The 113,540-nt window shown below is 40.7% G+C and overlaps 3 protein-coding genes across 3 annotated transcripts; all 3 read right to left on the reverse strand.

Annotated features, from left to right (window-relative positions):
- Positions 1-19,526: 19,526 nt before the first annotated feature.
- LOC103005057 (transmembrane protein 258-like) lies at positions 19,527-19,766 on the reverse strand. The gene has a single exon (XM_057539224.1). The coding sequence runs from the start codon at positions 19,764-19,766 to the stop codon at positions 19,527-19,529; it is 240 nt and encodes a 79-aa protein (XP_057395207.1).
- A 281-nt stretch (positions 19,767-20,047) lies between these two features.
- Positions 20,048-82,294, reverse strand: LOC103006168 (spermatogenesis-associated protein 1-like). Its single transcript, XM_057539238.1, is given in 3 exon segments — positions 20,048-20,090; positions 20,092-20,928; positions 82,146-82,294. Coding segments are annotated over 3 exon segments (1,029 nt in total).
- Positions 82,295-85,128: 2,834 nt separating this feature from the next.
- On the reverse strand, positions 85,129-100,006 carry LOC130706587 (serine protease 40-like). The gene is made up of 6 exons (XM_057539225.1): positions 99,995-100,006; positions 93,656-93,977; positions 92,471-92,654; positions 90,753-91,030; positions 87,659-87,819; positions 85,129-85,233 (listed from the first exon to the last, which is right to left on the reverse strand). The coding sequence occupies exons 1-6, from the start codon at positions 100,004-100,006 to the stop codon at positions 85,129-85,131; spliced, it is 1,062 nt and encodes a 353-aa protein (XP_057395208.1).
- Positions 100,007-113,540: the final 13,534 nt, after the last annotated feature.

Below are 113,540 nucleotides of genomic sequence, written 5' to 3' on the forward strand. Positions count from 1 at the left end.
AAAGACATGAATTTAAATGCCAAAGTGATTACCTTATTAACCACATCTAGTCCAATAAAGCTGCCAATCCTTGTATGTAATGTCTTTTATCGCATCACTTAAAATGATGAACATAGGATTTCATCTTTATAAACAAACAGTGACATCGTGAGAAGGATCCATGTCATTCCAGGGCCCTAGATCGTAAAAAACCTTCCAGGGATAAGTGCTTTAAAAGCAGGCCAGAGGCTGAGTGAAGTCTGACCCACTTACTAGGGTAGTAGAAATGTTACTGACCAACATTTAATGAGAAAGTGATTGTGGTTACACCAGTGGTCAAGTCCACTGCACAGACAAGTTTTAGCTCTGAGAATCTGTTATGTTTTTCAATACGCCAAAATGCACTCTCATTGGTTTCTTATTTCACTTCTCCCCAGCGGACAGGGAAGCTTACAAGAAAAGCAATATTTATGCAGAATTCAGGAGTGAAAATTCCAGAGAATGAACTATGTATGTTGGCCAGTGAAAAGGAAACTGTCTTCCCAAGATTCATGAATAATCCATGTTTACCCCATAATAGCTATGAATTTATCAAATGCACACACACACACAAATCTGCAGGGATCATGACTGAGGAACCAAGTGCTGCCATCTTGCTGGAAAAATTAAATAATATGATTTGTGTTTCAAAACATTCTTTGATAGCCTAGAATTACCAAAATTAAGGATGGTAATAATCTGGTAATTAACAGCAATTTCTTTCATCACCACAGAAATGGCATGATACAAACAGCAGTGACCTATAATTTCTCTCACATGAGATTTGCATATACTATCACCATATTTGTAATTACCCCAGCAGTCACCCAAAATATCACTCACTGTTTGCTCATAAGATGCCAGGGATGTTAAAGTAGACTGGATCCCCTTATTTTCCAGAGCTATTGAACAAAAGGTCATTGCAAAAGGGAAAGCTAAACACAATGTGACATGAACAGTAAAAAGGTAATTAGCACCATTATCTCTTTCTTGCCAACTCTTGGGTAATAGAAAAGTGTGTGTGTGTACATACTTATGTATATAAATATAATTTTTAAAAGCTAATTTATGTTGCCTTTTGTTGTTTCTACTGGAATTAAAACTGGAATTAAATAGCAGAGGGTTATGAAGTTAAACAAAATAAACAGTAACTGGGGCTTCCCTGGTGGCGCAGTGGTCGAGAATCTGGCTGCCAATGCAGGGGACACGGGTTCGAGCCCTGGTCTGGGAAGATCCCACATGCCGCGGAGCAACTGGGCCCGTGAGCCACAGCTGCTGAGCCTGCGCGTCTGGAGCCTGTGCTCCGCAACAGGAGAGGCTGCGATAGTGAGAGGCCCGTGCACCGTCATGAAGAGTGGCCCCCACTTGCCACAACTAGAGAAAGCCCTCGCGCAGAAACGAAGACCCAACACAGCCAAAAATAATAAATAAATAAATAAAATAAACAGTAACTGAATTCTAATGGAGAGTGATTCCTCTCTGGATCTATGCCTGGACCTTCCATTGGTGTGGAGCCGACTTATGAATGAACACCTTGCTGTCAAGGAACTTTTTATCTCAGCCTCTAGCAGTCAGATTTCTAACTTCTCTAAGGACGCTCTACTCCCTGGCTTCTTATGAAGTAGCCATTCAATCTCTCTTCCTGTAGAATAACAGAGTACAGGACTACCGTATCTTGAGTCACAACTTACAGCCTAATGTTACACATCCATGTTCTATGCACATTTCTAGAGCATCCATCCTACTACCATTAAAAGAAGATCAGTACCACCTCATTACATTGAAACTGAACACTGTAATAGGGAATAACATATCTGACTCCATATTAGATCTGTTTAACTTTTGTATTCTGTTGCAAAACTTCTTCTCCTCAAGATTGAGGAGTATCAAAGAAAAGGGGGGAATTGCAACCGAGCAGGGCCCTATGGGGCCTTCCCTGGACAGGCCTTCCCCCATATGCTCTGCTTTAGCTCCTCTCTGAAGTACCGAGAAAAGAGTATTTGATGCACATTTCCTGAGTTGTTTTACAGATGTGAACCACCATCCACCCACCACCACCAAATGGAAGATGTTAACTATTTGATGACCATGAGCACATAGCCCCAGGCTTCCTGGAGCCTAAGGACTGATAATGTTAACCCTTGTGACACTGACACTGCCCTGTTACCTGACCATCAACCAATCAGAGAATTGTGCAGGAGCTGATCACACACCCTGAGGAACCACCACCCACCCCAACCTGACTTTTAAAAACGCCTGGCCAAAACCTTTCGGGGAGCTTGGGTGTTTTAGAGCATGAGCCACCCCTCTCTTTGCATGGCCCTGCAATAAAGCTTTCTCTGCTCCAAATTCCCATGTTTGGTTTCTTTGGCCTCACTGTGCATCGGGCACATGAACTTACACTAACAACATCATGTTATGTGAAGCCCCTTCACGTAGGTTTCTATCACATTTGACAGATAGCACGCCTGAATCCAACAGGGCAGCATGGGAGTTACATGCCCACTTCAGAGGCAAGACAGCCTGAATCTCAACCTACATGGTCTGCCTAACCCAAGAGAGTCAGCGAGGGGTGGACCTTGGATATTTCATGGTTTTTATTTGTCCACCATATTTATGTCATCGAAAATTGAGTTTAAAGAAAAAGAAATTTGACTGGATAAAATCCTTTATCATGATGACGATAATGACTTCCCACACGATAAAAACATAGATGTCACTACTTACAGAAAGTTAATGAAAGACAAGATTTCAAAAACTAAGGTGTTATTTACCTTAATTTTGTTTACTCATATGCCTAAGGTAATAAACATAGAACATAATGTGTTTCTTTGATTGCCTGATTGGTTAACTTTTTTAAAAAGAAATAGTTTAGATGGCAAAACAAACCAAACAATGTAAAAAAGCTAAACAAAGGAAAATAAGTCTTCTATCCTCATTCCCACTCTCATCAGAGCAACACGTCTTATAGTTACATATCCCAACAGAATAAGATCATACACACACACACACACACACACACACACACACACACACAACCTGAATGTATGGAGGGCATCATTTCAAACAAAAGGTAGCACACTATACACTGTTTTCTTCACCTTGTTTTTCACAAAGCAATAGAGCCTAGATAGTTTTCACTTTAGTATATAACCTGCTTCTTTCTCTTAAGCTCTACAAGGTTTCTATTTTATGGCTGTACCATGTTTTGTTGAACCTGTACCTAACAAAGGAACATTTGTGATATTTCTGCCACTGTGCTATTACAAATAATGCATCAATAAATATCTTTATGTAGACATTTTTGTGTAAGTATGCAGATACCCTGGTATTACAGTAGTAAATTATATATATATATTTAAAAAATCAGTGTTCATAAGTATGCAAACCCAAAGAATTTTGACCTTGCAATACAGCCTTTATTTATTGAGACTTCTTGAAATTGATAAGAAATGTAGTATAAAAGAAAATAAGTCAAATTCATATAAACAGAGAGAATAGTGATTGCCAGGGGCTGGAGGTGAGGGAAGGGAGAGATACTGATCAAAGAGTACAAGTTCCCAGTTACAAGATAAAGTTCTGGGGATCTCAGGTACAGCATGGTGACTACAGTTAATAATAGCATATTGTACACTTGAAATCAAAGAGAGTAGACCTTAAGTGTTCATACCACACACACCAAAAAAATGGTAACTATGTGAGGTGATGGACATGTTTACTTCATAGTAGTAATCATTTCACTTGTATGATATGTATGACAGACCAACACATTGTACACTTGAAATATATACAATTTTATTTGTCAATTATTTACCAATAGAGCTGGAGAATAAAAGAAAGGAAAAGAAAGAAAAAATTCTCAGGGAGAAATGAGATTCAAGATTTTAATAGTTTAATCTAAATGTAACCTATCATTTTCTAATTTCACTTTTTACTTTCTTCCTATTTCCGTTTAATATTTGAAAAACCATGATGTTGGAGAAAAAGTTTATCATTTGTTTCATATACATACATATAAAATTTCTAATTGTGTCTATTAAACATTAAGAAATAAAAACCCCACAAAATTACCATATAAACTGTTTTGATGTAAAAAATATGTATATATGATTAGTAAATTCATTTTTTAAAAAAGTAAAACCTTCCTCTCTCATAGACACAGCTCTGATAGGACCTTCTCCAAAAAATAACCACTGTAAGATTCTTATAAATCCTTCTAGGTAAAATCTAGGGGGTGGGGGGGAGTAAACACAGATAAATAATCTATATATGTGTATATTATAAATGTATGTATTTTCACACACAATATAAAAGTATGTATATTATTCATAATTTTCTGTATCTTATGTTTCCATTTAACGATGTACTTTGAAGATATTTACATACCAGCACGTACAGATCTACTTCCTTTTTAAAAGAAGTATCTGGTACACCTTTACATGAATAGTGAAGCGTAATTCATTCATCCAGTTCCCTCTGAAGGACACTTTAATTGTATCAGTCTTACTGATACTCTAAACAATTCTTCAGTGAACACTGTTCACTGGGATAATTTTTGCAAATATATCTATCCATAGGGTAAATTTTGTATCAATGTACATTTTTATTTTTAATATATATGTTTTTATCTACATATACTCCTGACAATGAAACATGAACCTGCGCATTTCTCCAAATCCTCACTAGTACTTGGTATCATCAAATTTCGCATTTTTTTGGAAAGGAGAAGAATGACATTTTATTCTTGTTTAGATTTGCGATTAATCCTGAATGAGTTTGAGATTCACCTTTCCCCCCCGCCCCCGACACCAAATTGCCAGTTCAAACCTCTCACCATTTTCTAGTGGGTTGAATTTGATGTCCTGCTTAGCAAGTTCTTTGGCCCTTCTTCCTTCCAGAGTCATTTCCTTTCTAACTTCTTTCCATTTGGAATTTATGTTGGTATGGGAGTGAGGAAGGAATGTTGCTCGATTCTATCTACACAAGCACTGAATGCTTTCCAACCAAACCGCTGAGTAATATCCTTTTTCCCTGAAGATCTGAAGTGGCACCTGTATTGCAAACTATACTCCCATACATATTTGGAACTACATCTGACCTCTCCATCATAGACATTCCTAGTATCTACGCCATTCCTAACCAGTGCTTCTCAACTCCCTGAGGTTAGGCCTAAGGACTTCATTTCCAGGCTGAGACAGGGAGAATAACTATGTGCCATTCCTCAGACTTGCTCATCCTGCTGTGGAGACAGAAGAAAAGCTCTATGTTGCAACTAATGCTGCTAGAACCTACAGGAGTCCACATGAGACAGGGTCCCTGAGAGAAGCCACCTCACTGCTCCGCTGACCGACAACAAACTTAGAGCACGAGCAAAGAAAGAAATCTCACTGTGTATGTGCCTAGGATTACAGGTTGTTTTTTTATTTGTTTGTTTTGTTTTTTAACCTAGCCTATTCCCAGTTAATGCACTCTGATTTTCCGTGATATATTTATCTAGTTCTTCCCTATGGTCAAATATATAGTTGTAGTCATTTTTTTTGAAGTATCGTTCAGGTTATTCTCCTCTATTTTCTTCTCAGAATTTTTCTAGCTGGTCTTCTTATTATACTTCTCAAGATAAATTTTAGCATTGTTTCAGGTTCTGAAAAATCACTATCGATATTTTCATAGGGATTAGATAGATGTATAAATTCATCTAGACAAAGTTGACACTTTTTTTTTTCTGTGCTTTTTTTTATTTTTTATTTTTTTTATTTATGGCTGTGTTGGGTCTTGGTTTCTGTATGAGGGCTTTCTCTAGTTATGGCAAGTGGGGGCCACTCTTCATCGCGGTGTGCTGGCCTCTTCACTATCGCGGCCTCTCTTGTTGCGGAGCACAGGCTCCAGGCGCGCAGGCTCAGTAGTTGTGGCTCACGGGCCCAGTTGCCCCGTGGCATGTGGGATCTTCCCAGACCAGGGCTCGAACCCGTGTCCCCTGCATTGGCAGGCAGATTCTCAACCACTGCGCCACCAGGGAAGCCCAGCTGACACTCTTAATAGAGGTTCAAAGCAGTTTTCCACATAGCTCTTCACAATTTTTGTTATGTTTACATCGTAATATTTTAACTTTTAGGTTGCTTTTAGAAATGAGATCTTTCAGCTATATTTTCTAACTATTGTTTATATATCAGAAAGCAACTGATTTTTAGATTGATTTTTAGAACTGTTAATTTACGAATTTCTCTTAATCTTATAAATAGTTCCCCACTCAATTATTTCGATGTGTTCCATGTAAATAATATCTCTGCAAATAATTATTTCTTTTCTCTTCATTTCAAATATTTTACACCCTATTTCTCTTATCTAACAATATTAGCTACTATTTTTTAGAACAGTGGTGGAAAATAGTGTCACTAGAAACAAACTCAAAGGAAAGACAGACAAAATTGGAAAACACAGGGAAAGAAGAAGCAAAGGAAATCCACATATGAAACAAAAAAATGTGAGCTTGGGAATTCATAGAAAAGACAAGGACTTGATTTAAAACTAGAGGAAACAGGCTTCATACTCATGAATTCTTCAGGTAATGGTTTATTTGTAATTGACACACACTGAAAAAGAAGAGGTAAAAAGGTGCCAAAAGCTAGAGTCAATATAAAGCAAATGATATACTCAGTGCTGTTACTGTTAAAGCATATCTAATAAACTGTCTTTTAAAAAATTCCGTTTAACTCATGTGACCCACATTATTTAACAATGTGTTTTGATTTCTCTCCTTAGTTCCTGACTCTCCTGATCTGTGTCTCCTTCCTTCTTTGCCCATCTCTCTCTCCTTTTACTTTCTCTATGAATTTTGGTGCTATTTCTACTTGCCTCCAATTAGCAGCTGTTTCTTTTAACATTATGCCTTTTTGGGGAAAAAAAAGAGTCCTGCTTTTATTTTTTTCCCTAATGCTTCCATTTTGAAACTTTCAATAATGTGGTTTTAGGCAGACTATACTCCCAGATTTGCCCTTGCATCGTGATAGAGAGCATTTCAGCCCTAGCCAGTGGTGTGCCCATGGAAACTGGGAGTCATTGTATCCTAGGAAACTACGGCAACCAACAGAGACAAACTGAAAACAGGCCCACTGTCATTATTTTTTTAACAAGTAAAAGATGAGAGTATTCTCTACAATGAATCCAACTGCCATTTGCCAAAAAGAAGATGCAATTTAAGTCAGCCGCAATGATTAGAACATGAAGTATTTGAAAGTGTACATATATGATTTTATCCCTAATGCTTTATAGCAATCAACACTTATTAAGTTGGTTCCTAAAATAACCAAGATTATTAAACAGATATGATCAGCTGTTATGAGCAACTTCTAACACAGTTATTAAATACACTGCACCCTCCAATGTTTTAGCTGTTTATCGATATACACAGATAAGTGGTTGTTAATGTAGCACAAAGATGTCCAGAGATAATTCTGATTTCTTCTGTGGCTCTATATATCTGAAATTATTTGAACAGTGAATTTACATTCCTACCACTCAGTTTTGGCCTCTCCGCATGCATTCAACATTTAGCCCCCAATTTTATTTACAATCTTCCTCAGACTCAACTCAATAGTTTAGCTGCCTAATCAAACCAAGTTAATGAGAAGCCATATAGGTCATCCATGTAGACATAGCATCTATTATTTTGACAAATGAGTTTACAGCATGAAAGCAGAACTCCCACTGCATTGCAGTTTGTCTGAGTTCATTTATTTTGCATATCACAGGAAGTTGGCCTCTAAAACTTCTCTCCCCAAGAAAATCTGGGTCATACCTTTCCTTTTCCCTTACAGAGCTGGGAAATGCTTACAAGGGTCTCCCTGTGTGTGTGTGTGTATGTGTACACATGTATATTAATGCTTTTAACCTTACCTTTTTTCTTTACATGTCATGTGACATTTATTAAGCTCTAGTGGCTCCCAGAAAACAAAGACAAGAGAAGAGTGTAGAGTATCAGTGGTGGCGCTTTGTAAACTGAAGGGTGTACCCCCATAAGTAGTGCTACACAAAGGGAAAAATCAGTAAGATCCTTAGTAGAAGCCAATGATAGTAAACAGCTACTACGTGTAGAAGCTCATGCATTTGATAAAATCAGGTCTATTCCTTGGTTAGAGCAGAAAATCAGAAAAGTTGAACAGATGAGCATTTTTAACTTAAACGTATTTTTAAAAAGTAATTCACAAATATTAATATGAGACCAAAGCCTTTCCTTTGATAACGAGCCCACTGATTAGAGTTCCCTATCTTCTACCTTGGAATAATTACATTACTTATAATCTCAAGTTTTAGTTCGTTAAGGAACATTGAAAAACTTAATACCCTTGTAAAACCGTGTTAAGTATAAAATCTTCATAGATTTTTACTAGTTTCAAACTTTCACAATTTTCTTGCCAATATCTATTTTGGCATCATTATTTATTGGCAATTTTCCTTTCCAAAATTATATTTCATAGAAAATATTGTCTTTATTTCCAAACATATGTATTGGTTTATATAAAATTCTATTAAATTACATAAGTTTAATCACAAACAACTAGAATAAACAGGTTTGGGAGCAAGCACAATTGATTATTAATAAGTATAATCAGGAGTGAGCAGAATTATGCAGACACACTAGGGAGTAGCCTACTGTCCATGAACACTCAGAGTAGAATGAAAAATAGTGTATGTTTTAGAGTGGAAATCAAAAGGTGTGAGTTGTGCTGACACTAGTAAAAAAAAAAAAATTCTATTGCACACACTCAATTTGGGGGTGGGAGGCTGTATAAGTGGTACCTCAGTGGTGCACAGGTTCCCATGTGAATGCAGGGACTGGGCCAGAAGTTTTGCACATCAACCTGTTCTCCAGTTAATGCTTAATAAGCTTAGGAGACCATCATAAACACAAAGTTGGTAGTCCACAGATGTTGTGTGTTCACAAACACCAAAATATGTTTTACTCAGGTGTAGCTCAATAAGGACAAAATAAAGAATTGGGTCTATTCAAATAAAGTACAAGCCATGAAAGAAGAAATAATATTCTGAAGATTCAAAAGGAAAAAAGTGTCTTTGAAAAAATGGTCTGTATCATGGAGATTAAAATTTCTAAAAACTAGCTGGCTCACAATAATGCAAAATAAAGCTGAGGATAAAACTTTAAGAGATATAACAGATACATGAAAAAAGAATGCTTTGAGTATGTGGTGGGCTGGGCTCTGGGGCTGTCTGCGCAGCCCTTGGTGCGGGGGCAGAGAGCTGGGCACAGGCAATATGGTCCTGGCGCCCTATGAGGAGACGGTAGGAATGGGGCTAAAAAAATTTTTTTTAACAAATGCTTTTAATTAAAAATTTTTAAAGTTTTTTTTTTTTAAAAAGAATGTTTTCCTAAGGAACTAATGTCTTAAAAGAAAAACATTGAAGTTCACTTTGGAGTCAACAAATAGAAAAAGAGCTTGTGAAAATTCAAATCTGAGACATAAAAGGAAAACTCCAATTATGTTTCCCAAATTCAGAAGAAAATAATGGGAAAAAAGTTTATAGACATAAAAGACAGAGAAATAAAAATAACTGGATAATTTGGGTTCCTAGAGAATAGAAGGGAATGAGTGGAACAAAAACAATATTCACAGATACAATAGAAGAAAATTTCCTGAGCTAACTAAAAGATCTGTGTAGGCAAAGAGAATGGCTCACTGCATCTCTGGGGAAAATTGTGTTCATACATATGGGTTTTGCCCTTCTCCACCTTATCTTATTCCTTTTTTATTTATCTAAAAAGAAGAAACAAAGCAACACTGCCTATCATGTCTAGTATTATCTCATATAATGCTAAAAGTACTAGCCAATGAAATTAGAAACTAAGGTAAAGGAAATTATAGCCTTTATAATAATAATATAAAATTAGTAGTATACTCAGATATGATGTATCCTTGAAAAACTCATAGAATTAACCACCATCATCATAGTAAAATATTAGAACAAGTGACTGATTAAAAATACAACACTAAAGCCATACTGCTTTTTCAAATCCAAAGTCTGTTATATACTTATCTCTAACATCAGACAATTTAATCTTTTCAAACTTTAGTTTCTTTATATGCAAAATAGATCTAAATTTGTACCCAACTCAAGAGTGTTGGCAGAATTAAATTATATAATTGTACAAAATTCCTTGCCATAGTATTTCACACTTGAGTAGAGTTCAATATGTTAGCTCTTACTAATATTAATAATTTCCTATATGCCAACAATAAATAGGTGGAAAATATGGGGGGAATATTGTCCATAAGTAACAAAAAAATACATATATAAAAATATTAAAGTTTTGCTGAAAGGCGTAAAGGAAGGTGGAATAAATGTCGCACACTCCTGAACAGAAAGACATTGTTTTAAAATGTTATTTTCTCACTAAACTGCTTTAAAGTTTAACAGAATCACAATTCCAATGGGAACTTCTGAAGAACATGAAAGATAATATTCATGATCATCTAGAAAAAAGAAATGCAAAAATAAACTAGATCTTTTTTTAAGGATGAGAAATGAGGGGGAAATTATCCCATTGGTTAAAACATATTATAAAGCTACAGTAATTAAAACTCAGTGACATAGTTTAAAAAAAAAAAAAAAGTAGAAGACATATCGATAGATCAGAATGGGAAACCAATAAACAGGCCAAAAGTATATATATGAAAGTACTATTTCAAATTAAAAGAGAAAATGACAGATTATTTCATAAGTTATGCTTTAAAAAACTGTCTAATTATTTGGGGGGAAAAAAGATTATTTACTTTAAATCTTACCCTAGAGTAAATTCCAGATAGATTAACAATCTAAACATGAAAAGAAAACTATGAAATATTTTAAAACATACAGATAAATATTTATATAATATTTGGTGACAAAGTTTTTTTTTCTTTCCTAAAAATGTGACCATAAGCAGAAATCTTTAAGGAAAAAAATGAATTGATTTGACTATGCACAAACTAAATACACACACACACACACACAGTTTCATTTCCACTTAGAATATAGAAAGCTGTATGTGAACATGACTCCCAACTTAACAGTGAGAAAAAGACAGATAATCTACAAACCAGTAACTTTTCTGGAGCTGAACATGTTAGGCAAACAAATGAACAAAAAGTTCCAAAGAGTAGCAAGCCCTTCCTAGGAGAGGCAAAACATATCAACTGTTTCAGCTCTGACAGAGTAAGAAATAGCCAGCATACAAGCAAGGAAGAAGAAATCATCTGATATTGCTAAAAATTAATAAAGGCCAACGATGGGCTAGAGTTCAAGATGAAATAGCTGGAAACTCCAGACTCATGGGAAGTTGCATTCTCTGGCTAGCTCCTTTCCCACAAAGAAGCCTGGATGCAGGGCGGAGGAGACAAAAGAACCCCCACCACCAGTGTGAGGCCAGCCTGTGGGAGGTGATCCACAGCTGCTGGGGGAGAGGCACAAAATACTACCTACTTCCCCTGTCCCTTTTCTCCTAAGAACTGAATGCTGGGCAGAGGGCACAAACCTTTGTCTCTCCCATCCCCAGGGCCCAGGCAGTCATCCACTGCTTTCCAGGAGGGTCAGGAAGCCCGTCTTCCCACAGGATATTGCCAAGGATCTATTGCCATTGGACAAGGGATAGAAGCAAAATGTTCTGCCCTGGGGGAGGCACAGAGAACTCAACTCCCTCCTTACGACTGTCACATGTACCCACCCTGGCCTTTTATGTTCACATAACATAAAATTAACCATTTTAATGTATACAGTTCAGTGGCATTCAGCACATTTACAATGTTCTGCAGAAATCACCCTAATCTTGTTCCAGAACATCTTCATCCACCTCCCAAAAAATCTCTGTACCCATTAAGCAGTCACTCTCCATCACCCTAGCCACCATTAATCTGCTTTCTGTCTCTTTGGATTTACCTATTCTTGGTATTTTATATAAATGGGATCTTACACTCTGTAGCCTTTTTTGTGTCTGTCTTCCTTTACTTAGCCTAATGTTGTCAAGGTTCATCCACACTGTAGTATGCATCAGTACTTCATTCCTTTTTATGGCTGAATAATATTCCAATGTAGAGATATACCACATTTTGTTTCTCCATTCACCAGTTGATGAACAATTGGATTATTTCTCCCTTTTTGACCTCAGCAATTTAGCACTAGCTGTTGCACTAACTGGAATACTCTTCTCCAAGATCACTACAAAGCCAGCGCCTTGTCATTCAGGTCTCAGCATAGATGTTACCTCTTTAAAGGAGTCTTTCCCGATCACCTTTCCAATACAGCTTCCCAATCATTTGCTGTCCCAATCTCAACATAGCACTTCTCGCTATCTAAGATTACTTTGCACGCATTTCAGTTCCCCCTTCTGACTGCAATTATATCCTTACCTCACGTAAGAAGGGAACTTTCTGTCTTGTTTTACTCTGACACCCCCATCCCTTGAACAGTCCCTGGTACACAGTAGGCATTTCATAAATATCTATTAAATGAATGAACAAACACAATAAAATACACAATGTGTTTTGCCTATCAGCTTGCCAAAAATTTAAAAGAACTCTACTAATCTAAAGAACACAGTGGAACATAAAGAAAAGAGCAGTGCCATACTGCTGGAGAGAAGTCAAAATGACAAACTTTCTTGAGGGCAATTTGGCAATAAGTATTTAAAAGCTGAAAACTGTATATTCTTCCGTGCCAGCCATCAATTTCTGTATATTTATACTAAAGAACAAGATTTCAAAGATGTGAGCTGAAGGATATTTTGCAGCATTTTAAAAATAGCAAGATGAAGAATATCTATAATACCCAGCCATAGGAAACTAGTCCTGCTACAGGGCATGAATACAAGGAACTCTACTGGCCATTAAAAGAGATGATATGTGTACGTATCTATCGGTGTGAAAATACATTCATGAATTTTTGTCAATTAAGAAAGCTGGTTACAAAAAAGTACAGAGAGAAGGATCTAATGTTGGTAAAAATTATGTATATGGTAATGAGAAAGGGAAGGTAAGAGACCAAAAGGATCAAAGTTATCGTTGGGCTATGTGATGGTAAGCAATTTTGTTCTTTTGGCTCATAGTTTTTGTTCTTAAGTCTTCTAAAAGTTTTATTATAATTGTAAAAACAAATGTCAATAAATAGGAATAACCTCAGGTATATAATTCTTCTCTTGGAGACATGAATCAGAAGTAAGGCATTTATCTGGGCATGTACATAATTTAAGCAAACACCAAACTGTGTAGGAATTTTCTGAATTTCAGAATATTTAGAGTCTCTATTGACTCTCACCATTCTTAGAGCCCTAAGTACAATGAATCATTATTTTTCCTCTTAAAATTTTCCTGTTCTAAGGGGTGGGGGAAGGATGGACTGGGAGTTTGGGGTTAGCAGATGCAAACTAGTATATACAGAATGGATAAACAACAAGGTCCTACCGTACAGCACAGGGAACTATACAATATCCTGTGATAAACCACAATGGAAAAGAATATAAAAAAGAATGTATATATGTGTGTGTGTAACTGAATCACTTTGACAACATTGTAAATCAACTATACTTCAATTAAAAAAAGAAAAAAAAATTTTCCAATTCTAATAACAGCACATTATAACAAATTTTCCCACATTACACACAATTCCCTTATTGTCCAAAACCTTTGAATGTTATAAAGTCTGCTCATGATTTCACACCTCAGGGATCCTTTTGGATTCAGTCACTAAGCCATAGATACACAGAGCATATTCAAGGCATTATGCCTATCCTGTCTCCAGGCCAAACTCAAGTTTAAACTTTCTTCGGTAGACTAGAGTCTTACTTTCTGCTACACACTTCACAGGAGGAAAGTACATGAATACCCTTGGAAAACAAAACCCTAGAAGCCTGAAAGAGTTCAGCAGCTTGCAAAGACATATCTTTACCTCAGGGTGTAGTTTCAAAGGAAGAAGAGCAGCTCAAACCACAGTGTCCAGCTGGACCAGGTCTAGACAAGTCTTAGTGTTTACAAGGTCAAAACAAGTTGACAAGGTGAAGTGTATGGGGGCGAAAGGGGTGGCAGCAGGCTAAAGGACTTAAGGAACTTGACAATTCTGAGCCACCCGGTGGGTGATTCGTTAGGACACTGGGAAAGAAACCAAGACTGAAGCCTGGGTACAAAGTACACATGAACACTCTGGGACAGGAAAAGTCTATGGCCTGAGACACATCTCAGGCAAGGAAAGGGGATGGGTTCATCTTTGGTCAGCTGAGGAAGGGAGGGAGTCATAAGTGATTTCTCCCAGTAGGGGCAAAGGAAAGCAGACATTGACACTGTAAATGACATAAAGGTATATAAAAACCAATCCCTGACCAGGTAATCATAATCTAATGAGAAAAGAAAGACATACGCAGCAGAAATTTAAAACCTTACATGTAGTGAAAATGGGGTGAGATGCATTTTGATTTGGCGAGGAAGATTAGCCGGGCAAGTCTTGAAGGCTGAATGCAGTGTTTATATTTTATCCTATAGATTTGGGGGAACCATTGAAGTTTTTGAGCATGGGAGTGACTTCACAAATGTAATGTTTTAAAGGGATGGGTCTGATTGTACTGGGTATGGAGAGACAGGCACGTTTTTTTAAAGATGTATTTTTTAAGCGCAATTTCTCTTCCCCTCTTTTGGGTTTTTCTATCTTTCCTTTGAATGTTTTCTTAGAGATTCCTGGTTCTGCCCTGTCATACACAGAGCATTCCAGCATTATAGGGCCTTGATGTTCCAGAAAGGAATATAGTAATAAAAGCTGCAGGTGTGATGACAGCAGTAACAAATATTTTGTAGCCAAGTAGAGCGATGGTTGAGAACAAACTTCAAATTTATTTAGGGATTTGCTAGAGGCAGACAGAATCTGTGACTCTTCACATCTCATTTTCAAAGTTCAGGGACTCTAGCCACTAATGAGAAAACGCCCAGAAGTAACCTTAAAACATTTTATCCCTTGTTGTAAGAATAAGGGAAGCCAGAGAATCACAAGAAAGATTCTCTGCAGTGACGCTAACCCAAGTGTGAGTTAACTACATCTCATTAGGATACTTCTCTAGAGAACCAAGCAATAGACCTCAAAATGTAATGTCGCTGGCCATCTTTTGTCCCACTTGAGTCTCTTGAGAATATTTTTTTTTAATTAATTAATTTATTTATTTATTTTTGGCTGCGTTGGGTCTTCATTGCCGTGCCTGGGCTTTCTCTAGCTACGACAAGCAGGGGCTACTCTTTGTTGTGGTGTGCAGGCCTCTCATCACGGTGGCTTCTCTTGTTGCGGAGCATGGGCTCTAGGTGTGTGGGCTTCAGTAGTTGTGGCACATGGGCTCAGTAGTTGTGGCTCCCGGGCTCTAGAGAGCAGGCTCAGTAGTTGTGGCGCACGGGCTTAGTTGATCCGCGGCGTGTGGTATCTTCCCGGACCAGGGCTCGAACCCGTGTCCCCTGCATTGGCAGGCAGATTCTTAACCACTGTGCCACCAGGGAAGCCCAGAATATTTTTATTTAAAACAAACAAACAAACAAACATATCCTCATCCCTGCATTGTATGTTGCATCTGATGGTCACCTGCTGGAATTCCCATCAGTCCCCGATGTCTTTCTCTCTGGGATTTTGTCCATCTTCCCTTTTATTTCAAGTGTCTTTCAGACTCCTAGACTTGTTCTGCCCTATGCCTATGACACTGCAGGGTCTCAATGTTCCAAGAAGTAGTAACAATACTGTCAGGATGACAATAGAAACAGTCATCAGTAATGACAACTGTTCTGTACACACACTATCACTACATCACTAATTGCAACATGATTGCAAAGCTCTGGGGCTTGAAGGAGGAAAGAGAGGATGAGGTCATCCAGAGCATTCGTCAGTCTCTCTAATTGCTAGCGTGCAGTTCCAAGGTTTCCAATAGAAGCCCTATTTTCAGGATTTTATAACTTGGCACTTGTGATCCACTGTCGACTTAAACTTGACGTGAAAGGCCCCAGGCGTAGGACCATCATCAGCTCATTCTGAGTTATATTAAAAAAAACAGAGCACCAAACATAAACTCCAATCGTTCATAAACGGCACTGTTTACAAGTGACATTTTACAAGTGACTATTCCTCAGGTGAGCATTCCGCCATCAGCGCCATGGCCTTCACCATCCATCACCCACAGAGAATTCTGGAAAGCAGGAACCACACACACCGGCAAATCACCTCTTGGGCTGTTGGGGAGAACGTGTGATTTCAGGCCAGATCTCCATTGTTTCAGGCACGTGAAAATTATCTACTATGTATTAAGGATTTTATTACCATTTAATTTTTCAAAATGTGTATTTGTACCAGCAATCTGATTTCAAATGCATTTTGCAGGGGTTCCAGCACTTTTCTTCCCTCATCAGTGCTGGTCCCCTGGTGATGACTGGAGGCCACAATTAACCAGCCAGCTGCCCTTGGCTAGCCTCTGCTCGGGGTGTTCAAAGCCCCTCAGACGATTCTCCACATGTCAGTATCATCGCTAAGCAACAACTGGCTAGAACTGACCCTGCCTGAGTAAAGCGAATGGCGTGTCAGAATTTTACAGAAAAGCACTGTCGTGCAGAGACCTAGCCGACCACCTGAGGAAAGAAAAAAATAATAAAGCAATGCTCATGAAAATAATAATGACTGTAGGGTCTATTTCAGGATACACATGTGAAAAAGAAAGTCTGCAATTCCCCACTACCAGGTGCCAGTCAAGCTGACTGGGGTACATTTTCTTAGTCTACACGCATTTATTGGTCATTTTACACACAGGCAGAATTGTGAAAAGTCAGGACAGAATTCCCATCTAAAGGGGTTCATGATGTAGTTATAAAGATACTACTGTACAGGCAATCATCTATGAAACATCAAGATAATTATTAAATGTTAATTTGTGAGAGTGGAGAGGAAAGAAGATGCGCAAGGCTGGAATAGTGAGGGAGGCGTGGATGAACGGTGGGATTCTGATGCATGGAGCGAGGAGCAGACACTTTCCAAATGAGAGCTGCCTGCTTAGAAACGGTAAGAGATGAGTATGTGTGGGGTGGAGGTGTAGCTTTCACTCCACGGAGCACCTAAGTGAAGCACCTGGATGTCACTGTCACACAGTCAAAGGGCTGCTGCATTCTGACATCCGAAAGCCAGTTAGAAATGGAGACACTCGGGCCTTGTCCCAGGCCTAATGAATGTGGATCTGCATTTGTACAAAATCCACAGGGCATCCTTACACACATTCAAGTCTGCTAAGGGTCCCTATGGACCCCTGAGAACAACTGGGAAGTGTGGAATGGGAGTGGGTGGGTGCAAGTGGGAGGAGACAGGAGAGCTGAATTCACCACCCAGTTCATTCACTTATTTGCAGAGAGAACTTGGAAAACCATTTAACTTGATAGGGCCTCAGTTTCCTCATCAATAGAGTACGGTTGACTAGAAATGTTCATCAGAATTCCATAACAGAAGAACGCTGACTGCCAATCAGAGTCTTACATGAAACCTGAATGTGGAAGACAGTTCCAAGCCAAGCGCCCACTCATCCCACATAAAACGCACCGTGACAGCAAAATCAGAAGGCTGTGTATTAATGCTGCAAAGTACTATTTTTGCTGATTTTTGAGGAAACATCTTAGAATTCTTCTGTTAATCAGAGAGAAGCAGATATAGAAGAAGCAGTAGGGAAAATGCCAGGCAGTACTTCCGTTCTATGTTAGGGTACTTCCAGCCATATTTTCCACCTGGGGTTATATATCAACTTCGTTATCCACTTCAGATCGACAAATATTTATTGAGTTATTATTTTGCCTAGAGCAAACCCATGCTCTAGAAAAGAGTTAACCTAAATATTAAATATAAACATAAACACAGATACACATGTGTTGTAGAATGTGGCTGTCCAGGGGGGAAGGACATTAGGAAACTCACACGTATCGAGCATATACCAAGTGCCAGGTTTGGTGCTTAACACTTTCCATGAATTATCTCATTTAGTTTATCAGCAGCCCTACAGGAAAGTGCTATTATCATCATTTTAAAAGGAAGACACAAAACCACAGAGGTTACTTTTCCCAAAATCACACAGAGAGAAAGTGATGGAGACACCCTTGGATCCCAAGTCTCTCTTTCTCTCTAAGCCTTTTCCTTAGCTTCCAACTCACGCTGATGTCAATAAACCTAACCATCAAAGCGGAAAGGATTACAAATTTCCCCAGCAACAGGGCATCATGATTGCCTATGACAATTCTATCTACATCAGTGGTTCTCAGACCTGGTTGGACGTAAGAACCACTTGCAGAGCCTTTGAAAATCCAGATGGCTAGGCTAAACCCCAGCCCAATTAAATGAGACTCTCTCCTGCCTCTGCTCGAACGGAACCCAGGTTTAGCTCTCAGAGCCCCAGGTGAAGTGATATGGAGACTGAAGATCTCAAAGATTAGTTTACTTTCTAACTAGGAAAACTCCTCTAGGGAAAGCTTTACCAGCGTCAATGACTACATAGACAATTACATACACCTCGGGAGCTAAGCATGCTAGGAAGCCCTGACTTTTCCATCTAGTTCTTCAGATCAAAACGTTCCATTTTAAAACATTTTCTAAGACTTCCTAATTCAAGTATAAATGTCTTGCACTTTTTTTTTTTTTTTTTTTTTAGTTTTGCTTTTGTTTTTGTTTTTTTTAAATGACTAAATCAACAGTGCCTGGCACATAGTAAGTGCTATTATGATTTTTTCTTTTTTTTTTTTTTTTTGGCTGTGTTGGGTCTTCGTTTCTATGCGAGGGCTTTCTCTAGTTGCGGCGAGCGGGGGCCACTCTTCATCGCGGTGAGCGGGCCTCTCACTATCGCGGCCTCTCTTGTTGCGGAGCACAGGCTCCAGATGCGCAAGCTCAGTAGTTGTGGCTCACGGGCCTAGTTGCTCCGCGACATGTGGGATCTTCCCAGACCAGGGTTCGAGCCCGTGTCCCCTGCATTGGCAGGTAGACTCTCAACCACTGCGCCACCAGGGAAGCCCCTATTATGATTTTTATTGCCTGATGATGGGCTTGCTTTGCAGGTTTCCATGACTTTGCAGCTGTGGCTGTAAATGCTATGAGGATGACATGGTCCTAGTTCTGAAGGTCAGGGGCAATGCTGGGCAGCTTACCAGCATCAAACTTATTCTGAAGTTCCTATTCAGGATTTCTTTCTTTCCTTCCTTCTTCCTTCCTTCCTTCTTTCCTTCCTTCCTTCTTTCCTCCTTCCCTCCCTCCCTCCCTCCTCTTTCTTTCTTTCTTTCTTTCTATCTTTCTTTCTTTCTCTTTCTTTCTTTTTCTTTCTTTCTTCCTTCCTTCCTTCCTCCTTCCTTCCTTCCTTCCTTTCTTTCTTTCTTTCCACATCTGCCTTTACTGTGAGCAGCAGGTGGGACACTTCCAGCAATAGTTTAAAAAAAAATTAATTTACAAAAACCAAGATTCAATGAATCCACCTGGTTGGATCCCTTAGGAGCTCATATGTAGATGCCAACCCAGAGCAACAGGAAGAGAACTCCAAAGTCAATGAATAGCAAGGTCACCAAGGAGATGAGAAGCTTTTTGTACATATCATGAGTGTGCTTGGTGGAGGTGGCTTCATAAACAAAGTACCAGCGAGTGAAGAACCAGACAATAGCCAACAGCCCCATGGTCAGATAGGGGAAGACAGCCAGGTTCCCTGGGATGGTGTATCTGTTCACGGCCTTGAGCTCCATTTTTCTGGACACAGAGTAATCCACCAGTTTGCCCCTTCTGGGTTTGCATCTGCTGCTTTGGACCTTCCTGTTGGGGTTCAGGCAGAGGTTGTGATAGCATCAGGAAGACTGCCCAGAATGATCCTCTGGGCCTTTGCACCTGCTGTTCTTTTTGCCTGGAATGCTCCAGTGACCTCTCTCCTCACTTCACAAATTGGCTCTTCACTTAGCATCATTGGAATCCTGGTATGCAGGCCACCATACTCCTCTCCTCACACATTTTGGTCTCAGACACTTTTCCTTCATTCTGTAGATTGCTTATTGAGATTGAAAAGATGTATTAAATTTCTTCTGGGCCAGTTCAGCTTTCAATGTGCGTAAATCTGAAACTGCTTGTTTTCTCACCTTAATTTCTGTTATCAGTTTCATTTTGTCAGTATCCAATTTTCTCTTAAGTTGGTCAATAGCATGCTGTACTTCAGTGATCTCGATGATAAGGTAATTCTTAGAGTTTGTGATGGTTGCCAGATTCTTTGGTCTCATCTTGATCTCCCTGGCTCCAAGCTGAATGAGCAACTTTTTATAGTAAAGTTCCAAATCTTCTCGAAGTTTTGTTAAAACCTCCTCCAATGATGCTGCAACTTTCTTTGTTTCAAAGTACTTTTTCTTCCAAACATCACAAGCATGATATCGCTTTAATTTGCCTTGTTCCAATAGCCTTTCAACTTTTTTTATTAGTTCTTCTCTAATTCTTTCCAGATATCTTCTTTCTTCCCTTACTTGTTTCATTTGTTCGATAATATTCTCTCTCTCAATCTGTAATAACAATATATCAGTTATTCCTGGAGAAAGAGCAGGTTGACAAGGAACTGAAGGAAAATCAATAAGGTCTGGTAGGCTGATGCACTCTTTTTTACCTAGCTGATTGTCCTCTCTTCTAATGATATTAGTTCTATCATCTTCAGTTTTCCAAAGAAACTGACTTTTTTTGCCGCTAAAATAATCATCATCTGAATCTTCCTGTGATCCTGGCAATTCAGCATTTCCAATTTGATTATTTCCAGTCTGATTTTCATTTGGAGTGGCTTTTCCCCCAGCTCTGATGAGGAAGGTCGACTTGGACTGAGGGACATATTCACCAGCGTCTGAATGGGGTAATCTTGTAGGGTTTTTTAAAATCTTTCTTCATTGAAGTAGTATTTAATAAAGGTTATAACAGATTTTTGGCTTGTTTAAGATAGCATTCCACTCATTTCTGGTCTCTCTCAAATCGGCCTTTCCGGAGAGGGAGAGCGGAGAGGATAGGTGTCTGGTCGCGTTAGCATCCCACCGCTCTGTCTTGCACTTTTAACTAACCAAAGGAACACACATGAATAGGTCCGGGAGGTGTTTGGCTGAGCCTCCCTTGAAAAGCAGTTTCAAAATGAACTGAGTTCATTCCAACTGTTGCCACAACTGCCATCTCCTGTTTATTCCCTTGGCAGCTGCCACCAATACACACGTTCAGTGTCTGAGATCAAGAGGAGGGTGCCCACTGGATTCTGAAATGCCAAGAGGTGGAATCAGAGGATGGACAGCAGAGAAGACGGTACGCTCTAAAACCTGAGCACCTTCAAAGCATGATCTCCGTTTGTCCCAATTAAAGCATCACTTGGCATTGATGGATAAAGAAAATCTCAGACGGGGATTGTGGGCAAGCCTGCAAAATAGCCATTTATCCTATTGCTTTGTGTTCTGTTAGGAGCACTGGTTCCACCTCCACCCACAATGAGGCACAGGGTTGCCGGTTCAGCCTGTGGGTTCTCCTGAGCTGCTCTGATCACCACTGCTTAAGCAGCCTACTCTTTTTTCCAATTCCAAGTTCTTAATTCAGGGTCATAGAATCCAGTTTACTTTTATACGTCATTTTTAATCACTTGTATCTATATTTTCAGCAAGAGTTCTAAGATTTCTCATTGAATTCTGTGATTAGATTTCCATTGTCCAATTCTCTAAATTTATCCTGGTTTCAGTGAACCCTGCCGATCTGTTGACACTTGTTGTTTTCCTTTGCTTTTGGTCAGCCGGATCCACTTTCAAGCACTCTTCCGGGAAAGGGCACTCCGTGTTCTATCCTTTAAATCTAGCAGGGGCTGGAAGACACTAAAGAATAGGCTGCTTAAAATCTGGAGGATGGTATGCCAGTACAAAGACTCTGAGGCAGACGGGGATTATTCAATTATCACCAGACGGTGACTTCGAAAAAAAATTCCCAAGAGGAGCCTCCAGAGGGGGGAGGTAAAAAATGCATGTAAGGTTAACTGTGAGTGTGGCATTGCCTCATTCAGAGAAAAGAGAATGTTCCCAGCATCAAACAAGAGAATGGGCAGGCTGACCTAACTCTAATGGGCACTTTGTCCTCAGAGAGTCACAAAGCACTCCTCTCAGAACCCCATCAGTTCAAGACCTGGCTCCAACACACACCAATTACGTGGCCCTTGCAAGTTACTGACGGTCTCTGAACCCATTGTTTACGATGGGATTGTAGTAGTTCTTATCTCATAGGGTTGGTATGAGGTAATGCTTAGAACAGGGCCTGGCCTATAGTATATGCTCAGTAAATCGCAGCTTATTATTTCTGTCAGTATGTTCCAAACAATTCATCCCTCTAGGTCTAATCTGCGTACATATGACAAGTTAAAGTACTGGTGGTCTACTTATTTCCAATTATCCTTGGAAGCTAATGAGGCAGTGATTTTCTGAAGACCACTAAGTTGAATGTAGCATTGTTTGGGGGGAAAAAAATCAGAACAAAATAAAAGAACTCAGAAAGCCAGTCGTGTGTGCACAGGTCTCTGGGAACAGCCTCTGCTGACCGTTACTACACAAGCAAAAGCAATCTCAATCCTTTCTCACTCTTGCCACTGACGTGTGTGCTCTCCCCTCACCCACATTCTTCTCATTGCAGCTGCTTTCTTTGGCCAAATCGGCCAACTTGATGGGTATGTTCAAACAAAAGAATCAAGGAAAGACTAAAACCATGGCACAGACACGCTTTTAACCCTCAGCATTTATGCATTTAAGCCTTCAGAGCTTAATCAAAGTTTTGGCTTTTTATAAGAAGTGTTTGATGAAAAAAATGGACATATGCGCTGGGTCAAATGCCCTCAGGGATAAAAACAAAGTCCCAATTCTCTTTTGCTTAACAAAGTATTCTTAGCAATGAAAATCAATTTAGTGCTGCATTAAAGTACGAGGTAATAATGGTATAAATGAGTCAGACTGACTGATACTTTGACCAAGTAGCATTTTTATTATTATTTTTTAAGAATATTCATAGGTATATATAAAGGAAGCAAAAGCGGGTCACCAACTTGTAGTTCAAAAGTAATCTTTCATAAAACATTTAGATAGACCCATTGCATTTTAATGAGAGGCAGTACTGTACTGGTTAGTAATGGCAACCTGGGTTCAAATCCCAGCTCTGACACTGCTATGTGACCTTAGGTGAGGTAATGACTCTTTGGGGCTTCTCTCTAAAATTGGGACAATGATACTAGTACTACCCTATAGGATTGCTTTGATATGAATTATCTTTAAATGAGTTAATTTGAAGCACTTAGAATGGTGCTTATTAATGCTATTTAAGTATTGGCTTTCATTGTTATTTCATAAAATATTGAGGAAGTCAGTCTTTTTTGGAGATGAGTACTGCTGCAGTATTGGCTTGGGGTGGTGGTGGTAGTTCCTTCCTAAGATATAAATAACCACAATCCCTCTTGGGCTGCAGTTCACAATCATGATTTCTTCTCTCAACTCCTAGATCATTTAGAAGGTTTATTTTTCCATCTATCATTTGCTGTTCTGTATGTTTTTACTTCAACATTTAGATCTCAAAGACACTCCAAGCTTTTTCAAGGAAGCATGACTTTTTGGTTTCCTAAACCCTTTAACATCTAGTACAAAGTAATGCTCTATAAATCTTTGGATGGCTGGATGAATGAGCCTTATTCATTGCTAATTAATATATTTGTAGATAATTTGGAATGAGCCCATAGGTTCATTAGCCAATTAATTGATGACCTAAGACTGTTAGCTTCTTGAGGACAATTTAGGTCACGGACGCGGGTCCTCGACAAGTACGTAGGTACCTCCATGATCAACTTTCTACTTTCTAGCCTTCTTTATCGTTTCAGTCTTAGTAAAACTAAACTGCTTATATTTTCCTAAACATATCAGAATGTTTATACCTCTGTACTTTTGCTCCTACCAATTCCCTTGACTTTCTTCTATGGATAACTCAAACTCATCTTCTAACTCAAAATAAGTGACCAACTTATGCAGAAGAAGGTCATGTTAAGCAATATACCTTTAACTAAGAAACCTTCCCTAAAACTTGAATAAGTAGACCAGTTATCTATTTTAGCATAACAACCACACTGAAACTGTTAGTGGTTTAAAACAAGATTGTTTTTATTATTTCTCATGTTTCTGTAAGTTGACTGGGCTAGTTGGATGGTTCACATGCAGAATGTCCTCTAAGGTTGCAGTCAGATGTCAGTAGGGCAGCAGTCATGGAAAGGTCCAACTGGTCAGAACACTGAAAATAGCTCTTTCTCATGGCCAACAGCTAATTCTGGCTGTCACATGGGAGTTCAGCTGTGGCTGGTGATGAAAGCACCTGTACACAGGCTCACTAGGTGAACTGAGATTCTCACATCATGGCAGATGGGCTGCCCAGAGGGTACACTGCAAGCGTAAGCCTTCCCAGACCGGAAGGGCAAGCTGCCAGTACCTTAGTCACAGAGCCCAACCAGAACCAAGGGCAGGGAACAAAGACCTCACCTCTCAATGGGAGGAGCACCAAAGAATTTGTAGCTGTCTTATCTGGCAAAATAGTTACATGTGCTCCTTTAACAATCCACATATACCTATTTTTAACATGGATTATGTTTTAACTAGAACACTTAAGAGTATAACATAAAGGAGCTTACAGTGAAAGAGTCTAAGTGGCTAGCACTGTGCTGGATACAAATTAGATCACAGCCAAGTGATCAAGAGGGAGGTTAGTTCAAGGGCCAGAGAGCCTGGTGTGGAAGCTCCTCGCCTCTTTGTTCCTGGCAATATCACCTTGATCGTGTCACTTAGGAATAAGAACCTGAGGCTCAAAGTAACTAAGTTTTATATTTAAGTGAATTCATACTTAAGCTTGATGCCAGGCACCGAATACGCCTCTTATAAATGGTAAATACTACCTTCTCCTAAAATGCTTAATACACTTTTTCAAGACTCATCTAGTCCTGGTCATATATTTATTAGCTAGCTATGTTCTCACACTTATGTGAGGACACAAGCTTTCTTCAAATATTTGAAGAGCCCTAAAACAACTGCTGTTTTATATGAACGGCTTAATCATCTTTTGTATTGCTCTGAGATGTAGAAATTACAGGTATGCAGATTTAATCTCAAGGTAAGAACTTGTAGTCCATTTCCTCTACAACATAATCCTCTAAAACATAATGAGTTTCTAATCACTAGAAATGCTTAAGTGAGACCAAATGATTATCTTCAGAAAGATTAGACTCATGATCTCAAAGGTCGCTTCTAGTCTAACGTTTTATGAATTAGGATTAAGTACTTTCAATTTATTCCCTTTTGGAATACAACTTCCCCCTTTTCCCATGCACCATGGTCAAAGGAATCCTTTCAAATGGAGCAGAGGGTTTTCAAAAGTCATTTGAAATAACTGAATAAAAAACAGAACCAAAGTAAAAAGTATTTCTTGAACTTGACCTTAGTACTCAGATTCCCAAGAGTGTATCCAAAATAATGAGACATTCTTCTTTAAAAAAAAGAAAAACAAATACCGTATTCTAACACATATATATGGAATCTAAAAAAAAAAAAAAAAAAGGTACTGATGAACATAGTTGCAGGGCAGGAATAAAGATGTAGACCTAGAGAATGGACTTGAGGACATGGGGTGGGAGGGAGAAGCTGGGGCGAAGTGAGAGTAGCATCGACATATATACACTACTGAATGTAAAACAGCTAGTGGAAAGCAGCAGCATAGCACAGGGAGATCAGCTCGGTGCTTTGCGATGACCTAGAGAGGTGGGATAGGGAGGACGGGAGGGAGGCTCAAGAGGGAGGGGATATGGGGACATATGTATGCATATGGCTGATTCACTTTGGTGTACAACAGAAACTAACACAGTATTGTGAAGCAATTATACTCCAATAAAGATTAAAAAAAAAAATGATCAACTTTCTCTCTATGCCTGGGCTCTTCAGTTGTAGATTTTATGGTAATATATGGCTACAAAAATCCTGTGCCACCGTGTCTTTGTGAGCTAATCCCCATATCACATATTACCTGATATCATCTTTCTATTCAGAAGCTCACACAAAGCAGACAAATGCTGGGTCAAAACCCTGAATTCACAAGAAGTTATTTAGAGGGAAGGGATTAGGGAGTCCCTGTCAGATGTCATTCAACTCTCAGAAAATCCTTCAGTTCTAGTTCTTCCCATGGAAAACATCAGATAATTTTTATTATTTGTTATTGTGCAGAAAAAAAAATGCTAGATATCCAATACGGTTCCTACCAAACTAGCTCTCCAATGTGGTATGTCGGATGCCATAATGGAACGTTTTTAATCAGTTCCCTTTGGAGGTCACTTGGTTACTCAGAAGCATGTTGGTACATGTCTCTATAAGAAGCAGCAGTAGTTCCTGTCATCTGTCAATCAGGATTTATTCTTCTTTGACAGAGAAAATAAACAAAATATTTTCAAAATTAACAACAATCACTTCTAGAGCTTGATGTTAAGAAGCAAAGCAATAATTTGCAGTTTCAAGCAAAGACTTCAAAAGCATCACAAATGAAATGCACCGAGTTTCTTCCCATGCATTTGACTGCAAACTTGGAGAAAAAGATAAACATGACATGTATTCTCTCTTCTTTATGCCTAGCTTTACTTATTCATGTGGATTAATTTTGATGAATGGATTAAATTTCTCTGAGTTATATCTTGTCTCTTTTTCTTTGCTTACAGCTTACTTCAGTCAAAGAGTTTAGGGATATAGACTCTGATTATCCTCAGCACTGGAACAAATTGTATTAGCTACTTATGAATAGTCAGGGAAACCAGAGAAACCTGCTTTTTCACTTTATTCATTTGCTGCTCTCTCATCCATCCTGCTATGAGTTTGTCAGTCTAGTTTTTGCCCTTTTTGTAGCCCTACTTATTTTGATAAACCTCTACAGCAATTTATATGTACAAAAATCACATAGTCAGACTTCTATTATTAAATAGAACAGATTTAAATACCGTTACAAGGAAGACAATGGCATAAACACACCATTTGATTGAGGTAGTTGTATGAATGTACCTAAAATAAATTGTTATTCTTCAGAAAATAACCATCTCTCCAAAATTAGAGTCCAAAATCTTGTTATAGTTTGTTGGTGTTCATGCCTCTAGGAAAGCTGATCACAGGCCTGTCAGGATACATGTCTGGTGAATGAACCATTGAATGCACTCTCCAGGGAAGTAGTAGACACACTCTAGAAGATTCCCATGTAGAAATGTTTTAGTTTTCAACTTTTCTTTGCAATACTGAAGGTACCACTAATTGATACAGAAGACTATTTAAACAACTATGTTTAATTGTGCTATTAATATACACAATCTGTGATAAATGCATATTCAGTCCAAAATGGTTGTCAGCTACTGCTATCCCTTCCAATTTTCTGATATAACAGGTATAAAATCATTGAGAGAGATCAAACTCTTAACACTGGGAGAAAAACTAGTAAAAATAAGAAAGAGCTATAAAATCTATGGAGTGAATTTGGATTAGTTATTGGCAACGGACACAGGCTTCCCAAGGAGAAAGCAATCTGATTCACCAGCTTGAAAGCAGTCAGAGAGACTCCTTTGGTTGGGCTATTCTTTTGCCTGTCCCCTAACTAGGTAAACCAGCTCTGTACCAGTCAGTTCAGCCACTGTCCCACAGCCAAGAGGTGGCTAGAGAAGTACCATCTAATAGAAATCCCTCTTATAGCCACTGGACAGTTTCAACAATCGCATAATAATAAAATAGGAAGCGAAGGGAGGAAGGGGTCATGTCCCCTTACGTGTGCATAGGTTGAATTCCTGAAGAGTACTCAAAGAATTGGAAAGTCAAGAGTTTTTTTTAAAAGCCTCACAGCAGGACATTCCTGAGATGATGTATTTTCAGATGCTCTGCTGGATCAGACTGCCAAAGAACTGGTGGTAACATGGGAAGGAAAGTTGTTACTATGTCCACTGGCAAACACTGGGTCTGCAGAGATTCTCCCTCATTCCAGGATGAATAAGCAAGAAAAGAGCAAAAATAAAAAGATACTTAAGAAAATATACATTAGGACAATGAGAGAACTATCATCCTGAAAATTCAGAAGATTATAATGGCTATTTGTTGGGTTTGACTACCAAATATCTAATTCCTCTCCTTAACAGATCCCCTTAACATTTGAGGAACTAATACCTTCGTGGCAGAAAATGTGTTTGGGGGTCCTGCTGGTCCCTAGCCAAGAGGCAAATTATGACTCAGTTAAGATAAATTAGATACTCTTGCCTGGTATTTCTATCTTCGAGGGTGGTTGAAATTTCCATCCCTGCCATCAGTTGATGGCTCCTCCCATCAGCCTGTTACTGTGGCTCGTTCCAATCCCACTGCTTCTTTGAGCCACTTACAGTGTTGACTGTGTTCCCTCTTCCTTAATTTACCAAGAACCTCTCTCTGTTGAGTTCAACAAAAGAACCAACTGACACAAAGAACACTCTGAGAATCATTTCTGAGGGCAACCAGAATCAAGCGTCTTTTACCTACAAGCATGTAGAGTAACCTTCATACATTGCTGGTGGGGAGTTTAAATTGCTGTGAAAACTTTAAAACAATCTTCAGCAGTTTCTTATAAAGTTAACATTTTCCTGCAACTCAGAATTTCACTCATAGGTATTGACCCAAGAGAAATGAAAACTCATGTCTGTAAAAAGTCTTGTAGAAGAATGTTTACACCAGATTTTTTTGTAATGGCAAAAAACTGAAAATAACCCAAATGTCTATCAATAGGAGATCGGATAAGCACTTTATGGTATTCATATAAAGGAATACTACTCAGCAATAAAAAGAAACTACTTATATACACCACAATATGAATGATTCTTAAAGACATGCTGAGCAAAAAAAAAAAAAAAGACAAAACTAATTTATAGTGATAGAGTTAAGAAGTAGTTGACCATGAAATTGAGGATCAACTTCAAGGGAGAATAAAGGGACTCCCTGGGATGATTAAAATGCCCTATATCTTGATTGAGGTGGTAGTTACACAGGTGTATACATCTATGACAATTTGTTTAAAAAAATTTAAAAGCCATTAAAATTCATATTTCAAATAGTTTTGCCCCAAAATATAAGAACAAAGTTAGAGAAAACAATCTTTAGCAGATCCCTATACACATTTGACAGACCTAGTAGATAATAATTTTGAAACTTGAATAATGTAGTTTTAAGTAATGTTAAATGCTTAGATTACCCAAAGAATTTTTTTAATTTTATTTTAAAATTATTAAAATTTTAAATAAATATGAACTAGTTTTAAATAATAATTTTAAATAAAGTTAAATAAAAGTGGTATCAACATGACATCAAAGGCACATGCTGTGAGAGAACTGAATGTGTAGTCAACTGAGGAACAGTTCTTAAGGGGCTTGCACGGGCTCACCTGGCTACCCCTCAGGGCCCAGTACAGAGGCAGCAAACTGAAATGTACCATCTTTCTGTGGAAGAAGCCTATTTGCTTATCTCAACACTTTGGCCCAAGTTGCAGGCATTCAATTCAACACACAACTAGGGGCCTACTGAAATACTCTCCAAAAGAGCAGAGGTTAGCAAGTACCATCTTTGCACTCTTTCTCTGCCTTACCCCAGGTCAGTGGTATCTCCAAGAAAGGAGCTTGTACACGTAACTGGCACCCTAGCTTCTGTGGCTGCCATCCAAAAGACACACTCCTTGATAGCCTGGCTCTGGTGGCCAGCAGGACTTGGGTTCATTGGGATGGGAGCAAACAAGGAAACAGTTCTTAACCAGCTATCAGACCAGGGCTCAGTGCAGAAGGAACAGACAGAAACACCCATCTCCCAGTCTTGCCCTGAAATAGATATATTTGCAAACTTTATAAGCTGCAGCCTGAGGATCCAACAACCAATTAGCTTGAGTCTATATGCTTACTGAGATCCTCCCCTGAGGAACACTGATAGGTCTTGGCACACCCTCAACTACTAGCAACAAAGTAGGCTGCTTGGGTCATCACAAATGTTGGAGAGACAACCAACACCTAGGCAAGGTTAAACGAAAAGTTTCAGTTCCTTAATCGTTGAATCCTCAACTCAACAGTTCATTAAAAGGATCACACACCATGATTAAGTGGGTTTATTCTAGGAATGCAAGAATGGTTTAACATTTGCATTATCAATGAGCTTTATCACAGCAACAAAACGAAGGATAAAAATCACACAGTTATCTCATAGATGCAGAAAAAGCATGTGACAGAATTCAACATTCATTCATGATAAAAATTCTCATTGGGTATAAATAAATACTATACTCTCAGGGAGTATAAAGAGAATGTACCTCAACATAGGTAAAGGACATATATTACAAGTCCACAGCTAACATTATACCCACAGGGAAAAGCTGAGCTTTTCCTCTGAGACTAGAGATAAGACAAGGATGTCCACTCCTGCCACTTTTATTAAACATGGTATTGGTAGTCATAACAAGTAATTAGGCAAGAAAAAGAAATAAAAACATCCAAATTGGAAAGGAAGAAGACGGTGTGATCTTATATATAGAAAAACCCTAAAGACTCCACCAAAATACTCTTTAGAACTAATAAATTCAGTAAGGTTGAAAGATACACAATCAACAAGCAAAAATCAGATCTATTTCCATACACTAACAATGAACTATACAAAACAGAACTAAGAAAAAAATCTAACTTACAATAGCATCAAAAAAATAAAATATTACTTAGGGATAAACTTAACTGAAGAGGTGAGAGATCTCTATACTAAAAACTCGAAATCACTGATGAAAGAAATGAAGAAAACACAAATAAATGAAGAGCTATCCCATGTTCATGGATTGAAAGAATATGGTTAAAGTGTCCTTATTACCTAAAGTCATCTTTAGATTCAATGCAATCCCTATCAAAATCCTAATGCATTTTTCACAAAAGTAAGGAAAAACCCGAAAATTCATATGAAACCAAAAAACTGTAACTAGACAAAGCAATCTTGAGCAAAAAGGACAATGTGAGAGGCACCACACTACCTAGTGATTTCAAAATACACTACAAAACTACAGTAATCCAAACAGCGTGATACTGGCATAAAAACAGATATATAGACCAATGGAACAGAATAGAAAGCCCAGAAACAAACCCATACATATATGGGTAATTAATATGACAAAGGATCCAAGAACATACAATGGGGAAAGGACAAGCTCTTCAATACATGGTGCTGGGAAAACTGAATAGCCACATGCAAAAGAGTGAATAGGACCACTATCTTACACCATACAGAAAAATTAACTCAAGATGGATTAAAGACTTGAATGTAAGATCTGAAACCATAAAACTTCTAGAAGGAAACACAGGCAGTTAACTCCTTGATTACAGTCTTGGAAATGATTTTTTGGATTTGACACCAAACACAAAACTCAACAAGTGGAACTATATCAAACTAAAAAGCTTCTGCACAGCAAAGGAAGCCATCAATAAAATGAAAAGGCGACTCACTGAATGGAACAAAATATTTGCAAGTCATGTATCTGATAAAGAGTTAATATCCAAAATACATAAAGAACTCATATAACTCAATAGCAAAACCACCCAAGTGATCAAATTTTAAAATGAGCAGAGGATTTGAACAGACATTTTTCTAAAGATGATGTATAAATGGCCAGCAGGTACATGAAAAGGCATTCAACATTACTAATAATCAGGGAAAAACAAATCAAAACCACAATGAAGTATCACCCCACACCTCTTAGTTGTCTTTTTAGTAATAGCCATTCTAACAAGTGTTGGAAAGGATGTGGAGAAAAGGGAATCCTTGTGTACTATTGTACACTATTGTATTTGTATTGGTAGCAATACAAATTGGTACAGCCAGCTTGATGGCCAGGTCAGCAGGGTCCCACATTTGGTTTAATGCCCTGCTATCGCCATCTTGAAATTCTTAATTTTGAACACCAGCTCCAAGTACTCATTTTGCCCTGGGCCCTGAAAACTATGTAGCTGGTCCTCCAGGGCAAGCTAAGAACTCAAAGGTAGAAAGGCTTTCCAAATAATGAAGTTTAACAAAGTTCACACTCTGAAATCTCAAGGATTCATTTGCTTGACTTCAAAGGAAGTTCCCTACTAGTGTCAATTCTTCAGAAGGTGGAGAAGGCAAGAAAGGCAAAACAAATGGAAAATTCTTTTTATTTCTGAAAAATAGATAATTTAGTTATTTTGTTCCTGTTAAACATGTCAGAAATAGCCAGATTGATTATTTAAGACAGACTTTTCCTCTACTCTGAATTATTTTCCTAATAAGGTGAATGGAGGACAAATAGGCAGCATAATTAATGTCAACTGTAATATGATAAAGAGGAAAGAAGGTTGTCCTTTTCTTTTCTAAGCCTTTGGAATAATTATAATGCAGATAGGTAACACATGGACACAATATTATATCAGCCTCATGGCTGAGAATTTCTTTACTTGCCACATAGCCCAAATCCTGAGCCCTTGGCAAGTGTTACCTCAATTCCAATAGATTTAAGTAGGAAACCTAAAATCAGGAGAATGGTTCCATCGTAAAACATTAAGGGTTGTAGAGGAGCAGATCAAAGGGCCGATCAAAGGAGATCTTACATAAGATCAGCAGAGTGGGTGTAGGTCAAAATAGAAATAACCTACCCTACGGAAAACTCCAACCCATTCTCCCATCCCTTTTCCTGCTCTATTGCACTTTTCCTTTTTACCAAACTTTTTAATGTAAGCTCCAAAAAGGCAGCAATCTTTCTTCACTGATATATCCCGAGCTGTTAGAACAATGCTTGGCACATAGTTGGTTGAATGAATGACCAGACCACTGGGAGGATTCTTCATTGTACTTGCCTTGTTCCTGCTGGGCGAACAGCTAGAAATCTAAAGCTCAGAGAGGAAAAACAGGCTGTAGCAAAAAGAGTGATAATTATACTGTAAAAAAAAAAAAAAAAAAAAAAAAAAAAAACCCAAAGAACTTGAGCTAGGTTTGAAAATGAGTAGGACAGAAACTGCAGGAGCCTTCTGATATTCATCATTTGTGCTCCCAAACTCTTTTTAAAATGTTAAAACCTGAAACATGTAACCACAAAGCCTGCTTTCCATTTTAGAATTAACTGGTATAGGTCAACGCATGAGTTAAAGTAAAACTGTCTTCTAAAAGCCAGATACTTCTAAGCTAACAGGTTAGCTAATGGTACTTAATCCTTGCTGGATGCCTCTGGCTTACTTATGGCTTTGTCGGCTTATTTGTGACTGCTTCTCACATCAGGGGCCTAATTACCTCTTTAGTGCTCCCTGTCATCCTTTCTGGGGGCGGGGCTGAGAGCTCCTAACAGCTCTCAGCCTGGGCCATTCTCTGTCCTGCTCCAACCCCTTCCTTCCCACTGTCTGACCTGAATTTAGTCACAAAATGCACTGGTCCCGTTATTTCTCCTGCTCAGAACCTTCTACGGTGAAGCAGCTTTCATAACCTGGCCCTGCTGGGGTTGTTTAGTTCGGCTGTGGGTGTTTGTTTTATACAACAGAATTGTACTGAGCAGAATACACTGGGAATCCAGAGCTGCTACCACTCTCTTAAGTTCAGTGTCTTCGTACGCCAAGTACGGGTCAAAGCTCCTGCCCCCAGTGCCTCGTAGCTCATCCTCCCGTGCAAGGTTGGAATGAGATAATGTGATAAAAATATTTTGCAGGTTGCAAATGCTAGCCAGGAGGGAACCGGTCTGAGCCTCACTGTTCCTAGGCTTGACTGAAGAACCCACAGTTTGGGTCTGTAGGACTCTTTCATGACAAATAATATTAACCAAATCAAGTTTATGTAAGCAAAAAAAAAAATGAGAACTTGTTACATTCATGATTGGGAACAAAGAGCCAAAATACAGGCCTCAGGAAGGACCAGAAAGTGGACAGCCTTGGGAACATGCTTCATTCTCCTATCTGTGGGTCCACTTTTTTTTTTTTAATCTGCAGACACTTCCTTTGTGCTTCAGTTTACTCCATGCAGTGTGGTCCTACCCACTCCTGAATTTACATGTGACTACTCCATCTGCCCACTGCTCTGGGTCCCAATTCCCCCATCTCAGTTGACTGACTGGCTATGTCAGAGTCAGGTGTCTACCTCTGAACTTCTCTATTAAGGCAGGGTAAGTGACCATGGCTGCTAGGGACACACCCCCTGTACGGACACCCAGAGTCCCTTCACAGGTTCTAGGGGAGCCCCTGAAGGGTAATCACAACAACTTGAACCTAAGGGAAGAAGAGAAAACTGAGGCATATAGTATGGCTCAGGGTCAAGGAGTCAGCATCTGATTGAGGCCTGATTTTGAGACTGTCATACACCATGCCCTAAACCCAATCCCCAGGAATGGAGCCAAGAGGTAGAAATAATGTCTGAAAAGTCCACCTGTATTACTTTCTTAGGGCTGCTTTAACAAATTTTCACCAACTCGGTGACTTGAAAGAGAAGTTGATTCTCTCAGTTCTGGAGGCCACAAGTCTGAAATCAAGGTGTCCGCAGGGTCACACTCCCTCCAAAGGCTCTAAGGGAGAACATTCTCGAAACTCTTCCAGATTCCAACAGCTCCAGATATTCCTTGCGTTGTGGCAGCAAAATTCTGATTTCTGCCTCTGTCTTCACATGGCCTTTCTTTTTTGTCTGTTTCTTTTCTTTTGTCTCTTATAAGGATATTGTCATTGGATTTAGGGCCCACTTGGGTAATTCAGAATGGTCTCATCTCAAGATCCTTAACAAATACTCTTTTCCAAAGTAAGGTCACACTCACAGTTTACAGAAATCAGGACATAGGCATATCTTTTGCAGGGGCCACCATTCAACTCACTACAGCATCTGTTTCACTAAAGAACAGCATTCCAAAGCTCAGAGGGCTGAGGAAGAAGAGGACTCTTTTGCTTGGGGCTTGTGATTGGAACATGTGAAAACATGGACGGAAAAACCTCGAAAATCAGAAGCTAAGGGTATCGGATACTGGGACTTAGAGGACCTTACTGGCTCCAGAAACAGGATAAACAGCAGGCCTAATGGCCATGAGGACAAAGATTGGAAGGATTCCCCTGAGGAACCCCAAAGTTACTGAATACAAAGATGAGAGGGTGAAGTGCCTCCCTGCCACAAAAAAATGTTTCTTCAAGTTTTCTTATGATTGCTGCTCGTCTATTAACCTCCATAGGCTGGTGTGCTCCGAGCCATCTCAGTTTCGAATACATATATGGAATTAAAGTTTTCAGTTGCTTTTTCTTCTAAATAGCTTAACATGAAATAAAACATCCTAGTTTTGTAAAGGACATAAAAATTTTCTCCTAAGGGAAGCAATATATTAGTCCCCTAACACCTTGATGTATATTTAGTTCACTGGATAATTTTTTTTCCCTGAATGGCAGTAAAAACAAAGCCAATAGGCAAGGGATAAGCAGGCATCAATGGGACCAACATTTATTGCTCACACCCTGCTCTTTAAAATCCCTGTGTAGACAAACTGGAGGATTACAAAGAAACCACACCCATTACCTTTGATCGACAGCATCCCCATCCTACAAAAACAGCTCTAGAATATTTGCATCTGAGGGAAACATGAACCTAGACGTGTAGTTAAAAGCAGAGGAATGGGGTGGCTAGAATATAGATTTTGCCTCTTTCACAATTTTGCTTAACATCAAGTTTTATTTGATTAAGCAAAGTATAAAACATCAACAACAGTATTTCTAGGTATGATGAGTACAAGAGATGCAGAGAAACTGTTGCCCTCTTCATGAAGGAAAAAAACATTGCTAAGAGAAGAGAGTAAAAATGCAACTTTTGAGTTTAAGATTTTCTTTCGCATTATCTTCACACAAACAATTGTGGGTTTGTTTGGGTTTTGTAGTGTTTTTATGTAAGTCCACTATGTTATGCAAATACCTGGCTATAAACCTCATAATGAAAACAGTCAAAACTGTTCTTACATTTTCATCTTTGTCAAGGGTGACCAGACTGTAGCGAGAGTGGCTTTGGGTTTTGCTGATGGAGAAAATCTCCTTATTTTAGTTATAACTCCATCTCTAACAGGCATACTATTAAAAATAAAACCTCACATTTCTCTCAAAGTATATTCTCGCATTTGCAAAATCTCATCTGACATGAGAAGGCATTTCCCAACATTCCTTCTCGTTGGAATGTCTGGGCTTGTAACTTTGGGGAGTCATGGTTCATTGTCTGAGATCGCAGACTATAATCCCAGTAGAACAGTTTGAGCCCATACAGCTGCCGTATCTTGTCACACAGAGGACCAGAAAAGGGACTGTGTAACTGCGTGATGAGGGTGGGAGTGGCTGGGATTTGGAATTGAGGTGGGGCAGACATCAGGGAAGCAATACAGGACACGGCAAGGAGTCCTGTCAGGCAGACAGGTACCCAGAGCCTATGATCCGAATAGTCAGGAGGATCCCACAGGCAATGGCCATCTAGAAGCATGGGAGAGGCCAGGATGCAGGGAGGCCGTAGGCACTTCATCTGGCAAATGGCATCCACTCATATGCCTCCCTCACAATTACTGTCATCACCATGTACCTACTTTTCCACTGTAAGTACTTACTATTTTCTTGAAATAGGTATACTTTATTGAAATAAAATTTTAAAGAACTTTATGTTTGTAAATGAGAACACAGAATTACCTGACATCATTAGTAGGTAACCAAAATAATCAATGTTATTAAATGCTGGCCAACCCTGTTTTCCTGCAGGCCTTTACCCTGCTCTATAGACCTCTAACAAAATGAGATCTTCTCTCTTTGTGAACAAGAGATTAACAGGTTTTAGAGTGTTTGAAAAACATAAGCTGAGCAGCAACTTTCTCCTGGATTTATATGGAAATGTTAAAAGCCGACTGAAATAGACAATGCCCATCCGTGGACCATCAATAGTCTGCCCAAGCCACACTTGGGAAATTCCAGACTTAGCATTAACAAGCGTGTCAGGAAGTAGCAAGTTGCATGCACACCAAGTCAGTAACAGGACTCCAGGCCTGTAGATAAGCAGGGCTCTAGAACAAGGGAGGGGGCTGGTTTGCAAAAGAATGGAAGCAAAGTAGCAGAAGAGGAAACAGGGAGGGTTCCAGTGATAAGTTAGAATATATACCAGATCTCTAGTATGATTCACTATGTGTTATATATTATTATATACTCACTATGAAGTATATATTATATACTATACATTACTATGTTACAGTATATAGGTAGTATAAGGTTATGATTAAGTGCCTGGATTCTGAAGTCTGCTACTTAGGATGGAATCTGACCTCTTGTACTTCCTAGCTTTATGAATTTGGATGAGTTAACCTCTTTGAACCATAGTTTACTCATCTAAAAATCCACCTGAAAATGAGCATATAATTAGGATCTATCTCAGAGAATTGTTATGAGGTTTAAATGAGAGAAGTATATATAAGGAACATTAAGAACCTGCTAGAGAGTAACCACTATGTAAGTGTTTGCTGGGAGTGGTAGACAGAATAAGGCTCCCACCCAAAGATATCCACATCCTAATCCCTGGAACTTGTGAATATGTTACTTTATATGGAAAAGGGGACTTTGATGGTATTATTAAGGTTAAGGACCTTGAGATGGAAAGATTACCCTAGACTACCTAATTATTTGGGTCCTCAAAAGAACCCTTCATGGCTAAGGTCAGGGTGGGAGGGAGATGTGACCATGGAAGAAGGGTCAGAGAGATACAACATTGTTGAGTATGAAGACAGAAGGGGCCACAAGCCAAAGAATGTGGGTGGCCTCTAGAAGCTGGGAGAAGGAAACTAGTTCTACCCTAGAATCCCCAGAAAGAACAACCCTGTCAACACTTTGTTGTAGTGGCCAGTGAGACTTGTGTTAACTTCGAACCTAGAGAACTATAAAGTAATACATTTGGGTTATTTCAAGCCACTAAGTTTGTGGTAATTTGTTACAGCGACAATAGAAAATACATTGTGATTATTACAAGGTGAGGACTTGGACTCAGCTATATGGCAGGAGCTGGTAAGAAGAATGAGATACATGTTGAGTCTATACTGTGGGTATGGACTACACTTTCTCCTTTCTCCCCTGACTTTTAAAGTCATCAGTCCCAAACCCAGAGGCAAGACCACGTCTTTACATGGAGGTAGCAGGGTAAAGGCAATGCTATCTGTTTAGAATTTTCCTTTCCTCCAGAGGAGGAAAAGAAAAAAAGTGTATGTTTTACCCATATTACATCTTGGTAAACTATGCTAGACAATGAATTATGGAGAGAAGTCAAGTTTGCCACTTCCAAGCCTGGCCCGAAATACCCCAGATGACCTTCTCAGAGCTCTTGACCCAAGATGCTCTCACTACATAGTCAAAAAGGCAGCAGTACTGAGATTCCTGAGTAAGCACTTAGAGAACAGATGCCTCAGGGGACCTCCCAAATCCACTTCCAAATGTGACTTAAGCAAAAAAAAAACACATTTTTTAATTGTATGGATGGGTATGTTTCTCTTATGATATTTCAAATTCTTCTACCAATACAGAACCAGAGAGAGGGAAAGAGCATTATTTTCCTTGCATCAGCCTTATCACAGGAACAGCTGCAGAACCTAGAAACAAGGTAAGGACTGCAGTAGCATCTGCTGATCTGTGATCTGTCTACCCCTCCCATGACTTATCAGGCAATCGGTAGCACCTCTCCATGTCAGGGTCCCATTCTGTTTGTGATGAATCAAGTGAGACAAAGAATAGCTCCTCTCTAGCCCCTCTAAGAACAGACCCCTGATTTAAATACTGCATAGCTAACAAGAGGATAAATCTTAGCAAACCTATCTAGTTTCCTTCTGTGACAGCATTGACGGCCTCCATAAACAATACGTGCAGTCTGATTTGATGTCTCATGTGACCTTTTCAATCACAGAACAAGTAAGGATGGTCCAACTACAGTCTTGTTGATGTGACTAACCAACCCGAGATTTGAACTAAGAGTAAGTATCAAGACAAGGAGATCTGCGTGGGTCTCTCCCATGTGCGTGAATCACGTCAGCAATTCTGCCCACCCGGGGACATTTGACTTTAAACATATTAAGCAATAGTAGAGGAGGTATGTGTATACAGCAAAGAGTTTTGAAGATGTTACATATGAATGAATGAAATAATAGACAATGTTTTCCATAAAATTTTCTCAATGTTTCTCATAAAATTTTCATATAATATTTGATAAAGTGCTATAGTTAGAACTCGAACAGAAAATATTTTAAATGTCAATAACAATTGATGGATTTCAGTCAGGACAAGCGTAAAGTAATACCTAAAGACAAACACCTGCAGTGCAAATAGTAGACTAAGAAATAAAGGCCGTACAGAAGTACAGGTGGAAAATGTGTAGGCAACACAGTGGACTTAAATAACAGCAAGAATGGATATTCAAAAGGTCCCTTTATGTGGAAATGTTAGCAAGCTCATTTCAGACCCCTCCCCCCTCCAGCCTTGTGAGAGGCGATGTTGATGCACGTGACGAGGATTCAAGGGTGGGCACACAATTTTAGGTCACCAAATGCCACTGAAGAGAAAGAACTGGAAATCCATGAGTGGGTCTAGGCACAATTTTTCTCACCTTTTTCAAGACTAGGTTGAGAATGGGGAGGAGAAGGCAGCCAGTGACATGTGGTTGAGAAACACCATTCAGGACATTGCTAGAAGCAGCATGAAGACGGTAGAAAACCAATTCATGTGTGTGTAACCAGCAACTGACTAAGATTCAGAAGATGGGAGCTGATGGCCTATCGGAATGCTAAGAGTAATGCTGACAAGTGAACAAAGATGTGACTCAAAAAACCACCGTAGGGGAGGGAGCAGATTGACATGGTAATGGTGGGGGTAGAGAAGGGGTTGAATTGGGGAGTTGCACTTTTCCGGGTGGTACACAAAGAATGGAGTAAGGCTATGAAATGACTGCATCCCTTGCTCATGAGGAACCTAATGGTCCCACTAAATAAAAGTTACCGTTGCGATACAGTCATCTTCATGAGACATAAATGTTTAATAAAAGGAAAAAGTGGGCCTTCCTTTGTAATATCCTAACAATGATTTCCCCATATAATTTGTGTACTTTGTTATGAAGTATTAATGGGATTTTTCCGTCAACTAAATACTGTATGCAAATGCCATCAAAATGTAATTAGTGGTAAATTCCAAGTGGCCATGAAATGGAAACTGGTGTGAGAATAACCTATCCCCTACGGATTAATAAGAGCTACCATTTGTTGAGTGTTTACTACGTACCAGGCAGTGTGCCAAGGACTTAGAGCCATCATTTTATGGCATTTAGTCCTCCCATCATCCACATAAATGTAGACACTAGGTTTCCTCGATTTAGGAAAGAAGTTGAGACACAGAGAAATCTAGGGAACCTGTCCCAAATCATTCACCAGTAACAGCAGAGTAGATCCAGTCCAGCTTCCTGACTCCAAGCCAGGCACTTAAACAGTGCACTGCCTGCTTCCCTACAGCTTTATCACCGTGGTCTTAGGCAGGAGGAGAGACTGCTTCTTTCTCCCCAGTGCTCCATTGCTCTTGCATGGGGGCTCTGGAGTATTCCAAGGAAAGGCGTATGCTGACAGGAAACAAGTTCTGCCTCCCATGAATGAACCCTCTGCTAACTTCCAGCAGAGCAGTCGAGCACAGAAGTTCCAAGTTGGGGTCTACCGGCTTTATAACCCAGGGAAAAACAACTTTCGGTTCTCTACTCTACACCTATAAAATAGGGAAGATGATAAAAGTATTTACGTCCTAGGTTGTTGAGATGATTCAAATATTTAATGTGTATAAAACTTAGAACAGTAACTGCACAAAGCAAGCACTCACTAAGTTTAGTCATTGTTTTCACAAGCATCAAACTAATGCTTACTGCACTTAAGGATATAGAGTCTTTCCCGCTGACTTGAAATTCCTGGGGCCCCAACCTGAAGACTCTTTCAAAAGGTGTTCCTCACTAAATGCTAATACCTTCTCTCTCAGGTAGGAGAAGACTAAATACAATCCTGGGTAGCCCTTCTCAAACATAACATTGCTCTCCCCTAACATCTCCTGGGGTTTCTCCTTATACCCAAACTCAGGTCAGGCTTTCTAGATCACCTAGACATTGTAGCACAGTTTAAAAGAAGCACTTATCACAGCCCTCTTATTTCCATCTTCAATCTTATTAGCTTCCAAGATACTCAGCCCACATTCAGCTCCCCAGGCCCTCTCATCTGCCCACCTGCCCATCGTTCCCACTGCATTTGTCCCCCGAATAAGTCAATCTCATCCACTGACCTAGGGCATGTCTATGTGTTATTCATCTTTGTTCTTCTCCTATTACTCTGTTTTCTCATCCCGAAATAAATTCCATAGGCATTATTTGTTCAAGAAATGATTTTTTAAACAGAAATCATTAAGTTGTCCTGTGTCAGGGATCCCTAAGACCACCCCAGGTTCAGCTGACTCACAAGACCCAGCACAAAGACATCAGTGAAAGGATACAGAGCAAAACCAGCAAAGGGAAAAGGCACATAGGGTAAAGTCCAGAGGAAACTAGGTGCAGGCTTCCAAGAATTCTCCAGCTACATCACAGAACACATGCTTAATTCCACCAGCAACAAATTGTGACAACAGCTACCAAATGTTGTCTACCAAGGAAGCTCAGAGACTCAGCATCCAAGGTTTATTGGAGGCTGGTCACATAGATACCCTCTACCTAGCATGGACCACAATTCCAGACTCCCAGAAAGAAAGCAGTTTTTCCACATAAAGTGTGTTGTTTGCACAGTCTAGACACATTGAGCCACCCTTACCATTTAGGAAAGGCCTCCTAATCAGCGTAGGGAACTCTTTTTCAGTCAAGTTCCCAGATGCCAGCCAAAGGCCACCTTTACAAATAGACCTTTCAATAACAGCAATCTCAGGCCTGGCTATGTTAACCTTTTTCTGCACTGGCAAAATAAAATATGATATCTAGAATGTTCCTTTCAGCTTCTTGGAGTTCTCCTTTTCAGGAGTAGTCTGTAAAAATGTGAGAAGATCCCAAGTAACTTAGTACTAATCATCATTAAAATCGCAAAATACAATTACATAAATTAATGAGAATTCAACGCCATCCAAGAGTAGTGGTACTTGACTGCTTTCTGCTAAGATTTCTTTTATAGGAGAGAAAGAGCTTCAGGTACAGTTAATGCCCTGAGACTTGCACTGGGCAGGTCATCATACTTCTCATTTGCTGCAGAAAAGGTAAGTTCAAAGTCTGATTTAGTCAAGCTCCCCAGTTAAGAGATTTAGAAACTGAGGCTGAAGAAATGCTTTTCTCATTCTCAGGTAGCTAATAAGGGGTAGGTGCACAGTGACAGGGATGTTGCCTTTGAACCCAAAGGAGTCCCTTATCTCTAGACCTTTCCTTATTTTTATTATAGGGAATAGTGGTTTTGCTTGTTTCCTTATTTCAACAGTCTCTTGGTGATAGCTTTCCAGAATTTTTTCAGGTCAACTAATATTTAACAAGGGAGCCAAGATTACTCAGTGGGGGAAAGGATAGTCTTCAATAAATGATGTTGAGAAAACTGGATAACCACATGCAGAAGAATCAAATTGGCTCCTTATTATACCTCTCATAAAAATGAACTCAAAATGGATTAAAGACTTAAATTTAAGATCTGAAATCATGTAACTCCTAGAATGAAAGGGGAAAATGCTCCTTGACACTGGTCTCCACAGTGATTTCCTGGATATGACACAAAAAGTACAAAGAAAAGCGAAAAACCAAGTTGGACTACATCCAACTAAAAAGCTTCTGCACAGCAAAAGAAACAATCCACAAAATGAAAAGGCAACCTATGAAACTGGAGAAAATATCTGTAAATCATGTATTTGATAAGGGGTTAATCTCCAAAATATATACTGTTAAAAACAAGATACCAGGCCCGAAATTGAGTCAGTGATGCTAAACCCCACGTCACCAAACCAAGACGTAATTACAGTTTTGACTCTCCCAGAAACTGAATCTTAAATGAGTCCATCAGGAATCCCCCGATCAGCACTAGCTAGGTAATCTGCTTCATAGCCCCCTGCCATCCCCTAAAGAAAGTAACCTTACCCTAGACATCAGAAGTAGGTTGATTATGACAGCTTCCTTGTTCCCACTTCCTTTTGCCTATACAAGTCTTCCATTTCATACTGCTCCTCAGTCAGTGCTCCTTTCAACCTGCTAGATGGGATGCTTCTTGACTGAATTCATTTTTGCTCAAATAGACTAAGATTTTTAATATGCCTCAGTTTCTTTGAACAGTTCTAGAAACATCAGACTCGCAATGGCCCCCAGAAGCAATGAGCAACCAGGTGAAGGTAGAGCCCCTTGAGCTCACAGCTTGCTCACTGCCACTGGAGGTGGTGGCCAAGTCCCTCATGGACCCTAACTTCTCAGTTTTTGTGTTATGAGCTTTCCAACTTGGAGCATTTCTTGTTGACACAGGAGGGCGTGACACAAGGGGGCCCAACACAAGGAGCCTTAATTTTTAGGCTCAAGAAGCAGATTAACCTTACCAAGGATGATCTTGGACTCTAGTGGCCACAGTGAAGAACTTTCAACCCAGGTAATTCATCCATTTATGAGGTGCCCAAGAGAAAAAGGAGTCTCAGCAAAGCCCTCACCATAAAGAGCAGAAGGAAAATTCTTTTTCCTCCTCTACAGTTTCTCCTCTACAGTTTCCTCCTCTACAGTTTCTGGAGATAAGGAGGAATCCCTCTGGGACACTCCACTCACTCAAAAGCTGTAGACAGGATCCTGGGAAAACTTGCAAAAGCTAGCAAAGGGTGACAATTCTTAACAAAGTCAGCTCTCTCCAGATCTTTATCTGTGGAGCTTGGTTGGGAGAAAAAGGTAAAATTTCACTTGTCCCTACCTTCCCAAATTCAGATTGGCAGGCCAAAAAAAATTAAAAATTAGACCTTTGAATTTGCTTTCGGGTGCCCACTGGTTATGGATCCTCTCTCCCAGGGACAGCACTGCCTTCCGGCCTCACTCTGTGTCCTGAGAACTTGACCTGGCACATCAGGTGGGGCCCAGAAATATGCAGAGAAATGTGGGTTGCACCCCATTTGTGGCTCAGGTCCTCCTGACTGTTGCTGGCTCTCAGGAGACTTGTCTTTCTTTTGGTTATCTCTGGGAGTGGCTCTGGATCTTGGGAAGGTAGCATCTTTTGTATCTCTTTAAGGATGCCTGTGGCATCCATGAGTTTGTTCAATACTCTGCCAGGGATGTTTACTGTTTGTCCTGGCTGAAACCTGACAAGATGTTTGAAAGACTATGGCCAGGGACTTCCCTGGTGGTCCAGTGGTTCAAAATCTGCCTTGCAATGCAGGGGACATGGGTTTGATCCCTGGTCAGGGAACTAAGATCCTACATGTCACAACTACTGAGTCCGTGCACTCTAGAGCCCGTGCACCACAACTAGAGAGCCCGTGCACTACAACTACTGAGCCCGCGCACGCTGGAGCCCACGGACCACAAATAGAAAGAAGCCCTTGCGCTGCAATGAAAGATCACGAGTGCCGCAACAAAGAGCCGACACAGCCACATTAATTAATTAATTAATTAATTATTTTAAAAAAGAAAGACCATGGCCAGAAGTTGACCATACTGGAAGCTGATATTAAGAATATCCACCAAAAAAAAAAGAGTCAATTCTTAAGTCTTTAAGTCTTCAATGAATGAGAAAAGGAAATAAAGCCTAGAGAAAGGAAGGGAAGAAGGAAAATGAGTGGATACAGGAAAATAGAAGAGGTTCTCCTGTTATTTAGGATCAAGTGGAAAGAGGACCTAGGATTGTATGAAAAAGTGAATTCTCAGGGAAATTCAGTGAAAAGAACCATACCCACTGCTCTCTTTCGTAAAGCTGCTGGTCACTCTTTTTCCTGTGGTCCCATAACACTTTGTTTATTCTCCTAGTTACATGCAGTCATCACAAAAATAATGTATTATGTCTGTCTCTCACACATACACTCACACAAAGCAGGGGCTTAGTCCTAACAATTTTGGGTCATCCAGATACTACCACAGAGCCTGCAAAGAGGAAGGAACACCTAAGGCTCTCATTAAAATGAACTGTTGAAGTAGGATAAATACACAAACAAATGAAAATCATGGATGAATGAAGAAACTGAATGGTGCTTTGAAAAAAAATGCCTGAATGGAGTCCAATGGGACACCAATTCTCTACTGTGAAGAACACAGTAATTGTAAAAACTGCTAAGAGAGAGGCTTCTGGAGCTTTTCCCCTCCTTTCCTAGACATCTTTCTTTTGACCTCAACTGTTCCTTTCATTTAGATCTATTGGAAATGTTTCTACTTGGTTCTCTTTAACTCTAGTTCTGAATCCACACAATACCGTAACTGTGTGCGTGTGGGTGTGTGTGTGTAAAGGCAGGAGCGAAGGTGTGTAGGCGTAAATGTCTGCACATGTGTTTTAAAGTCTCATTTTATTTCTGGATGGCTAGTGCTAGTCATGCTAATCAGAAAACCATACAGTTGTTTTTAAGCTTAAGTCCCAAGAGTAAGCACCTCCTACAGCTAAAAATGCATTCCAGCCAGCATCCAGAGGTCTACTCTAAATAACCATGCATCTGTCTGCAGATGGCTGTAAATCACGAGACAAACTTGTACATTCTGCTCCTTGGCTGAGGGAAAGTCATTTTTAATATAATTTCTCTCTGAGTTTCAATTACAAATGAATTTTTTAATTTCAAGTAATGAAAAAATAAGCAAAGCAGCTGGGCTTGCAATAAATCACCAGATATATGTGCAAAAACTGTGTAGACCAAGCAAAGAGACAAGCACAGCTGCCATCGCTGGGACATTCCATTCCATGCCAACAAGGCTGATCTGAGACACCAACCACCTCACAACGAACAGCACTTCTCAGGTCACTGAACCCTGAAAGATCTACTTCTATAGACAAAAATGATACCAAATCAGAAGGAGAGTGCTATTCTGAAAAAAAAAAAAACCAAAAAAAGTCAGCTAATATTTGAAGTTTCTCTGGCTTTCTAAGCCCATACTTCTATCTTTAGTTAATACACAAGAGAACACAATCTTCTTTGGCTTTTTAAAGTCATTAGCACGGTGGAGGCAACAAATCTGAAAAGACAGAATAACCTAAAGCAGGTTCACTGAAGATGCTTTCTGCAACCTGCACCCACAAGGATGTCCTCAGGTAGAGAATAAGACTTTGTAGACCTAAGTTCATTCCACACTTCCCCCTGTTAGCTGGGTTCACCACTGTGGATCACAGCCAGCACCTTTATGGTAGACAGCTCCAAGACATACAGGACTTCTACCAGACACTAATGGGAGATAAAGGGCACTAGCAAAGGGAGAGGAAGGACAGGCATGGCTGATGGTTTACACCCCCTCTTCTATTTCAATCCACTTCAAGGCAATTGTAAAACTGGCATTTCCTACCTTCTATTTCCATCAATCTGCTGAAGGTAACATTGTTATTGTATAGCCAGAGGGGTTATGAACAATTAGAACCAACAGGTAAAATAGAAGAGACAGGTTTTTCATTTCAAAGTTACTAAGAAGCTACATATTCCACGTGTTAATGCTTTTCAAGCCGTATTCTACCTAATCTGACCTGAGTTCTGATTATAAAAATAAGGCAGTTTGCAGATAAAATTAGGAAGATTGTCAAAACCCACATGTGCTTAGCACATAGTGAATACATTGTATCAGTTCAGTGAAATAATTGGTTTTAAATATGTTTAAATATGTTTAAATTCTCATGACACACGATAGTTGATAAAATGTGAACCTTTTATAAACATTCTGTTAGAGAAGACTAGGTCTGTGTTGTCGAGTAGAAATTAAGACGGTGTTTATTATATTTGATTAAAACAGTCAATTGGTATAACTAAAACACATGTGAGCACACACATGCCCGCTTTTCCTCAAAAACTTTTAACTCTTTCAGGCTAAGAAACCACATACACAAAACCAGAAAGCTGCTTCTTAACTCACTCAAGGGAGTGTTTTAGGCACTGAAGGAAACTGGCTCCTTAAGTAGCTTCTTATAAATTACTAGCATGCTGCTTTTGAAATAATCTCTTTTCTCCCACGTTAACATACTTCCCGCATTTCCCTTCCTGCACATAGTGGCTCAAAGCCCTGAGTGAGACGCCAGAGCATCTTTAAGACAGAAGAGAGCTGTCAGCCACAGCTGAGAATGCCCTTCCCTGGGCAGAGAGCAACTATGCAACGGGAAGAAATGGGGTGGATGAGAAATTTCAAACGAACAGATATTCTTTTAAGAGTGTCTTTAGCCAGAAATATGTCAAGCTCAAAAGAGCATTAAAGAATTATGAAGCAGACCATCAGAAGGGAGCTGTCCTTTCAGTTTTGGGGGGGGCTTTGTTTTGTTTTTTAAGAGCATTAAGTTGATTCTTTTAAAGTAACTTTTGGTATTAATACTGACAGTCCCAAAACCAAGCTCTTCAACATCGTCAACTGTGTATCCTACCCACCCAACCTAGTTTGTTGTGACGTAGTTTAGAACCATTTCTCTCAGGACCTCATTTCTTGAGTTGATCTGATTTTTCCTACTGTACAGTCCAGCCACCAAAACTCCTTTTATTCAAACCTGATACCCACAGTAACCACAGAGAAACTCACATGACATTTTTATTTGCGCTTGGATGAGTTCCTTTTAATACATAAGTTTCTCAGGAGTTGTGTTCAACTTCCTACGTGTTCAGTAATGAGGGAGTTCTGACACTGACTTAGGAGACATAATCTCAACATTCTAAGAAGATTAAGCCATCGAACAATACATTCACGATTTGAATTGCATCAAGCAGGTGCAGGAGAAGCACTTACTTAACTGAAAAGCATATGTGTTTGTGTTCTCTTTTCAAGTCAGTATATAAAGATATGCCCCCATCTAAGTTCTAGCAGAGAGATGATGGGGATCTAGATGTGTGAGCTCTTATTTCTATCCAGGAAAAAGGCAACCTCAGAGTCAGTTTCTCCCAGTGTACATAACGTGATGACAAGAAGTATGGGTATCAAACATCCAGTCTTCCCCCATATGGTGCTTAAACGCAAAAGGGTTGGGGGCTATTCAGGATTCTGGCAAAGCAATTTCAAAATCTGATGATCAGGGGAAAGTCGCGTCAAGACCACAAAGTGTCACTCACCATTCACCATGCTGCATATTTTGACTTGTATAAAAGGAGGTCTTAAAGCCTTTAGAGTTATAATAAGCCAAAGAGTTCAGATCCCCTATGTGTTATATTCCATTTAATTGCAGCCTTTGCAAGAAACATATTGGAAACAGACTACACTTTGGAGAAATACTTTAAACACTCAGAAGGACAAGCTTATAAGAAATCTTGATTTGAGTATGTAATCTGTTATGATGACATTTCATTTTATGGAAGCTCATGCTTACAAGTTAACATTGGAAGGTTTATCAAGCCCTTAAAATAAACATGAAAGAGAAAGGAAAAATATACATACTGTACATTTATATGTATATGCATATTTTAAATATACATATACACATAAACATGTGTGCAACAACATATAGTTCCACATGGAATGGTCTTCAACATCAACTTTCAAGTAACTTTCAGCAATGAACTAAATCTTCCCCTTTGAAAAAGCAAAGTAAGACGCAGAAGACCAAGATACTCAGATTTTTAAGTGAAGTGTTCTTGAAACACCAGTACATCTGACTTTAAGAAAAAAAATAAAAAACTAATAGTCTTATGGGTTGACTGTAAAAATCATATTCTAAGTTTATTCTTGGCAGTGAATAAAATAGACAATGGTGAGTTTTCATAAAAACTAATTGAAAGAATTTACATGGAGCTTACATCTGTGCCATATACAATTCTCTTTCATTTCATTCAAATAATTTGAATTTGAGGGAAAATTTACTCTATGTTATGATTCATTTCCATACAAATCATAAAACACTGAGTGATGCAGTTTCACAAGTATTTATTAAGTTTTTGTATTTCTTCCTTCAACCACAGGAGGTGGCACCTTGCCAAGAAGACAAGAACTTACATATGGTGTAACTGCTGCTCACCTACCCAGGGGGTGGGAAGTTTGTGGGCTACTGAGGAAGGGTGTTTTGAAGAGTAATGATGTACCTATGGGTACACTTTGAAGTTTGTAGCATTTTCAGCTCATGGGATTGGAGGTGTTGAAAATCTAAGAGCGTTAAATAATATTATTCTGGTTGGTTCCTGTATACTAATATATACTAGGGTTACCAAAGTATATAAAAGGAAATACTTTACCCATGAGAAGTGACAGATGTTAGCTTTGTGAATTATGTCTTCTACTTGAAATTAATCATGTCTTTGTTATTGGTCGGTTTTCATTTCACTTTTAAGTGAGACTTTTATTCCTGGCGGAAATGTGCTCACCCACCCGAATTCATTTATCAGGGTACATTAAGAGTGGGAGAGCCCTCTGATTCACAATGCAAGAAGCTTATTAAGAAAAATGATGGGGCTTCCCTGGTGGCGCAGTGGTTGAGAATTTGCCTGCTAATGCAGGGGACACGGGTTCGAGCCCTGGTCTGGGAAGATCCCACATGCCGCGGAGCGACTAGGCCCGTGAGCCACAACTACTAAGCCTGCGCGTCTGGAGCCTGTGCGCCGCAACGGGAGAGGCCGCGACAGTGAGAGGCCCACGCACCGCGATGAAGAGTGGCCCCCGCTTGCCGCAACTAGAGAAAGCCCTCGCACAGAAACGAAGACCCAACACAGCCATAAATAAATAAATAAATAAATAAATAAATAAATATTTTTTTTTAAAAAAAAGAACCTAACGCTGGAAATGGGGATGATGGAGTATATTTAAAAAAAAAGAAAAGAAAAGAAAGAAAAATGATGGTAGAGAATCCTTGTAAGAGCCTCTCTAACTCATGGTAATCTCATCATCAGAACTAAACTAACCAATTGCTTTCTCTCCATAGACTCTTAGTACCTATTCCAGGTTGCTAAGTGACCTGCACTTGACAGTAGAGAAGGTAAGAAGCAGTAGTCTCTAGTCCCTGATGCTTATACAAATTGGCTTGACTTAACCACCATGAGTCTGAACCTCATTTTTTGTGCTGTGATACTCTACAACACTTGATAACACTACTACTGAGGGTAGAGGGAGGAAGGAAGAAAGAAGCCTTTGTGACCAATAACAGAATAAGGTGAGGCTGAAATAGAATCATATCAGTTATAATCATCACAGTTTGGTATTTGAATTATACTCCAAAACCAAACCCATGTATTCTGAGAGGATCTAAAACTTAATTAACAGCAAGGCTAACATTGCCCTCTGCTCCAGATTTTAAAACTAGATTCAAATGCCCTTTTAAACACTTAGGAAGCCCAAGAAACAGACCTCCTTAACATAGTAAGATGGCAGCAGGAGTATGAATGCAGCCTGAAGGGAGGTCCATGTGACATGGAGGAGAAACTCAGGAATTCATGGGAGCTCCTTATTAGGCAGCATAACTCTCTCTGGGAGGTGGGGGACCTTATTTCAGACCGAATCACGCAGTCAGGGCTTAGAGAGGTATAGATGGGAGGGAAGATTTGCAACTGAGACCTGCTAGCACATGCTAATACCACAAAGTCCTTGGACTGGAGTTGTCTTTATCCTTAAAATTATTGAGGCTCCTCAAAGAGCATTTTTACGTGGGTTCTCAGTATTTACCATATTTGAAATAAAAACTATTTAAAATTTTTATTCATAGATTTTAATAAACCTATCACGTTACCACAAATAAGATCTTTTTATAAAAAGTATTTCAAAATGAAAAAATTTAGTGAGAAGTGTGGCATTGCTTTACTGTTTACATCTTTACAAATTTCTTCAATGTCTGCATTAATAAGAGATAGCTTTCTATTGTATTTTCTTACTTGCTTCTGCATTCAGTCTATTGCAACATGTTGTTTTGATGGAAGTGTAAGAAAATATAGCCTTATTAGAAAAATAATTGTGTATATTATTTTTGGATACCCCACTAAAACCTGGCAAGTGGTAGTTGCAATTTGGAAATTTGAAGTGATAGAAATTAATTTCTCATGCTTTATTATATGAAAATCCATCTGTCTGTCTTGCACTTGGAATGGATCCTTTATATCTACTTGATAGGTTCATGGAAGTCACGCATCGGCCACTTTGAAAATATTAGATCCCTGTGTTCAGAGGTAGATCTTCCAAATGTTAGCATATTATACCTTATCAATTATACCTTATCAATAGAAATCACATTTGTTAATATTAACATCAATGTCATAGGAAAAAGCTTTTAAGTATTTCAAAAATGTCAAGCTCATTTTTGAATGCCACTTGAATCTATCATAGTGATAGATTCAAGTTTTCAAAAAATTTTTATTTGAAAGCTTAAATTTTTATCATCAGCAACACTGTCAGTTGTTTTCTTTGAAGTGGTATTTTGCATAAATTTTATTTAAAAAAATAAACCTAGGTCTAAGTAACCAGTTTGTCAGTTACACTTTCAAATAAAAGAGTATATGGTTCTTAAAAATAAGAAGGTGCTAGTTCAACTCACAACTCAAAAAAAAAAAAAATCAGATGTCTCTTCCTCAGGATAACCATCATACTTCACTTGCAGCAGAAGTGTTTGTGTACTTCCCACTTTGTCACACAGAATATTACAAAGATGTTTATTCATGTGTCAATTAATCCTTTAGACTGCTTTATCAAGACATTACTTCAAACTAGCCCTTTTTTGTACTATGAGTACATAATATTGAGTTTGTGCTAAGATGTCAACAGTTTTACCCACCATTGGATTTATACCATTAGTGCAAATGTCTACACAAAGCAAAAAGCAAGTTAGGTCTTAGTATTACTATAAAGACTGTTTTGACCCCCTACAAGTTTCCTGGGAAACGCTTGAGAATCACTAGCTTATATAAAGCTTTGGGATGGATGAGACTTGTGTGCAATGGGAGGGGTGCCATAATATAGTGCCCAACGGATCTTCCTTTGATCCTTTTAATTTTTCAGTTAAATAATCGGCTTGCAATAAGAACTTGATTCTTTCTTCAAATATTATCATCCCTTTTGTTGTTATAGTATCTAAGTGCATTAGCAAGCATACCCTAAACATGGTAAGTCAGTGTTGATAACAAGCTCTCTTCAAACTACTTACTATTGACAATTCATCACGTGTTTCACCATTAAGCTCTATACTACCTGTTAGAGATACCTATTTTTTAATGAATTTTTCAATTACAATTTTAATTAAAATTACTTTGAGAATAGATATTCAATTATATTAAATGCATTTTTGGCATTTAAAGAGCTGATCTAATGTCTGTTCACACCTAAGACCATAATATAGTAAATACAGTAAAGTCATAAGAAATATTTTAATATCTAACCAGATATGTATTCTTAGAACAAACCCTTCATAATGGACATACCATATTAATGCACCAGCATCCCTTTCTTTGAGAGGCTACCTCTCCCCCATTCCATGTTATTTTACATGTTTACTTTGCCCCTCAATTGTTGCCAATAGAGAAGGGCACAGAGACAAAGCCTAGAAAAAAATTAAGTGGGTTTAATGAGACAGAAGCGAGCATGCGACACTAAGGTCAGAGTTCTCTCCTGGGTTAGAAAACACGAGCAACAAGTTGCTTTCAGCCATCCTCCCTTCCCTACAAAGGAAAAAAGGAAGGTGTCATCAACTGTTAAAAGATAAATTTTGATTTGCCACAGTTAAGAGTTTTATTTAAGCATACACCAATTCCAATCAGACTGCACCAAACCAAAAGTGGTTAGGAACCCTTCAGTGATAGGAACGGGGGAAGAGGTTTTTATAGAGACTATGTAGAAGCAAAGCAAGGAGATTATTCGACTGCCTATCACTTAGGCAGTTGCCTTATTTGGGAAAGCCTAGTTGGCTGTTTGTCCTGGTTGTCCTTAAGTTTCATTTTCCTAGATTGGAGTGCACTGACTCTGGCTTATGTCAGCCAACAAAAACCTAGGTTACCAAGGCATTAGAACCACCCCAGGCTAATGGCCTCCTTGTTCAATTACTTTAACACAAAGGGAAAGCAGAACTGATAAATAAAAGAACACATTGTTTGAGCCTATGGATACTTTTATGTCTAACGCCACATTGAAGCCTGGGCCTGCTGCTTCCATAAACCAATATGAAATCTTGAAGGATCTCAGTGGAGTCGTTCACATACAATCACAAAAGTTGTAATATACCCTATTTGATTAGGGTTAAAATTTTTTCTTAAATTCTATTTGAAATTTTTCTATTTAGAGTTGTTTTATCAACATTTGTGAGTAAGAGTAATCTATTCTATGTAGGAGTGGGTAGGTGGGTGGGTATTGATGTGGTCAAGGTAGATTTCCTGGGTGGAGTTGGGTGGGGCGGGAACCAGATAAAACAAAAGGAGAACAGTAGAAATAACATAGGGATTATTTGTTGCTTAAATGTTTAAAAGAATTCCTCTGTGAAATCATATGGTTCAAATCTTTAAGGGTTTTTTTGGGTTTTTTTTTTTTTTTTTAATATTCTCATCCTTATGATTATTGGTCTAGTCAAGCTTAACTTTTCTTGGTTTTGGTAATCCATATTTTCCTTGAAAAGGAGTTTTTCATCTACATAAATTCACCTATTTTTGCATACATTTTTGGCTATATTCTCTAATTGTAGGTATTTCACATTTCTCATTCCTAATTATGCGTTTGGGTATTCTTTTTCTTGATTAGATGAGCTAATGACTTAATGATAACAAATAAGATTTAACTGTTTTATTATAAAAATAGATTACGATACCCTTTTTTTCTTCTAATTTATTGTTTCCTGAGCTTTATTTGTCCTTCTTCATTTCCTTTGAGCTGCATGGTTAGTTCTTTGATCTACATTTAACTTCCTCTCCGGAGAGTCATCTTGACAACTTAGAGCACCCCCATACAACTTATTCCCACCCATATTCTACTAGTTCTTTTCTAACTTGTTTCTGACTAACCACAGGAAAAAATAGTGAGGAAAGCATTACCTATTCCAGCTGAAAGGACCAATTTTCTATATTTAAAGAACTTTTCTTAATGCTTTTCAGAAAACCATTCAGCCAGGAACCAACCTCAACAGAAACACAGATGGATCAAATAGGCCACCTTGGATTCAAACACTGCACGATCAGGAAAATAGCTCCAAGAAATATACAAATAATTTTGTCAAAGTAGAAGCCAATTTGGGGCTTGGGAGTAAAGAGGAAAAACTAAGACCCTTGCTAAAATATGTTACATCACCTCACTTCGGGTACTGGGTTTAATCCTATGCTGTTTATTGAATTAAACATCCATTAATCTGCCTTTAACGCCTGAATGCCTTTAATGCCAAAATGCCTGAATCTGTTAACGGAAAAAATTACACAAACACATCAGAGAGAAAACCAAGGACCTGTCCAAGGGCAAATTGTTTTTGTAAGAATTAAATATAAAGCAGTTTGACCATTTCTAAGAGGCATTGCAAAAAAAAAAAAAAAAAAGCTTACGGTTTTAGCTACTATGAGAGATTATTTATAATAGCTCTGGTTATTCCAATGAAATCCTGTGCGAGACAGGTCTCTAATGTAGATGTACGGCTCCCTGCAAGTTCCAGGGGGAAAAAAAGGTGCTTCAAGGTGGTGTACTGTTGTCTGTACCCTGAAATAATTATCAAAATCAAAAGAATTTTCAGTCAGTTGAGTTGGGATTGCTGAACCTCAGGGTTTTGTAATATATTCAGATGGTTTCCAAAGAACCATTTCCAGGGTATTGTGTATTAATACAAGGATTGAAGTGTCCCCAGAAGGCCTCTGACAAGATAGATCATAACTTCTCCAAAACAGCCATTATATTCTAGTCCATTGGTGATTCTGAGACTGAATGCCTGGGTCCTAAGGATGGGTAGCCGGGAGAGAAGGACCATGACTGAACTGGATTTCTTTTGTCATGACACAGGTAGGAGTCGTTCATCTGTTTTTGCGTTCTGTTTTGAATAAAGGAGAGGAAATGATTCCGCTCTGGAAAAACTTCTACCCCCTCCTTAAGTCCTCTGTGATTACAGTTGAACAAAAAATTTGTCCTCCCTTTCACAAACCAAGACTGCTGTCTCCTGTTCTGGGGTATTGAACAGCTGCTGTCTGCTATGCCAGGGGAGAGAGCTGCCATTCAGGGATTAATTGAAGTAATTTCCCTAGAAACAGTAGAACTTGTGTGGCTAAGTCAGTCTGCAAAGACCAGATGAACCCTGTGAAATCATACCCAGCCCGCATTTACTTACAGTAGAATGTTAAAAAGCTTCCAACCCAGGGTGAGTCTTGGTAATGTTTTCAAGGTACATTTCCATAGTATATGTGATTCCAAGTTACTATTCCCCGTTTTAGATATAAGAAATCAGAACTCCAGAAGTTAAATTAATGACTCAAAGTCACTGTTTTTTGTTACTTTCAAGGCCAGTGGTAGGCCTGCAGGTATCAAAGCGCATGCTCTTTCAATAGCATCTAAAGGGCAGAGCTACGTAGATGACGAGCAATAAAGAAAGAAACCAACTGGCACAGTCTTTCTTGATTTCGCTCAGAGAAGATAGGCCTTTATCTTGATCTCTTTTTTTCCCCCCAGCTCCAGCTTCTTCTATACAAAAGGACATCATTACAAAACACTTTTCTCTAGTTTAAGTATGAGTCTATTTGAAGACTAACAAAAGTTAACATTTACTGAGTGCTTAGTATGTTAGGCATTGTTGTAATCACTTGGTATTTATTGTCTATTTTAATTTCCCCAACAGCCCTATGTGATAGGGTAATAATATTACCCCCATTTGAAAGGTTAGGAAACCGAGGCAGAAAAGTTACCTTAAGAAGTTCACAAGGGGGGCTTCCCTGGTGGCGCAGTGGTTGAGAGTCTGCCTGCCAGTGCGGGGGACACGGGTTCGAGCCCTGGTCTGGGAAGATCCCACGTGCCGCGGAGCGGCTGGGCCCGTGAGCCACAATTGCTGAGCCTGCGCGTCTGGAGCCTGTGCTCCGCAGCGAGAGAGGCCGCGATGGTGAGAGGCCTGCGCACCGCGATGAAGAGTGGCCCCCGCTTGCCACAACTAGAGAAAGCCCTCCCTCAGAAACGAAGACCCAACACAGTCATGGATAAATAAATAAATAAATAAATAAAAGAACGCGAATTTCTTAAAAAAAAAAAAAAGAAGTTCACAAGGATGGAAGGTGCTAAAGGTGAGATCTGAACTTCTATGAGATCTGGACTCAGATTCAACTGCGGTTCAATATTTTTTTAGCTTTGGGGTTTATGGGGTACATTTAGGAATAAAAGAAGAAAGGAAGGGAGGGAGAGTTGAGAGAGGGTTAGAGAAGAAGGATAAAGTCAAGCGCAGACCAGAGGAGTAGCACTACCTAACCTATTAATTTATGAGGAATTATTGGAGAGTTCGGAAGATTAGATTCATAAATCCAATTTTTTCTTCCATTACTTCAACACTATTGGTTTATTTCTGTGTTCTCTCTCTAGCATTCAAATATTGAAACCAGGATTCAGAGTCTATCAAAAATATTATCAACTAACCATTTTCTAAAAGGTACAGGAGGTTTGTCAAAACTTCCTTTTAGGAAGAACAATTTTTTTTTCTTTAAATATGGAGTTAACTTGTCTAAGTGATGACAAGAATTAATTACCACCATCTACAAAAAAACAACAAGAAGAACCCAGAAGTGAGGGAAAAGACAGAGTGTGTTTTGAAAAGCTGGCAGCTGAAAACATAAAGATACATTCTTCCTTGTTTCAGAGAAGGCTACATCCGTATTCAATGTAATTATTTGTACTTAGTTAGAAGCATGAAATGACCATCAATCTCACTTGGCCTGTTTCAGAAGTAAAGGGCAAGGCCAGAGCAAGGTTGACAGCACAATAGTGTTGTCCAGTGGCAGCCAAGACTAAGAGTCCAAGCAATTATGAAAATCAGCATGAATACTAAAAGTTAAATGGCAAGAGGTCCCAGTCCAAAGCAGTTAATATGATGGAAGAATCAGGGAGCTACTAGGTTACCTAGGTGTAACGTAGATCCCAGCTTGATCCTCTGACCAAAGGTCTCTGCATTCCCTGTGACTTCCCTACCCTTGTCCCTTCTAGCTTCAAGTTGCCATTCCTACAGAAGTCTACATCTTACTCCTCTCTCTAGATTTGTGGCTTCTTCTGCCCCTCCCCTCCGCTCTCCATCAGATGTAGACAACTATCTTAGTTCTCATACACAACAACATACACAGACGCTAAAAGCATTTCTGTGTAGCACACATTACTGAAGGCTTGGGCAAAGAGATGGATTTACTTCCTAACAATTAAAATAACAAACTCTACAAGTTCTCTAGCCACCTCACCATGTGGTCCAGGCATCCTCTCTCCCCTTATTCCCAGTTCCCTTCACCAAAACTCTCCCCATCCCTCCAAATTCCTTCTTAACTTCCATGGCCGGCAGATTAACAGTTACATTGTTTCCAATTTAAATACCAACGGGACTCTGAAAGTCATTTTGGAATCTGTATCTTGTAAACAAAGCTCCCCACCTAGTGTTGGGGGGTCACCCTTATCACCATCACTATCATATTTATCTAGCTCTTAGGTCAAGTTGTCTCCTGGTTTTTCCTCTCATTTGCTGAATCCTCTTCTTTCTGACCTCCGAATGTCAGAAGGACACCAGGGTTCAGTATTCTGACTACAATGGGACAGAGTATAAAAAGAAACTGAAACATTACAAAGCCTCAGGGCTTTAAATGACAAATATAAAATTTGGGAGTCAATAGCTCATCTCCAGCTTTGATCTCTCCCTAACCACAAGCTCCTATATCCAGTGATGTCCCCTGCATCTCCCCTAGATGTCAACTGGACACCCAAAACAGTATTCTTGATTATAGTCCCCCAACCTATTTTGTACCCCAGTGTTGTCCGTCCCAGTGGACTCTTCTCCTCCCAAATTGTATCCAACCCACCAAAAATCCAGTGGATTCTGCCATCAAAATTGTCAATCTGACCATTTATCCCTACCTCCACCACTAAATTAATCATTATAATCTGTCTTGGGTATTTTAATAGCCTCCTAACTGCTCTCACTCTTTCGTCCATACAGTTTAGTCTCTACACAGAAGCAGAGTGATTCTTTCAAAACAAAAATGAACACGTGCCACTTTTCCTCAAAACCCTAAAATGACATCCCTTTACACAAAGTGAAATCCAAAGTCCTTGCCACCTCTCATACCCTACTTTCTGTGTACTTTTCTGACTTTGAAGGAGACACTCTCCACGGGTTTTTTTTTTTTTTTCTGCATGTCTTTGCATGTGAGGCACAAACTGCACTTTGTTCCAGACGATATTTAAGGTGTTCGTATAGCAAAGAGTACATTGTACTATATTTAAGGTGTTAAATACTTTAAGGTTTAAAAGTTAAAGAGCACCTCCCTGTGGGGCAAAGGGCGGGCATGCTTACTTCCCATTATAAAAGAGTTGGGTTCCATGAGCTCCGGGTTCTTCTCCTCTGACACAACCCATTGTATGTGTGTAAGTGTCATCTATTTTCATATTGCCCTACAGAAGTAGCACCAAAAAATGTTGCTGTTCTCGCTAATGCTAATTGTCCTTTGTCTCTGACCCAGGAGCACTGTATCTTCAACTAGCATCCACCTCACTGTGGCAGACTAACTTATTAGCTTTTAAGGAAAAAAATCTGACCCTTATTAATTTTAAGTCCATAACCTAACCACCCATCTCAAAGGCTCAAATTATTAAAGTCAGTAATAAAAGTGGGGATATTACTATAAACTCTCCAGAAATAAAAAGAGAAAATAGTAAATAGTTGTATGCCAACAAATTAGATAACCTAGATGAAACAGACAAATTCCTAGAAACTCACCAACTGCTAAAACTGACTCAGAAAGAGAGGAAATCTGAATACACCTATAGCAAGTAAAGGGATCGAGTCAAGTCAAAAACTTCCAACAACAAAAAATCTCAGACTCCTAGAAGGAAACTTTGGTGAAATCTACAAAGTTGGATTAGGCAACGGTTTCTTAAATATGACAAGTAAAGCAAAAGAATCAAGTGAAAAAATATAGCAGACATCAAAATTAAAACTTATACATAAAGGACATTGTCAAGAAAGAGATATTTACAAAAGATATTTGATGAAAGTCTAGGATTCACGGACAAAGGATTTGAATACAACACACAATAGCCACTAGGCACATGAACAATACTCAATCATTAGGCATCAGGGAGATTAAAAAAAATAGCAACAATGAGATACCATTCCATACCCACTAAGACAGCTGTAATTTTAAAAAATTACAAAATAAAAGTTGTTGGCAAGGATACATTAAAATTGTAACCTTAGTATAAGTGAAAATGTGTACTAGTACAGACACTTAAACAATTTTGCATTACTTCAAAAAATTAAACATAAAGTTATCATAACCCCCAGCAGTGCTATTCTTATGTATATACCCAAAAGATTCTAAAATACAATGAGGTATCACCTTCACACCAGTCAGAATAGCCATCATCAAAATCTACAAACAATAAATGCTGGAGAGAGTGTGGAGAAAAGGGACCCCTCCTAGGCAAATAGGCCTAGGCAAATCCATAGACAGGTGGTAATGTAAGTTGGTGCAGCCACTATGGAGAATAGTATAGAGAGTCCTTAAAAAACTAAAAATAGAGCTACCATATGATCCACCAATCCCACTCCTGGGCATATGTCTGGAGAAAACCATAATTCGAAAAGATACACGCTCCCCAATGTTCACTGCAGCACTATTTACAATAGCCAAGACATGGAAGCAACCTAAATGTCCATCGACAGAGGAATGGATAAAGAAGATGTGGTACATATATACAGTGGAATATTACTCAGCCATAAAAAAGAATGAAATAATACCATTTGCAGCAACATGGATGGACCTAGAGATTATCATACTAAATCAAGTCAGACAGAGAGAGACAAATATCATATACCACTTATATGTGGAATCTAAAAAGATGATACAAAGGAACTTATTTATATAACAGAAACAGACACAAGACAGAGAAAAAAATGTCTATGCTTATGCTTACCAAAGGAGAAAGATGGGTGGGGAGGACAAATTAGGAGTTTGGAATTAACATATATATACTACTATATATAAAACAGATCAACAAGGATGTACTGTATAGCATGGGGAACTCTACTCAATATTCTATAATAACCTGTATGGGAAAAGAATCTAAAAAAGAAATGATATATGTATAACTGAATCACTTTGCTGTATACCTGGAACTAATACAACATTGCATATCAACTATACCAGAATATAAAATAATTTTTTTAAAAAAAGATGGTCATACAAGCAAGTATACATGGATATTCATAGCAGCATTATTTATGATAGCTGAACACTGAAAATAGTCCATTATAGAAAAATAGACAATATGTAGTACATTTAGTGGAATGTTATACAGCCATAAAGAATAAAGTACTGACACATGTTGTTACAACATGGATGCATCCTGAGAATATTATGCTAACTGAAAGCAGATAAAATCCATCTACAGTATGGTTTCATTTATATGAAATGTCCAGTAGAAAAGGCAAATCCATAGAGAAAAACTAGTGGTTGACAGGAGACGAAGAGACCTGCTCTTTCTTTTGAGGGTGATAGAAATATCCTGGAGTTAAACAGTGATGTTTGTGCAATATTATGAAAATAATAAGAAAGCCAGTTTTATCAAGTATTTATTTATTAAATATTTTTTATTAAAAAATGACACTTTTATTAATTTTATCTATTTTTTAAAGGATAAGACATTATACTTTTTCCCTAGAACCTAGCACAGTGCCTAGTATATAGGATGTACTCAAATATAAATATACTGATAAATGAATCAAAGATAAAGTCCAAAGAAGTAGAACAATTTAGATTAAGTTCTACACATACTGAAGTTGTACCTGCCAAAAAAACAATCCTGGGAGACGAGATTAGACAGAAAGAACCCAGTGGTGTGCTAGTAAAGGTTTAAACAGCCGGTCTTCTTTGGGGGAAGAGCCCTATTTGCAAATACTCCCAACTTGGCGGCCACCTGCCATCACTGAACATGGCGTTAGGTGATGTGCACAGCGTTGTCTTTCGTGAGCCACCTCCAACACACCCCTGGAAAAACTCAAAGTCAGGGAGTGGAAAGAGAAGCATTGGTGAGCAGTGTTTGGTGAGCTAACCTCCTAGGACTGAGGCACTGTTTGCACAGGTGTGAATTATAATGAGAAAAACATCAGATTCCTACAGGCATGTGCTGTTCCTGATTAAGATGCTAGGACTTCCTCACAAAGAGCATGGGAAAAAAAGAACAGCCACTACACCTTCGGTCACTGCTGCCTTGATCCACATAGACACCTGCTGGCGGACACCTACAGATACATCAGACAGTTAATACAAATTAGAGCTCTGCTTTCAGAAGAGCAAACTCACTTGTAGAACATTGTGGAAGGAGCTCAGGTCTCAGGGTACAAGTGAATTTTCTCTGTTGTGTTTCAAGTTAATTTTATACTTGACTGTCCTGAGCCAGTGGACTCAAGCTGCCTATCCCACACCTGCTCATTTATGGCTCCAGGTGGTTAGGCTTCCAGATCACCATCGGAACTAGCTTGGAGAAAGCAGTTTAAATGCCTGTGTAACATCTTCTGAATGTATTAAAATTAATACATTCTAAGTCTCATAAACGTCTCCAGAAACTACCAAACGTGAACAGGGAACGGTTGGCTCAGAGTAGAAGGGTAACGTGTATCCCAGAGTCATTGAGTGAATCAGTGGTTTGGGATGAATCAGTCTGGGCAGTACAATCACAGTTCTAAGCACAGTAAGTGATTTGTGATTAGGAAAAAAGTCCTTTTGGAGGCTAAGTCCCCATAACCTCCAAAACACACACACACACACACACACACACACACACAGAGCGAGAGACCCTTGCTCAAGCATATTTATCATGAATTCACGCCGCTGATGCATTTCAAGATAAACTTCCTAATACAGCCAAAAAACACTGCACGGGATAAAAGCTTCTTCTCTCCACATATGTGTCACACCACTTCCTCCACCCACACACACAAGGGAAGGTGGGAAAAAAAAACAACGCTTTTTGTATATAATGCACATTTTTTTATAAGACCACAAACACTGCAGCAAAATTCTTCCTTAGTTATTAATGAACTAAACGAAGTTGACAACGGGATCAGAAGGGAAGGAGGACAATGATAAGTTAGAGACACGTTCATTAACGGCACATCTTTCTTAGGCTGTATCGCTGTTCTGCGTCAGCATCTTAAATAACTGGCCCAGCTCTGGAGGCAGTCTTTGGAGGCTGCTTTTTTAAACAGCAACAGTGTTGAAAACAATTAGAAGGAGCAGTTCTAGTCAGTGGAATGGTGTGAATGTAGACTTTGAAGCCACAAATTAATAGTGTTTCAACAAGGTGAGCAGAGCTGCAACTAAGTGCATGGAATTTCCTGACCCAACTGTGCAGAAAGACAAATCCTGCTTATTTAGAATTATTTAGAGCCATGTTGTAGCAAAATAAAGCAGGGGCTTAACTTAGGCCAGCATGTCCCAATTCATGCTCCCACAAAAAAGGCATTATTCCTCAAAAACCATTTGGGTTAAAAAAGTTTGGAAAACACTCCATGCTGTATTTTCTTTTTAGAAATGGAGGATATTCAATCTGAGAGATTGTATAGAATTACGAGTCTATTACATCATTTACCAAACTTATTTTTTTATATACACAGTCATATCTAAAGGTATACTAGCATTTCTCAGAGTACAGTTTGCAAAACCGTGGTGTAAGACACTTTGAGGCATTACACAATAGCAAGTTTTTGTAACCTATTGCAAGTGTACTTTAAATGTAGCTCCGCCATGCTTACGCCCAAGGGAATCCAGTAGAATACTCAACCAGTGAGTGATCCCAATTCTCCAGACAGGCCAATAGGAAATATAATGCCCCACAGGGACAAATTTTATTTACGCTCGTGTGTATTCCACGTGGGCAGTGACCACAGAAACGGCCCACCATATCATGTAGAGCCAGTGAAGGCGAACTCTACTGTGGAGGACCAGGTAGTATGTATTTCAGGCTTTGTGGACCACAGAGCCTTTGTTAAAACTACTCTGCCTTTGTAACACAGAAGCGGTCATAGATGATACGTAAACAAATGGACTTGGCTGTGTTTTGATAAACAGGCCGTAGACGTGACTTAGTCTGTAGGTCATACTTTGCCCATCTCTAAAGTAATATATAGTATTAGCTGCTGCCACGGACTGGAATCAAACTTGCTAAACTTAGACTGCCCATTCATTTCTTATCATGTACAGTATAATGTATATTTCTATATATGTATATACATATAGACACAGAAACAGCTTTTTGATTGATCGATAATAATCGTTTCCTAAGAACTGGGCCACCCAAAAGCATACCATTCTAGTTATTTAAACAAAAACTCATTAATTGCCACCTAAGGGGTGCTTAATGGTGTTATGACCATGTGTTAACAGGGAGATTTCTAAATTAGGACTCCTACCAAAAGTTATGCTTCTTGTAGAACACACATTTTTTTTCTTTTACCTTTGTGTATCAAAATGAACACATGAGGATAAAGAGATCACAGGCAGGAGAGGACATCAGGTAAGAGAGACGCTTTGAGACCAGTTAATGGCAAAAGCTATTCTTGGTGTTTAACCAACAAAGTAAGCAACCGCTATTTTATATGAGTAAAGCTTTGGCAAATGCTGTACTCAAAATACACAAATGCAAAAAATAAAGCAACTAGGGACTTCCCTGGTGGCGTAGCGGTTAAGAATCCATCTGCCAATGCAGGGCACAGGTTCAATCCCTGGTCCGGGAAGATTCCACATGCCATGGAGCAACTAAGCCCATGCGCCACAACTACTGAGCCCACATGTCACTACTACTAAAACCTGCGCGCCTAGAGCCCGTGCTCTGCAATGAGAAGCCACCTCAACGAGAAGCCTGCACACCGCAACGAAGAGTGGCCCCCGCTCGCAACTAGAGAAAGCCTATGCACAGCAACGAAGACCCAACACAGCCAATAAATAAATTTTTTAAAAAAAGAATTTCAAGAGAGTATGTATATACCCACTCATCTTTGCAAGTTGGTATCTAATTTTAAGTCATATATTACAAATAACATATGACCGTGCACAGCAATGAAAGACCCAACGCAGCCAAAAATAAATAAATTTTAAAAAATAAATGAAATTTAAAAAATAAAGCAACTAATGTTTCTCAAAGTGTGGTCCACATGCATTTGAATGATCTAGGCATATCGGTTAAAAACACAGCAATTTGGGCCCCTCCCAGACCTATTAAACCTGCATCTCTGCAGCTGGAGCCAGGAAGCTGAAATTGTTTTGTGTTTTTTTTTAAATCAAGATCTCTAGATCATTCCAAGGAACACTATCACTTGAGAACCACCAAACTAACAGGGAGGCAGTAATAAAAATTCTACATCATCTTACAGAGCAGCATAGAGCAACAATGACCTCAGCTATAGAAGGGGAAACCCAAATCTCAGACAAAAAAGAAAAACGTACAGATGATATATAGGAAAGCAGCAACTATGCTTCTTACCACCTTAAGGTATCTGACGGCTTTTTTTTTTTTTGACAATTTCTTTTTTTTTTAAATTAAGTACACTCATTTTTTTTTAATTAATTAATTTATTTATTTGTTTTTGACTGTGTTGGGTCTTCGTTTCTGTGCGAGGGCTTTCTCTAGTTGCGGCAAGCTGGGGCCACTCTTCATCACGGTGCGCGAGCCTCTCACTATCGTGGCCTCTCTTGTCGTGGAGCACAGGCTCCAGATGCACAGGCTCAGTAGTTGTGGCTCATGGGCCTAGTTGCTCCGCGGCATGTGGGATCTTCCCAGGCCAGGGCTCGAACCCGTGCCCCCTGCATTAGCAGGCAGATTCTCAACCACTGCGCCGCCAGGGAAGCCCCTGAAGGCTTTTTCATAGGGAAAACCTGAAGTTGCTCAATGTCCACCACTATGCATGTGGGTGTGTTTATAGATGTGTACATGAAATGTTAATTACATGTATACTATGCTAATGTTGATGCCCTGTAAAATGCACAGAGTTTGGACTCTCAATTGCTTCGTCCTCATCTTCAAAGACAAAAACATTCCTACTGTTTGATGTAGATGCCCGAACTGAGGGCCCAAATGAGAATCAAGAACTCTCTCTACCTCCTAGAATGGGCTTGTTGCGCTAAGGGCCGGGGCAAATACCAGCAGTGTCACCTGGTGCAAGCTGGAACTCGAAGGAGAGCCCTGAGAAGGCGCACAGGTCTCCCTGTAGGGAGGGGTGCCCGGCCAGTAGAGTTGCGCCCACACAGGGCCACCCTCGAGGGATGCTCCGTGAGAGGAGCCCACCCCACTGCTGCTCTCCCTTTCCCTAAGACCAGTGGGAGAGTAGCCTTGCAAGCGGCAGACAGGCAGCCTGGGCCAGGCACCTGCCTTTCAGGGAGCTACTTGGGAATACCAGGTGCTGGCACTTGCTGTGAAGTTGAGTTAACTGTACCCCTTCCATTCAGGGAGGAATGCTTCTTGTCCCGTGGAAAGCCGAGTTGAGGTGTAGCCCCTCCCTGAGGTGAGCCTCTGTTCCCAGCTAACTCATGACCTAACATATGCAAAAAGGTGACCATTCCTATTCCAGGGCATTCATTGGTCACCCTCTCCACAGGGCAAAAGTCCAATAAACTTACAGAATGCTGTCTAAGCACTAAAGAATCCTATCTCAAGGTTAGATATGTGTTCAGAAGCATACACACCTGTGCTTACACGCCCACACTCCTTTCAGGATTTATCTGTACAAAACGTAACAACAGGGGCTTCCCTTGTGGCGCAGTGGTTGAGAGTCTGCCTGCCAATGCAGGGCACACGGGTTCGAGCCCTGGTCTGGGAAGATCCCACATGCCGCGGAGCAACTGGGCCCGTGAGCCACAACTACTGAGCCTGCGCATCTGGAGCCTGTGCTCCACAACAAGAGAGGCCGCGATAGTGAGAGGCCCGCGCACCGCGATGAAGAGTGGCCCCCGCTCGCCGCAACTAGAGAAAGCCCTCGCACAGAAACGAAGACCCAACACAGCCATAAATAAATAAATAAATAAATAAAATTAAGAAAATACTTTAAAAAAAAGTAACAACATATCTTTCCCCAATTCCCACTTTTTTCTTGTGTTTTGAATAGGTTAGGTTGACGCAAGGGCTGGACTTGGTTGTCCAAGTTTAAGATGCGGCGACAGGAAAAAGCATGACCCCAAGGTCAGGAGACCGAATGAGTCTTCCGCCCTTCACTTCACTGCACCCAGCCTCAGGGCTGCAGGCTAATGACTCTGCTGGCTCCTATCACTCAGTTTTCTCATCTGGAAATGGGGGTGATGGGGTGTGTGATAAGCATTAATTAACGTTTGTGAAGCATTCTGAGATCCACTGATGAAAGGGACAAAGCATTATTTTTCTCAGCATGAGCAAACAACCACTCGGTACAAATCCAGCTAAATCGTGCTGAGTTAATTACCTGTAAGACTTAAAACTGTTGTCTCAAATCTGTTTTGCACTTTCCTGCCCCAGGCAGATTAGCACCTGTTGTGTCTTACTGTGAAATCACCAAGAGAAGTAAGCAGACAAATTGGGTCCAAGGATATGACTGTAGTTCAGGTAGACTACTGTTTGCCCGAGATAACTCTTTGAGTAGCAACAACAAGAACAACAAATTTTAATGTGTGATAATTTGGGGTTATATAGGCAACCTGAAGCAACCAATAGCAAGCCTATTATTTCAAGTAATAAAATTGCAAGTAAAGATGTCAAACCATAAAAAATACATTCTTTTACTTATCCCAAAGGTTATTAAGTTGTTAACTTAAAAACATTTCTTAAAAGTCCCAGACCAGCTAGCCATTTGATACAACAAACACAACTTCCCAAGTAACAGCTGACTTGTATTTCACTTCCTACAGAGATGAAAGCAACGCATTGCAGCCTCTGAGTAAGGCTGTTTAAATATCATTTGTGAGCCAGTGGACAGCAACACTGGAATTCAGACAGCGCAACAAGAAAACCCAAGCAAAAGAAAAAAAAGTCTGGGGCAGGCTACCAGTTACCCTTCAGAGAGCTGCGATAAAACAAGTCATAGTTACCCCTCCAATTAAAAGTGATTCAAAGCACAATTCGAGACTAAAACATTTAACCAAAAACACTTACCAGCTCAAGAAGAACTTCAGTTTTGTCTTACAGAAGGTGGGCAGATATCTCTTCACGTCCTTTGGGGGGTCAGAGAACGCTGCTTTTGATGTAAGACGATGGGAGAGAACGCCCGCCAGAGAAAGACTCAGGCACCTTAGTAGAGGGCAAGGCAGTGGTTTTTAAAGTGCGTGGACCCGGATGCGAAATCAACATCACGTGAAACTTGTTAGAAGTGCAAATTACCAGGGCGGCTCCAACCTACTAAATAGGAAACTCCTGGGAGTGAGGCCTGGCAATTTGCGCATTAACAAGCCCTCCAGGTGATTTTCATCTGAAGTCTAAAAAATTCTGATTTTAGCCTGCTGAAGTTTGAGAATCAGTGGTTAATAATTGCAAATTGGTATCACCCTGAATGTGACTAAGACCTATAATTCAACTGATATAAATTATGGGAAAGTTAATAAAGTGAGAAATGTAAGTCAAGCAAGCCGATACCCATGAGACTTGGCTTTCTTGAGTATGAATGTTTAGTGCACAGGATCTGTAGCAAATAAAGGGGGGATACTTTTTTGCTAATGGAATCATTCTCCCATCAGCATACCAAAAAACAATAAAAAGCTGTATAAGCAGTTAAGGCAGAGCCCTCTAGCTGTCCATCAAAATACACTCTCCCCTTCTCTGGGGGCACAACTACATTTCCCAGCCTCCCTTGCAGTTAGGTGTGGCGTGTGGCTGAACTCTCTCCCTGGGCATATTAGCAGAAGTGATGTGTGCTCCTTCCAGACCAGACCCATAAACAACATCGAAGAGTGCTCTTCCATGCTCTTTCCCCATTCAGACAGACTGCAGTGGCAACACTCAGGACCACCTGGAAGCCACACGTTAAAGATGTCAAAGCAGCCAGCAGCCTTGATTTCTGAATCAAAGCATGGAGGAGAGCTTCCCTACATCTGAATTCCCAGCCTGAACCTAAGATGAGAAAGAGATCGACTTTTTGTTCTTTAAGTGACTGAGCTTTAGAGTTTTTTTTTTTTTTTTTTGGCCATGCCACGTGGCATTTGAAAGCTTAGTTCCCCAACCAGGGATCGAACCCACGTCCCCTGCAGTGGAAACACAGAGTCTGAACCACTGGACTGCCAGGGGAGTCCCCTAGAGATCTATTTTTTTTTTTTTTTTAAACCTCAGTTTACCTGTCCTAAATAATATATTGGTTCTCAGGTCCATGATCTATCTTCCCACAACTAATACTGAACAGGAACATGTTCTTACATTTTAAAAGTATATTCTGAAAGTTTGATACTTCTACAAATCTTTCCCTAGAGAACACGCACACATCAGTAGAGAGGATGTAAATATTGCAGGCCTTACTTTAAGCTTAGGTATATTCACACTTACATTAACAAAACAAGACATTCAGGCTAACACATGACTTTTCTTTAACAATCGTGATGTAAAAACATCTCTGAAAAGAACAATGTGTTATATCAGTAGCTTTATATTTACTTTTTCAAAAAAGAGAGAACCAGCTATAAGTATCTTGCACAACTGATGTAATATTTACTCATCTAATTTCAATGCACCTCCAATTTAAAACACCAAACTTGGACTTCCCTGGTGGCGCAGTGGTTAAGAACCCACCTGCCAATGCAGGGGACACAGGTTCGAGCCCTGGTCCGGGAAGATCCCACTTGCTATGGAGCAGCTAAGCCCGTGCGCCACAACTACTGAGCCTGCACTCTGGAGCCCATGAGCCACAACTACTGAGCCCACGTGCCGCAACTACTGAGGCCCGTGCGCCTAGAGCCTGTGCTCGCAACAAGAGAAGCCACTGCAATGAGAAGCCCACGCACCGCAATGAAGAGTAGCCCCCGCTCGCCGCAACTAGAGAAAGCTCACGCGCAGCAACAAAGACCCAGCGCAGCCATAACTAAATAAATAAATGTATTTTAAAAATAAATTTAAAAAAATTAAACACCAAATTTAAGTTTGTTCAACATAACTGTTTTTACATGTAGCTCTAACTCCTGAAAAAAGGGCCTAACATATTCCTGTCGACTGGGTACATTCATGGTGTATCTTTATTTGAGGTTGTTTGGTCTTGTTCTCACACAGGTCTGGGAGTGACTTGCCGGGTGACTTCAGTGAAGTCAATATACCTATAACACCATGTATTCAACTACCAAAAGGGAGATATATTACAGCCACTTCTGTCTGTAATGTAAACGTTAGTAAAATAACTGGTGACATAAATTTTGGGTTCCTTGGAAAAGTAGAGAGCTAGGCAAAGTGGATTCTGCACCTCCCAAAGACAAGGCAGGTAACCACTGACCAGGTTTCCCTAACCAGAACAGCACCCACTTCACAAAGTTAACTGCTCTGCAGTAACTAACATCACACCCTTACATATGTAGGGGGAGTTCTGGTGTCATCAAGGTTCAGAGGTCAGGCAAGCTTGGGCTTGAGTCTTGGACCCACCACTTAGTAGCTCTGTGGCCCTCTCCTAGAAGTTTCTTACCTTCTCAGGAGCCTCGATTTTCTTACCTATAAAAATACACTCCCTCTTAAATCCCTCAGGGCCTCCACACCATCTTCAAGAAGTGAAATGTTCTTCTAGCGGTAAGCAAGGCTCTTGATGATCTGACCCCAGTTCACCTTTCTAACCCATCACCTCCTTTGTCCCCTTTAGGCACCAGGCAAAGCTCCTCTTTCTTCCTGAATGTGTAGTGCTCCACTGAGCTACTCCTCTGCCTCTGGCAGCCCTCCTCATCCTCCTGAATACTTCCTGTATTTAAGGAAAGGAATGAAAACACCACCTGCTCAGCAAGGCTCTTCCAAACGCCCCTGGGCACTCGGTTCCTTTGCTTCTGTGATCTCATCGCATGAGGCACACCTTCTCTTTAAGATTTATTACCCTCAATGACAATGATTTATAATTACTTTGTTTGTTTATTAGTTTTTTTGCCACAAGCGTGTGAACTCCTGGAAGGCATTGTCCTTACTCCACCTTAAGGCCTTTGGACCAGCTGTTCCTTTGACCTGGAACATTCTTCTCTGAGAGATCCTCATGGCTCACTCCCTGCTTCCTCACATCTTTGCTCAAATGTCAGTTTGTTGCTGAGGTCTCATCTGAAATCCCTGTTTACATGTACAACCTGGCTTTCCTCCTTCCTTGAGCCCCTTGGCCAGGCCCCTTGACCTTTGTTTTTCCATTTCCATTAACACCTCTTAAAACACAATATAATTTACTTATTATTTTGTTTATTGATGATGGTTTATCTCCCTACCTAAAATATAAATTTTATGAGTGTAGGAGTCTTTAACTGTAACTTACTGATAAAGTATAAGCACCTAGAACTGTACCTGGCACGTAATGGGGTGTTCAGGAACTATTTGACCAGGTGAATGAGTGAATTTTTTGTATCTTAAAGGACCTAGATGTTCAATAACTATTGATGGATTGAATGAATGCATAAATGCCTGTCCCAAAGTTGTCTTCATGCACAAGAAAGGGAACCAAATGAAATTAATCAGGAGAATATTTTTATTTCCTTTCTCTTTTCCTTGAGAGAGGCATGGGCTAGGAGCATGCACTCTTAGAGCAAGACCTGGGTTCAAATCCCAGCACAGATGCTTTGGTACCCTTTAGCCCCTCCTGATCCTGAGTCACATCAATGGAAAATGGGTTTGGTAATATTATCTACCTCTTGGGGCTGCTGTTCAGATATTACACTGTAGAAGTCCTTAGCCACAGGCTGCAGCACATTGCAAGTGCTCTGTAGGCAGTAACTGCTATTACGACTGCATGCTCGGTAACGAGGAACTCTTCTTATGACACACTTGACTCCCAAAGACCTACCTTTGAGAACAAGAAGCCCGAGACGGGGTTGGCCACAGCCTCACTCTCTGCTCCTCGAAGCGTGGACTCGCATCTCTAGGGTAGCAGAGAAGGAGGATGGTCACACACACAGTTCTTCCACATCTGCTTCCCTGACCACCCTTTTCTCTTCCGTCTACCATACCACCTCCCAAACAACGGCAAAAACAACACCCCAAAACTATGTGCTTCCAACTAATGCACCAAATCAAACTGAAACCCTCTAATTTTATTCAGGCAGTGATATTTATTCATTTATTTTTTATTTCACTCCTTCACTTAGTCATCCACTCAACAGTATTTACAGATGCTGGCCCTTACCGCTAAGCACAGGGTGTTAATATCAGCGGATCAATGGGACGAGGCACCTGCTATCAGAGCTTCTGATCTAATGGGGGTAGCAGGCATTAAGCAAGCATACAAATATAGAATCACAGGCTATGATAGATGCTCTGAGGGTTATAAGCAAGGTGTGCTAAGAGATAATAACAGATGGTGAGGACAGAGCTAATTAAAATAGGGTGGAGAAGGGGAGATTACCTTTAATCCTGAGTAATGTAGCATATAATATACTGCTAGATTTGCAGTTGACTATTTCATACCAGTCTCTCTGCTTCTCAGCCAGACTGCAAGCTCTTCAATGGCAGGGAAGGGTCTTAAACTAGATCTACAAGTTCTACACTACCTGACCAGGGTTGCACATACCTTAGGGGCATTAAATAGTGTTTACCGAGTTGGCTTTTACTGAGCTTTAGTATGTTCAGGAGAGAATGGAAAAACGAGATGCCTAAAATCTGTAATGTTATAAATGCTATGAAATTTTAAATATAGTAGCTCATCTGATTAATTTCTTTAAAACCTCTTAACTTTTAGCTCAATTGTTATAATTTTGCTTCTCATACTGAAAATAGAGCCATCATTTCTTTTATGTCTATGACTGTGGTTAGTTATTAAGAGTGTTAAACAGATTGAACAGGGAGGAATATGCTCCAAAAGAAATATAAACTCCTAAGCTTTGAGGAAACTGACCTTAAATGAAGTTGACATAATAAAATACTTTCCTATGACTATTGTTATTTTATGTAACAGATAGACTTGCGTTTATAGTTGATGTTTTATGAAATGAGACAGGGATCTTGGCAAGGTTTGACAATGGTTTTAAGATCAGCTTACACAAAAAGAGAAGAAAAGAACAAAGCCCAAGAAATAGGACAATATGACCACTGGCATCTTTCGTCTTTTTTTTCTCTACTGAAAATAAAGACAAAGACAATTGGGATCCACTGGAAAGAAAAACTGCCTCATACTGTTCATTCATGAGTTTTTAACTGTAATTAAACATCTAATGCTTCAGATGGCTAAGTATTCAAAATTAGTACATTTCAGCTCCACTGAAACAGTTTATTTTGAAATGTTCAAAATACTATCCAGCGGTGCTTAACAATTGAGCAAAGGAATCTTTCAAAACTCTGAAAGGTATGTTAGAATTTCTCATGGAGAAATTCATAATTCAATAATACTTCCTTACCATTTTCTTCTTTTTCTCCTATTGATCTATCAGTGAAAATTCCTTAAAATTAGATGTGCATGTTCTTATCTTGCACATAACTCCCATCCTACTTTTAGAATCCCTAATATTTGTCAGCTGAGAAAGCAGCGTCTTGGTCTCAAGAAGTAGAGTGTATTTCCTTGCCTCTTGATTTTGGATCTGGTTGTGTGATTTGTTTTGGCCAAACAGCCTATGGGCAGAAGTAACAGCATGCCAGTGCTGGCCTAGGCTTTCACTACATCATATATTTCTGCTTGCAATCTCATGCCCTGCAAGTGCCATGAAAAAGGTCCCTCACAGAGTAGCTGATGTCCCTTCATGATGTGCCCCAAAATGAATATTCAGGCAGCAAAAGTAAGCACAACCCATATCAACAACTCATGTCCAGCTGGACCCTCAGTTTGAAGCAGAGTTGCCTAGCTGACTGAGCTCAGCCTCTATCAGCAGACCCCCAGTTTGACAGCAGACACATGAGTGGAAATAATTATTATATTAAGTCACTGAGTTTGGGGCTAGTTTGTTAGGCAGCACTACCTAACTGATACACTGTCACAGCCCTATTCTCTGAGGTTCTGGGGGAAGGAAACTGGAAAGAAAAATATGCAGGCTACATAAAAGAAATATCAAAAATTATTATTTTGAGAATATTTGTCTTACAGCAACCCCCTCAACCAATTTTAGACTTCTTGGGTCCAAAAAGTCTTGTTATTCATCTTTGACACATCAACAGTAGCCACTTAAAATTCTGTTGACTTGGTTTTATTAAAAATTCTTTGGTGCAAGTATCAGTACAACTATTTTCTTAAACAGAGACTCATGGTCTACCATTTTTCTCTTCCCTGCAAATCCTTTTTGGACCCAAAATTTTAGAGAGGGTCCCTTTTTTTTTTTTTAACATCTTTACTGGAGTATAATTGCTTTACAATGGTGTGTTAGTTTCTGCTTTATAACAAAGTCAATCAGCTATACATATACATACATCCCCATATCTCCTCCCTCTTGCATCTCCCTGCCACCCTCCCTATCCCACCCCTATAGGTGGTCACAAAACACTGAGCTGATCTCCCTGTGCTATGCGGCTGCTTCCCACTAGCTACCTATTTTACATTTGCTAATATATGTTTCTACTAAATGAAAAATTTGGTTATGTGACTAAGCACTGTGACTGTTTTGTCAAACATTCATTTATGGTATTACCTACCACTTTTTTACTGGACACTTCATAAATGATTTCATTATGTATATAGAACAATATTGTGAGGTAGGTTGTTGTCACTTTCAAATTAGTGAGTTAAATAACATGCTCAAGGCAACATAGGTAGGTAGAGTTAGGAGTCATACCAGGACAATTGAGCACTTGTACTGTGGCATCTTAATGTTAATTCTGAAACCAACAGACACCTTCTCATGTCCTTTGGAGAGAGGTAAGTTTCTTTGAGATGTATGTTGTCTTCCAAATGGTCAGAATCACTTTCTGTGTGCAGAGTGAATAACTCTGCAATTACATACTTTATTTGTAGCCCATTTATTTAATGTCTATCTTCATATCAAAGAGTAAGCTTCATAGAACAGGGCTGTGTCTATTACATGCACTGTGGTTTTGTTCAGTACACTACTGACACACATAAAAATTCAGTGAGTATTTGTTGAATAAAAATGAAATGGATAGCTTCTCAAAGAATTCACCTAAATCTCTCCTTCTCTGCCTCTACTCATTCCCTAGCACCCCATGGATACAAGGACACTGCCCTAGAAACTCATTCCAGTGTACCCCAACCTAATTTAAGATGTTTTCTCTATTGATTATATCTTACCTCAATCTGCACATTGCTTTTCTCTATCCAATTAATTCATTCTGATTTGATCATTTTCAACCTCTCAGCCTACACCAAGAAAATGCATTTCCCTGAACTCTTACAACCTGCCCTCAAACTTATCAACCTTCATGACAACCTATATACAATTGACGAGAACTGAAAGAAGAAACCACTATCGAGTTACAATTAGCAAAGCTTCTTATGCCATGGAAGCGAGTAGAAGAAAAAGGAGAGTGAGAAATCTGAATAGGGGAGCCACATATTTTATTCTTAAGCCAGCTGCCTCTTTGGCTTTAGAATAAAAGGTGAAATATAGAACATTAGGACAGTAGAGGACATTCAAGTTTGTTAGAAATAGAGAACAAAGGCAGAAATCCTTGAATGGAAAGAAGTCTTGGTTCAGTACCTAATAGCAGTTGCCTGAGGGGTAAAGAGCAAAAGAAGGATTTGGATGTTGAGAAGAAGAATCACATGGGGTACAAGAGCTCAGTGGAAGAGAATTCCTGGACAGGCATTGACTGATCTCTGTAGCAACTGCCCACTGGAACAATTGGGGGAAAATGTGGACAGGAATCCAGCTTTTTATTACTTTGTAAGTTTTAACCACGCATTGATACTGCTGTTCATCTCTCCCTCTGTGGGGACTCAACCACTCTGGAGCTATGCCTTGTCTTTTCTCCTTCTGTGCTGCAGTTTCTATCTCTGCCTCATTCTATAGAGATGGGTGTGTGTGTCTCTCTGGGTAAACTACATGTGTGTAGTGGTCACAACAAAGAATGGTCAGGAGGACCATTACAGATTATAGGTGAAGGCTGAAGGGTGGCATGGGGTGGGGAACCACAAGACTTCTCTAGGGTAGAAAATAAGGTAGATTCTTTCGTGAAAGAGGCAAGGAGAGAAGAAATATTGAAAATTATTAATTACAAAGAGCACTGCATCAGAGGTTATCTAGCCCAACATCCTCATTTTATTGATTATGGAAGGATAAAAGGGGAGTGAATTCTAAATGTAAAACATCACTTTGAAATGTTATTTTTAAAATACTAGCTTGAGACCCTTAGAGTAAATCAATGAATTAAACACATCTTACATTACTCACACGGTAGCAGTAGACAATTTTAATTATATTGGGTCAGATTTGATGTGGTTTTCTAATAAAGCAGATTCTTGCTTAGAGTGGCTGTGCATTAAATCCATTAAATACGTGAAAACACTGTGCATTTGGGCAAAATTAATTTGAAATTTGTCATGTTGCTTTCCTCTGTTTTGACTTTGGCTATTCATTTACATTTAGAAATAGAGCTTCAAGGATGGGCGAGTTCTTCCAGTGTTCGGATAATTTAATCTGCAACTATGTTTTAAAAGTAAGATCATCTCATTCATGTCATTAAGAGACTGCTGATTTAAATTTAAACACCTTGGGCTCAAGTCACCAATCAATCTTATAAAAAAGACATAGGGGAGCTGGATTCTTCTCTCTTTGGAAATAACGACTATTGTAACCTGATACAATCATTTGTTAGACCCTGTTTTCTAAAGTGCCTAAGTATATTGTTTTTACTGTGAGCTACTTCAAATCTTCTCTGGGAGTAAGAAGAAAATAAGTCCATAAATAGAGGCAAAGTGAGTCATGTATTAGTCAATAGAGAAATTGTCAAAGGATTGTGCTTATCTATGTGGCCAGAACAGTTCTGCTGGTTAAGATTTAGGATGAAATACAAAAGTACCACCCACTTCACGAACTGAAAAAAGAATACAGAAAAGCTGTAACACCTGGTGGCTTCCTAATTTGAAAGAGAAAAAGAGCCAATTATGCCTTGCTGATTGTGACTCACAAAATCTAAAGATTGGAGTGGACTTTCTGGGTCATCTAAATCTATTTTTCCATCTGATGCTGGAATGCCCTAGATTCTGTACTCAATCTGTAGTTGAACATGTCCAGTGAGAGACCCTGGGCCCACCTAAGGCAATGCATACCTTCATGGTCTGGCTCTGATTTTTACAAGGTCCTTCTGGAAAATAGGCCCAAATCTTTTTCCCCTTCATCAGCATGCATTCATAGGGCAAGTCAAATTTCTCTTTTACAACCTAAAATCCAATGATGTATATCTGCTATCAGACACCTCCTGCCTTAGGATGAGTTCTGGCGTAAAAGACAGGGAAATTTACCTCCAATGAGCTATCAGCTATTAAGTACCATTATTTTATGGATATGTGCTTCTCAACCTCTTTGTCTCTTTCTGTTTTTCTCTTACTTTTCCTTTGTAACAAAACTACACAAAGCGTATTGAGGCAGAAAGCTTCTATAAGTTATTTCTAGCTATTTTTTCAGCCCCTAGTTAAGGGATTAAGGGCTTGCTTCTCTTTAGACCTTGACCTTGGAGTAAAAGTCAGGCCATTCAGACTGTAGCTTGTACAGCTGCTCTGTCAATATGGTAGTCACCAGAAACATGTGGCAATTGAACACTTACAATATAGTCAGTGTGACTGAAGAACTGAATTTTTATTTAATGTTTAAATTAAAAAATTAAAGCAGTGTAAACTGTTTCCATTAAACACTACTGTTTTAGCAGATTACATTTTGCTTTAATCACTGCATTTTGTAGGATATAATTATTGTATGGTAGTGCGTGTTTCTGGCTCATGCGCCATTTCGAGCATACATGGAAATGCATGACCAATCTCCTAGGTGTCAACAGTTTGGTTCAGTTTGAATACTTTTTTTTTTCCTATGGACTGATGTAACATTGTAATATGTTTATTTGAATATTTTATATAGACAGCATAAATTACAGTTATATCTATGGAAGTCCACTTGATAATTAAATTACTTTTTTTAAAAAAAACATAATAGAATTAAATCACATTTCTAGTACAAAAAAATAAGTATGGAAAATTTTTCAAATTTAAAATGAAGACATACTACTCATACAAAATCAAGCGGAAATTAGGAGTTAGTATTATGACCGTAACAGTAGGAAGGAAAAAGAGACTGGAAGAATATGTCAGAGTTTTCACAAAGAATGACAATTACAATTTGCTGCAGCAGAGCAAAATGAAAAATCTGCTTCTTTGCTGTCTTAAAAAAATTATACAAAATTAAGCAGGCAAAGTTGAGAGCCATTTTCAGCAAACACGTTGTTAATTTGATAAAAAAATTTGAAACTGTCAAAAAGTATTCAGCGAGATTAGTTTACTGACATCAGATTTAATGTCCAATAAAGGTTTAAATGATTTTTCAGTGGCATCTGAGTTTATACGTGAGTGAGTGAGTTTGTATAAGTGAGTGAGTGTAAGTGAGTTTGTAAGTCTGACCAGCTATATATCCATTTGGATCCTTATACAAAATAGAACACCATTTTTAGATGAAGACATAGTAAAATAATTATTATTTGTTATTAAAATTTTATCAGAAAATTATGAGGAAAAAAATCTGTGGTTATCACATACAAACTATTATATATAGAATGGATAAACAACAAGGTACTACTGTATAGTACCGGGAACTACAGTCAATGTCCTGTGATAAACCATAATGGAAAAAAATATGAAAAAGAATGTATATATATGTATAACAATCACTTTGCTGTATAGCAGAAATTAACACAACACTGTAAATCAACTATACTTCAATAAATAAGTAAATAAATAAAACTATGAGGAACAAGGTTTAAAAGATGTTTTACAAAAAGTGAAAGATCTTCAGTTAAGCCACCAAATGATTGCACATAGAATCCAAGATCTTACAAACAATATTAAAGATTAACTGATTCAAAATTTTTTAAATTGCAAGTTTTTATTACTTATTGAGTTATATAATATGTCACTGCCTGATTAATATTTTGGTTGTATTTTATCTCCAAGGACTTCCAAAAATACAAAAAAAATTGTTATTTCCCAGCCTAAAAAATCCAATTCATGGCATAGGTATTTTTTAATCTTTTAAAATTATCAAGGAATTTTAGCTGGATATGAAAAAAATTAGTTCCTATTATGACAGACATTGTTCTAGCTATATTATAGGCCAAAAAAATCTGGATTTATGGGAATTTTAAAACAAGAGACTGGTGTTTCCTTTACTGTTTTATACTAACGTATGATACATATTGAAAGTATCTGTCATCAGTTTTCCGAGGCAGACTTCATGAAAAATGTCATCTATAGAGTTCTTAAAATCATTCTGTACATAGCAAATGAAAAATCATCCATTTGTGAAACTGTTAAAAGAAATAGAAAACAATTTAATGATCTTTATTCTTTGCAAATGCTCATGGATTGAGTTGTGGAAGAGTTTTACAGAGATTTGCTATAATGTTAATTCTAATTCAAGATTTTCTTGAAACAAAAGAAATGCTTGCCAAATATTCAATAATCAAAGACAAAAAAATGGCAATATGCTTCATGTTACAAAAAATAAGTGTGATTTATGTTTCCTCACTGATATTACACTGCATATAAATGAGCTAAATTTGATGCTCCAAAGAAAGTAAAACTAATTCGTGACCTAGTAGTACAGTATGGGAATTTGTGGTGAAATAGAAGCTTTTCATAGTAAAATTCAATAATACTTACTTTGCAGTTATTTCCAATATGAATCGATTTAGCAAAGATTTTAATCATAACCAACAGTGTTAGGTAAATTGCTGCCAAAACTAAAAGAAAAATTGAATAGTTGAATAATGCTTTGTTAATTGTGATAAATTTAAAGATGCTTTTCATTTTATGCAATACTGTAGAATTTGATGGCGATAATACTAAGCTTACACAGGAGTTAGTGAATTTAATTAACTTGGACATAGTTTTGAAACTATGTCAAATCAATTCTTCTTTAAAAAAAACAATTTTGTCAAATAGATGCAAATGTTAAAGGAAAATGACTTTTGTGCACCTGCTTTAATTACTGAAAAAATTTTAGGTATGTTTAGATACTTGGGTGTGTGAATCTACTTTTTCAACTGCAAATTTTATGAAATCTAAATCTAGATCAAGTATTGCTGATGAAAATTTAACATCCAAATATGATGTGCTATAAGTGTAAATTACATGCCAGATTTTGAAGACTTTTTATGAAAACAAAATGAAAAATATCTCATAAATGTTTCATATTGATTATGAATTGAAATGATAATTTTTTATCTATGGGGTTAAACAAAATATATATCTAAACTAATTTTATTAAATAGTCATGTATCTATACTGCTATAGATAAATGATGCTTTTATTTATTTTCAATAAAGAAAGAAATGAAGGACAATTGATAAATTTCTCACATGGAATTCCAAATGGTTTATGTAAATACTCCCCACTCAAGGAAACAGAACATAACTCCCCACCCCTTAAGCCTTCCTTCCAAAGAGTACAGTATAGAAAGGGCTGGGGGAGTAACTTTACAGTGGAGAAACCTGACAGGTGATCAACGTTAAGATCATCTGTGGTAAGTCATGTAGGTAGCATATACCTTTGATAGGATGTGATGAGAATGGCAATATACTTCAGTGGTCTTCTCCCCAACACCAACAACCCCTATGATACGTGTGCTTTGCAACACTACCATCAAGCAATTAACTCGATTCTAATACTATCTACCTGGAGATAGCATCAGATCTGACAGATTAAGGGCACAGTTTTATAAGATTGAGCCCTCCCCCACCCCACTTCAGACACCAATCACAAGTCCCCACTGTTACCTGTGCTTCTGACCAACCGGCTATAGATCTGAGATTCCAACTACCCTCTTCTTGGGTTCGATTAATTTGCTAGAGGGGCTCACAAAACTCAAGAGAAACATTTTACTTACTAGATTACCAATTTATTACAAAATATATTAAAGGACAGGACTGAACAGCCAGATTCTTCAGTCCTCGTGGAGTTTGGGGCAAGTGGATGAGTTCTGCTGCACCAACCTCGAAGCTCTTTGAACCACTTCCTTTGGGTTTTTATGGAGGCTCATTGTAAGGCATGATTGAGTAAATCATTGGACATTGGAGATCAACATCCAGCCCCCTCCCCTCCTTAGAGGTCGGGGGTGGGACTGAAATTCCAATCCTCCAATCACATGGTTGGTTCCCCTGGCAACAAGCCCCCACCCTTAGATGCTTTCCCAAAGTCACCTCATTAACATAAACGGAGGTGTGGTAGAAAGGGGTTTGTTACCACGAGACACCTCTATTGCTCTTATCACTTAGGAAATTCCAAGGGTTTTAGGAGCTCTGCCAGAAATGGGACGAAGATCAAATATATATATATATCTTATTACAGACAATAATATCACAATCCCTGTATAATCAGGAGAAAAACATCACACAAACTCCAATTCAGGAACTTTCTACAAGATGTCTGACCAGTATCCTTAAAATTGTCAAAATCATCAAAGCAAAGAAAGTCTGAGAAACTGTCATAAAGGAAGCTAAGGAGACATGATGAATATCCTGGATAAGCTTCTGGAACAGAAAAAGGACACTAGGTAAAAACAAAGGAAATCTGAATAAAGCATGGATATTCCTTAATAATAATGTATCAATATGGATTTATTAGTTGTCACAAATATACCACACTCATGTAAGGTGTTAGTGTTGGGGAAATTGGGTACAGGGTATACAGGAATCTCTACCTATATTCACAACTTTTCTGTAACTCTAAAACTATTCTAAAATGGAATATTATTACAAAAATGTAATTTCACCCATTTCATTTTTTTAACACGGCTACTAAAAATGTTTAAATTTCACACGTGTCTAAAATTATCTTATTATAAAGCACTGCTCGAGAGAGTGGAGCTGCTATGGCAGAAACAGCAGTGAACCTGTTGTCTGGAGACCTCTGGTTTGAAGCCTTTCCCTCTTACCACACATATCACACTTAGCTCAAGGTCCTCGTATGTATGATGAGAATGAACAGGTTGCTGCAAGGATTGCATAAGATGCTTTATTTGAAAGAAACTAGCACAGTTCCTGGCCTATAATGAACAAGCATTGATTGACTGCTAACATATGCTGGATTCTTGCTCTTGCAAAAGGAGGAATATAATTGCAAGGCAGTACGAAGCCCTGGGGATTGCAGAGAAAGGAATGACTACACAGTCAGGAAGGTTTCCCAGAAAAAACAGCATCTGACCTGGATCTTCAAAGACTGAAGAGCGGCTCCCACACAGACCCAGAACGCTGTGGACTCCCATATGCGTATCTCCAGTCTAAACGTTAAACATGTCATGTAGACTTATTTTCTCCTCCCATCTTTAGGGCTCAGTTCCTATCCTCTTGGTCACTGCTTTCTCTGTTGCCAACCTACCTTGTTCTCCTTAGACGTATATAAAACTGGTACTCTAAAATTTCCACATTTGATATAATTTCTATATCACAGCATAAATTTTTGCCTACACCTTAGATAAGGATAATTTTAATGCATAGGAATATAGAGGCTTAGTCATCATACACTGCCTAATCTATTCACATAATACCTACATTTGTTCAAATTTAGCTGTATGACTAAGAAATATGGCCCACAGTGTTCTTCCCAGCGGGAGATGGACAATTAATTCCATTTCGGCAGAATACTTCCGTGATGACAGTGTTTGCTGCTGACTGATGGCTCCTCTCTCTTCTGCAATCATCGTACTTGTTCTGTTGAAAGTAAATGCAAAACAAAATCTTACTTGATATACATTTGGGCTAGAAAAGACTAGTTAATAGTGACTATAGGATATCAATAATGAGAAATAGGATTTCCTCTGAAGGCCTGTGCACCCCCATGCCATTCATTCCTGTACTTCACAAATGTTGTTTGAGTGCCTGACCTGTATCAAGTACTTCTGAGCATGTAAGTCATAGTCATCATTTCATTTGACCTCACAAATAGCCTATGCCTAAAGATAAGAGAGACTCATAGAGGTTAAGAAACTTTCCCAGGGAAAGAGAATCAGAAAGGAAGGAGCCAGGGCAAGGACCTGGACCCTACCTTTTAGCTCCATATTCTTTTCAGAAACCCACAAAAAACTTGTCTGATGCAAGTTATACCACTTTAACCATGAAATTTAAGTCCTGACAAGCTTGTCCTTTTTGTGAACAACAAAGACCATCACACATCACATAAAAACACTTCTGCTAGTCAGAATTTCTGAGGTCCTTCTTAGCTCTTATTTCCATAGGGTTTTGAGTGATTCATTTGATATTTATTAGGACTTCAACATATGTATTTTGGGGGGGGGCATAATTCAGCCTTTAATAGGAAGTAAGACATTTTGCCAGGTGTCTGTAGTACAAGGGAGTAAGGATCTTTCCCAAAGTAAAGAACCGTCACTCGTGGGATATGGAGGAACAAGGACCAGCTCCCCACGGAGGTAGAGGGAAGTTCCCAGAGTGCGGGACAATTGAGTTGGACTGGAGTACATGACCCAGGCCCTGAGGATGGGGCTTCCAGCCTGCAGCATAGAGGGCTGTTGAATGTGGCGGGTCTAGCAGAGTGAGTGGGAAAGAGAGAGAGGAGGCCCGAAGCCAGGCTGTGAGCTGAGGTGCAGGCTGGCAGTCCTCAGACCTCTGCTCCTAGAGTCGACTTCCAGCACCCTCCTCACCCACCCCCATGCTCCCGCTCTCCACAGTCTGAAGGGGCCCAACTCACTGCCCCCCAAACCCACATGACACTGCTCTCTTCTGTGTAGGGGCCCAGGCCAGCCTGGCCCAAGATGTCCACAGACATCCACTCAACAGTATTTACAGATGCTGGCCCTTACCACTAAGCACAGGGTGTTAATATCAGCGGATCAATGGGACGAGGCACCTGCTCTCAGAGCTTCTGATCTAATGGGGGTAGCAGGCAATAAGCAAGCATACAAATATAGAATCACAGGCTATGATAGATGCTCTGAGGGTTATAAGCAAGGTGTGCTAAGAGATAATAACAGATGGTGAGGACAGAGCTAATTAAAATAGGGTGGAGAAGGGGAGATTACCTTTAATCCTGAGTAATGTAGCATATAATATACTGCTAGATTTGCAGTTGACTATTTCATACCAGTCTCTCTGCTTCTCAGCCAGACTGCTGGGATGGGCCATGAGGCTCAGGAGAGATGGAAGATGCTAGGGTGGGGCTGGCAAGATGAATGGGCTCTAGGCTGATTGATTGCTTTGGCGTTCTCAGTGAAATGAGAAGATCTCCAGCTGAGGAGGGGGTGGGGGAAGTGGCGGCTTGAAGGAGAGAGAAGGGTACATGGTGTAGCTGGCCAAAAATAACCCTCAAAGATGCCCATCCTCATCACTGGACCCTTTGGCTATGTTACCTTACGTGGCAAAAGGGACTCTGCAGCTGTGATGGAGTTGAGCATCTTGAAATAGGAAGACTATCCTGGATTATCTGGGTGGACCCAATGTAATCAGAAAGATTCTCATGAGGAAAGAGGGAGGCAGGAGGTCAGAGTCAGAGGAGGAGATGTGATGACAGAAGCAGAGGTAGGAGCAATGTGCTTTGGGGACAGAGGAAGGGGCCATGAGCCAAGGAATGCTGGCGGCCTCGAAAAAGCTAGCAAAAGCAAGAAAACATTCTCCCCTAGAGTCTCCAGAAGGAATCAGCCCGGCCAACACCTTGACTTTAGACTTTTGACTTCCAGAAATGTAAGAGAATAAAGTTCTGTTGTTTTAGCCACCCACTTTGAGGTGATTTGTCACTGCAGACCCAAGAAAGTCATACATGGGGTCTTCTTGGAGATTGGGAATGTGCCTCTGTGCTCCCTAGCTGGGGTGCCCTTGGCCTTCCCCACAGTGTACCCACCCCAAGCTGTTCAAGGCCAGGGGAAGGCCTGGTCCCTGTCCACTCCAGGCCTCAGGGATTCATGCAGATGAGCCATGTGGTTGTCTATATTATGATGGATTCTGGGCCAGTCCGAGGGAGATGGGAAGGGCTCCAATAGCCTCCTACCCCTGGGGAGTTCTCAGAAGGCAGAGGAAGGCCCAACACTAATGTATCCCACGCAAAGTGAGCTGCACTTTGCACTACTGAAGACACGCAGCAAACAGTGTGTGTGTGTGTGTGTTGGGCAGGGCCAGAGCAATGAATTCTACCTTGGGTGAGAGGACAGGTCTAAGACAGGCCCAGAAGAACAGGTACAATCCAGATAGAGGGAGGCAGACCAGGCCAGGAGATTGAAAGCCAGCAGGTGTTAAGCACCTACTGAATGCCTGGCACAGTACTGAATCTTCTATAAGGACCTTATTAAGTGGAGGCCGTTAGCAACCCCATTTCACGGGTTATCTAAGGTCATAATCACTACATTACAGACTGAAGACTGGACCCAGGTCTGTCCTGCCCCACAGTCTGAGCACTGAGTGCTCCTGGGGTCTGTCTCTCCTCAGACTTGTTTCTGGGTGTCCTGTGCTGGGGGAGGGCACTTCAGTGAGAGAAGACAGCCCCAGTTGGAGGCTGGGGACCAGAGCAGGCATGTGACAGAAGATGAATCTAGATGGAACCTCTCAGACAGGCTGTGGTGACTGAAAGGCTAAGGGGGGCAGGAGGGGCCATGTGCTGGGGCTCCTGGGTGGCCAGCTCAATGGTGTCCTCAGCCTGGGGAGAAACGAGAGGGGGTGGGGTCAAGAGGCAGAATGGATGTCCAGCAGGCAAGCAGACAAAGGGCTCCGGCCCTGAACTCCATGGCCATGACCTCTGCAGGCTGGAAGGGAGGTCTACGGTGACAGCCAGATGGGGACTCGGGGGACTCAGCCCTTTATTTCACCTGCAGGTGCAGCTGACTCTGTGAGAACAACGGCCCAAGCCAGACAGCCATGGGTTGTGCACTGGGAACCAAGAAAGCTGGGTCTACCTCCTACCAGGAGGGCAGGTGGCCGAGCTTCTCCCCTCTGGCTCAGCAGCTCCACTGGGCTGCCGTGAAAACAGCTGTCCGTGAGGCCATCTCAAGGACCAGGTGCATCCCATCCCTCCTGTGTGCATTTCCTGGGGTGCCAAAGCATATTACCACAAACTGGGTCACTATAAAAACAACAGAAATTTCTCTTCTCACAGTTCTGGAAACCAGAAGTCTGAAATCAAGTACCTCTCTGTCTATCCCTCAGCCCACTCTAAATTCAAAATGGTTTCATCTCGAGATTCTTAGCTAATCACATCTGCAAAGACCTATTTCCAAATCAGGTCACTTTCTGAGATTCCAAATGGTTACAAATGTAGGGTACGCTATCCAACCCACTACACCATCCTTTCGACAATCCCATGAAGGAGGCCTCAGAATCCTACAGTATAAATGAGGACATGGGCTCAGAAAGTGAAAAGACCTTCAGGGCAGAGCAGCGTCTCTAACTCCAGAACCCTAATACTCTCCGCTCCACTCCACAATGCCATCTATGCAAGAGCTCCGCACATGATGCCAGCTTGGGAGGCTGGGCCCTGAGGCGGATATGGTGGAGGTCAGGTTAGGCTTGGAGTCAGAATACGGGGGACCAGGTTGTGCTGCCTTATTTTAGGGTAGCTACTTTCCCTCTCCGGACCTGTTTGCCCACCTCTAAAATTGGGCATTACAGAGAGAGGAAAGAAATGTTTACAATTCAAATATCCAACAGTGGACTCATATCTGTAATATGTAAAAATACACAAAGAGCCCCTAAAGGAAAAGAAGACAACCCAACAGAAAAGTGAGAGGGGGGAAAATCTTGAAGGGGAACTTTAGAGAAGATATCCAATGACAATAAACATATGAAAGTACATTTAACTCGTCATCAGGGACATGCAAACCACCATAAGCTATCAAAATGAGAAAAGATGGAAAGTGCAAAGTGTTGGCGAGGATATAAACTCTCATCCAGGACTTCCCTGGTGATCCAGTGGTAAAAAATCTGCCTTCCAATGCAGGGGACGTGGGTTCAATCCCTGGTTGAGGAACTAAGATCCCAAATGCCACGGGGCAACTAAGCCAGTGTGCCGCAACTAATGAGCTCGTGCGCCTCAAGAGAACCTGCATGCCACACTACAGAGCCCGTGCACTCCGGAGCCCCACGCACAACAGCTAGAGAGAGAAAACCCACACACGACAACTAGAGAGAAGCCTGAGAACCACAACCAGAGAGAAACCGGAGGAGACCGCGCACCATAATGAAAGATCTCGCATGCCTCAGCAAAGATCCCTTGTGGTGCAACTAAGACACGACACAGCCAAAAAAAAAAATAAGGAAAATAAATAAATAAAATAAATAAATATTAAACTCGCATCCACTGCTGGAATGAAGTGCAACCACTTTGGAGATGTTGTTAGGAAATATCTGCCAAAGCTGAATATACACATACCTTTTAATTCAACAATTCTACTCAAGGGTTTCTGTGAAATAGAAGATAAAATATTTGGAAGTGAAATGAAATGAAAAACTTGGAAACCTCTAAAATACCCATCAAGAGTAGAACTGATCATAGAATTCAATTCACACAATAGAGTCCTGTAGAGCAATGAGACTCAACAAACTATAACTACATTTAACAGTTTGGATGAATCTCACAAATATAAAGACACGAAAGATTGACAACTGGAAATAAATTCTATTTATGGAATATTCAGAATCTAATCTAAGTTGTCAAAAGTGAAGATGGCGGTTTCTGTTGGGTGTTGGTGATAGGAAGGAGGTGTGAGTGGGACCTCTGGGGTATTGGTCATCTGTTGCGTAACTATGTGAAAGTTCATCCAACTTACGAACAGCATGAATAGATTCTTTTGTATGTATGTTATACTTAAATAAAAACTTTAAGGTATGCCTCATAAAAAGATGCTGTTTGAGGGTGCTGCCAGTAGATGCCCTTATGTGCAAGGGGCTTAGGAAGGGGCTACCCTGGGGGACACTGCCAAGGAATTGAGCCCAGGAAGACATGTGGAGGTAGGAAATGGGAAGTCCCAGGGGTCTCCACAAAGACAGTAGAGGCAACACAGCCCCTCCCCTAGGGAAACTGAGGCCCTGAGAACAGGCAAGGGAAGAACAGAAATGACCTTACTCACTTGGCAGATGGCCTTTCCTGTCGAGAAGTCCCCAGCACACAGCATGTCCTCATGCACGGAGAAGTTCTTGCCTTTTCTAAGTCCGTAAAATATATTACAAAACTTGTTCTCAATGAAGCCCACCTTACCCTCCTGGAGATGGAAGGGTTCGAGCAGAGGCGCTGCGAGGATAAGGAGGAAATCAGTGAAGGGTGCTGTGGCTTAGCTACAGGCTACTCTGCCTTACTGTTCACCACTTCAACATGGACTTTTCTCAGCACAGTTGAGCCTTCAGCACTGTTTCAGTCTTCTACCTATGCCTAGTAAGCCCTCCCCCTTTTCTCAAACTTTTCCAAACTCATCCTATTCCCTCCACCTCCCTCATAGCAATAGACCACACCTCTCCTATTCTACAAAGGAAAAAGGCAAATCCCACCAACACATGCCACTCAGTGGTGCTTAGCAACCATTCACCAACCTACCTACCCTTTCACAGACCATCCAATCCACTCTCCATTTGTCTATCATTAACCTTTCTATCCATCCACCAATTCCTCTATCCATCTACCTATCTTTCCTCTTTCCTCATGTCCCATTCATCCACTCACGCTTCCATCCATTTGCCCATTTACCCATCTTTTGATCCATCTCCACTCACTCCAACTATCTCTGCCTACCATCCTTTCACCCACCCATCCATCTTTCCTTCCACCCACTCATCCTCCCACCTACCCTTCACCCATCCACCCTCTCATCCAATCACTCATTTATTCCTCTGTCCTTGTGTTCAGTATCTTTTAGACACTAATGATACACAGGAACATTCTTAGTTGGGGGAGACAGGGATACCGAGCAGGGCCCTGAGGGGCTCCTGGGCACAAAGGCTTTCTGTATCCCCCATTTCTTTGATTACAGGAAATAGACTTCATTCAGCCTCCATGACCTTCTCTGAGTTCCAAGGGGCAGATTCAAGCAGTTGTTAATCAGGGAAGGGAGGGGATGCGAGACCAGTGAGAAACAGTCAAGAGAAACACAGTGCAGCCCTGGGGCAAGGTCCTGGCTCCCCAACAATGGATATACAAAACAATTTCTTTGAGCTGTTTTGCAGATACCGAAACCCCCTCCAGGTGGGAGAAGTTAATGATTAACAATGGTATGCTGCCCACAAGCATGTAGACCCCAGACCAGTTGGAACCTGAAGGTTGATGATGCTGACTCTTACTTACCTCACCCCCACCTCATCAGCAGAACGTCCAAGAGCTGATCATGCCCTCTTTGAACCATTACTATGAAACTTCTCACTATCCTCTCCAAGAAGAGACACAGTTTTTCGAGGCAGGAGCCCACTGTGTCCCCGTTTGCCTGGCAAAGTAATAAAGCTATCCTTTTCTACTTCACCCAAAACTCTGTCTCCAAGATTCTATTTAGCACTGGTGTACAGGGAAGCTGAGCTTTTTGTATCAACAGGGTAAATGAAGTAAATAAGTAGAATTGTTTGAGATCTAATAAGTGGTGTAAAGGAAATAAAACAGGGACATATGCTCTTAGAGGTTGCCTGTTTTAGCTCATATGATCAAGTAAAACTCCTCAGAGGAGCAGCTGAGTTGTACATGTGAAGAAGTGAGTCATGCCAAGGTTAGCAGGGAGAGCGAGTGAGGCCAGGGAGGCAGCCAAGGTGAAGGCCCTGAGGTGGCGAAGGCCTTGGCGTTTTCAAGCAGGAAGGAGGCCTGCTGGCTGGGATGGTGTGGGTGAGGGATGTAGTAGGAGATGAGCAGAGAGGAATTGGGGCCAACATTACACAGGGCCTGAGAGCCAAGGCAGGGAGTTACGACTTTTTTCTAGGTATAAATGAGAAGGCACTGAGGGTAATGAGCAGGGAACTGGCATGACTCCTGCTTTAAAGAAAACACTCAGACAGCTATGTGGAGACTAAAGTATAGCACACAGGGTGGGATCTCAGAGACCAGTCTGGAGGTACAGGCAAGCAATTATGGTCTATAGGACCAGGGTGGCAGCAGTGGGGTACCTACCAGGCGCCTGGCCCTGCCCGGGCCACAGGCTGGGATATTAAAACAAGAAAGACAGGGTTTCTGTCCTCAAGGAGGGACAGTCTGTGTGTGTGTGTGTGTGTGTGTGTGTGTGTGTGAGAAGTGTGGTGTATGTGTGGTGTGTATGTGGTGTGTATGTGGTGTGAGAATGCTGGGAACCTGGTTGTTTGCCCTATGATTAGGGAGTGTTCATGACATACTAGTAGGCAAGGGCCAGGGATGCTGGCACTTCCCACCCAAGGAAGACAGGGTCTGTTCAAAATGCCTGTAGCACCTCTGTTGAGAAACACGGTACCAAATGATGACCCTACAAATAATTAAAATATATATTCTTTTTCCCCTTAATTTTGCACCATAAGCATTTCCCCCAACCATAAATACTCCTTTCTTTAACAAAGACTCTGGCTCATAAGTCTTTGCCTACATTCCTCCTCTTTCAATCTTAAAAAACATAATTTTTTTCCTGCGTTATGCAGTGCACCTAACAAGCTTACAAAGTAGATAGCTGAGCTGCGTTGGGAGAAGAGCAAAGTGAGGTTCAGAGAGTGAAACACTCTTAAGTCATAATCATTCCAACTTCATCAGGCAGGCTCAGAGGTCAGAAGTCGTACGTGTGTTTTCCTTCCACTTTTCCCAAGCTCCTCTTGTGGCAATGGGAAATCAGGGTGTTTGTTTGTCAATGGCCTGCAATGGACCAGGCCCCAAGCATGACCTTTGAGTTGAATCAAGTCATCTCAGATCCATGGTTGATTAAAAGCTTGGAATTCAGAACCAGAAAGACTTCAAGAACTCAGAATCTTGATTCCAAAAGTCAAAGATTCCCAGACTTTCAGTGTAAACCTTTGCACTTAGGGAACACTGAAGCTTTACAGTCACACACTTTCAGAACTAGAACTAGAATGGTCCACTCCTCTAGAAGTGACGCTTAGTGGGCCAAGGTCCAGTGCCTCTTTGCTTGGGGACCCCTCAGGAGGAGCCACACCTCCCTTCTTCCCTCCTTTGTCCTTCTCCCCTTCCTCCTCCCCACCCTCATCTGCCCTCAACCCGACTCTCCTACACCCTCTCACTTTCCTCGTTGAGCATCCCCCAGCCAGTTATCCAGCAGGATGAGTTACTGGGTAGCTGCATGCCAGGGACTGGGAGGCAGGCGGGGATGATGTAGGATGTGAAATTCACAGGAAAGAGCAGCTGCAACATGGCTATGTCACTCCCGAAGGGATGTAACTTCTCAAAGTCTGGGTGCATGATAATCCAGCTCAGTGACATCTCTCGGGTGTGCTGGGTGTGCTGGTGCAGCTGGGTGCTTCCTAACAGAACCCGGTAGTTCTCCGGGGCATGAGATTTTCTGGAGGAAGAAGGGCACATTGTCACCGTCATCTCTGCGTGTGGGCTAGCTCTTTCCCTGCATCCTCATCTAACTGCCCACAGACCTCTACCCCACATGATGCTAGACAGCTTTTATCTCCCCATTTCTAGCGTTCAGGAGTCCTTCTTTCTTGGGGCTAATTGCTACTCTACTTACAACCTCAGACACACGGCTTCTCCATCACACACTAGAATCAGAGGAGCATTGAATCCTTGTGCTGGAAAGATCCCTGGTGGCGTATCAAATGAAGGTCTTTGACTGTACACAGGAGGAGTTCTGGCTCAATCCCAGCTCTAACTTTACCCTTCCCAAGACCCCCTACAGTCCGCCTTCTGGCCCCACACTCTCCCTGACCTCTCCTTTCTTTAAACACCTTCCTGCCCAAGGGCTGCTTCTCCACCTAGTTATAAGGACTCACAACAGACTTGTTAAATAAATGAGCAAATGAGTGCAGGAAACAGAAGCTTGCCTTGTTCCCTGAACGCAGGTGCTGAGACTTCCCACCTCCCTGACTGTTTGCACGGCTCATCCACCTGGAGACCCACTCATGCTCCCCTTGCCCAAACCCTTCCCCTCCAGCAAGCCCCTCGCTCTGCATAGCCCTTCTCCGGAACCCCCAGCCCATGCACCTGCCCTTCTCACCCATGTTGGGCCTTCTCTTGTGACAGGATGGAGACAGGGTGAGGTGGGGACTTGCCACCCCTGATGTCACAAAGGGGCTTGCATGGATCGTCGTATGGAGTAGGCGCCAATAGGACTCTAATCTCCGAAAGTTCCAGCTCCCAGACCTGGGCTGTGATGCCCCAACTCCCTGGGGACCCCTCCTCATCTGTTCAGACCTAGGCACTGAGCCAGGCCCAGGACGGCCAGGGGAATTAGACTCCTGAGCAGCCATGTCACTCTCCCAGGGAGCCCCAGTTCCCACCTATGCGGCCTGGCACCATGGCTCCCCACAACGCACACCAGCGGCCGTGACTACTCCTGGGCACACAGCTGTGCAGGAGTAATAAGAAGAATTGCCCAGCTGCTGGCCAGACATGCGGTCCCAGGGCCCTGCCTAGAATCTGACACCTGGAAACGTGGGGACGTTAAGAAGAAGCTGTGATCTGAGATCGGTCCGCACTGCATGGCAGCCAGGATGGACACTGCCACTCTCCTGAGGCACATCTGTGTTGAAGGACAGGCACAGGGGCTGATGGCAGAGCATGAGGCGGATCTGAGCAGGTGAGCAAGGAGGACAGTCCAGGTGGAGGGTACACAGGCCAAAGGCAGGAATGACATGCATCTGAAGGCCACAGACTGCCCCAGAGAAAAGCCCAGAGGAGCTGACATGGGATGCCCATCACCCCTCTTCTCCTCTTCCCCCATATCCCCCTCCCCTGCCAGTGCCTGTGCTGGCACCCTGGAAGGAGGACTTACTTCAGAAAGCAGTGGGCAGTGGAAACGACCCAGTGAGAGTTAATGAGGACAGCTCCACAGACGTGTGAGCCCTGGTACTGCAAGCTGGCCTGCCATGGCCACTGGCCAGCCACCACGTCCTGGCCACCGTAGATCTTCCCCATCACCTTGGGTTTCCCGCACACTGTGGAGACTCCCCTGCCACCTATGAAAGAGACACTAGTAGTACCCCAAATGCCACTACCAGGAAGGCCCTGTCCACTTCATAGATGGGAAAACCAAGGCCAAGCGTCCAGTGGCCTAGCCAAAATGACAGCGCTACCTGGACTCTACTTTCACTGGCTGCCCCTGAGAATTGGACAGAGCAAGCCCTGTGGGGATGAGGACCCAGAGGTCTGGTGGGATGGGGCAAGGGGGGACCTAGGGTAGCCACGGCAGCTCACAGCAGCATCTGCAGGGAGAAGGACATCCCCGAGTGGGGCTGCCAAGGGCTGGGCACGTCACAGACCTTATTTCCCTCAACTAGCACACCTCAGTGCCTACTCTTGTAGATCAAAGAGCTAAAGGTCTCAGAAGTTGCCAACATTACTTGCTCAAGATCATGGCTTCTAAGGGCCTGTGCCTCCTCCCTGTCACCCCAGTGTCTTAGGGAGGGAGATTTGCAGTCTGTGGTGCTGTGTGAGCTGGGGAAAGTCATTCCCCCTCTCTGACTCAGGATTCTACATTTCTAAAAGAAGAGGGAGTGGGCTAATGAAGACAGCCCTGGCTCTAGGACTCACACCTGGGAGGGCAGGGGGCGTGCCCAGGCCCCCTGAGAGCAGGCATCTTGGTCTAGGGCCTGTGCTCCCAGGGCCTCACGGAGGGGAATGAGACCCGCGGCCCTGGACTCAGGGCCACTCGTTCATCAGTCCTGGTGCTTCCCTCCACCCAGCCACCCAGCCTCAGGGTCAGACCCTGCTATGTCCCCACTTGCACAGTCCCACAGAGGTCCCACAGTCCCACAGAGGCACTTCCCACCCAGAGGCTCCACAGTGGGGAGGCGGTGACCCACCTGTGTTGAGGGGGTCTCTGGGCTGCCTGGTTGCTGGCCAGGGCAGAGAAAAGATGAAATTCAGTGACTCAGGGCACCCAGGCCCTGGTCACAGCCGGCCCCCTCAGGCCCTGCAGTTTAGGCCGTTTCAGCCCTCAACAGAGGCCCCAACGCACCTGTGGCTCCCGGGGCCAGCCGCTGCGCTTCCGGAGTCGGAGCGCTGCCCTCCACCGCTCCGCCCGCGCCTGGAGCCCAGCCGGGGGCGGCCGTGGCCGTGGCCGGGGACCCTCGCAGCTCCAGGGTGGCCACGGGCAGCAGCAGCAGCCAGAGAAGGGCCACAGGCTGGCCTCGGCCTTGGGCGATCCACGCCTCCGTGCCCATTGCCAGGGTTGCTGACTCCCGCCTGACCCCAGCCTGGCCCCGCCTGACCTTGCCCTGACCCCGCCTCAGCCCAGCCCTCAGCCCACCCTGACCTTCTTCATAACCTTTTAAACAACTCTACTAAGATATAATTTATATACCATGAAGTTCACTTATTATTATACAAGGGACAATTCAATGATTTTCTGTACATTTTTTAAAATTTATTTATTTATTTATATTTAAATAAACTTTTTGTTTTAGATTTATGAAAAAGTTGCAAAGACAGTACAAGGAGTTCCAAGGTCCCCCTCACCCACTTTCCCCTAATATTAAGATGGCACATTTGTCACAACTAGTGAGCCAATATTGGGACATTAATATTAACTGAGGTCCATTCTTTCTTTTTTTAAATTTTTTTAAGCTTAAGGTGTATAGCATAATGATTTGACTTCCATGCATCATGAAATGATCATCAGAATAAATTTAGTGAACATCCATCATCCCACATAGACACAAAATTAAAGAAATGGAAAAAAAAATTTTTCCTTGTGATGAGAACTCTTAGGATTTACTCTATCAACTGTCATGTATAACATACGGCAGTGTTAATTATATTTATCATGTTGTCCGTTACATCCCTAGTACTTATTTATCGCATAACTGGGAGTTTGTACCTTTGACTGCAGCTAACCAATTCTCCCTCCCCCAGTCTCCGGCCTCTGGTAACCACAAATCCGATCTCTTTTCCTATGAATTTGTTTGTTTTTGAAGTATAATTGATGTACAATGAAATGCTATGTTAGTTCCTGTTACACAACATAGTGATTGGTTATTTCTGTACATTTCAAAATGATAAGTATAGTTATGATATGTCACCATACAAATATATCACATAATTATTGACTATATTCCCCACAGTGTACATTTCATACTCATTTATTTTGCAACTGAAATTTTGTACCTCTTCATCTCCCTCACCTATTGCTTTCTTTCCCCCAACACTCTCCTGTCTGGCAAGCACCTGTTTGTTCTCTGTATCTATAACTCTGTCTCTGTTTTGTTAGGTTTCTTCATTTGTTTTATTTTTTAGATTGCATATATAAGTGTAATCATACAGTACTTGCCTTTGTCTGACTTACTTCACTTAACATAATACCCTCACGGTCCATCCATGTTGTTGCAAACGGCAAGATCCCGTTCTTTATCAGATATGTGATTTGCAAGATCTTCTCCAAGTCTGTAGCTTGTTTATTCATTCTTTCAACAGTGGTGCTCAAAGAGCAAAAGTTTTTAATTTTGATGAAGTCTAATTTACTAATCTTTTCTTGTATGGATCATGTTTTTGATGTTATATCTAATAGATCATGAAGAGTTTCTTCTATGTTTTCTTTGAGAAGTTTTAGGGGTTGTTTCTTACATGTGGATCTGTGATCAAGTTTTAGTTCATTTTTGTCTAGTGTGATGTAAGTTTCTGTTTCTTTGCTTTGGGTTTTTCCTGTGGATATCCATTTATCCCTGCACCTTTCCTTGGTTAAAAAAAGAAAGGTTAGTCTTTCTTGTATTGAATTGTCTTGGGACCTCTGTTGAAAATCAATTCATAATAAAAATTGTTTTATTTCTGGACTCTTAATTCTGTGCCATTGAACTGTATTCCTTTCCTTGTGCCTGAAACCCACTGTCTAGATTAATACGTATTATAGTAAAATTTGACGTCAGGTGGTGAAAGTTCTCCAGCTTTATTCTTTTGCCAAACTGTTTAGGCTATTCTGCATCTTTTGCATTTCCATATGAATTTTAGGATCAGCTGTCAAATTCTACACAAAAAGAGCCTGCTAGAATATTCACAGGGACTGCATTGAATTTATAGATCAATCTGAGGAGAATTGCTTTCTTTTTTTTACTTAAAAATTTATTTATTTATTTATTTATCTAATTTTGGTTGCTTTGTGTCTTCGTTGCTGCGTGTGGGCTTTCTCTAGTTGTGGTGAGTGGGGGCTACTCTTGGTTGCAACGTGCAGGCTTCTCATTGTGGTGGCTTCTCTTGTTGTGGAGCATGGGCTCTAGGCACGTGGGCTCTAGTAGTTGTGGCACACGGCTCAGTAGCTGTGGCTCACCGTCTTTAGAGCGCTGGCTTGTAGTTGTGCCTCATGGGCTTAGTTGCTCTGCGACATGTGGGATCTTCCTGGACCAGAGCTCGAACCTGTGTCCCCTGCATTGGCAGGAGGATTCGTAACCACTGCACCACCAGGGAAGTCCAAGAATTGCTTTCTTGATAATATGAAGTCTCCTGATCTATGAACAAGAAATGTTTCTGTTTATATAGATCTTTAATTTCTCTCAGCAATGTTTTGTAGTTTTCAGTGTACAGATCTTGCAGCTCTTTATGAAATTTATTTCTAAGTATTTTATTCTTTTCCATGCTACTGTGAATGAAATCATTTTGTTAATTTCCTTTTCATATTTTTGTACTTAGTATATAGAAATGAAATTTATTTTTATAAGAAATGTTTCCTGTGACCTTCTTAAACTTGTTTATTCATTCTAGTCTGTTTTGTTTTGTTGTATTTTGTTTTGGTGGGATCATTGGTGTTTTCTAACACATAGGATCATGTCCTCTGTAATAAAAGTTCTAATTCTGCCATTTAAAGTTGGATGCCTTTAATTTCTTCTTTCTCTCCTACCTTCTTTTTTTTCTTTTTCCCTTCTTTCCTTCCTTCCTTCCTTCCCACCTTTCTTTCCTCCACTTCTTAGAGACTATATTTTAAGGACCTTGCTTTTCAAATATGGTCTATCAATCTTTGTCTTTAACTTTGTTTCATCTATTCACATTCAATGTGATTATTGACATGGTTGGAATTACATTTTCCACTTTGGTATTTGTTTTCTGTATGTCTCTTATCTTTCCCCCCACTTTTGAGACAGGCTGGGACCTGGGACCCTTTGCTGCAGTGCTACAGCAGATTTCTATAAACTGGTGTATGCATGGGTGAGAGTCCCACCTGTGGGTTAGGTTCCTACAGATGAAATACAACTGTCTGGTTTCCAGGCTCGATCACCCCGGTGGGCAGTGGACAGGGTGCACCCTCCTTCAGTGGCCCTTTCTGAAAGCTTGCAGGTTGGTGCCTGAAGAGACAACTGCAGGGTCAGGTTGAAATGGCAATCTCTCTCTTTCTCTTTCTCTTTCTCTTTTACAGTCTTTTCTGTCCCTCCTCCCTTTACCTCTCCCTTGGTCCTTATACCTGCACTCCCATCCCCTTTATCCTGAAAACTTCTTGTTTGTGTCTAAGTTTTTGTCATTGGTATCTTTGTTTTATGAGTTTTGTCTGTCCAACTGCTCCTACAAGTCTCTGCTAACATTGTGGGCATGGTGAAGCTCTTAAACCCTGAAATACAAACGGCTCCCACATTGTCTGAGACTCGACTCCAGCCTTGGGTTACTTAGTGGGATTTTAAAGAACAAAAAAAGAAGAGAGGGGCTTGCACCTCTCTCCTCTGCCTTTGCAATGTAACTATTCTGCCTGGACTCTCAGAGACTCCCTGATCCATCTGTAGTCCCCCAGACTGAGGGGAAAAAAGAGACCTTTTTAAATTCAAGCAGGAAAACTAAGAGATCTCTGATTTTGTAAAAATTAACTTGTGTGGCTTAAGCTTGTGGGTTTAATTAATACAGACCTGTCTGTATTATCAACATTAAGTATAATACTTCTATCGTACCTAGGGTTACTGGAAGTCAATAAGTGCATATTGTTTCTGTGATAAAATCTGTTAGCAAGGAAAATAACCTGATATGATTAAACTTTTAAGTAAATATGACTGGATAAGAGCTTTTTAGTAAACTCAATGGGAATAATCATGTTTTCAAAATGTCCATCTAGAACAGTCCCTCCAAATTTTGGTAACTTGAAACTAAATTAAGTTAAATGATAGGAATCCATTGAGTATCCAGGCCGTTTCAAATAAGATGAAATATTGGAACATCAATTGCTAAACAGGTCTAAATTTACCTACTTTTGTTTTCTTGTGAGAGGGAAAGTAAGGATGTTTGGGTTTATTAGACACATATCTTACATCACATTAAGGAAAGAAATTGTGCTTTGGGAAGATACATGGGATCTTCCCAAGAGTTTATGGGATATTCCAATCAGGGAATGCTAATGGAAAAGACATTTCATTGTGACATAAGGAAGGTAGGATGTGTGCTTTCAGAAAAGAAGGTATGTGGAATGGAAATGTATTTTGTTAAATGGAAAAATGTGATTTTGTCCTACAGCTGGTTATTTCTGAATGGAAAAAAGAAGGGACAAAATATGGCTACAGAAAGTTACAGAAGATTTGCAGAAAAGGAACACTGAGAAGAGAATGTTTTATGTGGTTGGAATTTTCTAAGGTTGGATTAAATTTAATTAGGTATCCGGATTTTATCAAGAGTAGGCTGATATAAGACTGGATTTGGTTTCTTTCTCTCATAAGAGAACAAAGATTTCCTCGAATGCTCCTTTTGATAACAGATTGTGTGAGTTTCTGTGCCTTTAAGTGATCTGCATTTACTTTTGGAATCCCTTTTTTTTTTTTTTTTCACCTTAGCTCAAGGAATAATTGTTTCACAGCAGCCTATGATTCTATTTGACTGGATGTTTTAAAACTTTTGGAAATTTTTGACAGATTTCCCAAATATCAAATTCTAATTGAAATTCTTTTGACTTCCAGTTAACTTTGGGATGCTTCATGGGGCCCCTGGAGCCTCCCAAAGAGAGATCCTAAACTAATTGGGTTCATCTGGTGTGTTAAATTACATGGGAAACATTGTCTAAACTCATTGTTGCCTGTGTCAGATGGAATCATCAGGCTCTCCCCAGTTTTATCAGAGCTGTCAAACAGAGAGGGGAAAGGGTTTTAGGTTTTTCTGCTGTCTAGTCTCTCACCTTATTCTATGTCCAAAAAAAATCCCCTGTGGGAATACTCCCAACGTAGGCCCTTAGGTCCTGACCCCAATGGCATTTTCCATTGCACCCAACTCCAATTCCTCCAGGAGTTCCTTTTTTGCACCTCTAGGACCCCTTTCACTCAAGGCCTTGGCAGCCCATACCTTGTTACAGATCACCTATTGGGTGGCCACTTCCAAGCAGCCCACATCCTAGGTTTTATAGATGCTCAAACTCGAGGAATACCCCCAGCATAGGGAAACGTTATAGGACAAAAGCCTCCTGGTAAATGTCTCTGGGACACTGGACTTCATTTCTAGGAGCACTTTTTCTCGGTTGCATGTTATTCAACATGGGATGATCCTCTTCTAAGCCAGAAGAAACACCTCTGGAGAGTATCCTTAAAAATTGGAAACTTTCAAAATAGACGGGCTGAAAAGGGAAACATTTAAACTCGATTGTAACATTGCCTGGCCCTTGTATAAGTCGGGGAATGGAGAAAAATGGTCTGAAAATGGGTCTCTATAATACCGTGTTGCAGTTGGATCTCTGCTGTTGCAGGACAGGAAAATGGACTGAGGCTCCCTATGTTCAAGCCTTCATGGTCCTGGGAATTCCCTGGCGGTCCAGTGGTTAGAATTCTGAGCTGTCACTGCTGAGGGCATGTGTTCGATCCCTGGTCGGGGAACTAAAATCCCACAAACCACATGGGGCTGCCCCCACCCCCCAAAATAAACCTTCATGGTCCTTTACCAAAACCCCGCTCTATGGGTCTCCTGTAATCAAAAGCCTGGGGAATCAGAAACACTCCCGACATTTTCAATGATCCCCTTCTAGCTTTCTCCGACTCTCAGGGGGGAAACCAAGCTTCACCTGCTTCCCCGGGGCCACCTACTCCTCCGGGTCCCTCTGACCAATCCCAGTCTCTGCCTCCTTATGTCCCTTTATATCCTCCGTCGCCCCAGGAGGGAGAGACTAGTCCCTCCAGGGTAACTCGTAGTGGAACTTCCTGTCGCCCAGGATCAGGTTCAAAGTTAGCCCCCACCTCTGCCCCACAAGGCCTTTACCCCTTCAGGAATCAGCTGATGGAAACTGAAGCACTACTGGAGTGCATGTCCCCTTCTCAATGAGAGACTTAGGAATTTGTAAGGAGAATTTTGACAGGTTCTCAGAGGACCCTGACAAGATTAGGGACGAATTTATCAGGCTGCGGTTGACATTCTCTCTCACCTGGCAGGACATCATGGTTATTCTGGCCTACTGTTGCACCCCAGATGAAAGGGAGCGTATACTGAGAAAGGCCAGGTAACACTCAGATGGCCTATTGGCCACCAATCCACACCGCCAAATTTTTCAGGTGGGTGGGGATCCAGTCCCAGAACATGACCCACACGGGGACTATGAAGATCATGTAGGCCAGGCTAGGATGAGACATTACATTACTTGTCTATCAGAAGGACTGAAAAGGTGTATGGTGAAGCCTGTAAATTATGATAAGGTCCGAGAAGTTGCAAAGGAAAAAGATGAAAACCCAACAGTCTTCCTGAGCCGAGTGACAGAGGCATTCAGGAAGTACACCAGTACAGACCCTGAGTCCGCAGAAGGGAGGACACTATTGGCCATGAATTTTATCACCCAGGCTACTCCTGATTATCAGGAGAAAATTACAAAACTTGAGTCTGGGCCCCAAACCCCACTGTCAACCTTGGTAGAGGAGGCTTTCAAGGTCTATAACAACCGCGACTTAATGGAGGAGTCCAATAAGGATAAGAGGCTAAAACAGAAAACACAACTTTTGGCTGCTCTGATCCACCCACCATCTCGAAGGGACGCTGGAGGGCCAAGAAGCCTGGACAGACTGCCAAGAAGCTGCCTGGGCTCGAACAAGTATGCCTTTTGTTGGAAGGCAGGGCGCTGGAAGGGGGAATGTCCTGAGCGCTTTCCTGTGAGACACCCAAGGGGCAAACTTGACTGGCCCCAGGTCCTTACAATTCTCTCCAATGAGAGATTCCTGCACACCAACTGATGGGGCCTGAGTGCCTTCCCAGCTCCAGATCCCACTCGATCCATCCTCACCACTCCAGCAGAGCCTCGGGTCAACCTCGACGTGGCAGGTAGGAGAACTGAATTTCTTGTAGACACTGGAGCCACCTGCTCTGTTCTGACTTGGCCAGCTGCCCGCCTCTCCAACAGAGACTGTACTGTGACAGGAGTTGATAGACAGCCAAAGGTAAGGTGATTTACATCTCCCCTTGCCCACAGAGTCAGGTCCATTATTATTATTCACTCCTTTTTGTATATGCCAGAATGCCCTGTCCTCCTCCTCAGAAGAGATTTGCTAAATAAGTTAAGAGCTAGTATATTCTTAGGAGGTAGAGAATTCAAGCAGAGAATGCATCTGTTAGTAGCCCCAGACGACCCACCTGCTGGTCATCAAAATATTCCCCAAGACATTCCCCAAGAAATTAGGGAACAAGTAGATCCTGCAGTTTGGGATACCTCAGTGCCAGGAAGGGCAAAACCTGTTCCCCCAATAAACATAAAGTTAAAGCCTGGGGAAAAATACCCCAGGAAAAGAGCTTTTAAAGCCTGAGGCCCTGAGGGGAATCCAACTGCTGCTCAGCAAGTTCCTAAAACACAGACTCATTAGGCCCTGCCAATCCCCTTGCAACACCCCGATCCTCCCCATTCAGAAGCCTAATGGGGAGTTTTGGTTTGTGCAAGACTTACAAGCAGTGAATGAGGCACTCATCCCTATTCACCCATTGGTGCCAAACACATACACCTTCCTCACCCAAATGCCAGGGAGCACCCAGTATTTCTCTGTTTTGGACCTCAAAGATGCACTTTTCTGTATTCCTCTACATCCTGAGTCTCAATACCTTTTTGCCTTTGAATGGAGGGACCCTGACACCCTAGAGGCTACCCAATATACGTGAACAGTGCTTCCTCAGCGATTTGGGACAGCCCCCATCTTTTGGAAACACGTTAGCAAGGGAACTGAGGGAACTGAGCCTTGAGAAGGGAACTCTGCTGCAATATGTTGATGATTTATTGATAAGTAGTGAGACCGAACAAGATTCAGATCAAAATACCATTAGGGTCCTAAATTTTCTGGCAGAAAGGCGATATAAAGTCTCTCCAACAAAGGCTCAGATCTCACAGCAGTGGGTTCAATATTTAGGATTTGTTTTGACCCCAGGGGCACAAGCCCTGGCCATAGATCAAAAAACAGCAATTAGTGCATTACCATCTCCAACCGCAAAGAGGCAACTTCGAGGCTTTCTCAGGATGGCTGTGTTCTGTTGTGTCCGGATTCCAAATTATGGCCTTATAGCAAAACCCCTATATGAGGCTCTAAAGGGAGAAGTAAGAGAACCCCTTCAGTGGAATAAGGACCACCAGTGGGCCTTTGAGACTCTAAGGACTGAATTAAGTAGAGCACCAGCACTGGAGCTTCCAAATTTGGACCAACCCTTTACCCTATACATTCACGAGAAGTCAGGGATAGCACTAGGAGTCCTGACCCAAAAGCTGGGACCCGATCAGAGAACAGGGGCTTACTTTTCAGAACAGCTGGACTCAGTGGCCCTGGGACGGCCCAGCTGCCTGCGGGCAGGAGCAGCCACAGCCCTGTTAGGTAATGGGTCTTCCAAGCTCACCCTGGGACAACATTTAGATGTGTTAACCTCTTATCAGGTACAATCTGTGCTGGAAGTCAGAGGACATTGGTTGACTGGAGGAAGGTTAACAAAATAACAGGCCCTCCTAATGGACACCCCCAACATTACCTTAAAGGTGTGCCAAACCCCAAACCCATCAACTCTGCTTCCAGTGGTCAAGAGTGGAGACCTATTGCGTCAGTGTATAGAGACCATAGAACAAACTTACTCCAGTAGGTCTGATCTTCTAGATGAGCCTCTAGACAGCCCTGAGGTCGAATGGTTTACTGATGGGAGCAGTTTTGTAGAAATGGTAAACTGAAAGGTGGTGTATGCCATAGTTAGCCTAGATGAAGTCATAGAAGCCAAGGCCCTGCCACCCCAGACATCAGCCCAAAAGGCTGAACCAATTGCCTTAACGAGAGTTTGCAATTAGGGAAGGATAAGAAATTAAATATTTTTACTGACTTTAAGTATGGGTTCCATGTGTTCCATGCTTATGCTGCCATTTGGAAAGAAAGAGGAATGGTAATCGCTAGAAGTTCCCCCCAAAACATAAAGATTTGATTTTGACTCTTTTAGAAACAGCACAGCTCCCGACCTAGGTAGCAGTAGTCCACTGTAGGGGCCATCACAGGGAGGGGCCTTTTGTTAGCCAAGGGAACAGCAAAGCTGATCAAATTGCAAAACAGACAGCTCGATTGCAGGAACCTGAACAAGTTATGGCCCTAGTGATTGGCCCCCTGAACTCCCTAGCTCCCCCACTATTCCCCACAGGAACAAGAAAATTCTGAGAAATGGAGCTATGAGCAAGGAAGCACAGGCTGGTATAGAAAGGAGGATAGGGTGCTAATCCCTGAAGCCCAACAATGGAAACTCACTAAGAGCTTACATGATGCCACCCACTATGGGAGGGGTGCACTATGGGACTTGATGCAAAAGGCTTTTTCAGGGAAGGAGCTTAAAAGAACAATCAAACAAGTAATGCTTGCCTGGAATTTATGTGCCCCTAATAACCCACAGACCTATCTACTCCCCACTTCGTTACTCAGGCCAATTCAATGCCGGGGGACATGCCTGAGGGAAGACTGGCAGTGAGATTTCACGCAAATGCCCTCACGATCAGGATATAAATACCTTCTGGTGTCTGTTGATACTTTCACAGGATGGGTTGAAGCCTTCCCCACCCGATCTGAAAAGGCCATGGAAGTGTGTAAGTCCCTTTTAAAAGAAATAATTCCTCAGTTTGGATTTCCAAAGTCCCTCCAGAGTGATAACGGGCCCTCTTTTATAGCCAAAATCACACAGGGGCTCACAACGGCCCTAGGGATAAACTACAAGCCACTTCTTGGCACCCTCAGTCTTCAGGGAAGGTAGAGAAAATGAACAGTACTTTAAAGAAAACTTTAGTGGCATTTCCCTGGTGGTCCAGTGGTTGAGACTCCTTGCTCCCAATGCAGCAGGCCTGGGTTCAATCCCTGGTTGGGGAACTAGATCCCGCATGCCACATCTAAGAGATTCCCGCATGCCGCAAAACTCAAGATCCTGCATGCCACAGCAAAGATCCCATAGGCAGCAACTAAGACCCAGCACAGCCAAATAAATAAGTAAACAAATAAGTAAATAAATAAATCTTTTTTAAAAAATAAAGAAAACCTTAGCAAAGGTCTGCCAAGAAACTCATGAACCCTGGACCAACTTGCTTCCTATTGTACTCTTCAGGGTCTGTGTAGCCCCCAGGAGTGGTCTGAGGCTTAGCCCATTTGAAATGACCTATGGGAGGTCTTTTCTTACTACTGATGTTCTATCAGATGAGGAAGTGAACCAGACCCTGAGATATATTATTAATCTAGAACAAGTTCAGAAGGCAATCCAGGATTATGCTCACAAGGCACTGTCAGCTCCCACTAAAGATATAGAGGAAGGAGCAGTTCCTTCACAAATAAACCCTGGGGACTAAGTTCTTCTTAAAACATGGAAAGGGGGGTGCCCCAAAGACCAACAATTGCCAAGATGAAAGGGCCCTTATAAAGTAATTTTAGCCACCCCTACTGCTGTCAAACTTCAAGGGATATATATCTAGTTGCGTATATTTGTCCAGACTAAAGTTTTACCTCCAGAAACCCCACAGGTCACAACCGAAGAACAATACACCTCTGAGTCAGTGGAAAATCTGAGATACCTATTCAAAAGATAGGCACCATCGACAGGTAAGTAAAATGATGTAGTGGGTTGGACTCCTATTTGAAGCCTTAACAAGACTTGGAACCTCTCTTTTTTCCTTGGCTGATGCGGTTCTTGACAATTGTCTGGCTTTTGTCTTGCAGAACAAGATGGAGCTTGTGTGATAACTAATACTTCCTGCTGCACTTGGTTAACTAATACTTCCTGTTACACATGGATCAATGTGACAGGACAGGTAACAGTTAATATTAAGGAAATATACACCCAGGCAGAGTGGCTTCACAATTTCAACAGGGGCGATATTGCCTCCACTGTCTGGTCAACAGTTAAAAAAGAAGAAGAAGAAAGAAAGAAGCCCTCCCAAAGTTAACCTGGTTCCTTCCCTTTCCAGACCCTTTAGTGGCTATTGTTGTTCTTTCTAGCCCTTGTCTGTTTAACTTTTTGGTTAAGTTTGTGTCTTCTGGGCTCTAACAGTTTGAAGTAAGACTCATGAGGGCTCAAGGAATTCAGCCCATTCCAGTGGAGAGTGGCCCAGCTCCCTACAGGTCGTTGGAACAGTCAGCAAGGGATGTCTATACCTCTAGGGTAGGCTAGGGTCTGCAGACCCTGGCCAGCAGGAAGAAGTTTCAAAAGAAGAGACCTTTGGCCCCTCACCCCTTAAGAATAAGGGTGTAGAGTCTCTCAGAGGGAAATGAGACAGGCTGGGACCTGGGACCCTTTGCAGCAGTGCTGCAGTGTTTGCATCTGGACAAACATTTCCTCAAGCCAAAAAATACAAAGAAACTATAAGGGACTAAAAATAACTGCGTGCATGCTCAGTTGGGACAAATTATGGACAAAAAATACAAAAAGACCAAAAAAGCCCAAATGCCACTTCTGAAGAGCCAGGAGAAAAAACAGGGGGTTGGGAGCAAAAACAGGGTACTGTGCATGCCCCCTGCACACAACATCACAAAGGGGTGGGCAAACCACCTAAGCCACCCCTCTGGCCCAACCCCTGGACACACCCTTACCCTCACCCCCATATAAGGAACCAGCTCACCCCCCCCTCAGGGAGCAGGTTAACAAGGGAAACTGTTGTTTGTTCTGGCTCCCCCCTTGCTGCAGCAGGGGCTCCAATAAAGCCTTGCTTGAATTTCTTGTCTGGCCTCTTATCATTTCCTATTGATTAAGGAGGGCAAGAACCCTGGTCGGTAACACTTTCACTTCTCTACTTCTTTCTTTTCCACTATATACATTTTTTTATTGTGCCCTACTAATTCCTTTGTTGATTTTGTAGCTGTATTTTTAGTTACTTACATAGTGGTTGCTGTATTAGTTGGGGTTCTCCAGAGAAACCGAACCAATAGGAATCAGGAGAGAGGGAGAGAAGAGGGAGAGAGAGAGATTGATTTTTATTATGAGGGGTTGACTCACATGATTATGGAGACTGAGAAGTCCCATGATCTGCCATCTGCAAGCTGGAGACCCAGGAAAACCAGTGGTATAATTTCAGCCTGAGTCTGAAGGTCTAAGAACCAGGGGAGGCAATGGTGTAAATCCCAGTCTAGGGGCAGAAGAAGACCAATGTCCCAACTCAACCAGGCAAATAAGAAAGAAAAAAAGGCAAATTCTTCCTTCTTCTGCCTTTTGTTCTATTCAGGCCCTCAACAGGTTGGATGATGCTCACCCACCCTGGGGAGGGCAGTCTACTGAGTCCACTGATTCAAATGCTGATTTCATGCAGAAACACCCTCACAGACACACCCAGAAATAATGTTTAATCTGGGCACCCTGTAGTGCAGTAAAATTGACACAAAGATTAACCATCATAGTTGCTATAATCATTACAATGTGCATCTTAATTTACCCGAATCTACTTTAGATTATTAAGTTTGGTAATAGAGAAACTCATCCAATATAGTTCCATTAACTTTCCCTCCTTTGTGCTGTTATTGTCATTTTTATTACATCTCTATGATATATCATCAATACAATATTTTAATTTAAACTTTATACATTCTTTAACCTTTTTAATTCAGTTAGTAGAGGATAGGGAAATATATTTATGCAGTCTTTTACAGTTACCCTTATATTTACCATTTCCTTACTCTTTATTTCCTCCTGTAAATTTGATTTAGCATCCTATATCCTTTTCTTTCATATGGAAAGACTCTCTTTAGTATTTCTTATAAGGCAAGATTGCTAGCAATGAATTATCTCAGTCTTTGTTAATCTGAAAATACCCTTATTTCAACTTCATTTTGAAGGATAGTTTGACTGGGTATGGAATTCTTGGTTGACAGATTTTTCCTTTTAGCACTTTGAGTATTTTATCTCACTGTCCTCCATTTTTTTTTTTTTTTTCTAATGAGAAGCCAGTTATTAATTGGAAGGTTGTTCCTTTATGTAAGATAAGTCCTTTTTCTCCTGCTTTCAAGATTCTCTCTTGGTCTTTATCTTTGATTTGATATGTCCAGATACAGATTTCTTTGACCCTACTTGGTGTATATTGGGTCTCTTGAATTTTAGATTAATTTTTTTAACATCTTTATTGGAGCATAATTGCTTTACAATGTTTTGTTAGTTTCTGCTATATAAAAAATTGAATCAGCTATATGTATACATATATCCCCATATCCCCTCCCTCTTGTGCCTCCTTCTCACTCTCCCTATCTCACCCCTCTAGGTGGTCACAAAGCACCTAGCTGATCTCCCTGTGCTATGCAGCTGCTTCCCACTAGCTATCTATTTTACATTTGGTAGTGTATATATGTCCGTGCTACTCTCTCACTTCATCCCAGCGTACCCTTCCCACCCCGTGTCCTCAAGTCCATTCTCTATGTCTGTGTCATTATTCCTGTCCTGCTCGTAAGTTCATCAGAACCATTTTTTTTTTTTTTTGGATTCCATATATATGTGTTAGCATACAATGTTTGTTTTTCTCTTTCTGACTTACTTCACTCTGTATGACAGACTCTAGGTCCATTCACCTCTCAGAAATAACTCAATTTCATTTCTTTTTTATAGCTGAGTAATATTCCATTGTGTATATGTGCCACATCTTCTTTATGCATTCACCTGTCGATGGACAATTAGGTTGCTTCCATGTCCTGGCTATTGTAAATAGTGCTACAATGAACATTGTGGTACATGTCTCTTTTTGAATTACAGTTTTCTTAGGGTATGTGCCCAGTAGTGGAATTGCTGGGTCATGTGGTAGTTCTATTTTTAGTTTTTTAAGGAATCTCCATACTGTTCTCCATAGTGGCTGTATCAATTTACATTCCCACCAACAGTGCAAGAGGGTTCCCTTTTCTCCACACCCTCTCCAGCATTTATTGTTTGTAGATTTTTTGATGATGGCCATTCTGACCAGTGTGAGGTGATGCCTCATTGTGGTTTTATTATATTATTATTTTTCATCAAATTTGAAAAAATTTTGGCTATTGTTTCTTAAAATTTTTTTTACCCATTTCTTCCTCTGCTTTCCTTCTGGGATTCCCATTATGCATATATTAATATGTCTGATGACTCTCTGAGAGTCTGTTCATTTTTGTTCATTTATTTCTCTTTCTATTTTTCAGATTGGATAATTCCTAGTAATCTATCTTCAAGTTCACTTATTCTTCCTTCTGTCATCTTGAATCTTCTGTTGAAATTAGTGAATTTAAAAATTTTCATTTTTGAAGCCTTCAACTACAGACTTTCTACTTGGTTCTTTTTTAAAATAATTGCTATCCTTTTATTAATATTTTCTATTCAGTGGGTCATTACCATCATACTTTTCTTAAATTTTTTAAACATGGTTCCCTTCTCTTTTTTTTTAGACATATTTATAATAGATGTTTTCAAGTTTTAGTCTGCTAAATCCAATATCTAGAGCCCATGCAGTTTCTATTTTATGGGTTTCAATTTCTTGTCTCGTAATGTTTTCTGTTGAAAATTAAGCATTTTAGAAAAAATATTACAGCAATTCTGTATTCTGATATGCCTCCTCCTACCTCTCAGATTTGTGGCTGTTTCTTCTTTTCAAAAATATACCTAAATTAATTATATGATATCCGTCTCCCTGCTGATGTCTCTGTTCAGATTTTTAATTTTTAAAATTCTTATTTTTAGGTAACCCTATCTTTTTAGGGGTTAACCCTGTGTCAGCATAGCTTAGCAGTCAATTGAAAACGTTTACACTAAAACCCTTTCCATCAGTAAGGTTTCCATCCTTTCCCAATGTATCTGTATGTGGGCTGCAGAATGTATTCAGAATTCAAGTTTGCTAGCTTTTGCTAGTCTTTCTAGCTTTTATTTTCTATTGGACACCACCCTGTCTCCCCCATGCCTGCACATAAGCTTACATTCAGCCAGGAATGTGTCGATAGCTAAGGTTGTCTCCAATTTTTTCCCAGCATGTATGCAGCCTGACACATGTGTTCACACATCCAGACCACCAAGGACATGTGGGAGTTTATTATGGCCCACTCTAGTGGTCTCATTTTGGGGATTTTTCTGTTAAATTTTTGGTTAGTCTGCCAGTCTGCTGTTAACCTCAACTAAGATCATGACTTCATACTACCTGCAATGTTGCCATTCCTCATTGGTTTCCACCAAAATTGCTTTCTGACAATGACCAAAGGTATTGGGTATCTAGAGTTCTGTTCCAAATCAAGTCAGACCTCTTCAGCAGTAAACTTCTGATTTTCACAGCTTGCCCCACCCTGGCAGAACTACTGTTGCTCATGGAACCAGGGAAGGGGGTGTTGGTAAGAACTGACACAGGCAATAATGCCACAGACTCCCACTGTTATTGCTCAAGGTTTAGTAGGGTTTTTTTTGGTTATTTTTGTTTTACTTCAATAAGCACTTCTCAATTTACTGATACCATAGTCAGTTTTTAGAGTCCTGGAATTGTTGCTTTTGATAATTTTGTCCAGTTTTATCATTGCTTTTCAGGAAGAGGATTTGATAAGCTCCGCATGCCATTATTCTAGAAATATCACCAATATTTCTTTCCAATAAACAAAACAAAAAACTATCAAGAGTGAATATGTTTACATACCCAAATACAGTGCTTTTTACTTCCTGGAATAATTAAAGTCTTCTGTACGCAATTCCAATTAATTTCCATCCTTTAAATATAACTTGTGTGGGCATGATCTGGCCAGTTTACCTCAGCCAACACAAAAAGAAAGCACTGCAACCATAACCAATTATTTGTCTGAATAAGTTCATTGAAAGTAAGATGCTCTGAGGAGGACACCATCTGATCACTACAGCACAGTCCTATTTTTGTGCACCACACTCCTTGCTCTAGCACTCTTTTACCCTTTCAGTATTTAACTCTCTTTTTCTTACATAACAACATATATATATATGTTTAAATTAATGGTGTGGTTTTGTCTCCTGATTATATTCTGAATGACATAAGATGAGAGAAAGGTAAGTGTATGGGAGGAAATTTATTTCTAGTTACCATGGGCATGTCTGTTGACACATGGAGTTGACTGGAATCAAGTTGGAAAGAAAGTTAAATTGAGTAAGATTTTTGTCAGAGTCATATTATTAAAAGAGGTCATCAACCTGTGCTAAAAAAATTAAAAAGCATTTATTCTGAGACATAAAACAATCCTTGTGCCCCAACCACCTATGTGCAGGAAATTGGCTGAGAAATCTCATTACTCCAAGAAGCATAAAGATATATTACCTGATACCTTTTTAAGAAGTGGCCAAAGATAATGGATATCATCAAAAAGTCTATAAATAATAAATGCTAGAGAGGATGGGGAGAAAAGGGAATTGTACACTGTAGATGGGAATGTAAATTGGTGCAGCCACTATAGAAAAGAGTATGGAGTTTCCTTAAAAACTAAAAATAGAACTACAAACGATCCAGCAATTCAACTCCTAGGTATATATCCAGAAAAAATGAAAATTCTAATTCAAAAAGACACATGCACCCCAATGTTCATAGCAGCACTATTTACAGTAACCAAGACATAGAAGCAACTCAAGTGCCCATCAACAAAAGATTGGAGATTTTTGAGAAGATGGTGGAAGAGTAAGATGCAGAGATCACCTTCCTCCCCACAGATACATCAGAAATACATCTACACGTGGAACTGCTCCTATAGAACACCCACTGAATGCTGGCAGAAGACCTCAGACCTCCCCAAAGGCAAGAAACTCCCCACGTACCTGGGTAGGGCAAAAGAAAAAAAGAAAAAACAGAGACAAAAGAATAGGGACGGGACCTGCACCAGTGGGAGGGAGCTGTGAAGGAGGAAAGGTTTCCACACACTAGAAGCCCCTTCACGGGCAGAGACTGCGGGTGTTGGAGGGGGGAAGCTTCAGAGCCACGGAGGAGAGCACAGCAACAGGGGTGCAGAGGGCAAAGCGGAGAGATTCCCGCACAGAGGATCGGTGCCGACCAGCACTCACCAGCCCGAGAGGCTTGTCTGTTCACCTGCCGGGGCGGGCGGGGGCTGGGAGCTGAGGCTCGGGCTTCGGTGGGATCCCAGGGAGAGGACTGGGGTTGGCAGCGTGAACACAGCCTGAAGGGGTTAGCGCACCACAGCTAGCCGGGAGGGAGTCCGGGAAAAGTCTGGAGCTGCCGAAGAGACAAGAGACTTTTTCTTGCCCCTTTGTTTCCTGGTGCGCTAGGAGAGGGGATTAAGAGCGCTGCTTAAAGGAGCTCCAGAGACGGGCGCGAGCCGCGGCTATCAGCGCGGACCCCAGAGACGGGCATGAGACGCTAAGGCTGCTGCTGCCGCCACCAAGAAGCCTGTGTGTGGGCACAGGTCACTATCCCCACCTCCCCTCCCGGGAGCCTGTGCAGCTCGCCACTGCCAGGGTCCCGTGATCCAGCGACAACTTCCCCGGGAGAACGCACGGCACGCCGCAGGCTGGAGCAACGTCACGCTGGCCTCTGCCGCCGCAGGTTCGCCCGCATCTGTACCCCTCCCTCCCCCCGGGCCTGAGTGAGCCAGAGCCACCAAATCAGCTGCTCCTTTAACCCTGTCCGGTCTGAGCGAAGAACAGACGTCCTCAGGTGACCTACACACAGAGGCGGGTCCAGATCCAAAGCTGAATCCCAGGAGCTGTGTGAACAAAGAAGAGAAGGGGAAATCTCTCCCAGCAGCCTCAGGAGAAGCGGATGAAATCTCCACAGTCAACTTGATGTACCCTGCATCTGTGGAATACCTGAATAGACAACGAATCATCCCAAATTGAGGTGGTGGACTTTGGGAGCAAGATAGATTATTTTCTCCCCTTTTCCTCTTTTCGTGAGTGTGTATGTGTATGCTTCTGTGTTAGATTTTGTCTGTATAGCTTTGCTTTAACCATTTGTCCTAGGGTTCTGTCCATCCGGTTTTTTTTTTTTGTTTGTTTGTTTTTTTTTTACTTTAAAAAATTTGTTTTAATAATATTTTTTTATTTTAATAACTTTATTTTATTTTATCTTACTTTATTTTATTTTACCCTCTTTCTTTCTTTCTTTCTTTCTATTTTTTTCTCCCTTTTATTCTGAGCCATGTGGAGGACAGGCTCTTGGTGCTCCAGCCAGGTGTCAGGGCTGTGCCACTGAGGTGGGAAAGCCAACTTCAGGACACTGATCCACAAGAGACCTTCCAGCTCCATGTAATAACAAACGATGAAAATCTCCCAGAGATCTCCATCTCAACACCAAGACCCAGCTTCACTCAACGACCAGCAAGCTACAGTGCTGGACACCCTATGCCAAAATACTAGCAAGACAGGAACACAGCCCCATCCATGAGCAGAGAGGCTGTCTAAAACCATAATAAGGCCACAGACACCCCAAAACACCACCAGATGTGGACCTGCCCACCAGAAAGACAAGATCCAGCCTCATCCACCAGAACACAGGCACTACTCCCCTCCACCAGGAAACCTACAAAACCCACTGAATCAACCTTAGCCACTGGGGACAGACACCAAAAAAAACGGGAACTAGGAACCTGCAACCTGGGAAAAGGAGTCCCCAAACACAGTAAGATCAGCAAAATGAAAAGACAGAAAAACACACAGCAGATGAAGGAGCAAGGTAAAAACACACCAGACCTAACAAATGAAGAGGACATAGGCAGGCTACCTGAAAAAGAATTCAGAATAATGATAGTAAAGATGATCCAAAATCTTGGAAATAGAATACAGAAAATGTAAGAAACATTTAACAAGGACCTAGAAGGACTAAAGAGGAAACAAGCAATGATGAACAACACAATAAATGAAATTAAAAATACGCTAGAAGGGATCAATAGCAGAATAGCTGAGGCAGAAGAACAAATAAGTGACCTGGAAGATAAAATAGTGGAAATAACTACTGCAGAGCAGCATAAAGAAAAAAGAATGAAAAGACCTGAGGACAGTCTCAGAGACCTCTGGGACAACTTTAAACGCACCAACATTCGAATTACAGGGGTCCCAGAAGAAGAAGAGAAGAAGAAAGGCACTGAGAAAATATTTGAAGAGATTATATTTGAAAACTTCCCTAATATAGGAAAGGAAATAGTTAATCACGTCCAGGAAGCACAGAGAGTCCCAAACAGGATAAATCCAAGGAGAAACACTCCAAGACACATATTAATCAAACTATCAAAAATTAAATACAAAGAAAACATATTAAAAGCAGCAAGGGAAAAACAACAAATAACACACAAGGGAATCCCCATAAGGTTAACAGCTGATTTTTCAGCAGAAACTCTGCAAGCCAGAAGGGAGTGGCAGGACATATTTAAAGTGATGAAGGAGAAAAACCTACAACCAAGATTACCCAGCAAGTATCTCATTCAGATTTGATGGAGAAATTAAAACCTTTACAGACAAGCAAAAGCTGAGAGAGTTCAGCACCACCAAACCAGCTTTACAACAAATGCTAAAGGAACTTCTCTAGGCAAGAAACACAAGAGAAGGAAAACACCTACAATAACAAA

The sequence above is a fragment of the Balaenoptera acutorostrata genome, assembly GCF_949987535.1.
Source record: "Balaenoptera acutorostrata chromosome 6 unlocalized genomic scaffold, mBalAcu1.1 SUPER_6_unloc_1, whole genome shotgun sequence".
NCBI lineage: Eukaryota > Metazoa > Chordata > Mammalia > Artiodactyla > Balaenopteridae > Balaenoptera > Balaenoptera acutorostrata.

Coding starts and splice junctions, on each gene's coding strand:
- LOC130706587 (XM_057539225.1), bottom strand. Junction 91,031..92,470: donor ACTGCCCACTGCTTTCTGAA/GTAAGTCCTCCT, acceptor TTCTTCCTCCAG/AAAATCTCATGCCCCGGAGA. Junction 85,234..87,658: donor CAGGAAAGGCCATCTGCCAA/GTGAGTAAGGTC, acceptor GTTTCTCCCCAG/GCTGAGGACACCATTGAGCT.
- LOC103005057 (XM_057539224.1), bottom strand. CDS start 19,766: ATGGAGCTCAAGGCCGTGAACAGATACACCATCCCAGGGAACCTGGCT.